Source organism: Cicer arietinum, chromosome 3 (assembly GCF_000331145.2).
Source record: "Cicer arietinum cultivar CDC Frontier isolate Library 1 chromosome 3, Cicar.CDCFrontier_v2.0, whole genome shotgun sequence".
NCBI classification, from domain to species: Eukaryota; Viridiplantae; Streptophyta; class Magnoliopsida; order Fabales; family Fabaceae; genus Cicer; species Cicer arietinum.
In genome coordinates, this window is record NC_021162.2 from 52338564 (window position 1) to 52439508 (window position 100945).

At 28.1% G+C, this 100945-nt stretch overlaps 6 protein-coding genes and 1 long non-coding RNA gene across 10 annotated transcripts; 2 read left to right on the forward strand and 5 right to left on the reverse strand.

The window, feature by feature from the left end:
- The first annotated feature begins 13404 nt into the window (after positions 1 to 13404).
- On the forward strand, positions 13405 to 20013 carry LOC101496853 (probable pectate lyase 8). Its single transcript, XM_004515553.3, has 7 exons — positions 13405 to 13604; positions 13743 to 13805; positions 14159 to 14224; positions 17701 to 18343; positions 18440 to 18543; positions 18996 to 19134; positions 19244 to 20013. The coding sequence occupies exons 1-7, from the start codon at positions 13510 to 13512 to the stop codon at positions 19463 to 19465; spliced, it is 1332 nt and encodes a 443-aa protein (XP_004515610.1). The 5' UTR covers positions 13405 to 13509; the 3' UTR covers positions 19466 to 20013.
- Positions 20014 to 28114: 8101 nt separating this feature from the next.
- Positions 28115 to 30441, reverse strand: LOC101497180 (uncharacterized). Its single transcript, XR_012162453.1, has 2 exons — positions 30177 to 30441; positions 28115 to 28397 (listed from the first exon to the last, which is right to left on the reverse strand). It is a non-coding gene; the product is annotated as an uncharacterized lncRNA (long non-coding RNA).
- A 16248-nt stretch (positions 30442 to 46689) lies between these two features.
- Positions 46690 to 50359, reverse strand: LOC101497511 (RINT1-like protein MAG2). Of its 2 annotated transcripts, XM_004515555.4 has the most exons (4): positions 49899 to 50359; positions 49692 to 49799; positions 48951 to 49054; positions 46690 to 48865 (listed from the first exon to the last, which is right to left on the reverse strand). In XM_004515555.4, exons 1-4 carry the CDS (start codon positions 50188 to 50190, stop codon positions 46955 to 46957), a joined length of 2415 nt encoding a protein of 804 aa, XP_004515612.1. In that variant the 5' UTR covers positions 50191 to 50359; the 3' UTR covers positions 46690 to 46954. The 2 variants fall into 2 exon arrangements, with proteins under 2 accessions (XP_004515612.1, XP_073222688.1); XM_073366587.1 differs by lacking the exon at positions 49899 to 50359 and having other exon boundaries at positions 48951 to 49098.
- Positions 50360 to 52152: 1793 nt separating this feature from the next.
- LOC101497846 (putative kinase-like protein TMKL1) lies at positions 52153 to 55462 on the reverse strand. The gene is made up of 2 exons (XM_004515556.4): positions 53911 to 55462; positions 52153 to 52896 (listed from the first exon to the last, which is right to left on the reverse strand). Exons 1-2 carry the CDS (start codon positions 55316 to 55318, stop codon positions 52256 to 52258), a joined length of 2049 nt encoding a protein of 682 aa, XP_004515613.1. The 5' UTR covers positions 55319 to 55462; the 3' UTR covers positions 52153 to 52255.
- Positions 55463 to 65992: 10530 nt separating this feature from the next.
- On the reverse strand, positions 65993 to 69754 carry LOC101498161 (uncharacterized). Its single transcript, XM_004515557.4, has 4 exons — positions 69357 to 69754; positions 67080 to 67141; positions 66845 to 66949; positions 65993 to 66330 (listed from the first exon to the last, which is right to left on the reverse strand). Exons 1-4 carry the CDS (start codon positions 69583 to 69585, stop codon positions 66184 to 66186), a joined length of 543 nt encoding a protein of 180 aa, XP_004515614.1. The 5' UTR covers positions 69586 to 69754; the 3' UTR covers positions 65993 to 66183.
- Positions 69755 to 78531: 8777 nt separating this feature from the next.
- LOC101498489 (uncharacterized) lies at positions 78532 to 82495 on the forward strand. The gene is made up of 2 exons (XM_004515558.4): positions 78532 to 81714; positions 81942 to 82495. Exons 1-2 carry the CDS (start codon positions 78849 to 78851, stop codon positions 82394 to 82396), a joined length of 3321 nt encoding a protein of 1106 aa, XP_004515615.1. The 5' UTR covers positions 78532 to 78848; the 3' UTR covers positions 82397 to 82495.
- Positions 82496 to 93216: 10721 nt separating this feature from the next.
- LOC101503180 (B3 domain-containing transcription factor ABI3) lies at positions 93217 to 97927 on the reverse strand. Of its 3 annotated transcripts, XM_027330911.2 has the most exons (7): positions 97484 to 97927; positions 95164 to 97372; positions 94524 to 94616; positions 94322 to 94422; positions 94143 to 94195; positions 93980 to 94056; positions 93217 to 93642 (listed from the first exon to the last, which is right to left on the reverse strand). In XM_027330911.2, the coding sequence occupies exons 2-7, from the start codon at positions 97051 to 97053 to the stop codon at positions 93466 to 93468; spliced, it is 2391 nt and encodes a 796-aa protein (XP_027186712.1). In that variant the 5' UTR covers positions 97054 to 97372; positions 97484 to 97927; the 3' UTR covers positions 93217 to 93465. The 3 variants fall into 3 exon arrangements, with proteins under 3 accessions (XP_027186712.1, XP_073221995.1, XP_073221996.1); XM_073365894.1 differs by having other exon boundaries at positions 95164 to 97927; XM_073365895.1 differs by having other exon boundaries at positions 94143 to 94189; positions 95164 to 97926.
- Between the last annotated feature and the right edge of the window lie 3018 nt (positions 97928 to 100945).

A 100945-nucleotide genomic window follows, 5' to 3' on the forward strand; every position in this document is an offset into this window, starting at 1 on the left:
TCGAATTCAATGGAGTCGCCACCAAAATTTATTTTAAAATAGGGAAAATATTGGGAAACCCTTAAAATAGTAAAAATAAAAAATGTGGTCTTTGAAACCAAATTTTGAGTTCGGGAGTCAATTATGCGTAGGGAATGTACTAGCACCCTACGACATCCGTTAAAATACGGTTACCTATAATTAATTGTGCAAAATTAATATTAACTTAAGTATATTTATTTTTTTTTATTATTAAATATGAATAACAATTATTACTATATTTAAAATATGATTTTGAAATAAATATGTACTTAACAAATAAAGGACAAAACAAGAAATTTTTATTTATGTGCTTGACAAGAATGTGATCTTGCTCCTACGTATCTCCCGATGCGATGGAGAAATCAAAGCTATGTAGTTCTTGGTTAAAAAAAAATACGGATGTGTTGAGTGTATTTTAAAGAAAATTTATTTTGTGATAAAAATGTTTTTGACAAAAATAGAAAAAAAAATAAAAGAGTTTGATTTGAGTAGATATTTTAAGATACGAATTTTAAGACGATCAAGTTGTTCAACTCGTGTCCCAAAACTCAAGGAATAAAGAAGATGTCACATCTAATTTAATCCTCTAAAAAAATATTTTATTATTCTCGATTTTTAAATTGAATTTCAAAACCACCAAGTAGTACAACTTGTGTTTTAACACTCAGAGATAAAAAAGAGTTACATCTAATAAATAGGTTGATTTTAGATTAGTTCATTAAAATAAATAAATGAATGAATAAATAAATAGAATAAAATAAAATAAAATAAATAAAGAGAATTTTAGAACTATCAAATTGTACTACTCGTGTCCTAACAACTCAAAGATTAAAAAAAAGGGTTACATCTAATAGATAAGTTGATTTTAGATTAGTTCATTATAATAAATAAATGAATAAATAAATAGAATAAAATAAATAAATAGAATAAAATAAATAAATAAATAAAGAGAGCTTTAGAACTATCAAGTTGTACCACTTGTGTTCTAACAACTCAAAGATTAAAAAGATATCACATCTAATTAATTTGAACATAATATTTATTTGTATTTTTTATGATAAAATTAATATTTAATGATAAAGGAAACTAACCCCCTTTTTTTTAATAAATAAATAAAAAATATTTAAATGGGCTAAGCTTGAACATATTTTATTGTTTGATATTAGAACATGGGCCCAACTTAACTTAGAAGATAAATTTTGAGTGAAGCCCAAACTTACCTTAACAAAAGAGGGTTGAAATCTGAAAACCCTAATTTCAAACTTAAGGAAGGCGACTGCAGTACTAAGGGAGGCGGTCACACAAATCAGAATGGCTAGGAAGCAAACAAGATAAACGAACAAAGAATGAAGACGACAATGGTAGAGACATAGGCGACAACAACGACGTCTAGGATGACCTCGGGTGATGACAGCGACAACACGGTGGCGACGGTGGCAGCAAGGCAACGACGGTGATGACGTAATGACATCGTCCAAGGTGTGAGTTTTTCTCGTTTTTTATTTTACTCTAAAAAACAAATCTTATTTTTATATTAGCTTACATTTATATAACAATAGAACTGTGTAAAAGGAAGGAAATACCTTCTCTTCTTCTGGCTTGTTTCCTTTTGCTACTGCCTTTGTTGTCTCCTTTTTTCTGCTTAAGTATTTTTTCTATACGTGTTTGATTTCTCTTCTCTGTGTGTTTTTTATCAGTGGTGTCCAAAAAATAGATCCTCCCTTTTTGAAATTGATAAGGCGTTTTTATAGAGTTTTTTATATGTTTAGTTGTTTTCTGGTCTGTTTTGGTCCTTCTCTATCTATTTCCCGTTTGATGTTTTGATTGCTTTGCTCATCATCTGTCTTTTTCTGCATCCCTGATGCCTTCATAGTTTTAGCTTATTTGTTATGATCTGTTCATTGCTGAGCTTTTATTTGTCTTTTAGTTTCTTTTTTTTTTTTTAACTCAAAAATTTGTCTCTTTGTTCTGCACAAAGTGTACCAAGACTGACTTAAAAAAAATGTTTTTTTTTATGTTTCTCTAATTAGTTAAAACAGGAACAGATGTATCAATAAGCATGGCTTGTGCATCAATGACAGTCATTATCAACATAGCAGGGTTTGGCAGTGAACAAAGTCAACATAGCATGACTTGATCTGATTTAATTTTTATTGTAATTTATTTTTGCCTTTATTCTTAGTTTGTAATTTGATTTGGTTTTAACATCCTAATTAGATTTCAAATTGTAAATTTATGATACATAATGAAATTATTTATTGTAAATATTTTATTTCCTTTTTTAAATACATATTTCCTTTTTTATTTATTTTTAACCAAAATTGACAAAATTGGGGTACTACAGCTGGCAGAGAAATCACACATATCAACAGAACTAAAACTACCAAAAGAATCAGAACTACCATCAGTTCCAAAATTACCAGAGGAACCTAATACATTAGCAGAAACTGAAGTGTCAGATGAACAATCAAAATCAAGAGACTTCTTTGAATACTCCCATCAAATTCATCAAGACTACAAACCTGGATGGGAATTCAAATCCCTTCATCAAGACTCTATAATCAAAGAATATGAAAAATCTGAAAACCAGAAAAGAAGAACTAAGAGGCTTTTCAGAGTGAAACTGAAATTGTTAATATATAGGTTCTCAAAAATTTAGAGGAACAAGGAGATCCGCATAATTTGAATACTTCAACAGAAGTAGCATACAAGTTTGGTTTTCAGAAACAAATATAAACCACCAGAGACATCACTAATGTTTTGGCTGTATTAATTTCATTCTTCAATTATATGACTTATATTATGTTATATGACAAACAACTTGCCCTTAAAAATTCAAAGCAAGTTGAGGATACTGTAGGTTTACTAGAACCAGAGGAAGCAGATGCAGACAAATCAGAAGATGAAAAATCTTTAGCGGATGAATTTGATCAAGTTAGAATCAGTCAAGATAAGTTAGAAGTAAGATCTATATAGAAGTACAAGACATCTCATTTCATTGGAAGTTCAAGTGATCCTTTAAGGATCAGATCATATCATCATTAAAAGATATCACTTTGTTTGGCTCACTCTCATCAATTGAGCCTACCACTACTGATGAAGGAATGACAGATGATGGAAAGATACTTGCAATGCAAGAAGAGTTAAATGAATTTAAGAGGAATAATGTTTGGGATCTAGTATCTAGATCAAAGAAGAACATTATTAGAACCAAGTGGGTTTTCAAAAACAAGCTAAATAAAAAAGGTGAAATGGTCAGAAACAAGACAACATTTGTCGCACAAGGCTACAGTCAGCAAGAGGGCATTGATTACACTGAGACATTTTCTCCAGTAATCAGGTTAGAAGCTATTCGTATTCTACTTTCTTTTGCTGCAAATAATATTACATTATTTCAAATGGATGTTAAAAGTGTTTTTCTAAATGGTTATATAAGTGAAGAAGTCTATGTTAAACAACCTCCAGATTTTGAAAGTTCTGATTTTCCAAATCATATTTTTAAACTTAAGAAATCTTTGTATGGTATAAAACAAGCACCTAAGGCATGGTATGATATACTTAGTAACTTCTTGCTTAAAAATAACTTTGAAAGAGGACAAGTAGATAATACACTTTTTAGAAAATCAATAGGAGATAACATTCTTATTATTCAAATTTATGTTGATGACATTATTTTTGGATCTAGTAATGACACTCTTTGTCAAGAATTTTCTAAATTGATGCAGCTTGAATTTCAAATGAGTATGGTGGGAGAACTTAAGTTCTTCTTAGGGATACAAGTTCAACAAAGTAAAAAGGGTATATACATTCATCAAACTAAATATACAAAAGAGCTTCTTAGGAAGTTTAAGATGAATGATTGCAAACATATGGCTACACCAATGCACCCTACCTGTTCAATTGAAAAAGATGTTCCAGGCAAAAAAGTTGACCAAAAAACATATTGAGGAATGATAGGGTCCCTGCTTTACCTTATCGCTTCCAGTCCTGACATCACGTTTAATGTATGTGTATGTGCAAGATTTCAAGCTGACCCTAGAGAATCACATTTAAATATTGTTAAGAGAATCCTTAGATACCTAAAAGGCACTACCAACCTTACCTTGTGCTACAAGAAATCTATTAAGTATAAACTTTGTGGATACTATGATTCTGATTATGTTGGAGATAAATTTGAGAGAAATAGAACTAGTGGCAACTGCACATTTTTAGGTGATAACTTAATAACTTGGTCAAGTAAGAGACAAAACACAATTTTAATATCAACAATAGAGACTGAATACATTTCAGCAACTGGCTGCAGTTTTCAACTACTTTGGATGAAACATCAACTTGAAGACTACAAAATCCTAGAATCCAACATTCTCATCTACTGCGACAACACTTCTGCCATTTTTCTCACCAAAAACCCTATCTTACATTCTAGAGCTAAACACATAGAGATCAAACACCACTTCATTAGGAACTTTGTTAAAAAAAGAGTATTAAACATTCAGTTTGTAGACACTGAACACCAATGAGCTGACATTTTCACCAAACCATTACATGAAGATAGGTTTGAAATAATTGTGTGAGTGGTAGGAACAACTTAGATTAGAGGATCAATTGTTGAATCAAAAAGCAGATTACTTGTATGAATGTGACATACAACTTAGATCAGAGAACCGATCGTTGGATAAAATTGAATTAGTTATATGATCATTACATACTACTTTAATCCAATAATTGATTGTTTTAGCCTCTATGTAAAAAATCGAGTTTCTATCATAATATACGTCCAAACTTTACAAATACTTAATTGAAATTTGTTGATTAGGATTTGATGGAAATGAAATTGGAATTATCATCCAATAAAGGAACAAATAGTTGAATGGTGGCACATTCTATGTGTTATTTCTTGAGTTTCAGGCCCTTGGAAAATTTATATTGAATTTATTTCTAGTAAAAAATTTCTAAATTTTTATAGGAGAATGTTTATAATGATTTAAATATATTTAAAAAAAAAATCATTCAAAAATTAAAAATGTTCTACAAAAGTTGACTTAATATAAGAGACTAACATTGTTGAGAAATAAATCAAACTCTATAAAGACAAAATAAGTGTATAATAAAATTATAAAAAATTTGTATTTATAAAAGATACAATTCTTCAGTATATACAACTAATTGGTTAATTTTAAACACAATCATCTTCCTTGTTGAGTTGGTTACCAGTGTCTTTAATCTTCATAATTTCATGACATTAATTGGAAATATATTTATTGGAAAGATGTAATATCATTAGGAGTGGGAACGAGTTCAATAATCTTTAATCTTCATAATTTCATGACATTAATGGGAAATATATTTATTGGAAAGATGTAATATCATTAGGAGTGGGAACGAGCTCAATAAGCTTTAATCTTCATAATTTCATGACATTAATGGGAAATATATTTATTGGAAAGATGTAATATCATTAGGAGTGGGAACGAGCTTAATAATCAAGGCCTAACAAGTTAATATTTCAATTAAATTAAATTTTATTTTGAAAAATATGACATTATACATATTATATTTCAATTCTATTTTATAATCATTTAGATATGTCAAAAACTAAATAAAGTTAGGCTTAATTGCAGTTTTGATCCCCTATTTTAACTGAATCGCGAAAGTAGTCCCCCCATTTTGTTTTTCTCCAGTTTTGGTCCCCAAGCAGAATTTTGGTCCAAAATTTGATGAAATTTCATTTTTTTTGCATTTATTTAAATCACACAATGCCTCAATATCTCATTTGCAACAATTGTACCTGAAATATATGATCATAAATGGTGTAGTACGGCTTTAAAAACTAAAATTTCATCTAGTTTTGAACTAAAATTTTGTTTGGGGACCAAAACTTGGGAGAAACAAAATGAATGAACTACTTTCGCGATTCAGCTAAAATAGGGGGATCAAAACTGCAATTAAGTCATAAAGTTAATATGTGTAAATTATTAAAAGTTTAATATCTAACAAAAATATCAAAATTTAATATAATAGTTATAGTAGTAAAAAAATATAATTTATATTTATTTAAATAGGTCAACCTGATAAATCTAAAAAATTTATTATGTGACTTGTAGGCTGACATTTTTAACTAAATAGATGTTTTTTAAAATTATGGTCTTGTTTATTTAAAAGTCTAGTTTCATTGCTCTAGAGTAAATAAGACTATAGACCTTTGTCCCTCTTCTAACCTATTTCCACATCTAAACATCATTAATGATAATGGATCAATGTGAAAATCCCATGAACTATCTATCAAATTTTGTAAGACAATATTTATAAATATGAGAGATATGTGATTTAAGTTGTTCAATTTTAATTAGTAGTATATAATTTACCCATAATTTTTTGAAGAGCAACCTAGACCTCAACATGTAATTAATTGGTATAAGGGAAGACATTTTACATTTTCAAAATTTAATCAATACTTCATGATACTTCCTCTCGCTCGCGTGTATCAGAAATTGCCAACTTATAAGCATTAATATTGTACACCACTTACTCAAAATGCTCCACTCACCCCATGATCACCACTGCAAGATTATCTTAATTAAGCAATATTCAATTCAACGTTGCAAATACAGATTAACCACCAACCTATTAAATGGTTTTAAATTTATGTAAAAAATTTGTACCTAACAATCTATAATTTATATGATATAATCTCTAAAGCAAATCTTTAATTTATAAATTATATTGAATAAAGTGTTATTGAACCAAATAACATTAATGTAATATTACATTAGTGTAATTTGATATCTCCTCTCTCTATATATATTGGGAGCATATTAAAAGATATGATATGTTATAAAGAGAGGAATAAATTTTAGTCATTGATAAAATCATAAAAGATTAAAATTAAAGTAAATAGTCATATGACTTTTTAAGTAGTATACTTAAATTACTTTCAATCATAATCATTTATATATAGTTTGTATGGTCCATATTTAGTCATCAAATATTCGCATACGTGCGCGATCACACATACACACACATATAGATTTTATATCATATAGATCATAAAATACAAGAAAAATATTATATTGAAAGTTTATATCATATAAATCATAAAATACAAAAAAAAATATATTGACTATAAGATCCTATAGCTACACATATCCATTTTTATAATTTTCTGTATGCAGGATTTTTAAGGTAATATAAAAATATTTAACAGTTCAATTGATAAAATTTAATATTTGCAAAGAGTTCTTAAATGAAGTAACTCGAACAAGTGTTGTATTTGGCAAAGCTAGACTAATTTCTATGAGGTGGTTAACTTTCTAAAAAAACGATATATTAAAAATGTAATATTTAACGATATTTTAAAGAATTGAATTTATCTATAATTAATTCTATAATAGCTAGCAAAATCTTTTTCAATATAAACAAGTAAACTATTTACAAGAAATAAATCTTCAATTTTATTTTCCGAGTGATTGCAATAATTTTTATTACTAAAAATATTTTATCTATAGTTGCAATAGAGATTAAAAATGTTAAAATAATACAAATACATACATTAATCAAGTGATAAATCTTTTACTTTTTATTTCTTTTAATATTATTACTATTAAACTTGTTTGAAATAACTAAATATATTTTATTAAAATAACAAAGTATTAAAAAAATATTTGAGGCGACCAATACTACCTGATGCCAATAGGTAACTTTACCATTGGACTTAACACTCCTATATGTATGAATATTTTTTATTTAGTTACAATAATATTTTATAAATATTAATTTATTATTAACAAGTTCTAGGAATAGAAAAGAAAAAAACAAGTAAAAGATATGAGTTTAATTTTCGCTGTAGACGTGAAAATTTCGTTTATCAATAATTAAAATAAATTTAAAATATAATATTAATGCTCTTTAGTCCTGATTTATATGAATCTTTACAATTCACCTAAACTTTCTTCTATTAGAAAATTGTTTATATATTAATATATATTTATTAACATTTTTTATGTCTTTATCTTCTAACTCTCAGTAGAAAAAAACATAATAACACAGAGTTCCATTAAAAAATAAATCTAGCAAATTATTGTTTTAATTATGGTTTAAGTTGAACACTTTCGATCGATTTATATTTAATTATTTAATAATAAATTTTTAAACGAAAAGACTTATAGTTAAAAATAGTTAACTTTTTTTCTGATTAAAAAATTAATGAAAATTTTATAGTAAACATTTTGTTTGAAAACTAAAGTCAAATTAATTTATTATTTTTCGACTCTAATAATTATTTTTTTAAGAAAAATAATAATTTTGTATGCTTGCTACCAGAAAGAACGGAGAACCAACGCATTTCAGAGTTCAAACGAATCACCGTACTACAATAAAAGACACGTGTCGGTGACAGATTGTTATTTGACTTATATATTTTTATTTTAAACAAAAAATGGAACATTGCACGTTGCTTAGTAATGAGACATTTCGTACGGTTACCTAAATATTTGGATACCCCATTTTTATTTTCTGTATGGACGCTACTTTCTTCTCGCGCAAACCATGTGCCAACTTGGCTCAATCACTGTACGGAAAAGCGCATTCTTATTTAGATCAGGAAAAACTTATAGTTGTAACATATAAATACATATTTTGCGGTGAAAATAAACTTTTAAAAGAATAGGAAGTGAAGAATTATACAACAATGAATGGTAGAAAGTAATAACTTAAATTAATGTTAAGTCTAATATGTCACGATAAAATGAAAGTTCAATTGTCGAGGAGATTTTGAAAGCATTAATAGTGTGATAATTTTTGGAGTTAAACTCTTTTATTTAATAATTATTATTTTTGCATATTGTTAAAATGTGATATCATGTTTTATTTATTGACCAAATAATTTTTATGTGTTTTTACTATATTTATGCTTTAAAACAATTTTGGTATAAATAGTGTAATATTTAATTTTTAATTGTATTTCAAACATGATTACCTTATTGAAAGAATATTTGAAAAAAAATAATACAAAACTATTGTTAAAGTAACATAGACTATAATAAAAATATTGGATAATTATGAATAAAATTTTTAAGATTATTGACCGGAAATAAAATAGTTAGTGTGCATTCATAAAGTGATCATGATTATTTTAAACTTTTTAATAATTTTAAAAAATACTACTATATTCGTTCTTTTTTTATAAAAAAACATCAGAATTGTATTTGATTAATAGAAGTTAATCTATGTTATGATCCAAATACAATAATTTTTGTTGAATAGTTTAAATCTAAATGTCTCTTATAGAAAAAGACCATAAGGAGTACTTTATGAGAAAAATTACAAAACTAAATTTACTATAATTATAAAATAAACTAAAATTTTTAATATAAATTTTAAATGTGTGGATTGTGAGTTTAATCTAGAGAAATCAAAATTAAACTAAATGATTTGATGATCTGAAATTTTTATCAATACTAATTAAATTAGTTTGATATTTTTATGAATTCGAGTTCAAATTAAACCAAACCAATAAATTCAATTTTTTTTTATTTGAGCATAGTTTCACAAGATTATAAAATAAAATAAAATAAAATAAAAAATTTTAACCTAAATTCCAATTGTGTAGGTTGGGGGTTTAATCTAAAGAAATCAAATTCAAACTAAATGATTTGATGATCCCAAAAATATAACCTATACTAATTAAGTTGGTTTAATATTTTTTTTATGGGTTCGAGTTCAAAATAAATCAAACCAATATATCTGACCTTTAATTTTATTTGAGCATAGTTTTACATAATTTAAAATAGATTGTCCAATACTCAAACCAAATCATTGTATTTTATCCAAACTATGTCAATATTATTATCTTAAAAAATGTATTGTGTTTAAATATATTTAAATAATTATATATTATTTTTGCCGTTGTAATTAATAAATTTGTTTTAATAGTTTAAAAGTTTTAGAGTTTAAAAAAAATACATTTTTTAAAACTAATTTTTAACTATAAAAAAAGTCAATCCAAATTCAATCTACTAGCGCCATTCATAAATTTGACTCTCAATATATTTTTATAAATTTACAATAGTAGTGACATCAATATCAATCCCCCTTAAAATAATTTATTTCTAGCACACCATATTTCATAATAAAAAGTCAACACATAGACAATAACATTCTCATTTGAATCGGTAATACTTTTTTCCAACTACTCTTAAAATTGTATGTATGCAAAATTGTCACTTTATGTTTCCCACAAAAAATCCACAATGGATCACATTTGTTTTCTTTTTTAAAAATATCATTTCATAATGATATTTTTGCAAGTAGAATGCTCCAAGCAAAATGAGTGTATTTTGGAATATTTTTTATTTTCCACAACTTTTTCTACACTTGCTAATCAACATCCTAAACTAAATTACGAGGCAAATACTTCACGCCATGCCTTAAAGAAATTATACGAACTTTTACATAAAAAATATAAGAATGTAAAACATCTCACACAAACATATTTTGTAGGTAAAAAGAAATAAAATGACAACCGAAGAATTTGTTGAAATTTAAAAGGAATGAAAACTACATTAATCAAGAAGCATTCCAACAGTGAATATCTTGAATAATGAAATTCAAGACAAATCTTCGTAAAATATTAAATGGTAGTGGTATCCATCGTTTGTTGAAATATTATTAATAAAATTTATGTACTTATAAAAAAAATTATATCACCCAAATCATTCTCTACATTATTATACCTTTTAAATGGGATACCCCTTACACTATGAAACCTTACGAAAAAAAAAAGTGTTTATTCAGTCAAATTGAAGTGGAATTACAATTTACTATAACCTAATTTTAGATTACGAAACTAGTTCAATATTCCTTCCATGTCATAGTAATTGAATTATTTGATATATATCAAGAAAATTATACGAATAAAAGGGGAAAAAAAATACTATTTTTACTAATTATTTTTGTTAAGTATGGATATATTATCAATTTTATAAATGTATAGCGAAAGATATTATATTAAAAGTGATGTAAATATTATTAATTAAATAATACAATTAAAAAAATTCAAATAAATTACTTATTAAGAGAGAGAGAGAGTAATATTCATTTTTTTTAGACAATAGTATGCAATTATTAAAGGTATTGTATGCAATTCCTAATACAACTTAAAACAAATAGATATTTTTAAAGCAAAAAAGTCACGTATACTAGCAGAAATTTTTTAGTAACTCTTAAAGTTTATTTATATATTGTTTACACCCAACTCCAATTGTTTAATTTAATGGTGCAAAAACACTTATTAAATAAATATAATTTTTTTTTTATAAATATTTACTTTAGACTAAGGTACGACCCTATTACCTTAAATTTTTCATTAATTTTTTTTTTGGTTCATGTGTATTTTGGATGCTCTGTTTTATACTTTATAATTTAAAAAAATCTGTTTCCAGTTTTGGATTTAGATTTGAGTTTTGAGTTTCAATTTTTAGTTAATTTTGTTTTTACTTTTTAGCATAGAAAAATTAAAATTGACACTTAAAAATAAATGAAAACATAATAAAATTAAGAAAAACAAAATTATAAAACCTATTTTTTTTATTTTAAATTTTAGGAGAAAATTATTTTCAAAATAAGTAAAATATCCACTTATCCCATTTTACCCAAATATGTTTATTTTTAAATAAACTTTAGAACGAAAGAAAAAAAAAAGTCAGAACTACACCAAATTAAATCTTAGATTACTCTTTTAAAAGTTCACTTTCCTTACATTCAAAATTTCACACATTGGTACAATATATCAGTAGTAGTTTGACTAAAATCATATAGTGCAAATTTAAATTTGATATCTTAAATTATAAAAATTACAATTAAAATTTATATATCCTTAAATTATATAAGCATACATTAAAGTGTTTTACCGTCAATCCAAAACCATTGATTTATATTCGTAAAAGTAGTTAACAGTAATAATGCATAACACTTGTTTTTAAAAAATTATTTGTCAAAAATAATATTATTTTGCATTTCAATTAAAAAAATTGTAAATATAAAAAATTAAACTAATATCTTAGTTTTTACAATTTTATCAAAGTTTTGAATTAATTGAATATCTATAATTTTTCATAAAACATTTTCAATAGTTTAAAATGATTTTAAGTAAATTTAATCACACTTTTGATCGCTCTATTTTTACTAATTTGCGAAATTGGTTTTGCTATTTTTAAAGTACATCAATTTAGGTTTTGCTATTTTTAAAGTACATCAATTTAGGTTTTGCTATTTTTAAAGTACATCAATTTAGGTTTCTTAATTTATTATATTTTTTAACTAAAAATAATGATGATATGACATATTTTAAATGATGTAACATATAATATGATAATGTTAATAATTAATATCAATGAAATTGCAACTAAGATCAGTAAAAAATTTTAATTTCAACTTCTGAAATTATTCTATTTTAAAATTTAATTAATAATATATAAATAATTATTATATGAAGATTGTTCTATATTTTGAGATTATATGTCACATTATTTAAATATAGTTTCAAAAATACATTCACAAATTGAAGAGAACCTCTACAGTAAATTAACAAATTGAATGATTTTAGTATATTTATTATATAATCGAATAAATGGACAATTACTTTTATGAATCAAATAACTTTGTTTTTTACTTTTATATTTTGGAAACAATCATTTCATAAAAAAAAGTGCAATTTTTTTATTTATATGCATTATACTACTTTTTTTTATTACATTTTATCGCATAAATGTTTAATATTCACTATCATTAATAATAAAAATTAATTTTTTTTATTTCGTTGATACTTTTTGTAAATAATATTTAATTATTATAATTATCAAAATATCAGGAAATAACTTTTTCCAAAATAGAAAATTATTTAATTATTAATTGAAAAATTAAATGTATCAATAAATGTCAATTTAATTTATATATCTTAGAAGTTTTTTATTTAAAATATATTAAATTAGTATTATTTTTAAGTATCTAATAGAGTCCAAAATAAGAGACAAATGATATAAATTGGAACAAATAAATAAACCAAAATTACATTTAAGTTTTGTATTTGAGAATCTTTTAGTTAGAAAAAAAGTAGAAATAACCAAGTAAAAAAAAAAAAGAAGAAGTTTATTTAAGAATATTTTGGATTGAAAAAAAGTAGAAAAAAGGAAAGAACTTGAAAAAAGAGAGAAGGCACGCTATGCTGCCACGTGGAAAAACAGAGAGAAAGGAAGAAAAGAAGCAGTTAATGGCAGTTAGAGCGGTGATGAGTTAGTTAAACATGGTCAAGTGGTGAAGCTCGTTAACTTAACCATGGTTAATCTCTCTCCGTTTTATGTGTCTTTGTCTTTTCTATATAAACCCCTCTCCCTCCCATTTCTCTTTGGCTCCATTTTCTTCTTCTTCTTTCTTTTCTTACACACAACAAAACCAAAACAGAGAACAAGAAAACTTGAGAAGCTGAAATCAACAATGGAGTTACGGTTTCCAACACAGTTCGTTTTCACCTTTCTTGTTATGACGTTGCTTTTGGCTTCTACCAATGCAATCGATCACAATGAATCAAGGTAAATTTGCGAAGAGAAATAAATAATTTATGAAGCTTCAAGCTTCACGAGCTTTAAAATTCTCTCAAGTTTTTTAGTTTTTTTAAGATTTTGATTTCTGATAACGAAAATGTGAGTGTGTTTTTGACATGGTGATAGTGTTGTGGATGGAGAAGAGAAATTGAAGATGCAGAGCTTGAAGAATTCGTCGATGGCGGAAAGGTCAGTGTGTGTTTAATGCTTCCTTTTTTGCTAGTAATTGCTACTACTGTTACTAGTGCGATTTTTGGAGTTTCGTGACGGTTGAAATCGGAGTGTACACGTGGCACTAGGCTAAAGACAACCGTTGGATTAGAATTATCTGAACTCGAACAAATGGGAACTGAATAAACAGTACTATTGCCGTCCTTCAGATCCGATCTGAAAAATCTGAGCCGTTTATTCTGTTGTGTTCGAAGCTTAAATGCCTGATTCTTACTTTTGTCATTTAGTGATTACAAATTTAATACGGTGCCGTTTTAAAAATTTTGATTTTTGTGTACTGTAGTTAATTTTTCTTGTTTTAACATTTTCAGGTTAAGTGATTCTTTCAATGAGCATGCAGTTGATAATCCAGAAGAGATTGCTTCTATGGTCGATACGTAATAACTCTCTCTCTCTCTCTCTCTCTCTCTCTCTCTCTCCCTCCCTCACTCCCTTCTCCTTCTTCTCTCTCTCTCTCTCTCTCTCTCTCTCTCTCTCTCTCTCTCTCTCTCTCTCTCTCTCTCTCTCTCTCTCTCTCTCTCTCTCTCTCTCTCTCTCTCTCTCTCTCTCTCTCTCTCTCTCTCTCTCTCTCTCTCTCTCTCTCTCTCTCTCTCTCTCTCTCTCTCTCTCTCTCTCTCTCTCTCTCTCTCTCTCTCCTTCTGTTTATTTACATATATAAAAGGTGAGTTATTGTAATTGCTTTGTTTTTTAGTGATTATTGGTTCCTATCTCATTTAATTCGTCATGTGCTTGGTAGATTAGTTTATATATTTTTCCCTGTATTGATGGTTAGTGATGAGGACTCACATGATCATAAACATTGTATATGGGTCACTAGATTCAGCACTGCTGACCCACTTGGATATAGTTTGTAAAGTTATCAATAACCGTCACATGGTTTTAAACTGTAATAACCATGGTGATACGCTGCAAACCTTTAAAAGTATTTTCGCAATTGCGATTTTTAATATGGCAGATAATTGCAATTAATTAAGGTTGACGTGGTTTCAGTAGTACCTACATTGTGTGAGTGCGACAACTATGATGTTGCAACTGATATCAAAAGAAGAAATAACCATAAAAAGATGGCAGAGAGGGAATTCAACAAAGAGAGAGAGATTGAGAGATGTAGATTGCTGTACACACTTTTGTATCAGAGGATCCGGATATATTTTTTTAAGATCTAATAGTAAATAATGATTGAGATGCAGGATAGAAGAAAGAAAACACCCATGATAGTTTGTTGTGATTCCTTCTTTTGAAATGACACATTAGATGCCGTTTCCATTCTTTCTTGAGAGTCAAAGTGGTAAATTTGAGTGTTACTACTTACCTGAAAGCTACAATGCTGTTTCTTTTTGTTCCTTTGATAACAAGCAAAATTAAGTCGGTAACAACTTTCCATTGTTGAGCAGAGCTTTCACCCAAAATTTATGCCTTGTTTGTTAGTACAAGGATAAGATACCACTGATAGATCCATTTCATTAGAAATAATGAAATTCATAGTAAAATTCCTCATCTCAATAAATATCAGAATGAAAAAACGGCACTGCCTTAAAATTTAGAAATTATAATTGCTTGGGAACCACCCACCATTTTTTAAACTTTATTTTTCACCGACACACTTCAATAGTATTTTCATAGTTTATTTTTAGTACACATTACATGAGCATTATTTTCCTAAAATATTGGGTGTTTTAGAAATTCAAAGTATAATTTATCTATGTTTTCAGTTATACCTAGGTATAATTAAGATGATTTGTTTTACCAGACTGTTTTCAATGAAGTAATTACAATCTTTTACACCAAATACCTTTATATTTATTATAATAATTCTTACACAAATTTCACTTTTATATAAAATTATTATATTGAAGTGTGTAAGAATTATCATATAAAATTATTATATTTCACTTTTAATATTTATAATTTTTTCTCACTTTTTAGACTCTTTAAATATTATTGTTTTCAACTTTAATCCCTACATGGATTAAAATAAAAAAATATAATATTTGTAAAGGCTAGAATGTACTGAATTTTTTCTTAGAGATACAACAATTTTATAAATAGCAAAAATTTATTTAACTACCCAAAATGCGAAAAGAGGGAGTAATATTTAAAATTCCTAATTTGATGACCTTTTATTCTTTGATGCCTTTCACACTGAGTCACATTTGTATTCTTTTTTTTACTCATGGCATTTTAAAACTTCAAATTAATTCTCCTCTGGAAATATATAATTAATAAATATAATCTGGCTTTAATTAATTCTTCACGTTCTTAAGTTCCCCTTCATGGTGCAAATGAATCAACCGCCATGTTCTTTGCATATGAGAACATTTAAAAATTGAAGCCATAATATTTTACTTGCCAGCTTAACCACATGCTAATGTCGTGAGATCCGACCATTTCGGTCAAAATAAATTTCATGTATTTTTTATTTGATTTTCCTTATCCGAAAATTGCTTTTACAAGTACAAACATCTTTATCTACCTAAAATCCAAGCTTTATGAATCATGACTTCAATCAAGTCATTTTTTGTTTTTTGTATAATTGTTTTCTGTTGTTGTTGATAGATTGTTTTATGTATACGTTAACTTAAAGTTCTTCCTTCACATTTCTTGTTTAGTGGTCCCTCCAAAACACATGTATTGGCGGAGATTTGGTGAAAGTTACTTTCTCCTAGGCCTATTTGGTTTGCAAAAACTATGGAGTACATTTTAATTATGGGCTCTTTGTTTATTATCACCATTTCTAATTTTTTATTATATGGGAGCTACCCCTTCTATCAATCTAAGCTTAACTATGGCTGAGGGACACATCGTATAAGTCATATTCAGGGTAATTGCTTTGTTAATACTCTAATCATGAATTTGAAGATCCTCTTGGTGTTCAGACCAATGTTAGTTACCCCTTGTTCGTTTTTGTACCTCCCACATACATTTTTATACAATTAAACACATCAAAATTCATTTAAATCACATACATAAATCTTACACATTACAGGTCGTTTACTGCTTGATGAAAACCAAAATCAGTACATTACTCTTCAATATTTGTGGTCCAAAGAACAGTTGAAAATTAGTCGGTGAAAACTATATTGTGTGTTTCTGATTGCCGTAGGCCTCTTGATCTCTAACCCATAGACCTAAATACAACGTTTACCAAACCAGAGACTATTAGGAATTCATGCAGTTCCGTGTCCCACATCATCCAACAAGGTGGGGGTAAGCCACATGAAGGATCTACTTTCTCCAGCCTGTCTACAAGCACAAGCTCCAAACCATTCTATGGTTTAACCATAACAATTTCTAGACATATAGTTGTATTTTGTCTAATATAGCAGCTGCTATCTGACACATGTATGAGACCCCCATGAACTTATTAAATGACCAAGATTCAGGAACTTAATGATAATGATATTAATAATTAATAATAACGCTTTTACCACCGACACCACACAATACTAGACAGAAACTAGATCTTCCCCAACTTGGCATTTATTTCTAAGGAAGGTGCCAACTCTCGATATTCCGTATACACCGTATCATTCTATCCGTATCCATAATTGTAGACCCACATGACTGACTCACCCCTCATGAGACAACAATAATAATTGCACAGACTGAACAGTGCCTTCGCATATCAAACTGTTAAAACATTGATTGCGTTTAAGTTTTACTACTAATTCACTTCTTCATATAATTTAATTATGACAAATTAATAGGTAATTTAAGAGTAAACTTTTTTTTTTCATTAGAACTATGCAACTTCTAAAATTATTGGTATGTTAATATTAATGTAGTGTTTTATGTTAAACTTCCACCAATGTTGAATTGAGCTGAAATTAAAGAATTGTTAAATTATAAACAGGACAATACGCAATTACACGGAGAGAAGGAATCTGAATTTTTTCTCATGTGGGACTGGAAATCCAATTGATGACTGCTGGCGATGTGACAAGCGTTGGTACCTCCGGCGAAAGCGGTTATCCGATTGTGCCATTGGTTTTGGTCGCAATGCTATTGGTGGCCGCGACGGAAGATTCTACGTTGTGTCGAACCCGGGAGATGACAACCCTGTGAACCCAAAACCAGGAACTCTCCGTCACGCAGTAATTCAAGACAGGCCATTATGGATCGTGTTCAAGAGAGACATGGTGATCACTCTGAAGCAAGAACTCATCATGAACAGCTTCAAGACTATTGATGGTCGTGGCGCCAATGTTCATATTGCCTTTGGAGCCTGCATTACTATTCAGTTTATCACCAATGTCATCATCCATGGTGTCCATATCCATGATTGCAAGCCAACTGGGAATGCTATGGTTCGTAGCTCCCCTTCCCATTTTGGATGGAGGACAATTGCTGATGGTGATGGCATTTCCATCTTTGGTTCAAGTCATATTTGGATTGATCACAACTCTCTTTCTAATTGCGCTGATGGACTTGTTGATGCTATTATGGGCTCCACTGCCATTACCATTTCTAATAACTATTTCACCCACCACAATGAGGTAAATCGAGATTAATTGATTATATTTACAAGTTCTTTATTTAAGATTGAAGAGTTAATTAAATACTTGAGATTAATTGAGTTCAAAATTATACAGGTTATGCTACTAGGTCACAGTGACTCGTATGTTCGGGACAAGCAGATGCAAGTGACCATTGCATACAACCATTTTGGTGAGGGTCTTATCCAAAGGATGCCAAGGTAACTAGTAGTAACATTTTTTAGTTTTTTAATTTCTTTTTGGAGGTGGATCAGGTTTTTATAATTTTTCAATGCTGAGCCTTTTTGTTTTACAAGCTTAAGTTGAGCCTTGGACCTTCTTATTTGATGTTTTCTTTTGGGCTCTGGAAAGTCCATTTGGAAACTGACAATTTAGGATATGACAGGTCTCTATTGAATGGAAAAAAAGAGCTTCTTTTCCCATTTCCAAAATCACTTCAAAAGTACACATCCCAAAGTATACTTCCACTTCCTTTTTGAAACATGGGCGGTGGAAAAAGAAGCTCTCGAAAGAAATGAGAACTAGACCTCTTTCTGGCCCATTCCAAGTGTCTCAAGAAGGAGGGACCTCTGTTATGCTAAAGGATGTTATGGCTTCATAGACTATCTGTCTAGTTCTTGCACTAACAATGGATTGTTTATCAATAATGCAGGTGCAGACATGGGTATTTCCACGTGGTAAACAATGACTATACCCACTGGGTGATGTATGCCATTGGAGGCAGCGCTGAACCCACAATTAACAGCCAAGGCAACAGATACCTTGCCCCTCTGAACCCTTTTGCTAAGGAGGTAACATTCTTGCAAGTGTAATGATGTTAGCAAAGGCAATATGTTGATGATGGTGATGATTTTGATAACATAAACTTTTATTAAAAATTGGGAAATCTTATATGGACAGGTGACAAAGAGGGTGGATACAGGGGAAGGCATATGGAAAGGTTGGAATTGGAGGTCTGAGGGAGACCTTTTGCTAAATGGAGCCTTTTTCACTCCATCAGGAGCAGGAGCTGCAGCAAGCTATGCTAGAGCCTCAAGTTTGGGGGCCAAATCATCTTCTTTAGTTGGTACCTTAACTTCAAGTGCTGGTGTTCTTAACTGTCGCAGGGGTGGCATATGTTAATACCAAACACTATCAACAACCAAAGGAGTAAAGAGAAAGACTCAAAGCAAACTGAAAACAAAAACAATAAAAAAGAAAACGAGAGAGAACGAAAAGTATAAAGGAACGGAAGAAAGAGAAGTTTCTTTTTTTCCCCTCTTATTATTGAATTGTTATAGATGTATTGGATGAGTATGAGTATGCACTTGCAGCAACTGTTGTTTAAACCCATTGTTTGTCTTGTCAACAGTTAGATATTGGGGGTAAAAATTGTACATTTTATGATAGCAATGATTGCTTACAAGTCATTTCCCACTTTTGGAGATTGGCTTGTGGAAGAGATTTCCCTTTAATTTTCCAAGGGATCCAAAATCTATTTTAATCTCTTCCCCAGTAGTTTCTTTTTGTCTTCAGTATCGATATGTATGGTCTTTTGACTTTGTCGAATAGTACCTCTTGATTGTGTTTGTGTGCATTTTTTAGAAATCACTTGAATTGGCCCAAGTGAATTGGGAAATAGGAATGTATTGATGAAATAGTTGGTATTCAAATCATAATTTATCATCTTATACTCTTGCCTTGTTTATGCTTTTCCATTTTCTAGAGATTAAGAGATACACTATGCTTTGTTCATAATTCACATAAGTAGTTTTTATTAACAACATGCACAAAGTCTCGTTTGTATTGGGTTCATTTAAAGGTACCCAGCCAAAATTTAGGCAACCCTCTCTTCTAACAAAAGTAAGCCCATTATCTACTTGCCAGTTCAATTCCATCACTAAAATCAACATACGAGATAGTAGAAATAATATTGTTATTTACAAGGATAAATCAAATAACCAAATAATTTTTCTTTTTCAAGTATCAATAACACTTTTACCAATCAGTTGGAAAAAATTAGAGATATCTATCTCAATAATGTGAAATATTTTTTCTCCACCTGTGCAAATAAATGATCAATCAAAAAAATATAATTTCACATATCAACAAAAATTGGCAGAAAATTAAATGAGACAAAACACAACTTTTAACGTGGAAAATTTTCCTCAACTTGAGAGAATAAAAATCATGGGGTAATCTAGTAAAAACTTTCACTATAATATTGGAGTTGTTAGTCGATTTCTCTCGATTCTTGGTAAATATCATTGGCAAGCAGTGAAGTTAATTCTTAGTATCTAACCTTGTGCATCTATAGTTGGTAGTTTGATGTATCTAACCTTGTGCATACCATAACATACATCAAACTACCAACTATAGATGCATAAGGAACCTTCTCTCTTCTTTGTATTTCTCATTTGTAGGATATTGATGAGAATTCAATTTGAAATGAGTAGCAAATGGAGTACTAACAAATTTGCATTTACTTATATTAAGTCTCTCTAACACTTTCTCAATGTAATTGTGTTGAGACAACATATTTTATTGTTGATTATATTGTTCTCCGATCGAACATATTTCAATTTTCTTCCCTTTTTTCTTTCAACACTTGCATGAAAATGCTTGAAGACTCCAAATACTTGGTCTTTAAATTTGAAAGGAAAGACCCACACTTTTTTTGAGTAGTCGTCAATAAAAGTAACAAAATATGGAAGAATCTATCAAAAGACCTTAATTCATAAATAAGGAAGCATCTGGATTATGGGTTTCTTCTTAATAAGGTAGACTTTACTCAATCTATTGGGGCAGATTTATACACCATTTCTAAAAATGGTATTTTTGTTGGGAAAGGGTACGCCACTGGTGGTATATTTAATTTGAATGTGGAAATTAATAAAATGTCTCCTTCTGCTTTCATGTTGTGTGATTTTAATATTTGACATGTTAGACCATGTCATGTGAACAAACGTGTGATTTCAATCGTAAGTAACTTAGGTCTAATTCCAAAGTTATCTTTAAATGATTTTGAAAAATGTGATTTTTTCAGTCAAGCTAAAATAACAAAGAGTTCACATAGACCAGTAGTTATATAATGCGATCCTTTATTTAATATACTCCGATATATGTGAACTTGATGGGATGTTAACTAGAAATCGAAAGTGTTATTTTATTACCTTTATTGACGATTACTCTGACTATACTTTTGTATATCTAATGAAAAATAAAAGCGAAGTGTTTGACATGTGTAAGATCTTTATGAATGAAATTGAAAATCAATTAAGTAAAAAGATTAAGAGGTTTCATAGAGATAAAGGTACACAGTATGCTTCTAATTTACTTAATGAGTTTTATAAAACACGAGGAATTATACATGAAACCGCTGCACCTTATTCACCTAAAATGAATGGTAAAGCTAAAAGAAAGAATATAACTCTTACTGAACTAGTTGTTGTTATTATGCTTAACTCTGGGGTTGCATCTCATTGATGGGGGAAAATAATTTTAATTGTTTTCTATGTCTTGAATAGAGTTCCTAAATCTAAAAACAAAACATATCCTTATGAGATACTGAAGAAAAAGACAACCGCACTTGTCTTATTTTCAAACTTGGGGTTATTTGGTTTAAGTAAGAGTCTCTGATCCCAAGCGAATTAAACTCGCCATTAGAGCCTACGAATGTGTATTCATAGGATATGCAATAAACAACAAAGCGTATAGGTTTTATGACCTAAATGCAAAAGTGATCATAGAGTCCTATGATCTTGACTTCTATAAAAATAAATTCTCTTTTAAATCAAGAAATAGTGGGGGGTAGCAAACCAAATCACGTTCTTGTAACAAGAAGCATTGAAAGCAGCAAACAAGGCGAAACAAAAACTCGAAGATGTAAGAGAGTCAAAATTGCTATATATTATGGACCCGGATATACAACCTATATTTTAGAAGAGGATCCTGTAAATCTTAAAAAAGCTTTGTTATCATTGGATATAAATTTATGGCAAGAAGCTATAAACGACGAAATGGTTTCTCTAGAGTCTAACAGGACCTGACATTTAGTAGACTTGCCTCATATTTGCAAACCAATAGGTTCTAAATGGATTTTGTAAAAGAAACTAAAATCGATGGAACTATTGATAAATACAAGACACACCTTGTAGCCACATGTTTTAGACAAGGAAAAAACTATAGTTTTCTATGACACATTTTCACCAGTCACTTGAATTACATCCATCACGGTACTCACTTCTTTAGCAGCTATTTATAACTTGGTGATACACCAAATGGATGTCAAAACAACTTTTTTAAATTGTGATATGGAAGAAGAAATCTATATGGAACAATCTAAAAGTTTTGTAATTCATGGACAAGAAGATCAGGTCTGTAAGTTAGATAAATCTTTGCATGGTCTTAAACAAGCTCCTAAGCAATGGCATGAAAAGATTGATAACTTGATTATATCGAATGAGTTTAAAGTAAATGAAAGTGACAAATGTATTTATTACAAATCTGAAAATGACATTTGCATTATCATATGTCTCTATGTAGACAACTTACTCATATTTGGATCAAGAATTCATGCAGTAAATATTGTAAAATCATTGTTTTACAATAACTTTGAAATGAAATACCTTAGAGAAGATAATGTAATTCTTGGAATCAAGATTTTTAGGTCATAAAAAAGAATTTCTTTGGATCAGTCTTACTATATTACAAAGATCTTAAAAAAATACAAATACTTTGACTGTAAACCTACTTGCATACCATATGATTCAAGTGTGAAACTTTTCAACAACACTGGTGAAGGTGTTGTATAAATTGAATATGCGAGCATCATTGACAACCTTGGGTATGCCACTGACTATACTAGACCCGACATTGTATATGTCATGGGACTGTTGTGCAGGTTTACCAGTAGAGTATGGAGCATCGGCACGCTATTGAAAGAGTTATGAGTTACCTAAAAAGGACCATGAGTCTCTTATTAAATTATCAAAGATTTCCTACCGTACTTGAAGGATACAATGATGTTGATTGGAACACCGTATTAGATGACTCCATAGCAATCAATGGCTATATTTTTAGTATAGTCGGTGGTGTTGTATCTTGGAAATCGAAGAAACATATGATACTGGTTCACTCCACTATAGAGTATGAAATGATAGCACTAGTTACTGCTAGTGAAGAAGCGAGCTAGTTAAGATGCTTGCTAGATGAAATTATTTTATAGGAAAAACCTTTTCCAACTGTGTTGATCAACTACGATAGTATTGCAGCTATTGCAAAGATTGAGAATCATTATTACAACAGTAAGAGACGACAAATATGTCCTAAGCACAACGCAATTAGATAATTATTTTCTAAAGGAGCTGTTATTGTGGATCATGTATGCACTAATGAGAATTTAGCGGATCATTTGACGAAATGATTAACTATAGAAAAAGTCGTAAATACATCCAAAAGGATGAGACTAATGTCTATAGATCAATGAGCCAGTTATGTTGGTAACCCGACATAAAAGATTGGAGATCCCAAGAATTAGGTTCAATAGGTAATAACAAGTCATAATGATATGAGAAGAATGTGCTATTATATCTCAAAGAAGCATGATTCTTGAAGCGATGAAAGGATGAAGTAATAGAAACTCTTAATGAGATCTATACTCTATGTCGAGTGGAGTACCTAGCTACATAAGTACTCTTGATAGACTTACCTATGTGAATGTGGAAGTAGGGGCCGCTACCTATGGAATTCTGAGGCATAATTCCTAAACAGTTCACTATACTGGGATACACGTGCAGAGCTATTAATGCATAGACTTTTGAGAATACACTCGATGAAAAGGGTTGTGTGAGGGTTTGATGTCAAAGATAGAGGACAACGAGTATCTCTTGTTGAATCTGAATCTTATCTTACAAATGTTCAAGTCAGGAGACATATCTGTTTATGCAAGATTTTATAGAAGCGTTTGACGTTATTTTAGAAACTCTTTTTTAAAATTCAAGTGGAGGATTGTTGAAAATGATGATGATATTAATGAAAGCTAGTTGGTGTGAATTCAAAAAAGGAAGTCCAAATATAATAGGGATGGCAATTAGACCTAGACCTAGTGGGTACCCGCAAAAAAAATCCACAATGGGTAAGGTAAAAACTCGCATAATGGGTATGGGCATGGGGACGGGTAATTACCCGCAAAATTAAGCGGGTATGGGTGCGGGTACGGGTACTATAATACCCACCCCGCCCATAAATAAATATATTATTTATTTATTTACTTATTATATTAGTGTTTAGTTTAATTAATTGTTGTCTTTTATGTTTTACCATCTATTAATATCATTTGACCACTATAATATTTATAATTGAAAGGTAAACTTTTGTAAACTTTTTAAAAATTTGATTATGATAACTAGGTAAATAATTGTGATTTTATAACTAATAGTTATGTCATATTAATCGTGACTTTATAATTATACTTGCAACTTTGTATCAATTATCTCAAATAATATTATCGTACGACTTGCAACTTCATAAAATATAATTATAGATATTTAAATATGTATTGTAAAGAGTGTTCATTTAAAATATTTTGAGTTAGAAAATATTTTGGTTTATAATATTTTATGATTGAATTTAAGATATTTGAATAATTTTTAAATTTAATCACAACAATATCATTTATTTATCGATTTTTTTAGTTAAAGCGTGAGTAATGGGTATAGGTACAGACACTTAGGTACCCAGAGTAAGGGTACGAGTATTAAAGTTGATACCCAAGAGGGTACGAGCACGGATATAAGTATTTTTTTAAATCGCGCGTATGGGTACGGGTACTATAATACCCTACCCATTGTCATCCCTAACATAGAAGAGATGACACATACTAGTAGTTTTTATAAGGTGGAGGTATGTCAATTGAGGTGTGCCCCAAGAGGTACCTCAATTTTGTGAAGAGGGAGAACACATGCAAATAGACCACCACACGCGCACATGAGACCTTCACCGTCGATCGAACCTAGATTTGAGCTAAATGGTGTATTATTTTTTAATATTCAAAAAAATTAAAATATTATTTTTTAATATTCAAAAAGAATTAAAATATTATTTTTTATAAATATGTATATTTTTCTCTCATTAACATGATGTACACGTATCTATCCTCCAACGAATCATAAATCAGTTGAGTGGTTCTTCTTTTTCAGTTATAAAATTATAACTTAATAAGACATCAAATAGTGAAGTACTTATTGTTAATTAAAAAAATATATAATCAATAACATATTGAATAGTTAAAAGATTTACATTGTCCCCACTACTTTTGTATTTTTAGTGTTGGAAAATGTCAAACAAAAACTTGGCCAATCAACAAATTACAAGCGCCGCTCCATTATTATACATATACTGCAGCATATCCATGCGCATGCAAGCAAAAATACAAGTAAATATTGGGTCGGTTAGGTATAGTCGTATAGATATTTTTTAAAAAGGCAAAAATACTAGCCTATTAATTTAATTTTAAATAATAATTTAATTATTTTTTAAATTAATTATTTATTTAAATTTAAGTAATGATTTGATCATTTATGTATTAAGATATCAATAATGTTATTATTTTTTACAAATTTAGAAAATTCATCAGCATTTTGAAACAAAATTTAAAAAATTAGTAATCATCTTCAACAAAATTCATATTTTTATTAAATTCATAACTCAAATTTTAAAATAAATTCACATTTTCATCTTCAACAACAACAACCTAAAATACATCAAATAAATAACTTACATTTTAAGATTTAGGTTAGATATTTAATTAAGAGAAAGATATAAAGAAGAAGAAGATAATGTCTCGGTGGTTTGGAGATCAAACCTTAAAGTGTGAATTCTTTATTTAATGAATTTTATATTATTGGAGATGAATATATGAGTTTATTTGAATATTTGGGTTGCATAATTGATTAGTATATGAATTTTTTGAAATTGATAATAAATTTTATGAGTTTTGTTTGACGATGATGATGAATTTTTCGAGTTTTGTAAAAAAGAATAATAATGTTGACATTTTATGATATAAATGATTAAATTATTACTTAAAATTAAATAAAGCATCGAATCTGGAAAAAAATATAAGAGACTGAATTGTTACATGAAATTAAGTTAAATAACTGCAAGAGGTATTTTGTGTTTTAAAAATAATTTTTAGAAAAACTTATTAAAAAATTACTAGAAGTTATGTCGAGCTCATTTTTTATAGATTAAAAAGATAATTTTAAGATTCAGTAATTTAGATATTCATTGTCAGAGATTTTAGTATGATAAAAATAATATTTTTTAGACTTAATTATAGTGTTGGTCCTTTTATTGTTAGCATTGATGTTGAATTATTAATACCCATGAAATTTTAATAAAACTCTTTAAAAACTTATATTTCAATTTCAAAAAATAATTCATTTATGTAATTTAGTTAACAATATATAAATAATTAATGTATCTAGAGGATTATACATCACGCTGTCGTATGTCACGTCATTTAAAATATGTTAAATCCAAATATTTTAGAAAAAAAAATCTGAATGAAAAATTAAAACTGACGAATTCTAAAGTTGAATGACCAAATATACGAATTGATGAAAATAAGGGAATCAAAACTGTAAATAAACATTTTAAAAAAAATATATCTCTCAAAGATAATTTTTATAAAAACCTTCTCAATGTAGCTTCTCATTTTAATCATTTTTTGTATTATTATCCAAAAATTTATAACAATGAAAGATTTAAAATGATGCAATATATAATCTCATAATATATATACTTAAATTTTATTCAAATAAAAGTCAATGTAAATGTTTGAAACATGTAGAATTTATCTTCCATAAATTGTGTTTTCCCATGTACAATTATAAATTGTCATTTCAAAGTTACATCAAAGAAATGTTTAAATTTTTTAATAATTAATGACAAAGGACATAGATACAAACACCACTTCAACGTAATTTAATAGCAAAAAAATTAATTTAATTGCAGTTTTGATCCCCTTATTTTAGCTGAATATCAAAAGTAGTCTCCTCATTTTATTTCTCTCCAATTTTGGTCCCCAAACAGAATTTTGGTTCAAAACTTGATGTTTCATTTTTTTTTGTTAAGTCACACCACATCATTTATAATAATAAATTTTAAGTATAATTGTTGCACCACAAGATTTTGAGCTATGAGTTAACTTAAATAAACGCAAAAAAAAATGAAACTTCATAAAATTTTAGATTAAAATTATGTTTGAAGGACCAAAAATGGGAAGAAATAAAATGAGAAGACTACTTTTACGATTCAGCTAAAATAGGAGATCAAAACTGCAATTAAGCCAAAAATATTTTAAATTTTAATAAGTAATCTTATTAAAATAGATTAATCTATATTGTTATGTGGTTTTGATTATGTCAAAAATATATATATGAATATTTTCTTATAAATTACAAACTATTATATTATTTATAATTTTTATCATTGCCTTTTATGTAATTGACTTGTATATAACACGGATAGACATCTAATAAATGTAACAATTTAATCATAAAATTAGCTGGTTGACTATTAGATATTAAAAATTATAATAATTGCAAAGGGATACATAATAATTTAAAAATAATATATAAAATATTAAATACTTAATAATACATATTAGAAGAACGGAGTAATTTGAGACAAAATTGAGACAAGTTAATTACTTTTAAATTGAAAAATATAAAAAACACTTATTGTAAAACAAATATTATTTGCTATAAACAACACTTTTTATAGAAATGAGAGAATATAAATATATATTATTATTGCACAATAAAGTGATATTATTGGCCAATCACAATCTAGAGAAGGAGAAGAAACATAGATAGGGAATAGAGTCTAGAAAGAAAAAAGAGTAATTTAATTATTAATATTGCAAAAAGTTCTCTAAAGTTCTTCTGTCAATGTCATTGATATCAACAGAATCCATTAATTGTGTTAGCTTCTCACTGATTTCTTCCACCTCTTTCTGAAGCCTCCTAATGTGATTCAAAGTTTCCTGCAAGATCTTGGACGCTGATTGCTGCAACAAAAGACAAACTACAGGATCACTGTAGAACCAAATATCTATAAACATTATTTTAATTCCTCAAATACGCAACTTTATTCATTCTTTCTCGGCTTTACTAAATATCAAAACTCTATATAAAAAATAAAATTCGTTGATTCTCAAATGCTTTCATATTCAGATAAGAGAAATTATCCTATTAATTATCAGCTTACTAAAATTGTCTTACTAATCTCTCTATTAATACGTGACGATAAATAATCTCGAAGAATCACTTTAAACCCCAAAATAAACTAAAATTTTTATTTAATAAAAGGTTCCAAAAGAAATTACTTAATAAATTAAAAGGCTTTATATTTTATTTTTTTTTAAACTAAAAACTAATAAATTCTCATATAAAATTGATATTGTTTTAACAAATAATAAATCAATTGGCTTGAAAAAGTAATATTATATTACATTGATTTAAAGTATTTAAAAAATAATTTTAATAAAAAATTTTGTAATTTAAAAAAATATAATATAGATGTTAAAAACATCACCTTGAAATTCGTTTTAAGTTTTTATATGTGTTGAGTCCAATATACTCTTTTTTAAATATCTTACAAATTATAAATAATGAAACTATTTATATCTTTTATGTAACTATTGAAATATTCTCATTTGTGATGTTCAAAATATTTCTGTCACAAACTATTTATTACTATTTTGTGTTATATATATATATATATATATATATATATAACTTAACTAATAAAAAATAATATATTTAATTTAAAATTTTAGACTAAACATCCTTTAAATTGTAGTATCCACCCGTAAGTAAGTAATTAGTATTTTTATAAAAAGTTTTAACTTGCATAAAATAATCATGCTTATTTTATCGTGTCTTTGTTAGAAGATATTATGTCTATGTCTCTAAATATAAAGTCTTCCTTAGAAAGACTTTTTATTTTATTTATTTAATTGTATTATTTATTGTTTTTACTGATTTAACTAAAATTATATTATATATTTTCTGTAATTTATAATAAATACTACAACAAAAATTATAAACTAACTTTCTCTTCAAAAATAAATTAATAAAATAATTTTGATAATTTTAATAAATTTAATATTATAATTAACTTTCTTAATTTTCAATATTTAGTCAATATGGCTTATATACATGGACCAAGGAGTATTAAAAATAATAATATTATTACAATGTATTTTTTTTTTATTGTGATATTATAGTAACATAGGTTGAAAACTAAACTTGAAATTGGTGAAAACAACCTTGATCCTTTTTTCAAAATAAAATAAAATAACTTAAAAGACTTTGTTAATGTTGAAATCATAATTTTAAATTGTAATCACAGTTACACTGCAAACTTTTATATTAAAGTGAAATATAAAGCAGTTGTGATGCGGTCGAATTACAACTGTAAGAATAATACAGAGATTTCAAAATCTACAAAATAGAGATTTCAAAATCTACAAAATTGCAGTAATACTTATAATAATGAGTTCTACAATCATATCATAACTGTAATTGTTATTGCAGTATCGACCAAATTTGCTTATATTTTTCTACTATAGAAATGTTGATAGTACAACCGCAATTGCAATGGAAATTTTAAATCATGATTAAAACCACCTCATATAACTATAAAAGAGTAAAACTAGTTATAAAAATGTAACAATTGAAAGCAATGCATGTAATAATAATGCAAGAGAATGCAAAAAGATTAATATGTTCATTAATCAAATATATATTAATTGACTAACTTCTTTGACTTGATCAAATCATACCATTGAGTTGTTTCTTTGGTTATTCAACTGAGGCAGTAATAGTTGTAACCTTGACACAAGTTCATTAATCTGTTTTTCTGAAAACTTTGAATCTCTTGAGCTTCTCTGGCCAGACATGGCTTCTCTGTTTATTTTTTTGTGCTTAAAATATTTTGCCTTAATAATTTTGTTGTAGTAGTGTGTTGTGTTGCACCAAAAGAAGGATGTTGTTTAAATAGAGGAGGAATGTGAGAGAGTTTACTGTTTAGCATGATGTTTCATGAAGGCACTGATTAGTTGCAATAAGACACTACTGACATAAAAATTAAAAATTTGAAATTTTGAGTTGTTTGAATCAAGCTCTCTGTATCACACATTTTAGCAGTACATATACATGGCCCACCACTACTGTTGATTTTAGCATTTTTGCCTAACAAACTTCTTTGAAATTATATGATACAATAAGCTTAACTTATTTCTTGATGCATGTATCCTAGAGGACAACATTAATATTGTTTTTGGTGTGAATTAAGGACAACATTAGCAATATTGTTTTTGGATTCTTTATGGTACAACAACTGTGAAAATTAATAGGTTAATCTAATAGTTTTCACATTTACTGTTGCAACATACAACAACGGTAAAGAATTTATGTTTTAAATAATTGAAAGTGATGACATCACTTGAATTTAATTTTAAAAATTAATAAATTTTCAGTATTAATTAATACACTAAAAAAAATAAATAATATGATAAAAATAAAATACATATTGTAAAGAATGTGTGAGATGTTAGTTCGAATATTCTTTAAATATATTAAAAATATAAAAATAAATTTAATTATATTTTTTATTAATCATTTTGGTATTTTAATGTGTCTTTAGTTTTTTTTAAATAAAAAATATATTATTAAAAAATAGATTATTTTTAGAATAATAATATACAAAAATTATAAAATTATGCTATTAACAAGCGGACACAAAAAAAAAAAAATTATTGTAACCACACCCTGCCTTGCATTGTTGGACTTCCTATACAATAATTTCTCGACATAACAAATTATCTTTTGTATAATTTATTTTGAAACAACATTCAAGCAAAAAAGATAAATCTTCAATGGAATGAATAGATACCAAGCTAACTCGCAAAAAATATGGTGGCACCATATCATTGACCACATCTTCTTCGTGTAAGACCATATAAGCCTCCTTTACCGCATACACCTATCCTCATATATTGTTCCACGACCAAATATCAGCTGCATAAATCTACAAATGAACATTAGTCAAAAAAGTTATACATTCCTTCACCAACTATTCCTCTTAAGCAAACAAACGCCTTCTCCACCTCCACCCTCACCCCTAAACACTTTCACTACGCAACAAGCCAACGATAACATTAATATACTCCTTCTATTCTAAAGAAAAATTATATAACATAAAAAACTTTTCTCCCACCAACCCCCATTCCCCAATCACCCAAAGATACTACCAAAATAAAGTATTTTCTTCCATCCCTTACAATTCTATACAAATCATTATCCCACCACCTAGAACCCTGCATTAAGCTCTCTCATACCCTACCAAAATCCTCTCCATATTTATTAACCAACATCTTAGATTAAATATATTTTTTCTTCAAATTTAGTCTTTAAATATATTTTTTTTAGTCAATTTGGTCAATAAAATTACTAGTTAAAGAGACATTTAAAGACGTGCTTGTAATTTTAAAACATTATGAGATTATAGCGACAACACATAGCACATTTAAGAAAAATTACTATTTTTTTTAATACTATACATATAACAAAATTTGAAAGAGATATATAGTGTAACCGATACTCAGTTTTGACGTTCTTCTTTGAGGTAAATTATGATTTATGGATACTTATTTACCTAATATAGACATTTTCTTTTAATATTTGACTTTGCATTTTATATAGTCCAAGAAGGTTGGGTTAAATAATTTTTAATTTCTATAAAATTTTGAAATTTTATTTTTAGTATTTGTAAAAAAAGTACATTTTTTAGTCCTTATAAAATTATCATGCAAGTAATTTTAGTCTCTGATGGAACATCAACATATATTTTTGAATAATTTTTTTCACACATATTTACGACACTATAAAAAGTTCATATACAAAAAATGAGCTAAAAATTCGATTTCTATAACCATATTTTCGTTACTTTTATTTTGAGCACATGTCGTTTAAAAAATTCATATTTAATTCATCCTAAGTTATAAAATTCTAAATTTTTTTGAATGAACTTTTAATAATTTTCTAAACATGCTTACAAAAAATTATTCAAAAATTTAAAGTTGAAGAATATTTCGTTTTAGCAAAGACTAAAGTAACTTGCATAATAATTTTGTAGGGAATAAGAAATGTGACTTTTTTACAAAATTTTAAAATTTTATAAGCCTGAAAACTTATTTATTCCTAAAATTTTATATAAAATTGTAATTTAATTATATATGTAATCAATAAGGTCTTTACAAAGACCATAAGTTTGTCTCTAAGTAAGTATATAGGCTCACAAGTATTTATGTATACTTTAAATCTTTATAAAAATATAAGTACGCAGATGTAACAATTTGAATCAAAATATATTATAATATTACAAAAATTCATTAAAATTTTCAGAAAAACACATAAAATTAATTATATTGTTCAATATAATACAAATTTTATCAAATTCGTAACCCAAATCTTCAAATAAACTCATATTTTCATTCTTTATTTGATGTTGTTAGAGATGAAAATATGAGTTTATTAAAGATTTAGTTATGAATTTGATGAAATTTGTATTATATTGAGGATGAAAATTAATTTTATGGGTTTTGTTTGAAATTTTTGAATTTTTGCAAAAAAAATAATAACATTATTACATTTTAAAACATAAAAGATCAAAATGTTACTTAAAATTATAATAAAGGATCAAGTCGGGAAGAAAAAAATGATTAAAGATTAAAACGTTAACTGAAATTAAGTTAAGGGACCACATATACTATTTAACCTATTATCAATAACAATATATTACTATATTATTATATGCAATTAAATAGATCAGTATATTTGATGTATAGGCCGTATGAAAAAATGTCTACACAATTTTAGGTTGATTTTAAGTATTTTTTAAATAGATTTTTAGAATCTTTTATCTTAATTTGTTTAATAATAATGTAATTATGAAATTGTCTAAACATGATTTTGAATTGATTAGTGTGTTTCAAAACTTTCATTTGTTTAAAAATCTTAGATTAGCGTGTGTTTAGTTATGCTGTGATTAAAATTAATTTTTAATGAATTAATTTTGTAAAATTAACTATTTTAAAAGTGAATTAAATATAAAATGTTTTATAATTAAATATATTAATGTAAAATTAAATTAAACAATAAATTTTTCAAAAGCTATAGATTCTAATTTCAAGGTTCAATCAATTCTAAAAATAAAATTAATTTAAAATCACAATGACAAATGGTGTGCCAAAAGGAACCGATTGTAACTTCTTAAAACACCCCTAAATTTACACATAGTATGATAGACAAACATCAAATCAAATATAGACAAAATTAACTTTACACTTCATAAATTAATTTTAACTCCTTTAAAAATAGAAGTTAACCAACCATACATAAACCCTATAAGATTCTCAAATGTTTTTCTATAAGCAAAGAACTCCAATAAAATAAAGAGATTCCACACACCCTCAAGCACAAGATGTGAAAAAGTTGGAGAAATAAAAAAAAGTCGAGGAACATAACTTGAAAACAACTGCACAATGACAGCAAAATGTAGCAACAACCTTCCAACAATAAATGACAGAAACAGAACCTACTTATAAAAAGCAGAGATGTCTAGTTCAGAGGAAAACGTTCTCATACATTTCCATTTATAATTAAACATTTAACAATTGTTACCTAACTAATTAGGTACAAATGACTAATAAACTTTGATCAACGTATTGTTTAGAAAAATTCAAATTAAAGTCTTAATTAAAATAATCATTTATCGGATTTTATTTATTTATTCAATTTACTAAAAATAATTTCTTCTACAAATTAGACCTTTAAATTATGGTAGTTGATTTTAGTCAAATAACCTCCTTAATCCCGGATTAAAAGTATGAGGTATTATAGGTTTGAATTCAAAATCTCTTTATTTTTTTATGAATTTCATAGTAAGATTCTTAAAAAAATATCCTAGACAAAATGTAAGGTTGTTGGGTGGAAAATTTCAGGTGAAAAAAATAAAATTTCCTTGACATGCCGTACACTCACAATTCCTAATGTTTTAGTATTCTCTTTGATCTGTCAAAAACAAATATTCTCTTTAAATTTGGAGCATTTGTTGAGCTATCAAAATCTTGAACCTATCTATTTTGTTAGTATATGATTATTTAAGCTTCTATAATCCTTCTAACAAGGTGGATAAAATGTTGGGACAAACTCTTATTAATAAAGTTTTAATTATCGATAATGTTTTTTATAGAGTAATTTTGAATTTACACTTAGAATTCACATAATTAAATAATACATGGTTGCTATGTTTTAATTTATATTATTAGAACAACAACAATTTCCGCCATTGGCTTATAATAATTTTTGACTAATTTTGGCCTATTCTAGAATTAAGTCACCACCTAGCTAGTATTAATGCAATCTTAATCTAGCTTTGGTGAGAACACAAAAAATCTAATAGAATTTGTCAGCAGATGCCAAGGCAAAGATAATAAACAACCAAAATCATTACAATATTAAAAATATATTTTAGTAACGTGGTCTATTAATTTGGTTTATCCTAATATTGAATACTTAGGAGAGGTAGGAATAATTCAAGTTGTTTAACATGGCTTATCACTTAGTTTACAATAATTTTAGGCCGAATATTTCTTAAGAGATAGAGTATAAATCTTATCTGATATATATCAACTATAAAATGTTATTTGATATTACTTTAACTAATAATAATTTCACCACTTTCCCAATTTGTATTTTTTATATATAAATAATTATTTAGAAGCCTATTATATGTAGTTCAGGATTCATGTCACCCAAAAACTTATGATATGTAAAACTAGTAAGCCACACTTGAGCCTTAAATTGTATAAATAGATTATGTGATGTATTTCTCGACCCATCCTATTGTCGCCATTAACTATAAAGGTTCGTTTGATGTACATAGTATGATAAAGACATGATAGAATAAAGACATAATAGAATAAGGAGCATGATAGAGACATGATAGGATATGAATATGATAAGAAGTTATCGTGTCATGTGTTTGATGTGCACATGATAATAAACTTGATAAGATTAATTTATCATATTCAGTGTTTGATACACAACAAATAATCAAATGATATGATTTATATTATGATTAAATAACAAATTTGTCTTCATAATCTATTTAATTTTTTTTCTTTCAAAATAACATTCATATAATTTTTTTTTTATAAAACTCAAACATAAAAGATGATACAGAAAAAGGGCAAATATGAACCCAAAAAAAAATCAGAAATTCTCTGAGTGAAAGTTTATTTTTTCAACCTTTCGATATGAACACAGTAAGAAAACAATCATAACTTTTATCATGTTGTAAAATAAAATAAATCAGAAAAAAAAAAAAAAACATCAGGGCAAATATGAAAAGAGGAAATCAACCCAACATTAACAATCATAAAATAAATCCAATATCAACAACACAAAACAATAATAAAATTAGATGAAATCAAAAAATTATTTCATCAATACAATAAGAAAATCAAAGGAAATTTGAGCAAATATAAAAAAGGGGAAAATAGGTAGAAATGGTACCTTAGGAGAGGACGACGTTGGAGAGGAACACGATGGTGGCAGTGGAGAGGGAGAGGAACACGACAAGTTGGGGTGGAGAAGGAGAGAGAAACGTGAATAGGAAATGGCAAAAATTAGAAAATATTTATTAACTTTTATCATGTTAGAAACAAGATTATTTTAATCTACCTTAAACTAAGGATTAAAAAATAAGGTGGAATCAGGATCTGGTTAGAAAATTTGATTACTGTATCATATCAGATTGGTGCATCAAATCATATATTAGAATATGATAGAACAAGTGTATCATCTTGTCTCTTTATCCTAGCCATCAAACGGACCAAAATATTGACTAGGAAAATTCCATTAAAGACAATAAAATGAGCTAAAACAGATAAATGAGATAGTTATACTGATCATTGTATTAATAAGGTAATTGTATTTAATATTTATTTATACATTGAAATATTAGTATTAAATTTATTTATACATTGAGCCAAATCAGATGTAATTGTTTTTGGAAAGTGCGAGAGTACATTAGCTTATTGATATGTTGTAATGTTTATTGTTTATGTATTCATGTGTTACTACCTCCATCCTTAAATATAAGATTTTTTTTGAGATTTTTATTTATCCTTTTTATAAGATTCTTTCATTTTTTCGGTTGTATTAATTATTTTTTGTTATTAATTTATCTTTAATTATGTTACATCTTTTTTTTTTTTGTAATATGTAATGAATAATACAATAAAATCATAAACTAATTCTCTCTCTTTAAGGATAAATTAATAAAGCAAATTAAATTGCCCACACATTTAGTATTAAAATCAACTTTCTTAATTATTGTGATTTAATCAATGAGTCTTGTATAGAAACAAAGGTAATAATAGTTTTATAAAATAATTTTGTTATATATTTTATTCATGTTTTAAAGTTCAAATTTTTGTAATGAACTTTAATATCCTAAATATAACTGAAAAAATTATTCTAAATTTCAAATAATATATATAAATTAATTTAAAATCAAGCGCAAAAAAAATTAAAATATAAACTTTTTTAAAACTAAAATTTTAGAAAATATTTATAAAGATTAAAAATAAAATTTCAAAATTTATCGAGAGTAAGAACTTCTTTAACTATTTAATATATTACTTTGTATACTGTCCAAAAATATTAATTATTTATTCAACATTTTAATAATATTTAATCACATAATATTAAATAACGTAATACTACCTGCTTAATCACATTTTAATCACACTCGAACGATCGAAGCTTGAACAGGTGTCTTCACCAATTCAATATTCTATTCTATTTTTTCAATCATTGATTTTTTATTAATGACGGATAAATCCATATAGAAAAATGAATTTAAATTTTGACAGAAATAATTTTTGATTAAATTTTAGTTATTTTCTGATCGAACTCTAATTTATAGAGTTAATTCCCTTGAAAGAACAAGATAATTAAAAAAATTTATAACGACAATATTCACATATGATTGTATGGAAAGTTCCTTTTCTCAATGTGGCATTTTAATGTTGGTGTTTTTAAACGACACATTCTCCCCCGTTAAGGAAGCTAAATTTCAATGGACAAACGAGAAACTTCAATACTATGAAATAATATTCTTGTATCATGTATGTTCTAGTTACTTTCTGTCTCTTTTATTTATTTTAATTGTAAAACATTTTGTGAGGAAAAATTTATAAGGTTGATGTGACGAAGCATGTAGAACAAGATGAATGACTAAACTACTCAAACATGTGGTTATGTGTATGAATGGGACAACAAAAGAGTGAGGCCTCAAGGTGAGTCAGGTCGATAACCTAAATAGCAAAGACAAAAATCAATTATTGGAGTTTTGGCATCATTTTACCAAACGTCTATTTCTCCCCTAATTTTGCGGTATCAACTTGTAAACTACTAGGGTGTTTGATGCTTCGCATGATTCATTTTTTATGTACACAAACACATCACATATCTTAATTAAGTCAATAAACAACAAACATAACCAACATACATCGAATGTATCGAGATAAATTAGACTCTCACAATATGAGTTTGAATATGAATTTGAAAAAAATAACTACTTATAATATTTTCGAATAAGATTATCTCTGATGAAAGAAATCTATGAAGAAATAGAATAAGAAGTATATGTGACAATATATGTTGATTGAGTTGGTAAAACATTGATAAACTTATATCTATTTACTTTTTTTATTTATAAGAAAAATGCATATATATAGTATGACACTTCATGTATAAGAATTTAAACAAAGAATAATATTAATGATTTTTATGTTTTCAATATAAATTAAAGATTTAATTACACTTAAATTAGAACTAAGTATCATATAAGAGATCACAATTTGCAATTTTGGTCCTGTATTTCAGATGCACAAATTGAGACTTCAAAGTATTCTGAATAGTCCATTAAAAAGAAGTATTGTAATATTATAAAGTTCATTCGTCGAGTTAGTTCTTTGAACTTCTATCAAAGCAAATATCATGGCAAAGTGATATTCGAACATATTCTAATTGTTAATGGTGTGAATGTCATGCACTGTTTTTTTTTATCAAGATAATGATCAAACACATCAGTGGCTGTTTAGGTCGGAAAATTTGGATAAATAATTTCATTAAACTTTTGTTATATACTCCATCTAGAATCAATATAAACAAAATAGTATTTGAATTAAATTTTTAACAAGATTTATCAATCTTTCAATTATTATTTTACTAATTTTTAATTTAAGAGAGTAATATATAAACTATTTTAAAAATAAAAATTAAACTATTTTCGTAAAAACTATAATCAGGTTTTATAAACTATCTTAGATGGAGAGTTTAGGAAAATGTTATAAATTATTTTAATTTTTCAAACTAATAGAATTAGTCCCTTCTTTAAAAAAATGATAAATCAAATAATTCAACACAATTTTTTTTTTTTAATTTCATTACATATAATGTCAATGTAAATATTTGTACACTATCATTCTATTGTAATTATTAAATTATTAAAAATATTTAACTTTTATGATAATTACAAGACTCTCTAAGTTGAAAATACATGCCACTAAATTATCCGCATTTAATATTAAAAAAATAATAATAAAATGAGTTTGTTATTGGGCAAGTTAAAAAAAGGGTGAGATCTGACAGGCATGTAACAAAAATTCAAAGGGACCCCATACCTTTCTATTTTGAGGTAAACACACCCATTCTGGTCTTCAGTCTTCGTCACCCTCTTTCGGTGAATTCAGTGTACAATTGACGTTACAATATGCAAATACAACTTAATTAAAAGGTTGTCAAATAGATTTGGTTATAATATATATATGTAACATTGTACACCTAAGTTCATGTAGTACTATTTGCTAAATTATGAGTCAAAAAAATGTTAAATCATGTGATAATAAATCATGAACGTAACGTGTCGTGTATATATGTATGATTACAGGTTTTAATGCTCTGTAAATCTGCGGTTGCCAACTTCAATTTGGACTTAAATGTCAATCATTGAACTTTCTTATTTCAGGACTCACATGCAAACGTGCTGATGATGAAATGGAGTTATGTGAATAGGGTGTTAAATAAGTCGAAATTTTCGATTTTTATAATTTTAAAGTATTAAATATATTATTTTTAGGATTTTAATTTCACATTTAAGTTTTTAAAGTAATTATATCAAATAATATTTGAAGATACTCTATTCAATTTTAAATATAAGAGAAAGTTTTATCAATAAATACTACAAGAAAAAAAATATTTTGCGGCGGTTAAATGAAGGTTTTGCGGCGGTTGTAACCGCTGCAGTTTGGTGTTTGCGACTTGATGTATTTTGTCTAAATTTTAGATCGAATACAATTATTTTTGTTATATTTAAGATTGGATAAAATAATTTGTGACAAAGATGATACAAATGAAAGATTTCCTAACTAAATCATCTAAATATGAGAAAATCTTCATACAAAAATAAACACACTCACAAGTTAAATGTAGTTTGATAGTCCATATTTACATTCATAATCTAACAACAAAATAAATTATTACTCATCTAGCAATTTTTACACTAAAGAAAATTGCAAACACTCTTACACAATTTCTCACGGATATAATATAAATTCTCTCAAAGACACACAACTACTCAAACCTTCACTACAACTAGAAGATTAGAATTGTAGTAGTGGAGGAAACTAAAACTAACCATTTATATTTACAATAACCTTTTTTTTTTCTTTCTTATTCACACTAATCAGATGTGGGATTTGGATGAGTATCTATTTTAACACAACATACTGTCCATTCATCCAAAATCTTAACATTTCTTCACTTTGTTATCAACTTTGAATACAATAATGTTTCTTATTTTTTTTATCACACAAGCAACTTTGAGGTCCTCATAATTAACCAATGTCTTTCAAAGCCCTCATAATGGTTGTGAAAAGGATTAAACGGGAATCAATGATCTATACATGAGGTATTGGCCCTCAGACTCAGGACATGACATTTGTGCAGTTTCGAGTGTCAGAACCTCAAAATAGTTTGGCGCTTAAATACACATAATTTAAATTGATGCATTCTAGAAACTTTAGCATTCAATACGTACACATAGTTAAGCCCCGGATAACTATGTGATCACCAAATTTAGAATCTAAAAATATGAATTACGATTGTTTTGTGATCTTATTCTTAAGCCAACCTTGCCTCTAGATTCGTGAAACTTCCGAACCTAACAATATTTTTGTGTTGTAAAATGTGTTTCTTATGAAAATAATATATTTTATATCCTCATTTGAATATGAAATTTGTATGTTCCGTTTATATATATTTGTATCAAGATATATGTATTATATTTATTGAGTATTTCATGAAAATATATAAGTAGAGATATCAAAATAAAAGAATGTAAGGATGTATTTGTATGTTACTATTAATATTTGTATGTTAATATGAATACATATTGGTATGTGAATAAGAATAAGTTAGTATGAATTTGTATTTTATGAATATGTTAACTTGTACTTAATGTTAATATATTGTAATCTTATATTATTAATTAAAATCAAATTAAATATTATTATATTTAATATAGTGCCTTATTTTGATAAAAGAATCCTTCGAAATACTAATAAAGTTTCTTCTTTAGAATTACAATCAATTATTGTGAGAGAACTCATTTGATGTGTGATATATTATTTAGTATGTAACATTTTTTGAGTTTCGCTCATTATATATTAAATCTTGAATTGTCCAAATTGAATGGTTTAAGAATATAAAAGTCTAATACTCAATTAATAATATTTTTTTTAAAATCTTATTATTATTATTATTATTATTATTATTATTATTATTATTTTTTCTGAAATTTCAATTTGGATATATTTCATTTGTTCTCTGGATGTATATTTGAATGTGATATTAATTACATTGCAATCATTTTGTGTACATAGAAATCAATTAAAAATGCTTTCTAAATTTTCTCAAATACATAGATAATAAAAGAGAATTTAATAAATAATTATTAATTAAGTGTTATTTTTTTTAGCTCTTGAATGATAGGACCTTATCATTAAATATGAAAGAGAACATATGTGATCAGATAACCAAGTTATACTTATCAATTTGATGACCATGTATAGTTTATAGTTTATGCTATAAATTATCCTAAAAAAGGGGCATGAAGCGATTATTTGCAGTTGGGTTGAAGAATTTGAAAACATTTGCAAATAGTGACAATGCAACACATTAATACTCAAACTAGATGTCAAGAGTAATTCAAAGAGTGTAATGTTAAGCATGCCTACGAACAACTTGAATGTCTGTGAGTGTTGAGTATTGTACTACATTTATGAAAATGATTTAATTTCATTTAGTTTATTTCTCCAAAAATTAAACCAAACTTCTAAAATTTAAAATAATCTCTCAAAAAGTCCCTAAATCTATTTAATAATTTTTTCTAAAACTCAATTTCTATTCACCACGCCTTGTATTTAAGGTAAAAAAATGAGAGAAACTAAACAAAAAAAGGGGTCTCCCACAAAGCTCCGCATAAGATGTCTTTATAAAGGACAATATATTCTACGTTATAATTTTGAACTAATTTAAAATTAATTTATAAATATAAATTAATTTAATATTTTGAACAAATTTTGCGTTAAAATCGATTTCAAACAATTTCTTCAAAACAATAATTTTAAAATTCTTTTGACAAAAAAAAAATTCTATTTTTTTGAGAAAAATAAATATAAAAAAATTTCAATAAAAAAGTTTTGATTATTTTTTGAAAAAATAATTTTGAAATTCTTTTAACAAAAATTATTTGATTTTTTTATTGTTTTTAAGAAAAAAATTTCGAAAAAAATAAATATAAAAAATAAATTTTGAAAATTTTTTAAGAAAAAAATCTTAATTGTGTTTAAAAAAGTTTTAAAATTGTTAAACTGTTAAATTAATTTGGTTAACTTAGTTTGTTTTAAATATGTAGTTCAATTCATAAACTATTTAAATGGTTTCGTTTCTTTTGGTGCAATGTAATCCAATTTATTAATATGATCTAATTAATCATATATTTTACGTACAAGCACGTCAATAAAAAATAATTTTTTTATATAATTTAACTAAGAGGGTTTAAATTGTTGAATTAATAATATAAAATTATAATAAAAATTAAAAATCACAAATTATATTCATTTACAATAATAAAATAATTTAAATACATAAATAAAAATATATTAATATATATAAAAACATTAATTTTACTTAAAATAAAATAAAAAATATCTACAAATATGATACGAATAAAAGAGTATATCAGACTTTTAAGAAGTAACAAGCCCTTCATAAAATCGGCAAAGGCTAACACCTTACGATAATGCCAGATGCTAAAATCCAAATATCTGTGTGGACCAAAGTTTTCATCCTAACGGGGAGTAGGATACGTTATAATATTTCACATGCATGTATATTTATCTTTTTTAATTAGTACTTGATTTCACATACCATGCTTGCTTACTGTTGATATGGCACTCTTTTGTGTCCACTTTATATATTTGTTTCCTTATGTCCACTTGTGTTCACACAAGATAGAATATATTCATTTATTGTTTTTAATAATAAAAATTGAGTGAATATTTAAATTGGTCTTTAAAATTGAAAATGTCCGTCTAATTAATCTTTTGATTTTACAAATTGACAAATATTAAGAAAAAATATCATTCAAATAGTTTTTATATAAACTTTTGTCGTTAGATGTTTTAATATAACACACTAATTGTATATTTGATATATACACATTGATCTCACGTCAATGTCGTATTTTTAAGAACAAATTTGATCATAAAATTATGTTTTTATAGATAAATTTGTGAGTAATTATAATGGTGTATTCACCAATTATAAATAAATTAGTTCATAAAAGATTTAAATTTAGTCAAAAATTAGTTTGCGTTATAATGACATTTATAGGAGATCAGATGTCAAATATTCAATTAACATATCATATTATATTTTTTAATAATAAAAATTTAAATATAAATTATTTTAATTATTATTTTATAATTTCAATAATATATTTAATAATTTACAAAATCCAAATATTAATTTAATTGACACTTATAACTTGAATATTCATTTGTCTATTCACTCTCGAAAACATTAATATATATATAAAAATTGCATATACAAACTAAAGAAAATTTATAATTCTAGACCACGTGATTAAAGTTAATTTGAATGCAATCTAATGGATTGGTCGATGCATCACTCATAATAAAGGTAATTTAATTACCCTATTTCCCCGCTAAAAAACTTTAAAAACTAGTCCCTGTTTCAAAAGTCCTTTATATTCCAAATAGACCAAATTATTGACACATACACATTTATTGTTTGTGGTAACACTTGAAAAATGTTGGTAGAATTATAAAAATAGTTGTATAAAAGAATCAATTAATAGGTAATATTTTCTAAATGTCTTATATGAATATCTAAAACAACATTTTTTTCGGATCTTTGGATATATAGGATATTCTACCTTCTCACATAAAGGAAGCAAAACTATGAAAAATTAATTTTCAAAGATTTAAAATTTGAATCTCTTAATGAAAAAATTTTCAACAAAGGAAATTTTTTCTATTTATTTCTTTTAAGAAACAAAAGATTTAAATTAAAGAGAATAACAGAGTTACTTCAAAAGATTTACATTAAAGGAAATAATAGAGATACTTCAACACTATAAAATCCAATTATATATCTTAAACAAGAATATTTCAAATAAACAATTTAGTTGATCCAACTAAAAAACACCAAAAGAAATATTAATAAGAAGATCTAAAATTCAAATCAGAAAATATTTGTCTTATTTAATCAAGGGAAGTCTTTCAAAGGTAATAATTACTCATTCAAGCATTTTTAAAAGCAATTAATTAATAGACCCATGAATGCACCTTGCCCCAAAATTAATAAACATATAAAGTCAACCAAATCTACTATACCATATAAAACTGCCAAATGTGAGAATGGACCAAACTTCTCCTCCTAGTAGGGTGTAGGGTGTAGGGTTCAACATATCTCACGTGTATTTTGTAGCTATTGTTTGTAAAGATGACTAGTGTGGACACAAATTTAATAGCGTTGGAACTTTTAATCAATCCGTTATGGCTGTTTTCTTATGTCCATTTGCCTTCTTCGAAATAAATTTGAGCTGTTTTCGTATGTCCATTTGCCTTCTTCGAAATAAATTTAAGAAACGACATATTTTGTTTTTCTCAAGTTTAATTGTCGATACATTTTAGGGTTTTGCTAATAAGTATTTAAAAGCAATTATTTAACACATTAAAAATAGAAATTTCGTTTGGGAAAATATAAAAATTGAATTTTAAAAAAGCTAAATGCATCATTTTCCATATATTTTTAAAAAATGTTTATATCTCTAGATCCTTTAAAAACACTTGTTAAGACTTCTGATCAACTTATTATATAAAAATATAATAAGTACATGCAAATGTTCGAAGATAATAAGAGTGGTTTTTATTAGTATCGGTCATACACGTTACAATAATAGAAGATTATAATGATGGTTGTATACAAATATTCTAATTAACAGTTCTAGGAACACATTAATTAGTTTTATGTTAGATTTCTTTACCTATTTTATGCAAATTGAATGTAATTGGAAAATTACAAATCTCTTTTAAGATACTAATTAGAATTCTTAAAATTAGAATTTTTGAAGTGACTTGTTCGTCACTTTAAGTCTATCATCGATGAATGATATTGCTCAAAAAAAATTCTTCACTTGCTCTATGGAAGAAATGAAATTATCTAGAAATAATTTTCACAAAAGTTTGGATCACAATGTAAGTAAGGTCTTCTGTATACTTTGTAAAATATTTTTTACTTTTATTTTTTAGAAATGATGTTAGTTTTATCATCTAACAAATGAGATAAGATTGTATGCATTCTCCAAAACAATAAAAATGTCAAACAAAAATTCATTATTTTCATAAATGCGTCATTCCACATTTCAATAAATATTTATCTCCTTTGTTAGAAGTAAAACTAATAAATATTTAGAAAATGATAATAGAAAATATTTGCATGTAAATGAATCGTAAATTTCTTGTACTTTTTCTACATGTAGGGTGTCTCATCTAATTGAAATTGTTAACTCATTCCACTAAATGAAGAAAAATAAAAAAAAATTCATGGATTTCAAAATGCGCACATCCTAGTAGTTAAATACACCCAACATTTAAGAATAAACATTCACTTTATATAGACCAATTTAATATCTATGAGAATCGACAACTTTATATCTCAATGTCTTCCTAAATGTAAGAATCCTAACTTTATATCTCAACTTTATATCTCAATGTCTCATTGTTATATTTCCAAAGTGACATATATCTTCTCCTCCTTTTTTTTTTATCTTCTATCACAAACAATCACAATTATTTTTAAAGTTAAATAAATTTTTGATCCTTATAAATATATCATTTTTTTTCCTTTAATTTTTTTCTTCAAACAATGATCTCTCAAATATTTTTCGCCAATAATTTTTACTTATAAAACAATTCATAATTTTGGTCACTGCTTTTAATTTATTTCGATTAACTTGAACATGTCAAAATAAAATCAATAATAATGAAACTTTTAACAATTACATTCTAGTTGGTTCCTTTCCATCACTAGGGAAATGTAGAAAAGAGAATAACATGAGATAGAGAGAATGGTGATGTTAGAAATGAGGTTATTGGAGAGTTGGGTTACAAGGTAGTTTGAGTGAGGTTATAAAAACAATGGCCCAAGCTAGTTACTAGATTAAGGGAGAGACTCATGGTTGTTATTGTTGAGGATGTTTTTGAAGAACGGTGGAGGAGTGAGGTTATAAAAACAATATGTTTTAATTAAATTTCATTTTACTCTTTGTCATCATGAATACTAATTTAGACCGACTAAATGTCATTTTTCATGCCACATAAGTGTTACATGGAATATTAATTCATAAATGACTAACGAAATATTAATTCATGATCTTTTGTTTCTTTTAAGAACTATTGAGACAGTGCATGTCATAATTCTGTAACATACTAATATCTTTGGAATGTTTCTTCCCCCAATTAAACGACCCAATCAACAAGGAATGAGATAAAACATTCATCCTTTCAATGGGCCAATGTTTAAGCTGAACAATCACAAGGCCCATTTTGATTTCAAAAATTCAAACTCCAGTGAAAAAAAAATTGATAAATTACATGAATGGGGAGAATAGTTTTCCATAATCCTGATGGCAAATTTACAGTATAATTTTTCCCCAAATTTGAGGTATGTGATTTATAAGGCAATAACCACTCATTCTAAATGGAGAATTTTTTTTTTTATTGCCAAATTTGCAAAATTGAATTAGTGCATCTGGTCTAAAGAACTCCCTCTAAATTTTCACACATCCTTATGCCATCTCTACTATGCATGTTCAAAAAACAGTAAGGTAAAAGCTTCAACTGGTGAATATTCTATTCTTCAAAATCTTTTCTGCTTCAGAGACATTTAAATGCCTGATCCCATTCTCCTTCAACCATCTCTTCCCTCCTATCATACATTCTTGAACTCTCTTTTCGTCCATCTTCAACAACTTAAGACCTTCATTTGCATTTGGAAAAAAACCTTCGGGCCTCAAACACCATGCACCAAATACCCCAAATAATACATCTAAGTCACTACCAAATCTTTCAACACCCCCATTATGAAATTTCGCATTGCTAAGGAGAATACCGTGAAAAATTAACTGATCTATTCCGGCTGCCAATCTTCTCCAAACCCCAACAAAATCCCTACTATTCAAACCTTCTTCTACCACCGACATTTTACCTTGCAGATAATCTAAGGCTTCTATTAGAGTCTTTGACACTGTCCATCCTTCTTCACTCTTTTGCCATTGTTTTTTGTTCTTCAGATATTCCCGAGATCGAGCATCAAATCCTCTCAAAATAACTACAGCTATCTTTTCAACCCACTCTGTTCTAAAATCTTCCAACTTTTTGATCTCATCATCAAATACAACTCTGTTTGAACTCTCTGGCAACCCTTCACCATCACTATTTATATTACTCTGTAATTCCACTTTGTCATCCTCATTCACCCCGATCTCAAGGAAAAAGACATCCTCAGACCATTCCTTTAAAACAGATTCGAAGTAATGAGCAGCATTGACGGAAATTGCAACTTTAACTAAAGCATCATCATCAGTTAAGGCAGTCAATCCTTCAGCTTCTTGGCAGCGGATAAGTATGGAATCAATGAATTTTCTTATAATTGGCAAGCCTACTAATCTGAGAAATTTTGACCTCAAAGTAACGTTAGGCAATGACCGACAACGTTCAACAACAGATGCTAGATGGCGAACAAAGGCACTGGAAACCAGAGGAGACTTGTGATCATCAGTACATGATGAAAGAGCTACACCTTCAATTTTCTTTTTCCAATTATTCTCATTTTCAATGTCTGGTTTCAACTTATCTAGGGCATCACCTAGTTCTATTTCTGCCCACAGATCAAGCCAGTCTGGACGATCACAAAATACAGATAGAGAAGAAATTCTCTGCAAGATATCATCATCAAGGGATAACAAAATCCCAGAATGCTCTACCATAGAGATAATTCTTTTGTCAAAAGCTATCATCAAGTCAATGAGATGCAGCCATGATATTCTAGCGGATGATTGAATACCTGTAACACTCTCCTCATCTAGTTGAGAAATGTAACTAGGGAAAACTTCCTTTGCAAAGTATGTGGATAAGGAGGTTACCATTGCTGAGATCCATTCTTCGCGGCAACTATATCCAACCACCTTAGCTTCATCAACCAATGGCTGCAACATTTCGTCCACAGTGTCAACATAATCCCTTGTGATCTTATACACGAGAGTAAAAATAAATTCTGGCTTATCAACCCATTTTAAGAAATGCCGTTGGGAAGCCAATGATAGGGGATTCACAAGTTCTTCAATTGCCCAAAGTGGTTGTCGTAGGGCAACCTCCCTATCATGGCCCTCGAGTTGTCTAGATTTCCTTTTCCTTTGTAACTCTTGCAAACTGCACAAAGCAAGAAAATTTTCTGAGTACTTGAGCTTATGATCAGCTTGCATGCTTTGTAGAGGATTCAAGACTTGATTTGAAATCCTTGCATCTGAGTGCGAGGAAGTTAAAGCAGAAAGAGGTGGAGGCCATCCAAGCGAAGCGAGAAGTGCCCGATAATCAGCAATCGCCTGGGGTCTTAAAATGGCTAGAGCTCGATCTACTCTATGGTCAACTGCTGATACAAGATGCTTCCATTGAGGGTGTACCTTTGTGATTGAAGTCAATACTTCTTCTGTCATTTTAAGTGTTTTAATAGCAAATATACGCATATCCTGCAACATTTGAAGATACATTAAGAAATATAGTAATGTTAGAATTCCCAATATCATCAGATTCATATAATGAAAGTTTGCTCACTTCTGAATTACTGTCAGAAGAATGCCTCCTTATGTTTTTGCTCATGGTATTCAAAACAGCATCTTCAATATCACCAACCAAAGTATCAAGTTTCAGTGCTGTCTCTGGAAGACACACAAAGGACCTTTAAGAAACTAAAAGGTAATACCTAAGAAATCAAACCAAATGCAGTACGGTAACAATCACAAAAAGCAATACTTTCTGGATAATCACATCAAACACATCATATGAATGCATTGGAACACAAAATTCAAGAAAAACATCATGTCCCATTGAATATATCAAGCTTTTTTGCCACTAACTAGGGTCGACTACAAGGACCAAACAACGTCATAAACGTTCTATCATATAACATATCTCTTTCCAACTCATTAATCTCTAGGTCTTTTCTAATTTCTAGGTTTTCCCCTGCCTCTAGCAATTTGACTACCCTTTATTTGATCTACTCTCCTTATTACAGAATATACATGTCTCCTCTCTACATGCTCAAACCACAAAAAGGAAAATACGAAAGAAATCATATCAAAGACAAAAACCATCATTGAAAAATCTTATAATGGAAAAAATAAAAACTATCAATCGCTCAAAAGATAAATAAAAAACATCATCTTGCATTTATCTCTAAAACGGTTTTGATTTGCACAATTTTTTTAAGCATCATCGTAAAATTCTTTCAGCAATGTTCTTCAATTTGGACATTTACCAAAAAAACCAATTCAAGTAGAAGAAATAAAAACTAACCTGCATAAACACGAACAGTCTCCAACCTAGCAACTTCCTTCGCCAAAGTCGCAAGTTCCTCTCTGAAACCTTTTCCACCTTTACCATCTCTTTCGCCTTTTCCTCCATCTTCATACAACAAAACGAAAAACAATTTCTCAAAATTCAAAAAACCAAAATAAAAACCCTAAAATAAAAAAATTCCTCAAATCAAAGCGTGAATTATACCGGTTACAATGCCGGAAGAGCACGTGGAGGATAGGTCGTTCAACTTAGCATTAACACCGTCGAAGAGGCTGTGGATTTCACCTGAGAACGAGGCGTACGCTGAAAGACCCGCTCCGAGTCTCCGAGTCAACTCGTCAAGAGCCCGATCCAACTCGGAGCATTGAGTTTGAAGCTCGGCGACGAAGTTTGGAGACTCGGCGAGGACGGTTGCGGTGTGAAACTTGTGGTCGAGGAAGGAGAGTGCGGAGTGCGAGAGGTGAGAAGGTGGGGGCAGTGACTGGAGTCGCTCCATGATCGAATTTTAATCGAGATGATTCTGGAAGGTTATTCTCCGCCGTGTCCGGTGTTCGTCGGAGTCCGATAGTATCCGGCGATGAATCGGACGTTGATACGATGGACTAGAGTTTGTTGGTTTGGGCGGATCGAATCCCGAGCACGTCGCAGTTTGGTGTTTCTGTTCATTTTTTAATAAAATAATTATTATTATTATATTAATATGGAGACTTTTTTTAAAAATTAATATACTTTAGTATTATCAAATCAAATCAGTTGAATAATATGTAATTTGATGGTATTTTAAATTTAATATTATCAATTTTTAAAATTTTTTTTAATCTATTTTGATATGAAGTTTTATGTTATAATTTTAATTAAATAAATTTTAACTATTAAAATAATTTATTTAATTATTAAGATTAAAATTAAATAAATAAATATATTAAAAAATTTAATTTAATTAATTTTGATATATATTATATTACTATCCACGGTGATAAATTAGATAAAATTATTAATTAAAATATTCATCCTACCAATACATATTTGTTTTATAGTATAGGAGAATTTGTTTAAAAATATAGTTTTACTTTTCATAATACTCAGTCTCATTTTACTATATAATAAATAAAAATATATTAATAAAAAAATATAATTAATGTTGTATTAATATATATTTGATTATGAGACCAAAGGATTTTTTTTAAAAAAAATTTATAGTCTATTGTTCGATTTTTCTTTTAACACTCTAATTTCTTTTTACAACATTTTTTAACTCTCTAGCTGTTTGAGCTATGACTGTCTATTGTTTGAGGTTTTTTTTTAGCAAAGATAATTTTATTAAGAAGATGGCACAAAATAGACGGAAAAATACAATGTTAAAAGCATGCTCAATAAAATTTGGATTATTTGAAAGTGATGGGCCTATATACCGGTCTCAACACTTTGGTGATTTAACTCTTTCAACTTTGTTGTAACATATAGGATATACCACAAAAACATTTATACCTCTTTTATTTAATTACCCCTTACATGAATAACATTATTTAAAACATGTCATTAGAGACAAATTTCATAAATAATAAAAATTAAAGAGATTAAAAGTATAATTAAATTTTTACTTTATTTAATACTATTACTGTCAAAATATTCTTCAATATAATAATTTCTTATACAAAATTAAATGGAAAGTATAGATACTTTATGAATTGTAATTATGTTTTTGACTGCGTCAAAAACATTAAATGCAATCTACCACTATTTGTTTACTGTATCAAGAAAATTAAATGGAGTCAAAATTAAATGGAGTTAACCACTATATCATTATATTTAACCCGTTATTACTCTTATATTCTGAAACTCCTAACAAATATTGATTTTAATAATTCTACAAAAATATAAGTTCAATCTCTACTAATGATGTTGAAATTCAAATGTAAATGGTTAGTATCACATCGATTAGAAATAGAGAAAATATTAATTATATAAAATAGGTGACTCATATACATCGATTAGAAATGGAGAAAATATTAATTATATAAAATAGATGACTCATATATCTAAATCTAATATCGTAAAGTTTTTGGTATTCAATTATAGTTCTAGAACATTAGGCTAGGCTCGATGTTGGAGTGGACTTGTTGCTCGCAGCACTCATGGTAGATAAAACCTTAAAAGTTTTCTGTAACACCAATGACTCTCACACAAAACACATAAACTTTGATATTATCTTATACTTTAAAGGTTTTTTCTAGGTTATGTGTATAATTTACTCAACATCCAATGATAGTATGCCAATAATCATGATTTTGTGAGTACCACTTTCACATTTTTACAAAGGCAACCGTTAAGCACAATCCAGGTTGAAATTTCATAATTGTATAAGTGATTATATTTGATTTCAATAAGAATAGGGACTACCTAAATGCAAAGAGTTATAGGGTAAAAAGAAAGAAACAAAGAAAATTACAACATACAGTAGATCATAATGCATTTACCCCCACATTAATATAATAAAAAAAAAGGAAACACAGTAAAATCCAAATAGTTTTTGATTAAACAACAAGTTGAAAATTCATATCTCAAAATGGAGTAATACTTCCACTTCTTGTCTCAGTAGGACTATATAAAGCAGACCTATTCCTTGGTCTATTCTCCTCCAATTGTCTCACAACTTCATCCATACTTGGTCTAACTGATGCAACAGGTGCACAACATCCCATTGCTAGCTTCAATGCTTGAACTAACCCATCTTCCATTGGACTTCTTATCCCTTTCAACAATTCCACATCAAACACTTCCATCGTCGTCTCCTCCAAAACCGCGACTTTCACTATCGATGGTAAATCCACGTACTCACCGCTTCTTCCATTCTTGCCAGGTTTCTTGCCGATCAAGATTTCCAAAAGTAGTATACCGAACGCATAAACGTCGGTCCGAGAGTTGCATTTCTTCATTCTTTGAAGCTCTGGTGCCTTGTAGCCGTCGATCTTGGCAACTGCCACCATTTCGTCGGCTATGGATGGGATCATTAGTTTGTCGAGGCCGAAATCGGTGAGCCTGGCTACGAAGAAGTCATCGACAAGTACGTTCTTGGATCTTACGTTTGCATGAGTGATGGGAACGTCGAGTCCTGTGTGAAGATATGCTAGTCCTCTTGCTATACCTAATGCAATCTTGTGTCTCCTAGCCCAATTCAACACTGGTTTTCCTGCTTTAATTTCTGTAGAAAATCAAAATCACAACATAATGATCAATTGCAAGCAACAATGTTAATGTTCAAATCACTAAAACCAAACAGATACTCAAGTTCATGGGTGCCACATCGAGATTCAAACCATGAATCAGAAGTCCAAATTTTTGAATTGTGAATTGATTCTGATTATAAATCGTGCAATATATTACCAATAAAAATATGGCAATTTTAAGTAAAAACAACATATATGAATCTCAAAATAATTTAAGATTCAAGTCATAAATCAAACGGCAAAAGAAAAGTGGTTAGTTATAGAAAGTTGACAAAAAGGTGGCCATCTACAATAAGTTTAGGTAGTAATTCATCCTAGTAAATCGGGATTCATTGGAGTGAATTGGGATTCATCATAATGAATCAGGATTCAAGATGACATTCATACCCAAATAAATACACACTAAAGATTTTTTTCAGTTTAGTTCAGTTTTGTATTGAATCAAGAACTCGCATGTACCGTAACATTTTGATAACCATGTTCAAGTTCACTCATTCAAATTTTCATTATCATCTCAACCTTGTTTGATCTCCAAGAAAGTTAAACACATCACAGCAGGATAACTTCCAGTTGTGGCATATCATAATGGTGACACCACTTATAGCCTTCACATATATATTCATATGAGAATGATACCACCATCAAAATGATGCGTCCGACACGCGGTTGCAAAGACATCATAAACCATGGTTGTTTAGGTATTTGCACTGCAAGTGTTGTTTCTTATTTCCTTAAGCAAAATAGTTATCAGCAATTTTATTCAAGTTTTCATTCAAAGGGTTACTGCAGTTTTCAGTTTGAAGAAATATTAATCAAATCACACTAACAAACTACAAAATGAATTTCAATATGGAATTAATCAAATTATGACAACGGTTATAAATGATTTGAAAGTAATATAAAATGCCGTATCTGTAATCATGTGAGTGAAAGATAAAAACCAATAAAATGAAAAAAGCATTAAGAGAGGGTTAAAATATTGAACAAACCATGCAAAAGATCATGAAGAGTTCTGAGAGGCAAATAGTCATAAATAAGCAACTTCTCCCCTCTTTTCCCTTGATAAAAAGCTCTCAAAGGAATCAAATTCTCATGTCTAATTTTCCCCAACTGCTTTATAACCGACAAACACGAATTCCTATCCTTGCAAGTACCTTCCCTCAACAACCTCAAAGCAATTGTTCCACCATCAGCAAGTTTTGCCTTATAAGCTGTTCCATAACATGTCTTCTCCATAACTTGTCCGGTCGCATTCAACACATCATCTAATGTCAAATTCTCACCACCAGGGAATAACATAAGCTTCCCTTCACCACCACCACCGCCGCCACCGTTTTCTTCATCTTCTTCTAATTCATCATTCAACTCATCTTCACTCTCACCACTTCCTTTTTTCTTCTTGTTTTGCATATAACCAATCAACAATGAAGCCAAAACAACAGCACCTGTCATAAGACTAATAACAATACCAGCAACAGCACCAGAACTCAATGATGAAGAATTCTTAACACAACTTGGCAAAGGTGAACCACACAAATCAGGACTATTACCTTCAAAAGCATCAACACCAAATTTTGATCCATCAAACAAAGGCAAAACCCCACTAAAGTTATTGTGAGAAAGATTCAATTTTTCTAGCCTAAGAACAGTTAAACCCTGTGGAATTGTACCAGTGAACATGTTCTCACCTAAATCAAGCTCTTTTAACCCACCAAAATTTGTAACAAAAATAGGGAAATCACCAGAAAATTTGTTGCTACCCAAATCAAGAAACTGCAAAAATTTACAAGATGAGTTAGGCAATGCAGGTTCTGAAACAGACCCTGATAATGAATTACCATGAATCTTAAGAGAAACAAGTTTGTCACACAAGTTCCAAATAGAAGGTGGAATATCACCAGTCAAAACATTGTGACTCAAATCAATGTCTAAAAGAGAAGAAGCATAGCCAAGTTCAAGAGGAATGGTTCCACTCAATGAATTGATGTTAAGGTAAAGACTTTGAAGCATAGGAAACTGACCAATCTCTCTAGGGAGAGAACCAGAGAGATTTGCTGAAGGGAGCTGGAGAGAGAACAAGTGCAAAAAAGGGTCTTTGAAAAGTGAAAGATTGGTCCATTGTGGTGAAGACAAATCATTGCATGAAAGAGATGAACCATTTGTGAATACCCATTTGAGTCCTCTCCATTGACAAAGTGGTGTTGAAGTGTTCCATGATGATAAAACAAGGTTTTCAGTGTTGCCTTGAAGTAAAGGTTTGATTTTTATCAAGAGAAGTTCAACATCAGAGGAAGTAGAAGGAGATAAAGATTTTGTAGAGGCTTTGATGAAGAAGAAGAAGAAGAAGAAGATGAACATGGGAATGTAGAGAGAGAAAAGGTTTTTGAGAGAAGCCATGAAGTAGTAGTAGAGAGAGAGAGAGAGAAGGGAAAGTAAAGTAAGTGTTGTTTGAAGGAATTGAGAAGTTCAAAGAAAGAAAGAGGGTGTTCTGTTCTCTTTTGTGGGAAAGCTGACACAGTGTTGACTATGAGTATAAGAAGGAACAAGGTTTCTCAAGTGTCTTCCACACTCATAATTCAACGGTCATGATTCCATTATTACTAATACTAGTACTCTATTGCAAGTTTGCAACAAATCATATGCACATATTTCATTCAATAATGTTTTGATTTTCTTGTTTTTTTTTCCCTCAAACCAATGTTACTCTTTCACTTGGAGCAACACTTATTTGGTCACGAACACAAACTTTTATTATTTCAACACACACAAAACTATACATCATTTTACTATTTTAATAATAATAATAATAAATTAACTATTTTCTTTTGTATTTTCTATTTGTCCCACAATATATATTATTCTAGCAATTTCTTTTTTCCTATTTTATATGTTGTTTTATAATATTCTTGAAGTATTAATGTTCAGTATTTGTAGTTTATAAATATTTTGCTTAGCATGTGAATATTTTTACTCTATTTCATTCACACATCTATCTTTTAAAGGATCACAAATATAATAGGAAGTCAAAACTTACTCAAATAATTCTAAAAGTGAATGATAATTTGAAGAATAACAATACTCAAGAAGATAAAGTTGTTCTTTGGACCGATTTTGAAGTTACAAGTGGTAATAGTGATTCTAAATAGAAGTTTTTATTTATGGTTAATTTATCTATATTAAGACAAATTTTAATATGGACTACATCCATTATGGACTAATACTTCAAAAATATTTAAAACTCCAACGATCATATACGTTGTCTCATAAAACTAGATGTTAATGATCATTTTTATTTTCATTATTGATATAATCACTTAAATGATATTATTGACTTGATAAAAATATGGAAAAATAAATAGAAATTTCTCATTAAATTAATATCAATCAAGTCAACATTCATAAAGATGAAGAGAATCACAAATTATTAGTTTTAAAGAATATTATCGATTATTATTGACTTTTATAATAACTTTTAAGTATTTGTCCACCAATGACTACTAATAAAGATGGTCTACCGTAAAACTATATAAAGAGAATGTAAGACTTAACTAAACATTAATGTTCGAGAGTTTTTATAAAAAAAAATGAGATGAAGACTTATTTTTCATTTCTAAATTAAACAAATTATAAAATTATAAAATTATAAAATTATAAAAACAATTAAAAGAGTAATTGGTTATTAATTATCTATTATACTATTCTTTCAATTTTAAAAAAATATCAAATATATGTATTCCTCTATAATTTAACACCCAATTAAACATGCACTTAGTAAAGCAACATATTTTTTTTTTTTTCTGACAAATAACAACAACATATGTTTTTCATATGATCAAATTATCCACTAAATAACTAAGAGATTCAAGTATGTACCATAAAAATATAAGAATTCCTTAAAGGGAATTGTTCGACCAAATGCGTGTTTAAATTTGATTAAACTATATTCCTAAATATTAATTTAATTGTTTAATATTCATTGAGTCAAAAAGAAATCCAATGATGAAAAAAAAAATTAATGGCTAACGAATCTCTCGAGAATTTTTTAAGCTATTTTATTTTTGACAAAGGACAATTTTTAAGCTATTAAAAATGATGTTTTGGACAGTTGGGATATTCAATGATTTGCCTCTTTTGCTTTTACAAGTCTTATGTTATTATTTATTTATTTTGTCTCTGCACGCTTACTTTTGTAAAATGGCCTACAAGTTTAATATTGCACTTTGCAATCTTTGAGAATTGAAGGTAAGGTTTTCTATGCAGACCGCTACTACACCCTTCATTATCATTTCAAGGTAAATATATAGTGGACCAACAATAACATAGGGTTCTCTAAGATCTATGTTTCTTAGTAAAAAAAAAATCTATGTTTCTATCACCATACACGTGTCAACCATGGTTTCTGATTGAACTTGATCAAGTTATTGAGTAATTTTATGAGTTGGGAAATGGCTTAAATGGGTGTGTATTTGTGCAACTTGAGGCATGGTGTGAGTCCAATTGTGATAAGTGGGTTTCTCGAATTGATTGAGTCATGAGGGGTGTATGGGACTATTACATTGAGCTAAAAACAAATATATGTGTTAATATTTAATCTTTATTTAAAATTTTAATGCATTTAGTATTATGTGTTTTTATCACTATTATGTGATTTATTATTATTTTTATTTATTTATTAAATATGAGACTTTTACTCGCGCATAATATCTCAATAATATTTCTCTCAAGTGTGTATTTATCCATTCATCTGAGTATGTTATCATCAAGTAGAACATTTTCCATTCACATGTATTTGCACCATGGTTACTAGTTAGTGACACATCAACAGGACATTCGTATAACCACTATTGTAAGAAAATTTGGCTCTCATACGCGTTTGAGAGATTCTTACATTGGATTGAGAATAAATAGAAAAGTTAATTGTACGTTATATCTTTATCAAACATCTCAAAACATTGATTATATAAATCTTCTCACTTGTATATTGTCCATAATTTATAATGCTTCAAACATAAAACAACAAGAGATAAATGATATGAATAAATTGAATGAGTGGATGATAAAGAAAAAAAGAAATTAATCTCAAAATAAGTGTAACATTGTACTCAATCTGTCAACAATAATTGTCATATTTAAGAATTTGTTTCAAAAAGACAATCAATTTTTTTAAATGATCAAATTTTAATTTTAATATAATATTATTATTTTTAATTGTATCTTTGGATTGTTATTATATGCATTACTACTAATCTACTATCATCCAATGTTTAATAAAGATATTTTCTCTTTTACTTATTTTTTTTTCTTTTCTAATATATATATAAAATGATAAAATTCGAACGTGACTCTCACTTAAAAAATAACAACGGACAAAATTGGAAAATAAATAAATAAAAGATGAAACTTAAAAACAGACAACATAAAAAAAACAGAACAAAAGTATAGTCAAGACTAATTTCTTTTAAAAGTATAATATTATCCTAGTATTACATTATGTATTTTGAGTCTATGATCCATAGTTCCATTTATCTAAGTATATATTAGCAACATTTTCACCGTGAGGATTCTATAGTTTATAGACTTTTTTAAGGATATAGTTTCTATCAATCCCATTATTTTTCAACAAAGATTGATTTTTTCTTTATAAAGAAGAGTGGTCTATTGATATATTTACAGTCAGAATGGTACGACACCATTAACCACGAAATAAAACGAAACATGCATAGTCCATTACAAACCCGCATAATCATTGAAATAAATCCTTTTTTTATTTATTTAAATAGAGTTAAATCCTTTGTATATATAGTTGCAATTTAAATAAAAATAGTATAAATATTGATTGATAAATGTAGCAACTCATTATCTTCTTCTCCTTTTTCATGATTCATATCAATATACTTTTTAGAAAGGCTAAGAAGAACATGAGTAGTAGGAATATCTTTATAAGCGTCTATGGGCTCCTTTAAGCTCCTAAAGTGAAAGCATGTGAACATAAATAAAATTGAGTGGTTCATGTTTCATTAAATAATAATCAGCAATAACATACGCACTTATTTTAATTGATAATCACTTAAACAAATGTTTATTACTAATTTACTGTTTAGTTTCACGCTTATTCGCTTTCGTTAATAGTCCTTAATTTCGCTTCCTTTTACTTAACTACTTGTTGTTTTCTATTATTGTTTGAGCCTAAGGTTTGACTAACTAATCAGTTAATTGCTTTTTTAGCGTTCTAAGAAAACATAAAGTAAGAACATAACGAATTATCAACATCAGTATGGTTTTTACTATGGAAAAATTAACATTTTTACTTAAGAGATAGAGTGACAATATGCCCGATTAGAAACCTATATAGTCTAGCTTAAGCTAGACATATGTCATACTCCTTTTATACAACGTAGGCCAAATTTTTTATAAAATCAAATTACATCTCACTAAAAAAGTCTTTTAGATAAAAATAAATTTATTATTATTATTATTATATTAAATTTTGTATTTTATTTTAAATCATAAATTTGTTATATTTTTATGTCATTTAATTATATTACTTTTTAATATATTTAAATATACTTAAAAAATAAAATTGAAATGTTATATATAATTAAATTGTCTAAAAAACCATCTTAAATAATAAAATAGAAGATAAGTTCATCGACATAATTAAATATAATTTTAAATAAATTTTTAAATTTTGTCAGACTTTAAAAAATCTCAAATCAAACTTAAAAATTAGACCTATCTCTAATAATAAATTAGTCAGACTTAGACATAACATTTTTAATATAAATTAAATTTTAAATCTTGTATATCTTAGACTTTCTTATTTTTAGGTATATTAAATGATAGACTTTCTTATTTTTAGGTATATTAAATAATCATTTTTTATTTAAAATTCATCAGGACAAAATCACGTTAGTCACCTAAAATAACAACAAAATTTTCGACCATAATAATTATTTTGAGAGATAAATAAACTAATGTGATTAATTTTCTTTTTAAATTACAAAATATTTAGAATTACATTAATTTTCGAGAACAAATTCCGAATTATTTCGATTATCCATTCCAATGTCTTATTTATTTTGTAATATCAACATTATAAATTCTGAGTCAAAAATCAACATTATAAATTAAGATTGTTTCTGCAAATACTTTACGGAACAACAAATGATAATGTTGTGATCTTTATAAGCATGTTAAAGAACAGTGAAGGTGAAGCTTTCAAATCTCTCCATCTGATATTGAGAATTATCAGTAATTCATATTTGAAGAATTCAACACAATACAGACAGCAATAACATTTGTTCGCCACGGTGGAAACATACTTTTTTTAATGCTGTACAACATGTGAAGACTATTATTTTTTTAAAGAAAAATATTGGAAAGGTCCAAACTTTTATTAAATAAAGTAAACATTAATATTTATTTTACAGCTATTTTTGAAGAGATTTAAAATTTATTGAAGATAATTGAAATTTAACATTTAAGATTATGATGGTAAATTTTTATCAGTGAATTGATACATCTTAGACATCAAAAATCTATTATTGATTATAGAGATAGTTCATTTATTATTTTCTTTTTAAGTTTTGCTTATCATATGTTAATCTTTAACTTTTTATTTCAGTGTTACAGTTTTTTGTTTAAACTATAAGTTTATTAAAAAGAAAACAAAAAACTCTTGATGTAAATAATTCTTTTAATTATTATTATTATTAATTTTTTTTAATCAATAAGTTAAACTAAGAATCGTAATCGTGAGAAGTATGATGCAATGTTGCATCCATAAAATTCCCTTGAAAAAAATATATAGTTTACGTATCTTATAAATGAGAGACCGATATTATTATAATTCGACATTAAATTCCAACCTTTGTTTTCTAAGAAGAGGTAAGTTAAAAGTTAAAACCATGAAGTTCTGAACAACATAAACCACATTTTTCTTTGTGCACCGCCATGCTTTCCTATTGAAGCCAATTGATACATCTTCCATTCCTATTTTAGAAATGTAATTTTTCATTGATTAAAATTTAGTGACAGCTTCTACCGAGATGGTTCATGGTACAAGTACAACTATGCTCATTTTGTAATTATGAAAAGTATACGATTTTTTAGAAGCTATAATAAAATTATTTTCCTTTTTCCAAATCTAGTTTCTTTTGATCCCCGCTACCTTTTTTATCTTTTTCTTATGCAATGGATGATAGTAGATTAGTGAATCTTACATGTGGTTGTTGACATATATGATGTCACAAAAAGACCTAACATACTTGTGGAAAAACAACTAACCTAGACAACCGCGGAACTTGAATAAATATTTTTGAATCGTGGAATTTTTAAAATTTTAATTAATAAATTAAATATAATATTTTATTATACATTATAATTTTAGGTTGTAAATTTGTGATGTAAATATGCAAAAAAAATTGCAAACACAACTGCAAAAAAATGCCGAATTGGATTGAAAAATTGTATATGTCTATGAGAAATAGAGTTACGAGTATAACATATTGATTTGATTCATATGTTTGAAGAGCAAAAATCTAATTTAAAAAGATAGTTAGTTTTGTTGAATTTTTAGAATTTTTCTCAGAAAATTAAACTCAAACTGATGAATAGCATTCTGATTCGGTTATGATCAATTAAGTTAATATTAATAAAAATTAAGATGCTTATTTTAAAAATATAATTTTTTTTCTTTCAAATACTAGATTTTTTATACTATTATAGCAATTTAATAAACACTATTTAAATTACAATGAGAAAAATAATATGTAAATGAATAAAAAAAAATTTAAATACAACACATATTTAAGATATTACTAATAATATAGTCTAATGATTTTATTCAGATAATAGTGATCCATTTTAAATAAAGTGAAATCATACTCAAATCAATAGAGATTGAGTTTATTTGGGTCTATTTAAATTGAACTTGAACATAAAAAAAAAAATCAATTTAATTGATTTTGATTTTTTTAATAAATTTATTAAATATTGATTTAATTTTTATATCTCTAAATAAAACTCAAAATACTTAAATTAAATTAAAAGTTAAGTTAAAAAATATAATATATTTTTAAAATTAATATTTTTTTAAGTTATTTTTATTAAAAAAATTGTTAAGAATATTGAGATAGTCGTGACTACCTTATATCCTTATCGAACTCCGCTAATGAGCTTAGAGAATAAATCATCTAAGTATAATTTACACATGAAAGTTGGAAATGCGATAATTAATTAAGGTATGTAATGTGCGCAAAATATAATTGAATTATTCTTAAATATTTGTGCATGCCTGACATCACACTATTATGATGCAATATAGCTTTTACTTTAGCATTTTCAGCCATGTTTAAACTACCATCATTGGTCATTTTCAATTCCACCGTCACAATTCACAAATTTGTCATTTTCAACTCAAACCATTACGAAACATCATCATCATGTAGAAGCAGGAAGGTTTAGAAATGGAGACAAGCGCGTAAAACTTGCATACTAACTACTCCCTCCATCTCAATTTATAAATCTAAGTTTTTTATTTTTATTTTTTATTTTTTAAGAAAGAGAGAATAATAAAGTTTGATGAGTGGGCTGCAATTTTTTCTTTCCGTCTTGTATTGTGCACAAAATAGCTTTTGAACATTGTATTGCGCTCTTAATTTTATAATAATATCTTAAAATCTTGCTTATAATTAATTGTGAACATACTTTTTAATTCTAAATTTTTATAGAATTATCGTGGGTAAGAATCAAACCAATGATTTGATTAATCCAAATATCCAACCTACACCAATTAAATTGGTTCAGTTTTTTTTTTCAAACTTAATATCTATTATTTCGAATATCGATTTTATAAAATTCAAAATCCATTACTCGAAACTTGAAACAAAATATTATATTTTATTATTGTCTTTTATTTCACACTATATTAGTATATTTATTTTAAAAAAATATGTTGCATTCATGTAGTTTTTTATAATTGTATTACCTTTTTTTTATTGTAGCTTATATACTTTTATTTTTGTTTTTATAAAAGATAGTAAATACCATTATAATTAACTCACACAACTGCGAGGTCTCGGATTCGAACCCATTACATAACCTTCAATCTAACAATATCGATATTTGTCAGTTGAGTTATGACTTAAGGATTATACTTATTTTAATTATATAAAAAGTCTATAGTATTTGAATAAAAACTTATTTTAGATTTGTTAAAATATTCACCCGATCAAACCAAACCAACTCGTTTTTCATCGCTTTATTGATTCGAATTTTGTGAGAAAAGATTATCAAAACTAAACTAAACCAAACCAATTATTTTTTATTAGTTCTGATTTATTTTCTCCTAAAAATCGAACCAAATTGACCCATTACACTCCTATTTAGAATCTTGCCTACAACCCTAACCCTAAGGGGTCTCCCCCTCCCGTCCCTCTACCCCAACCCTCTTCCTACCTTCTATACGATGAGTTGTCGTTTCATGCCATTGAACTTGATTTCGATCTAATCTATTACGTAGTAAATTTAGAAAGAGATTTGAGTGGGAATGAATCATGTGTTGTGTAATTTTTACATGAGAGAGTAAAATGTAATCTTACGCCACAATGCATAAGTGATTTAGTACTAGAGAAGTTTTATCTTTTTAAAATTTAGAGAAGTTTTGACGACTGCGAAATTTGTTATGATGATAAACCAACAAACTGTTGATAAACTAGATTTAGATCCATTAACTTTGAGTTTTATACCTTTTGATAACTTTAGGCAAAAAGAGGAGATAGTGCTTAAAAACTGAGGAAAAGTGGAAGAAAAAGTTGAAAGAGAAAGAAAAAGAGAAAAGATGAGAGGAAAAACAAATTAAACAGGTTGCATATATATATATATATATATATATATATATATATATATATATATATATATATATGTGTGTGTGTCTATTTTTTTTAGAAAAAGTTGAAAGAGAAAGAAAAAGAGAAAAGATGAGAGGAAAAACAAATTAAACAGGTTGCATATATATATATATATATATATATATATATATATATATATATATATATGTGTGTGTGCCAATTTTTTTTTTAAATATACTTTTTCTCTAAGATAGATCCTACTTCCACTTGCATATAAATTACTAATCAACCTATTTAGATTTTGTTTGCAAGTTTGAAAAATAGAAAGGAAAAAAATAATGAAGAAATGAAAAGTTTTGGGAGGAGAAAATTTTGATAAATTTATTTTTATTTATTATAAAACTTCCACCTAATTTGAAGAACTCAAAAATTGTATTGGAAGACAAATTTGGAGGATTTTGAAGGAGACAAATTATTTTCATATTTTTATAATACTCTATGAATTAAAAATATATTAATTTTAAATATTCTCCTATTATTCTTGACAAAATCACTTTAGTTTCTCCTATCTTTAATGTCTTCTTTCTTCTAAATTCAATTCGTTGAATTGACATCAATTAAATTATAATATTTAAATTGTAAATATGAAATCAATTGTTAACTAACATTTCGAAAAATATTGTCAATTGTTACAGTTTTAGGTAATTTTTAAATATTAGTATACTGTGGACAATATCCATTTAGAATTTGCCTCTATGTGGCTAGTTATTAAATGCACATGGATATCCACATAAATATTTGTGGATATAAATGGAGATGGAGGCTTCCCAATTCTCATATCTAAACCAGAGTATGAGGAATTAGAGATAATGGGGAAAAAGTCAAAAGTCAAAAGGTTTCGTACTCATGAAGATTGAATAACTAATTTAGTCACTATTTGGTCTCTAAATAAAATAAAAAATAAAATAAATGACTCACTAAAATGAAAATTTACAATCAAATTACATTCAAAACACAAAACACAGGAACTGAATTTACTAAAAAAAAAAAAAAAAAAAAAAAAAAACTAATGTGATTAAGAATTTTTAATTTCAAATATTATTTTGAAATTCCATTAATTTCAGATTCCTGGATAAAAGATGGAAATGAGAAATACAAATATTTATAGAAAGTAACAAGAAAATAATAACACCCAACAAAATCCTGTATAAATTAAATTCATTTGCCAAAACAGGATTTAATTTGTACAAGCTCCATTTGGACATTATGTGGAACCTGGAATATAATTCCCATTCACATCAGGAACTACAACCAACTTTTCTAAGTACATTAGTGTATGTTTGGTTCAATAGTTAACAATAAATTGAACATAAAATGATTTATGTTTGGATGTATTTACGTAAAGTAAAATGAAATAAATTTCAGTATAAAAATTATATTTTAACTCAAAAGTTATAAATCCTAACTTCAAGTTAGAATCTATACTGTAGACAAAATCAATTCTACTCAATAGCACCAAAACATGTCAATATCAATTTTATACCTCTAAAATTGATTTTGACTCATTCAAAAGTGAGATCTAAAAATGCACTAAAGTAAACACAAAAACTAGTAAGTGAACAATTGAGGAGGAGGGGCATGAACAGGAACCATAAGCAAGTTTTCTTCTCAGTACCACAAGAAGAAAGTGTAGTTTCTTTCCAGTAGAAACTAAAAAACTAAAACCACATCTCGGAAATCAACTCATCTAAACCTTTTTTTATACCAAAAAATACTAAAACCAAAGTTCTCATAAGGACAAAAATTAAGCTGATATAACAATGGAAAAACGGCGTTGGCAATTAATAAATTTAAGCTGAAACCCTCTTAACGTATTTAATGTTAAGAATAGTTTGTTATCAAAACTTCAAAAGCCTTATTTCTATCAACAACTTAATCAAACACTTATAATATAAGCGATTATCATATAAATTGTTATGTATAAATTATTTCTATAAGATAAAATAAAGTTAAACTGCTTTCATTCTCATGTAAGTTATAAGTTGTTTTTATAAGCTATCCTGAAGAGTTTGTGTAAATAAGCTGAAAACAATTTATAGAAAAGTCATAAACTGTTTCCATACAAACAGTCTAAAGTGCTTTTGTCAATAGATAAGTTCAAATAAATCAATCCAATCAGGCCCAAAAAAGTAAAGCAAATCCAAGCAAGATTTATGTGATATCGGTGCAATAAAAATGTCATTTGCATTGAGACTCTGTTAATAAATGAAAAACAACATCTGTATATATGATGAAAATTCCATTCTATCAAAGTTTTTCCTTTCTCATTAAAACTAACAGTATTACAACTTTACATCTAAAATATGTATAATGTAGAAATTGAGTGGTTCAAAATTACTTACTAAGATGCTATTACTTGTATTTTTCCATTATCTTTTTAGCTTCTTCCACAGGATCATCATCCAAAGGACTGGTGGTAGTGGTAGTTCCTCCATTACCGCTCGGTCCTTCATCTTTATTAAATGCTAGGTATGCAAAGTATGCAAGTCCTATGGTGCCCTATGAACAATCAACTTGTGTTAATCACAACATATAGGATTGAAGCTTAAAGCTTAGAACTATCTTAATCATTGGGAAACATTCAGTTTTAAGAAAAAAATTCAACCCTATAAAAGGGAAGGGACAGATTCGCCATTTTGAAAGCTATGGTGTATTGAAGTTGACTGTTGAGCAGTATTATCGATTGTAGACGGCAGACCATGGTGTAAAACCAAACATTCGCCATTTTGAGCCTCCATAAAACACCATGGCGGTTGTCCAAATATCCGCCATCAGAATATGCCATGGCCGATATATGACAACAATGCAATTGAGACTCGTATGATTCTATGAATGTGTGACAAGTGATAACCATGGATACATATATAATATTGAAGCAGCAGTAGTAGTAAAAAATAGTACCTTTACCATAACGCACAAACATGACAATTGATTTCATATGAATAGTAAGTGATAAAAAACTTCAAAACAATAATCTGAAATTTTAATTTGATAAGGAAAATGGATGGCTTACCAATATAAAGAAAGCTGTAGAGATGAGAGACTTGAATACAAAAAGGAAAACACTCAAAGCCACAAAAGTTACTGAAATCCTTGCTATTGGTCTTGGTATAGAACTCTAGCATCATCCAACAAAAGAAAAGAAAAATGTGAAAATCTACAGTATTCTAGTATTTGTAACAAATTTGAAGACTGCATGTAGATAAATCAAATGATTATCAAAGATGGAAAAGGTAATTCTAACTTACAGGAACCAGATTTGTGCCTGCCTCAACTCCATCCTTACCAACTCTCCATGCATTCTGCAGAACTATCTCGTAACCATAGAGATAGTTGAATTGAAGAAGCGATAGTTAGGCTTTCTGAAAAAGCAAAATAGCTGAAAAGGGAACTACGAAAAATATAATGGCTAGGATTTATACAGTACAGAACAACTCTTCAAATATTAAGTGTTCCCAATTCTGAAGGGCATACAATCGGCACAAATCACAAGATATTTCAATGTGCAACAACTCTTAATCAAATTGTGTTTTTCCTTATAAATAAGGATGCCTCATCAAGAATGCATAATAAACTTAAGAATAATTTCTGATCTTATGTTTGATCCTCCATGAATTTCCAAAAGCTAGCAATTATCTAGACATAAAAGGATCATTTCTTCCAGGTGGCTATCTACGCATGAAAACTATGTAAATTTTAGGATTAAATTGAGATTTGAAACTCTAGGAAATTTGATTTGGCATATGCAATTGATGGTGCAAATGCATCCTCAAAGAAACATCAATGCCAGAAATTGTTACTAGCCTTTTTACATCCCAAAATAAACTTCTTTCTTGAGATTAGAGAGTTTGATGCCGTCTAGCTCCAGTAATGTTAGAATTATTCAGTATTGTCGATGGTGGAATATAGCAGAAGGCAAGGACGAACCCACTTTGATAGTTATGGGGGAAGATGCTTCCACTACGATTTCATTATTTCAACATATTTGGTATCATATATTCGATATATTGAAGCGTTCCATGCTTGACAGATTTTTGCTATCATGTATATCATTAAAAACAATGGGCTTTATGAATATTACATATTAGAAGTCTTAATTTACACTTTTTACTTTTAAAACTAAAATGAAAGCAATTGTTTTTATTACATTAAACTACATCCTGTATATATGTTGTGCAGGGATAACCAAATTTGCCAAGCCTCAATCTTGTTTTTGTGACTATTGATTTTTTTCGGAAGTTTTGCTCCTACAACAAGAATTCTCTAAGTCCGACCCTGGCGTAAGGCCACAAATCCGCGATATAAACATGCCATTGAGGCCTATGGTGCTGACATGGCAGAAATCATTTCACAAATTGCCTAAAGTGGTTGTTAAAAAATCTGTTACACCATTCCGCCAGGGCGGCACCATGGCCGCCATTTAACAACAATAAATCTGAATGTGAAGCCAAAACATAAAGATCCAAAACATGTATGTGATCGAAAACATAAAGACCATAATTAATGCAAGATACCGCATCATAGATTGTGAAGGTACCACATACTTCAAAAGGTTTTTGGTGATCTATATGCTTTTACAGCCAAAAAAATAATGCATTTCAGGAAAAAAGTGTTACTTTATTTTTAAATTAACTACAAAGAAATAAAATAAATGAAGACCATTCTAAGTTCTAAATTTCTAATCTAATGTAGAATGAAACAGTCATTTGTGAAAATCCAAATGAGTATCACTGACCAGTGTTGTTAATTACGGATCGCGGAAAAAAGCGGTTAGTTGAAATTCCTCTACACGATAGCGCCGCAATAGGGCTATTTGACAATACTTTATACTAAATAGCGTATTGCGGAGCAATAACAATTTGTTCAATTTCTGCTATAACTACTATTTGACAACACTATCACTACCACAAATTGGCAAAGATGAAGCATATCCATTAACTAGTTCAATCTAGAACAAAAATTAACAAAATATGTAACTTCTTTTTTTATCAAGGAAGCCATAGCACATTGGTTGAAGTTGTTAGTATGTGACTAAGAGAGCATCTTTCCAATGACTATAGTTCCTTCACTATTCAACACCAAACTCCTCTTTAGCTTTTAGTGTACCTTCAATAGTCATAGCTTTTTTAATTTTATCCAACTGATTTATGCATGTTTGGATGGAAAGTGAGTGTGTCAGAATCACAATGAGCTACCATGATTTTGGCAAAAGCTACCTTTGGAGCTTGAACAAAATTACAATGTCACCGTGATTTCGTCAAGTCAAATTCAAAGCTCACTGTAATTCCAAACATGCATGCGCTAACATCAAAACTAGAACTTACCAAAGAAACAAACAACTACAAGGTATTAAATAATAATCCATGAACAAAACCTGAAATTATTATCCCTTCGCCTTTTCTAAACACTATATTAAAACTAATTAACCAGAGAAATGCATAACATAAGGAAAATAATACAAAATGTAAAACAAAACAAAAATCCAAAATAATTTAATTAAAAAAAGATAGAAATTTAATGCTAACCTTTATAAATATTCGACTGTGCTGCAAAAACTACAAAATTGGAGCGAGGTTTCAGGCTTCTGGATACCTTGAAGTGTGTGTTTGAGAGGAAAGTTGGGTTCTTTAACTTCAAAATGGAATTGGGTGAACGAAATTGATGATGGGTAAGAGCCAAGTTTCGATTTTGACAACAACTTGGAAAACAAGGGGCAACAGAACTAAAATTTTGAACAATACCATAAGCAAACATTTTTTTCCTTAAATGTAACCTAGATTAGTTTCAATCAAAGAGATGAAATGAAACAATGTTGTTTTGATTGGTTTCAGGTACACATAATAATGGCAGAAGAACAGTTTCACTGAAACATAGAAGAGAAAACAACATCAGATAGAAGACAAATGGGAACATAATAGCATATAGTAGTGACTTTGCTCTCAGCCTCAGAAAGCTAGGCTCCAACTTCTTGGGCCCTTATTTGGTCTTGTAGCCCAATAATGGCCCAAACATTTTACCCAATTTTTTAAAAATTTACCATAACTCCTCAATTATACCCCTACCCCTACAATTAACATAAACTTTCAATTTTTCTCTTCTTTATAAACAACATAATATGTTTTTCACTAATTTCATTATAAAGATTTTTCTAAAATTTTTTCAATACACTTCAAAAGATTTGAACTATCAAAATTGTCAATAGATGAATGTTGATGTGGGATAACAGATTTTTTTTATAAAAAAAAATTAGAGACAAATATGAAATTTTCAAGAATTTGTGAGATAGGAGAATACTTGTGGTATGAGGTAAAAATTTTCCAACTTTTTAAGCAAAATACACTAAGGCTGAAAACAAAAAATTAAATCCTATTTAGTTTGAATGAGTATTTGTCCTAGTTTTTAAAACTAAAAAATAAAATGAACAACATAAAAAGTAACAAATTCTTATTCATCACACAAAAGACTTTTTTAAAACTAAAAACAACTGCTCCACCACAATAGAACCTAACAACACTAGGATGGGGCTACCAATTAAACTCTCTACTGGAAATACATTGAGAAATGTTTTAGGTAAAATATAAAGTAATATAAAGAACCTCAAAATCAATCTATAACTAGGCACTCTAGCTACCCACAACTTGCATGCAATGTTAGACAAGCCTTAGCAACCAATTTCAACGGCATAAACGAGTTTCTTTTGAATTTGGATTTTATTGTGACCCTTGGTGAAAGGGATTAACTTTGTCTTGCATGATACCTAAGTGTGCATACATATTAGATAGTACAAGAAAAAGTTAATTCCTTTCATCAAACTAAATCATCATTTTTAGATTCATACATAAGTGTGCATACATATTAGATGCATACATATTCTCTCTCATTTTTTCTCAAACTAAATCATCATTCTTTTCGCTAAGGCATGTAATACCAATTCCAATGCACCTGTATTCATATATATTCATTAACAGAAAATTAAAATATTCGTTTATTCAATTATTTTACTTGTAGGTACCGTTCTGCAAATTTTATTCACAAATATCTGCAAATATGGATTTAATTTCCACCCATACACTCATTTTATTTATTTTTGTGCAGTTTTCCATTTTTAAATCGGTTTACGTTTTTTTTTAGATTAATTTGAATACGAACACCTCTAAATCATATATACATACACACACTGGTGGGATACATTTTGATTTTTTTTTTATTACTTTTTCACTTGCATCAATAGTTATACATGATATATATATATATATATATATATATATATATATATATATATATATATTATATATATATTTATATTTATATTTTGAAAAAATATGTATTTTTATATGATATAATAATACAATGCCAGATTTTTGAATGTTGAAATAATATTACTCTTTTAGTTTTTAAGTAGACTCCTTAAATGAGTTAAAAAAAATATTTCTTCCAGTATGTTAGAATTCAAGTTTAGGTGGATAGTCTCAAATCGACTAAGAATTGAGGAAATGTTTGATATATAAGAGATGTGATCCATATATTCATTGCTTTAAGATTTTAGGTTAAAATGTGGTGTCAAGATCTCTTAAGGATACCGACGTTTAGCTCGTTGTTGCTGTCTCACTCTCCCAAACTCTCTAACAAGACTCACACTTGAGGGAATACTATTAGAATTCAAGTGTGAGTAATTAGTCTAACATTGACTAGAAATGAAGAAAATGTTAGATATATAAGAGAGGTGACCCATATACCCATTGCCTTAAGGTTTTGGATTGAGATGTAGTATCAAGTTCTCTTATGGTTCCTAAATGTTTAGACCGTTGTTGGTGTCACTGACACCCCAACAAGTAGTATTAGAGTTGGCTTAGTGGGGGAGTGTGGGAGATCCTTGTTGGAATTCATGTGCGAGTGATTAGTCCTACATCAATTATGAATAGAGAAAATGTTGGATATTAAGATATGTGGTCCATATAACTACTGTCTTAAGGTTTTAGATTGAGGCGTGATGTCAAAATCTTTTAAGGATCCTAGACGTTTAATCCATTGTTGCTATTGCATTCCTCCGAACTCTCCAATAAGTGATACTAGAGTCATGATTTAGACAAAAAAAAATTAACGTCTTTAATTTAAATTTAAAACTAAATCCATAATTAATTTTATTTGACCAACTTTTGCTTATATTTAATACACAAAGCAATAGACTCCAAGTGAAATCTTGTTTTTGGTAAATCGAATAAAGGGTATAGTCACAAGATTGTACCATTCCCTATAATAATTAGAATATAGCTTTTAGGAAAATAAAGAGTTGATTCTCATCTTGTAGACTGTGTTTACAGGTATTGCTTGCAGCTTCTTAATGATTTTGGCCATGACGGCTTGTTTTAGAGTCCATCAACATTGATCATTAAGGTAAAAAGGTGGGAAAGTGAAGGGAGTAGTGAAGTAAATACATATCCAAATCCACCTAAAATATACCACCAAGAAAAAGAGGATTCCCTATAATAAATACCATTATTAATTATCAACAGGTTTGTAAGTTAAAGTATTGGTAGTTGATTTTTCAAGAAAAATGGAGGTAAATGTTAGTGGTTAATTTGTTAGTAGAGAGGAAAAAATGTAGTTCAGATTGAATTCTTGATCTCTTTTTAATATTCATTTAGTGTCTTGTAGTTCACCAATAGAGTTATCTCTTTCTCAATACTCTGTGTGTTATTTTTAAATTATCATTTTTTAGCTTTTAATACATATTAAGACAATCAATAAAAGTTGTTATTTTTTATAACACTATATATCTTTTTTGAGAAATTCTATCATAGATGAGTTAATTCGACATGTACTGCTACATTTGATATTTAAATTAATAGCTAAATAATTTTAAAAAAGAATTATTTTTTATTATTAAAAAATTATAATAGCTAAATATTATTTATCAAAATATTTTTTTTTTAAATTTGATTACTAATAAAAGTGAATATTAAATATTTTTACAATAAAATGTAAAACATTAGTATAATTTATAAACAATGAAATAATGTATTTTCTTATCAAATGATTTTTTGATTCATAAAAATGATCACGAGTTTATTGATTTAGAGAGAAAAATAGTAAAACACTTCAATTTATGAATGTACCGTAAACTCCATTCTTTTTCCTATAATGACATTAATTATTTATCATTTAATTTCATACTTGGAATAACATGTAAATTTTATAATATTAAATTAAATAAACTCATAGCCATTGTGATTTTTGTAGACGACTCCATAAAAAAAATATAGCCCTCCACTTCTACATTCATCTGAAAGATGGTTTAAGATTATTTATTTGGTTTGAAATCACTCATCCAAGTTATTTTGTTCTCTTTTATTTAAATAAGTGATTTTTAAACATATTTAATTTTCTTTGGTGATTTATCTATGATTTCGTTATTTGCGAACGAGATTGTGTTGTTTTTCGTGTTGTTTGTTAATCTATCTTGGTGTGATGTTATCAACGTAAAAATAATCGTCACCATTATTAGCATCATCTTTTCTCATTAAAAGACTATCAGACTTATCGTTTATTTGAACAAATCAAACACTACTATAGTCAATTTGAGTTTAAAATTGAAAAAATAATTTGTATCAAGATAGATATAAAAAGTGTAGAATTTCAATCTAAAACAATTGACTTGTTTATTTTTGACCATGTTCAAAAAACTTTTTATGATTGAGTTGTAGGATATAAATCTTGGTTAACTAGTCTATTTACTTTTTTATATTTGTGATAGTTTTCTTTTTCTTATTAATAAAATATTACTTTTCTCTATAAAAAATGAAAGCGGGTAAGAAATGTACATTCCATATCAAAAATAAATTAAGATACCCTTAGCATTAGGCGCTATCATTCAATTTTACTCGTATGGCTGCAAATATTGATGAAAAAAGGAAAATATTAATATTAATAATGATATATATATATATATATATATATATATATATATCTATATATATATATATATATATGATTTTTATATCACTTTATTTTTTTTTATAATTTTTTTAATTACATCATCAATATATTATATTTATTACATCACTCTTTTTATTTATATTTATTACATCACTCTTTTTATTTATTTATGTCTTAAGGTATAAAAAAAGAGTTTTATTAACTAAACCTGAAAAAGGGGACAACGACCTTATCCAAGTGGTTAAGCATAATTACTTCTCAAAGCAAATTATTTTAAAATATGGAACATATAAAAAAGTAAAGCCATGTATATAGGTTGAATAAAGTAAATCATCAATGAACAAAACAACATATTTCAACATTTTCCAGTTATATAAACAAGAAAAAAAAGCCAGTCTAGCAGAATAAATTAATCTTCCACTCTATGACAAAGTTGCGATTGAAAAATTTATTTATATTTAAAGTCCAACAAATTTGAAACATAATTCTCTTCAATGAAGATAATATGTAAAAAAATAATATAAAAAATATATTATATTTATTGTTCAAATTAATTTGTCATTATGTCCTGAAGATGTAAATGACTAATTTTTTTTTTCTTTTTGTAGAAATCTAATCTACCTAAGTTCGATCAGCTATAAAGCATAATAATAATTAATATGTTTTTGGACCTAATATATATATATACTAACCAATAAAAATTAATAAGATCTCAATATTTTGTTGAGTTATCATACACCATGAACACTAAATTTATACGAAAGATGAAATAGATTGAAGAGGAAACTGAAGGAGTTGATTGAAGACGAAATCGAAAAAATGATGAAGAATTCGGAAAACTTCTTCAACGGAAAAACGAAAATCAACTTTGACAATTTCTGAAATGAAATAGGAAAATAAATTGAGAAGAAAAAAAATAAAAATAAAAAATTCAGAGATTGAAATGAAAATGAAGGTGTTGTTGCAGTTGAAGAACGAAAATCAACTTTGACAATTTTTTAGATCACTACGCAAAAAATGACATTTTATAGTGCGCCTTTTATAACGCTTATTAAATACAAGCACTGTTGTATAAATATTTTAAAAATAACGGAGGATACAACGACGCTTTTTTGACAACCGCTGTGGAAAAAACGCTGTTGTAGGATCATATAGGGTCACATAGCACTTGCACATAATGTTTATAAGGTTTTTACAGCGCTTTTGAAAAAGTGTTGTAAACTAAAGTGCCCTCACATAATATTTTACAGCACTTTTGGAGCGCTTTAAATACAAGCGCTGTAAAATATAGAGCTCTCACCTTATGTTACATAGCTTTTGAAGCGTTTTTTTGACAAGCGCTGTAAAAGACTTGCGCTTTCACATAATTAAATGAACTATTATAGCGCTTTTTATACAAGCACTGTAAAAAATTTGCGCTTTCACATAATTAAAGGACCTATTAGAGCGCTTATTGTATAAGCGCTGTAAAATCATTCACTTTAAATAAAAATCATTTACTTTAAATAAATAAAAACAAATTTAAAACAAACCTTACGAACCCTCATCTCCTCTACTCTGCGAACCCTTCTCTCCTCTACTGTGCGCCTATCTACTGCTCCTCTTTAAAAAAAAATTAGATACGTTGTCTCAGGTGCGATATTTATTAATTTGTTGTTATCACTAAAACTAATAAATTGTTACATAATAAATCATATAAAATCTATTCTTTTTTGAAATTTGTTGATCTGTTCTGTTTTGAAATCAGACTTGGACTGGAAATATTAAATATGTGTATTATATATTGGTATAATGTTATCAGTAGTTTATTATTTGTGTAACTGTATTTATATATGTCATATAAAATGGACCGGAAATTGATGTCTGCCAATCGATTGTCAAAAGAGTATGAAAATGGAGTGAAGGAGTTTTTTGAGTTTGCAATGAAGGAGTTTGTTGAGTTTGCAATAAAGGAGTTGTCAAAAGAGTATGAAAATGGAGTGAAATAGTTTGTTGAGTTTGCAGTTGAAGAACGAAAATCAACTTTGACAATTTTTGAGATGAAAGCGTTGTTGCGTGAACTGTATTTTTGGTGAAGGGGTGAATTGATTTTTTGAATGTGAATATTTCAGTTTTTTTTTTAATTATTATATATTGATATTAAATTAGAATAAATGATACTTTCTCTGGAGTTAAAATTAACTATAGTGACAAACAAAAATATATCACTAAAAGTTAAGTGTCACAATAATTTTTATTTTATTTTTATAGTGGTCTTTGTAGACTAATTTGTGAACATAGTCAAACTAGACTAAAATCCATAAAACTAACAATATCAATCTAAAGCTAATATATATATAATTTGTGAAGAAACTTATATAACACAGACAAATTATCCTAGGATGAAAAACATATAAAATTTGTGATAGTAAATTGAACCATTAAATATGCTTTCATTCATGTAACAATTTTTTTTTTAAGTTGACGCATATGCCTACGAAGCAATTCTAATAATCATCAAACAGCTATATCTAGGGGAATCTGCTTTGAATGAAAACTTTGAAAACAAAGAGCAAAATGCCAGAAAGCAATGCGAGCACTATTTCAAATTAAAGAAGCAGCTCGATTATCAACAAAAAATATACATATATATAAATAGTGCAGGCCATATTAGTGACTAATGTTTGAGGAAAACAATGCAATAACACATGGGGTGTATGAGCTATAGTTTTAGTGTCAAACAAGGCTTGTACGATTCAATGCTGCAGAAAATATTTAATACAATATGGCAAAAGAACAGAACCCCGAGGCAGAGGTGGTGGTGGTGTTGGTTCTCACTCCAAAATCTTATAAAAATAAAATAAATAAAAATTTATTGTCATCTTTTTTGCTTCACAACAAAGCAAGTACTTCATGGTCTCATGTCATGTGTCCTAATCTTATTACTTGGATTGAAACTGACTTTATCTAGCAAAATGAACTTGTAACATGTCTATTATTTATAAATATTTTTTTAAATTATAATATACTTATTTAGCAAGACTTTGAGATTATAAGTGGTATTTCAGTTAAATGTGACAGTCGTTCCAAGCTACTCGATGGAGGCGGTGTATATATACACACTTCGACGATCAAGTAAGTTTGTGCCAGAAAATAAGATGTTTTTAGGTTAAAATTTAAGCGTACTTTTATAGTTTTATAGGTGTTCTGTTACACTAGATTCCTCTAGGGTTTTGAGAATGATTTTGTTATATACGATCATCAGGGAGGGGTATATGCGATTCTCATATTGCTCTATGATGTGAGAAGTGTGTCATTTTAATTATGGAATGGTGATTACCATCTAGTGGTCGTAATCACGATTGAATTGTCATCGTGTGGCTCAAGGTGCGGACATAAGTGAACTATCGTGGTCTACCATCACTGGATTCCCTTTTCGACCATCTAAAGGCTAAGATTAAGGGTTTAGATGAGTTACCATAGACATCGACTTCAGATCCTTTTATAGAACATAATATGTCTTGATTTTGAGAAACTTCTATGTTATTGTTAGTCGGATCGAATTAATCTGAAGTAACTTGATTTATCTAAGAGCATCTACAGCGGTGAACTCAATATGGGTTCTTTAGATGGGGTCCACTGTGCCACATCATCTTGAAGCAATTCACTCATTTTCTACTCCAACGGTGAACTCAACATGATTCAAGTTCTACTATGCCACATCACCCTAAATCAACTCATTCATTTTTTACTGTTTAACTTTTAAAAAATTATATTATATTCCATTACTTTAATTTATACATTAATATTTAATTTTATTATAACTTAAAATATCAATTTAAATAGAAAAATAAATAAAAAAAGTACGTTAATAAAAACTTTAATAAACTTCTGTAACAAAAATTGTGAAAAAAAAGTATGAGTAACAAATTGTTTCTATTAATGAGCTAACAATCGTAATTAAAGGAGAAAAAAAGGCTAACGATGGTATATTAACTAAAAAAAAAGCTAATAGTTACAAAATTATTATTATTTAATAAATTAAAAAGAAGTTAACAGCTATAAATTAATAAAAAATGATAAATTTATTATTATTAATAAATTAATAAAAGGTAGCGGTTATAATTATATTATTATTAAATTATGAAAGTAGATAGAAAAACAAAAAGGTAACTGCTATGAAGCACCGTTCCTTCCTGACAGTACCGTGATGACATGTTGGCACAAGTCCAACGGTGAACCCACAACAAACTGGAAGTTAAGTAATTACACGCTGGCGGACGAACTCATTTTCACTCCCGTTGTAGATGCTCTAATGAACTTGGATTATGACATCCTAAGTCCGACTCAAAACAATATTCAATATAAGACTTTTAATATTTTTTTGTCTCAAATTATTTATACTTTAAGATATTGAGAAAATTTTAATTACATATTTACAAGAGTACCCTTATTTATTTGTGTCTTAACTTTCTTATATTAATGACTAGTACTTCACCTCAACTCCTTGTCTCCTACTACAGCAAAAGTATTTTAATCAAAATAAAGATTTATTTGTTCAAAAAATGAATGTAATCGATGACTCTCTTAAGTTGTGGAGTATAAGTCTTATTTCATTTTACTTATTGAGTCCTTATAAAAATTTGCAAAATACATGAAGGCAAAAAAATCAAATGTATGGATGACTAGTCGAGAATGTGGTCCCACAAAGTAGAATATGAGCTCCCACATTTACTTCTTACCTAATGATCTTGATCTTAGAGTTCTTGGCATTAATAAAAATCTCCCTACATTATTCCAAAAGGATTCCAAATTCTGACACATCCAAAGAGTTGCTGCTCAACACTTGCACTACCATCCTTTATAAGTCATTGTGGTGGAAATGTCACTTGCTTATAGAGATGAATGTGTTCATAGACATTTTGTTTTTCCACTCAATAAATATTGTTGAAATAGTATTTATTAAATGATTTACACACAAACACACAAACACAATGAAAAAAAGCAAGAGTTGATATATATATATATGGTTGAGTTTTTCATGCAAAAATTGGTAATGTGAATGTCGAGGCAAGTCTTGAGCAACCACAACCATTAGCAAAATGGCAAGCCACACTCTCTATCTTCTTCTGTTCACACTTCTTCTCCCACTTTCCTTTGGTTCAAATGATGAACTTAACACCTTATTCTCATGGATAAATAGTTCAACCAAACTTCCTTCACCTCTAGACTCAAATCCATGCAAATGGTCATTCATAAAATGCTCTCAACAAAACCATGTAACAGAAATAAACATACAATCACTTCAACTAGCACTTCCTTTCCCTCCCAACATTTCATCACTTTCCAATCTTCAAAAGCTTGTCATCTCAGGTTCCAACCTCACTGGCACAATCTCACCTGACATTGCTAACTGTCCTCATCTCACACTCATTGATCTTAGCTCCAATAGTCTTGTTGGTGAAATTCCTTCAACTATTGGAAACTTAAAAAATCTTCAAGTTTTAGCCTTAAACTCTAACCAACTCAATGGAAAAATTCCAATTCAGCTTTGTGATTGTGTTAACCTCAAAACCCTAGACATTTTTGATAATAACCTTAGTGGAACACTTCCAAATGAACTTGGAAAGCTTTCAAATCTTCAAGTTATAAGAGCTGGTGGAAACAAAGACATTGTAGGGAAGATTCCTTATGAATTAGGTGAATGCATGAATTTAACAGTGTTAGGACTTGCTGACACTAAAATCTCTGGTTCATTACCTTCTTCATTAGGTAAACTAAGTATGCTTCAAACAATTTCAATTTATAGTACTTTACTTTCTGGTGAAATTCCTTCAGAAATTGGTAACTGTTCTGAGCTTGTGAACTTGTTTTTGTATGAGAATGATCTTTCTGGTTCATTGCCAAAAGAATTAGGTAAGCTTTATAAGCTTGAAAGAATGCTTCTTTGGCAAAATAGTTTTGTTGGTAGAATACCTAATGAGATTGGAAACTGTACTAGCTTGAAGATTCTTGATTTGTCTTTGAATTATTTCTCTGGTGAAATGCCTCAAAGTTTAGGGGAACTTCAAAATCTTGAAGAGCTTATGTTGAGTAATAATAATATCTCTGGTTCAATACCAGCTTCTGTTTCGAATCTTTCGAATTTGATACAGTTGCAGTTAGATACAAATGAGATATCCGGTTTGATTCCTTCTGAGTTTGGAAAGTTGAATAAGTTAACAGTTTTTTTTGCTTGGCAGAACAAGCTTGAAGGCAGTATTCCATCAGAATTGGGAGATTGTAGAAGCCTTGAGGCTTTGGATTTGTCTTATAACTCACTCAATGATACTTTACCTTCAGGTCTTTTTAAGCTTCAGAATTTAACTAAGCTTTTGTTGATTTCTAATGAAATCTCAGGTTTTATTCCTCCTGAGATAGGTAACTGTAGTTCGCTTATTCGACTCCGGCTTGTAAACAACAGAATCGTCGGTGAGATACCGAAGGAAATAGGCTTTCTTAATAACCTTAGTTTCCTTGATCTGTCTCAAAATCGTCTTACCGGATCGGTTCCTCTAGAGATTGGAAAATGTAAAGAACTTCAAATGTTGAATCTAAGTAATAACTCTCTTTCTGGTGTTTTGCCTAGTTATTTGTCTTCTCTTACAATGCTTGAGGTTTTGGATGTCTCAATGAATAACTTTTCTGGTGAAGTTCCAATGAGTATTGGTGAACTTGGTTCACTTCTTAGAGTTATTCTAAGTAAAAACTCTTTCTATGGTTCAATTCCTTCTTCACTTGGAAAATGTTCAGGTATTCAACTTTTAGACCTTAGCAGCAACATGTTCTCAGGGAAAATTCCTTCAGAACTTTTTCAAATTGAAGCACTTGATATTGCTTTGAATTTGAGTCATAATTCATTATCTGGTGTGATTCCACCAGAGATTTCAGCTCTTAACAAGCTTTCTGTTCTAGACCTTTCACATAACATGTTTGAAGGTGATTTGATGGTGTTTGCAAGCCTTGAAAATCTTGTTTCTTTGAACATTTCATACAACAGATTCAGTGGTTATTTACCAGACAACAGGTTGTTTCATCAACTAGCAGCAACCGATTTGGATGGAAATCAAGGTTTGTGTCCTAATGGTCATCATGATAATTCATGTTTCATTGAAAATGCTGCAATGGGAAAAATGCTGAATGGTTCAAATTCTAAGAGGTCAGAGATGATCAAAGTGGCTATTGGATTGCTCAGTTCCTTGACTGTTGCAATGGCAATCTTTGGAGTCATTACGGTGTTTCGAGCGAGGAATATCGTTCGAGATGATAACGATTCTGAGATGGGAGGTGGAGGTTCATGGCCTTGGCAGTTCACACCATTTCAAAAGGTGAACTTTTGTGTGGAGCAAATTTTAAAATGTTTGGTAGAATCCAATGTAATAGGAAAAGGGTGTTCGGGGATAGTTTATCGCGCAGAAATGGAAAATGGCGATGTCATTGCTGTGAAAAGACTATGGCCAACAACAATGGCAGCCACTGCAAGATATGATCATAATCAAAGTGACAAGTTAGCAGTTAATGGAGGAGTTCGCGATTCATTTTCAGCCGAGGTAAAAACTCTCGGTTCTATTCGACACAAGAACATTGTGAGGTTCTTAGGTTGCTGTTGGAACAGAAACACAAGACTTCTTATGTATGATTACATGCCAAATGGGAGTCTTGGAAGTTTACTTCATGAAAGAAGTGGTAATTGCTTGGAGTGGCACATCAGATTCAGGATAATACTAGGAGCAGCTCAAGGTTTGGCTTATTTGCACCATGATTGTGCTCCTCCTATTGTTCATAGAGACATTAAGGCCAACAACATCCTCATAGGCCCTGAATTTGAACCTTACATAGCTGATTTTGGACTTGCAAAGCTTGTTGATGATGGAGATTTTGCAAGATCTTCTAGTACTCTAGCTGGCTCTTATGGTTACATAGCTCCTGGTTAGTACTACTCTTCCAAAAACATCAAATTTTAATATTTCCTTTTATCATGCATACAAATTTCTAAAACAGTTTTATCAATATGTCCAAATGTGGGTGATGCAACTGAAATCGTGGTCGTTTGCACTTTGGTTGTAAACTATTTGTTCTATATATGCTTTATCTCACTGTTACATACTAACATCTTTCCATTAATTTCTACTTTTTCTGCATGTTAATATTTGAAGAGTATGGCTACATGATGAAGATAACAGAGAAAAGTGATGTATACAGCTATGGTATAGTTGTATTAGAAGTACTAACAGGGAAGCAACCAATTGATCCAACAATACCTGATGGACTTCACATAGTTGATTGGGTTAGACACAAAAGAGGTGGGGTTGAAGTGCTAGATGAAACCTTGAAAGCAAGACCAGAATCTGAAATAGAAGAGATGTTGCAAACGTTAGGTGTGGCTTTGCTATGTGTAAACTCAAGGTCAGATGATAGACCAACAATGAAAGATGTGGTGGCAATGATGAAAGAGATTAAACAAGAGAGAGATGAATGTGTGAAAGTTTTTGATGCATCTTCTACAAATGATGAATCAGTGGAAGTGATGAAACATTCATGCACAACAAGTAGCAGCAACACAAATATGCATTTACATTACTCTCCTCATAGTTCTATAACATTAAAGTAACTTTGAAATATCAATAATAGCAATGTGTGACTAGGCAACTAGGTTTTTTCTTTGCAAGAGTGGTTTGATTTCTATCCAATTGTCATTACTTCAGCTTCATAGATATGGTTTGATTGTGTATAAGGATATTTAGTCTTAATAATTGTGACAATTGAAGTAATCTTTTTTCATTATGTTTATTACTAATCAAGGAGGGATATTATAATTTATAAACCTTGAAATATGTAACAAGTTTCTGCAATGCTTGAACTTGTGACAAATTTAATTGGACGAGTGGAACAAGTAATTTTCTGATTTTCTGAAAAGTCACACATCAATATATTTCGTCCTAGTGTGATAACTTTGATTATTTGTGAAATAAAATGTATTTTTTTACGTGATAAACTTGATTATTTGTTGATGTGATAAACTTAATTATTTGTCAAATAAATAGCACATTTATTTATCAAAGTACAATTGAACTTCATTTTATTCAACATTTAATTCCTTCACTAGTCTTGTAAGTCATAAAGTCTATTTGGCAACCTCAACTACTTTAATGTAGTGCACTTTTGTTGTAAACATTAGCCACAATAGATTAAACCGATGATTTCTAATAAATAGATTCTCTTACAAGAGTAAAGATATATTTTGTTGTAGAACTTTTGTCATCCATATCACCAACATAGTCTGAATTAAAATATCCTACTATTGAGGGATTGCCTAACATGCTGTCTAATAGGAACCCAAACTTAGAAAGAAAAACAAATTGTATTATCAATCGAAAATAGATGTATTATAGAACAAAAGTTTCCCAGAGAAGAAACATTTCTCTCTACTCCCAAACCATAAGGTTCCTAATTGAAAATATGACTGCATTTTTCCTTCTCACTCTCTTCACACCCCTTATAACAGAATTGTTAAATATATCGCAATTCATTAATCTTCTATTAACACAATTAACAATAATTTTAAACATTATTAATTATAATTTTTAGGTGTTTAAATATACATAATTTTTAATTGTTCAAATATACTAGTAACTATATATTTAACATGTTGAAATATATTCTTATTTCATTAATTATCTATTAACTATATATTTAATTAAACTACGTTATCCATCTAAATTAATGTCAAATATCATACGACTTTGCTTGAGGTATTGACAAGGGAAGTGATGCTCGCGTACTAGAAAGTCCAATACATGTATCACTCTTGAGGACACATACCTATAGCTCCTTTATTCTTGTAGGAGAAATGATATATAAACATAACTTTGAACACAAATGTAACTCAAATATCGTACAAGTTTATATTGTACATACATACTCCTCATTGACTTTGACTTTCAATCGTAAATGGACGATCAATTTAGTCATTTTAGTATCTTAAAAGGGAGGTCATCTTTGTCATTTTGTTATTTTCTAAAAACCATCTCTTCTTCCCTCAGTCTTCTTTTCTTCCCGCATCCCCTCTCATTTGTCTTGTCCCTCTCACACCTCTCAGGTTTCTCTCCCGTTGTTCAAGCTTGTCCCTCTCATCACTCGCTCGTCCCTTAGACTTCTCTATCGTCCCTCTATCGGCCTTCAGTCTTCTCTGTCATCTGGTGTACCTTCTCTTCACTCATAAATCTTCTTGTATCGTTATTGTTCTGCAATAGAGAAATGTTGTGCAACAAAGATCCAGGTTGTGCGACGTATATAGGTAGTCGAGTCTTATCGTTGTAAATTTACTTTTCTCTATCATTGTTGTTGTTTGCTTCAATTTAGGGTTTTTAGTTATCGATTAAGGTTTTTTCTTCTTCTTCATTTAGGGTTTTTGGTTATTAAGTTTAGTGTTTTTTTCTTCTTTAGTTTAGAGTTTTTTACTTTTGATTCAAGTAAATGTGCTTATACTTCTGGTGTTGAATCTATTCAGTTGTATCTTTTTTGCTTATGCTTCTAGTTTGTTGGTGTCACTTTGTAAGTTCAAAACAATATACAGTACTTTTATTTTCTACAAAAATGAGTTGTTTCAATAAGTTGTTTTATTTCAAGTTACACAAAGGTAGTGTCATAAGTGAGCTATTTTAGTGAGTTGTTTTATTTCAATGTTAATATTTTGGTGTTTATTATTTTCATTTTACTTTGTTTAGTAACTTATTTTATTTTATAAGCAACTTTCATGTGTTGTATTTTTTGACATGGAACCGACAAATGATAAAAATGTAAGGTATTATCAAGTAATCGTATTTGCATTATTGCAATTTATTTATCAATGTTAACCACATATTCACACTTTTCAAATACGTGCAAGATATGTTTGTTTACGAAATATGTTGTTTGACATCAACCATCACATGAAAAACAACAAACTCAAATGCAAACAACCTCACTCAAGTAGGTTTTAGATATGCCAACAAATTTGTTGTGGGAGTTGGCTAGTAGGTGGGATATACGTAGTGGGGGATTTAAGATTAGGGGTAGGATAGTTCATTTTATTCTGAGTTATGTATGTTTAGCTCTAGGACTGCCAATAGTAGGTGAGCCTTTGGAAGAGTATGAAAACGTAGAATGTGATACATTGTTGATGTTTAGAGAAGACAAAGTAACTAGTGATAGGATTGATCTATTGCTTCATGCATTTTATATTGACATGGTCAAATTTTGTAGACTTGAAATACTCGTTAAATTAAAACAGTTGATGACCTAGACTCTCAACATAGCTACAATAAGAGTGTAGTTATGTATAATATTTTAGTTGAAAGTTTAAGTGGGATTGAAACTGTGTTGAGAGAAGGAAAAGTAGATTTACAAACACACATAACAGGTTACACAGCTGTCCTACAAGTATATATTTTTTTTTATCATCAACCATCTTGTGATTTCTTTAAAATAAAATACATTTATTAAATATATTAATATTTATCATAGATCTGGGTGTTCAACCACTTGTCCTTGGGTCAAGCATATGTTCCCAAGTTTCGATTCCCGAGATTTTTGAATTGATCAATCTTTCAGTGTCAGAACAAAACAATATTAAAGCATTTCAAAATAACATAGTAAGCATCTATATTATTTGCTTGTATAACTTGTTTAAAAATGTGTGTGTTTCAATCGTTTTACGTTTTGACAAATAATTGAAGAGTTAACTACAACAAATGAAGAACTTGAATTTAACATGGTGAATGAAATATTGCATGAACAAGAAAATCAGATTGTGCATTATGTGGATTATCAATGATTGGTGGCGGAGAATAGGTAATCCGAAGAGAAGATTTCAATTCTTGAGGGCAAGGTAAAATGGGTGAAAGAAGAATTGTGTAAATATCAGCCAATGCACGAATCCAATCATGAATTTGTGGGAGGTTCTCCAACAAGAGCTTGTCAATGATCCCTCTTTACTTCATATGTTTATTTTGACGGTATGGATATTAATTTTTTTTTGTCGATCAAATATTTATGTAATTAGATTTTGTTAATAACATACTGTTGAAATTTTATATACATGTGATTTGAGAGTTAGTACCCCTTTTGAGGATAAATTCGCATAAAATGTTGCTGGTTAAGTAATAAATTGTATATGTTGTGGTGTTGTATTTTTCTATGATATAATTTTAATACATTTTTGTCAACAGTTGAGCTTAATGTGACTAGTTCAACAAAACCAACATCAAACATAATTACGAGAATGAACGATAAACTAAGGAATCTAGTTAAAAGTGTAGTAAATCAAAATATATTTGTGAACCCGAATGAAAAGAAGAAGAAAAAATAAATAAGGTTTTGCAAAGTGTGTTGTTGCCATATTTTGAATTTGTTAAACATTTTATATAAGGATGCAAAACATGAATGACATTTTATCACAAAGTTGTACTGATTCGTGACAAAAGATCCATGAATGACATATTACTTTCAACCTAAACAACATATAAAAATATAAAATACAAGATACATAAGTTCGACAAACAATATAATAATTCACCAACAAGTACATAGGTTATCATCAACCAATTCATATGTTATTATTAACAAGTATATAAGTTATCTTAATAAATTCATAAACAACCACACACTCACACATAAATTCAAACATTATTTAGCACAATCTTATAACAAACACGGACCAATGTGTTACTTTCGAGAGTTTCAATAGATGATTCTATGCAGATGTTTCTTTCGTTCTGATTTCTCACTATTTCAATATTGTCCTCCTACACATTTCAATAAACAAAAATTTAGATGGTACACATTTCAAAAAAAAAATATATTTTAATATAATGTGCTATGGCTTTGCTTGGTTCGCTTCCTTGACCTCTTAAAAATTTATTCAATTACATATATTTACCTTTTTGATGGAGGACGACCTTTACGCAGCGGATTTCATTATCATTGTTTGAATTTAAAGCATCAATAGAACTTCTTTTAACATTGTTATTTGTACCATCTATAGTGGGCACATTAGAATAAATTGATATAATATTTCATGGAGTGTCTTAGTTGCATTTTTAGACTTTGCTGCTACTTCAACAACTTCATAGAAATGCTTACACAATTTGTCAAACCTATCCATTTGTGGTTTCAATTCAACCACACCATATATGCTCTTAATATATGAATGTTTCCTTTTAATATTTTTTCCACCTTGTTAAAATATATTTCTCTAACACATTTTTAACCATATCTTGAGTACACACAGATAACATATGGCAACACAAAATACCTCTAAACTCAAACAAATAGCATTCACAGTTGACATCATTATTTTCTCAATTAATCACAACTTTCAAAACGTGTTCTTTTGGCATATCTCCAACTGACACCTCCTCCAACACATGATATGTAGCAAAACAACCCTCCACAATATTCAACGAAGCAACACAATTCATTTTAGATCTAAATTCTGTTTGAACTTCTTTCAATTTGACATGAGTGTATTCACCTTAGAATTATTTTTCAATGGACGAGTTTGACCCACAATAAATTGTAGTATCCATCAAATTAAAATATGCTTCAAAAATTTTTTACTCGACTTTTAATAACATTATCATATTGTTTTACAAATTGATTTAAGTTTGTCGTTTAATTGATATAACCATCAAAGAAAGAATGTATACTCTCATTTCCCTGGTAATTGACATAGTTGTCCAAAAATATTTCCTTAGCAAGATTGGTGTCCATCTATGATGTTCGTTATACAATCCATTCAATCAATCATTTTGTTGAAGTACAAATTTGTCGATGAAATAATATAATTTTTCTTCAAATACCTTTTTTTGTGATTGTGTCATAAACTTTTTTTTTTATTGTAGATTTGATCTTTTTATATTCACTATATTGATTGAGCTTTTTAAGAAATCTTTTTCATTATATGTTATAAACACCACCTATGACGAGTTGTAGGGAAGACTAACCCAAGGACATTTTTCATAGCATTGCATTGGTCAGTCATGATACCCACAAAGACCTTTCCTAGCATACAATGAAGCCATGATTTGAAAAGTCATACAAATGAATCTATGTCTTCTCCTAACAACAACCCACATCGAAGTAATGTTGATTGATCATGGTGATTCACACCAACAAATACAACAAAAGACATGTCATACTTATTAGTCAAATATATTGTGTCAAAAGTCACAACATCTCCAAAGTATTCATAAGTAGCTTTACTTCTTGCATCGATCGAAAACACATTCCTTACGTGAAAATTCTTATCAAAATCTATGTTATAGAAGCAATCTGAATTTTGTTCTCTCATTTGACAGAAATAGCTTATCAAGGCATTTCTATCACCTTCCTTTCCTACTGCACGTCGTTCCTTATTAATATAATTCCTCACATCTCTTTTGCAAAATGATACATCTTCATGCCCTCATGCATCTTTAACAAGAGACTGGAAAGTCTTGTTATCCTCATTGATTTGGATTTTTCTCTTCAAATGCAAATTAATTTTCTTATTAGCTTTGAACAACCTTGCTTTTGTAGGACTCGTCTCGTGAGTATGATAAGGTTCAAATTTTATAATATACCACAATCCATCTTCATCCAACTTAATAACAATCTTGGCGGGACAATTATTTACTTCAGTTAGGAGTTTTTTTTAATGTACACGAAACTTTTGACACTTTAGACCTATCTCTTGAGCATGATAAAATCTTCCTATCATTTTCTTGAAGATCTAATCTTCCATCCAAAACCTTTTATCGAATCATAATCTTCATAAAATAGTGATGTTTGATTTTCTTGCTCAAGTTACTTCATTAAAAATTTGATTTTTTTTTTTTCCATTCCTCTTCATCTTGCTTCAAAATCATGTTTCTCTATAATCTTAGGTTTAACCAAAATCAAAATCAAATAAAGAAATAAAAGGAAGAATGAGGAATTAGGGAAGAAAATGAAGATGAGTGCATGCATTTTGTTTTTGTAGAGGAAAAAAAAAAGGATTGAAATAAGGAAAAAAAAAATGAAAATGAGAGAAAATACATGGAAAGTGGCAGAAGAGAGTGCAGGGCCACGTATGTATGTACAATATATACAATTAGATAGTATTTGTGTCTAAAATTGTCTTCATATATCATTCCTTTTCTTATAGTTCTACCACAAAGAAGTCCAGCAATATTCTACTTTACGTCAGGTCAAATAATCAATTTTTCTCTCTATTTATCAATGATACATTTAATAATTTATCAATGATAAATATTTGTCTAGTGTTGGTTTATAGTGTTCAAATAATCAGACTGAATGTTAAATCATTCAAGGTACCAATTCAAGGTTTAAGGTTTAACTGAAGTTCAACCGTGGTCAAACCGGTGATGATAAAATAATTTTTTTTATTCTTTTAATATAATATACATAACAACTCTTTAATTAAAATCTATTAAAATAAAGATTTTAGAAATATTAACATATTAATTTAGGACTAAAGAATTTTAATTAAACTAAGAGTGGACAAAAGAGGTAATATGAAAAAATGTCCAAATGGCAATAAGGAGAATTTCCCTCCATTTTTTCTCATTTATTCCTTTCCGAGGAAAAAACGCTCTAATTCCCTCGATTCTCAATTTTCTATGTTCTGAACTTCAGAGAAACCCTTCATTGGTACTATTCACCGTCTCTCTCAAATCCTCAATTTCTCCTTCTTTTTTAAAATCTCCAAAAAACATTAGTTTACTAAACTTCATAAGACTAGCCCTGACCCATTCCATGCGCGAGTTCAGCCTTCAAATTTCAATAATTGACCAAATCACATTGAAGAGAAGACAAGCAACAACAAGGAAAAACTCCAAAACAATTGGCGCAATATGTGAAGACTGAAGAGGTAAAGAGTCGAGAAATGAGATAACTACTTCAAATCAACTCAAATCAAAGGGGAGAACGTCCATAGAAATTTGTGAGTTATGTTACATTAACTTCTTTTAGCATGAGGGTTCTGGGAATTCATTCTCTAAAATTCTTTACTTCTTGTCAGAAACTATTTTGGGGCTTTACGGGTAAGTAGAACTTAGAACGTGAGAAAATGGAATTTTTAGCATATAGGTATTTTGAAATTGCAACCAAATAATTTTAAAATATCACGCATGTTGTTTGTTTGATCTTTGTATAATTGTTGCATTAGAAATTTAGGCACTCTTAAGAATTTGAGAAAAGAATGGTAGTTAAATGTGCGATCTTGTCACTAAAGGAAAATGTGCGTGTCTTGGACGCTCTTTCACCTCTGCCTCTGTAGTTTGCCTATGTGTGTCATTATGTAACTTTGGGGTTCATGTTTTTGGTTTTTGTTTAAAAAACTTAAGTATTTTTACCTCTGATAATTATTTTCTATTTCTTGCTTTGATTCCTAACTCGTGATTTTGGACATTCCGCCTCTGATGATTAACTTACGTTTCTAGGCATGTTTCCTCTGATGCTATTTCTCAACTCTAAGTATTTTTGTCTCTGATTTCTCCTTCTATTTTTGTCTATGTTAGATGTTTTATGATTTCTTGTATTTTGCCTCTGGTAAATTACTTCATGTTTTTGCCTCTGGTCAAATTCTTCTACTTTGCCATCTGATTTTTCTTCTTCTACTTTGTTTTTTATTTTCTCCTTCCATTATGCCTCTGTTGTTCCCTGCTGTTATTCTTCTAATCACGCTGCTTGTGATCAGAGTTTGCCTCTGGTCATGCTACCTCTGATCCATGTTCGTTTGATAAGGCTGCTTCTGATTCAAGTTCTTCTATTCATGTTGCCTCTGGCCCACGTATTCTTTGACCATGTTGCCTCTAATCCATGTATTCTCTGGTCAAGCTGCCTCTGATCCAAGTCCATTTGATCAACCTGTCTTTGATCCCTCAATTTTTATATACATTAGCAGCTGAAGGTGGCTGATACTCAGTCCCAGTATCAGAGGATGATCTGCAAGCTCTGTTTTGGACTTAGTGCTTTATTTTTTATTTATTTGATGTAACATGATGTATTAGGAAACAATTTAACAATTTCAATATTGTTGTTGTAATTTAATTAAATAGTTCATTAAATTGAGTTGTAAACTATGTTGATATGTAACACTGGTTACAAGTTACTTTAATGATACTTATTATTGATATGTAATATTGGTTTCTGTTTTATTGAAGTGTCTGAATTCAAGTGTCAAATTCTAAATAATTGATAATGAGTCTTACAATATATTAACTAATATTTAACAAAAAATTACATAAAATTCAAAACAAAGTAACTTGGTAGGTTAACTTCACTCAAGATATCATAATGTTTATTTGCAACTACAACAATAATATTCATTTACAAATAAAATTATTATTTTATTATCTTCCACCTTGTTGCCAAACTTTTCTATATCAATCTTCTATATTATATGTATATTTATATTTAGCGTTTAATCATTAATTTGTTTCGAAATGACCATTAAAAGAAATTGAAAATATCTTCCACCAACAACAACAAAATCAAGTAAAAATCCCAAAATACTTCAAATGGAAAAATTGATGTATATCTTTGGATTATTTTATAAATATGCTTTTTATTTTTTTTATTTTTTTATTGTTTAAACCACTTTGAACTAGTTAACCATCAGCTTTTTCAATTTATTTCAATTTTTGATGGATTATGGAGATTTTCCTCCTATTTATTATTTGGACAATATTAAAGATCAATAGGACAAAATAATAGGCCAGTTCTCCGTTTCAACCGATTGAACTATGTGGTCCAGTTTAATTTTCAAAATATTATATAGTAAAAAATAAATAGAAACTAAAAATGGTTAAAAATTTATAGAGAAAGACCTTAAAAGATCCATAATTTTATATATACTTAACCCTATATAGATAGACTTATACATTCACACACATATATAGCATATATTATAATTTGTTTTCAAATTTTTATTTATGATATATCAAGATAAACAACAATATTTGTGAAATATAGATTTTTTTTAATTAATTGATTCGTAAAAGATTATATTTTAATTAATACACAATAAAAGAATATGTCTAGTGTATATTATAGAAAAATATAAAAATTACATCATAATTTTCTTCAAAATTTTTCTAGAAGATACTCAAGAGACAAAGTAATAAATAGATTTTTTAGCTATGTGATTAATGAAATACCATCTTTTATCTAGTTGACTAATAACAAACATTTATTTAGTGTATAATTTATACAGAAAATTTTAATTATTGTATTATGTGTAATATTCTACAATTTTTTTATGTAAAAGACATTAATTCAACTAACTCATTACTAATGAGATATATATTTATCTTTTAATTAATTGATTTGTAAAAGGCCTTTTTCTAATTAATTAATCAATTATAAATATTTATTATGTATATGCTTTGTATAAAAAATATTCTTCATAAATTTTGTTTTGAAAAGATTCTGTGAAAAATATTGCAAAAATAGAACTAATATTTATTTTGTTATTTCTGGTTTTCCTCTTAAATATCAAACCAAATCGAGTTATTAGACTCTTAATCGATTATAATTCGTTGAATGCAAAAAAATTATAATTGTTAATAATTTTTTTTTGTTTGCATTAGTGTATTATTATTTTCTTCAAATTTTTATTTAAGAGATATTCATGATAATACACACTATTAATGAAATATATGTTTTTTTAACAAATTTATTAATAAAAAATCATTTTTTTATTAACACACAAGGGAAATTTTTTTATGTGTATAATTTATATATGAATTATAATAAATATATTATAATTTTCGTCAAAATTTGATCTAGAAAATACACAAAAGACATAATAATAATAATAATAATAATAATAATAATAATAATAATAATAATAATAATAATAATAATAATAATAAATACATAAATTTTATTTAATTAATTAATTAATAAAAATAGTCAAATATTTATTTCGTGTACGATTCTAACTAATGTATTATATATCATATTTGTAAAAAAATTATGTAGAAATCATTAACATGTCTGATATAAGTTATGGTGTTTCTCATAAAGTTCAAACCAAATCAACTTATTATACAATTATCAATCAAAATTAGTTGAAGATAAAAAAATTGAAATTTATGAATAATTATTCTTGTATGAAAAGTATCCTTTTTCTCTCAGTACATTTTCTTCATCTATTGTAAGTTTATTTTTCCACAAGATTCTTAAAATTTGTTTCAATAGGTTAACAAAAAATTGTTTCACTAGCCTAATACAACTACAAAAAAATAACTTAAAAATAAATTTCTTTGATAAAAAATATAAAATATTGATCACGTTTATAACATGTCAACATCGACCATATAGGCATACAATAACCCCGCATTAGAAATAAAATAATTTATTGTTTAATTAAAAAAAAAAATTCTTGGATTATTGTTTCATTTGCATCATGCATGGTTCCCAATAAACTTCAAAATCCACGTTACAAAATGGACAACACAAGAAAGTTACATATACATCCATCCATACATCATTTTCACAACAATTTGCAATTAAATTCCAAAACAAATATTTATATTTAACACATCAGATCCTTGTGAGCCCCGTGTGTGTTCAGAGTCACTTTTATTTATTCTACTATATATTTAAATTTAAATATATATATATTATACATTCATACTATATTTAATAATATTAATTTAGTATCTTTTCATTTTTTCGCTTTGGTGAAGATTGCGTGCCATTATTAGCCACTGCTGTTCCAGCTGAATTTGTTGCATTATTCCCATGCTGGTTTTTATGTGATTTTCCTGCTTTCTTTGCCTCTGGTTTTGCCCCTTGTTGTTGCCTCACTTTCACTCCTCTTATCATCTGTGTATCACAAATTATATTCCCACCAATTCATTCTCAACTTTTTTTTATAACAAAAGATATTGCATAATAATAATAATAATAATAATTTCTTTATAAATTATTATAGAACTTTATTTTGATCATTTATGAAATTATTGCAGTCATCACATGAAATTGACTCGTACAATTTGGATAGCTGGATTGAGTGCAGACAACTCATGTTCTCATTAAAGTGGATAAGAAATTCAAACATGGAGTTTGAACAAAATAATCTCAATCCAATTGTCCAAACTGTTACTAAGTAATTATTTAAAAGTAAAAATAAAATAAAATAAAAAAGTAAGAAGGATCTTACAAATTTGCCACACTTCACATCAGAATAAATCACTATGAAATCTCCCTCTTGGAGTCCATTAGCTTTCACAAAATCGCCTGCAAAATTAAATTAATAAACAAATAAAATAAAATTGTGAAAAACAAAACAAAAAGAGACCAATGAATAAGCAAGAATAACTCACCAGTGTTCTCAAGCAAATACATCCTGCTTTTATTGTTTGGCCAATATCTGATGCTCCAAGAAAGAAATAATCCAAAAATGCAAATTTTAGTCTCAATGTATCATAAACATAAAAATTAAAATAAAATGTAACATAAACAAAAATACAATGGACAAATTTGTTCATGAAATTTCGCTTACCTATAGCGCATATTCCAAACTCTAGAAGTTCCAATGTCTTCCATTGTAATTGAAATTCCATCTCTTGCCTCAAGTTCTGGCAAATGTGTTTCTGCTTCTTTCTGTTCAAGTTTTTGCAATCAAAATTATTAATTGTGAATCAATAAAAAAAACTAACTCATCTAAATATAATTAATAAGAGAAATTAAAAATAAATAATTACTTTTGGTAAAACAATTCTCCCCAAACTTCCAACATCACTTTGCTTCAACACCTTTTGTAGAAGGAACCTCAAATTCTTCTCAGGCTTCCAACCCTATCAATCAACACAAAATAAGCCACTCATTATTAATCATAAAACAAGAGCTAAAATCATCTTAATTTTTTTACTTAACATAAGATTATATAAACAAATTCAAACATAAAAACAAAACATAAACCAAATATCAACTTTTAATTTTGATTCATTGTTAGTGTAAAGTCTTACAAATCATTTTATGTGACTTTTAAAACTATTGTTATTTAAACCTAATGTTTTTAATTATATCACAGTGAGTAATATTTTTAATAATTTAACGATTATAATTCATTGATCAATAAATAATTTATCAAATTAGATCCTCTACACCTAGTTTCGGGTGCAACTAGCATTATATCGTTAGAGCAAGAAATATTTTTCTTGATCTAATACTAGCTAGTTGCACCATAAAATAGTCTATAAAGGATTCAGATTCTTAATTTACATGCAAACTAAATCTATAACATATGATATTTGCATGCACATACAATTGTAATGATCAAACATCATAGATCATATAATAAATAATTTTACACTAATTTGATAAAAATTAAGGTCCACCAACCTGTCTCCTATCAGACGATGCATTTCGACCCTGATGACAATTCTGCGCCTGCATGGTGGACCGCTCGACCGGAACCTGGGGCGGCGGTGGCTCGGCCGGAACAACAGGTGCCAAGGAAGCTCCCCCACCAGCAGCCATAGTTTGCCAATACATCCAGTTAGGTGGATTTCCATGTGAACCAGCAGCAGCTACAAGATTGGTGCAATTATCACCCCCTAATCTTCCAAGTGGATCAGAACCTTGATGATTATTGAGAAGATGTTGATTATTATTATTATTATGATTCCTATGATGAGACATAAACCTTCTTTGTCTTGCCATTCTTTTCTTCCTAGCTTCTTTTGTAGCAGAAGGACCTAACCTCATTAACCTATCACCAGGTCCATGAAAAAACTGATAAGGATATTGGTTTCCATATCCTCCAAAACTCACACCATGTTGCAGCATATTATTGTTGTTGTTGTTACTATTATTCTCCCCAAATGATTGATTGTAGTGTGATGCTGCTGCAATAGTGAATTGAGAACCACCCCATGAATTATTTGATTCCAACATGTGTTGAAATTCATTAGTAACATGTTGTTGGTTATAAGGGTTATTTGAAACAGAACCATTTGTGTAAGGGTCACTACCAACATATCCAACCATTGGTTGTGATGAAAATTGTGGTGGATTTACAATGAGAGGTGTTTGATCTATAAGCCATTGTGTTTGGTTAAAACAAGTGTTTGTTGATTCAGGTGCAAATGTGTTTTGGTTTTGACATGGATCTTGAAATTGTTGTTGTTGAGGAACAAGAACATTTGAAAGCATTGTTGTGTTGTTCTGTTTGTGTCTTTTGTTTTGAAGATGACTAGTTTGAACCCATTCAAGAATAAGTTTCAACAATTGTTTCATCCCTTCTTTTCCACCACCTAATCTCCTTGCAGCACTTTCAATTGTTGATTTCTTAAGCTTCACATTCCTCAAATCATTAGCTGATACACTATCTTTATTAGATTTAAGCCACTCCAAAAAAACCATACTCATCTCATCATTTACACCATCAAATCCACTTTCTTCTTCACCTTGTATCTCATCTTCATTATTTACAACATCACAAACAAAAACATTATTATCTTCTTCAATCCCTTGTTGTTTAGTTTCACTCTCATTCACTACCATTGCATGTTCATGATGATATTCTCCTTGATGTTGTGGTTGCACTTGTAGTTGTTGTTGTTCTTGTGTGAAATCAACTAAAGGGTTATCTTCATTTTGAAAAATAGAAGGGTCAAAAAATTCATTTGCTTCTAAAAGCTCCATGTAACCAAAAGTTTCCATAATAACATCATCCATGCAATCATTGGTAGAAAGACCAATATTATTATTCTCATGTTGTTGTTGTTGTTGTTGTTGAGAAATCTCCATAGAAGCTGTTGATGACAAAGTATTTGCATGACCATGATGATGATCTAATAATGAAACATCATTTTGATGCATGTTATTATCATAACCATGGTTCTTCATTTTGTTTCCATCTTCTGATTTCAAAATAGCCCAAGAAGCAGCAGAGGAAGAAGAAGCAGAGGAAGAAGAAGAGGTTGTTGTTGTTGTTGTTGAACATGCAATGGTTTTCAATGGTGTAGAAGATGAAGATGAAGAAGATGATGATGACATGCATGGAAAATCAGGTAAAGGAGGGAAATCAGCATAAAACATAGATGCATCATCATTCATACCTAAAAGATGATCAACTTGATCATTAGTAGTATTATTAAGCCACATCTCTCTCTCAGAAACTTGCACTAAATTTTCTTCTTCTTCTGCAGTTCCAATTCCAAAACCAACTTGTTCTGTATCATTCACCAACTTTGCATGCAGATCTTGAAATTCAACTCCACAGTCCATATCAAAGATCTAATCTTTTTACAAAAACTTCCTTCAAGTTTCAAACTTTCCAAAATCCTCCTCTTGAAAATTATTCTCTGCTTGTTTATGGTGTATGGTTTTTTGGTATATGGTACTGTTTGAAAGAGGAGAGAGAAAATAGATAAAGAAAAAATGGATAATTTTTTTTTTTTCTTTCTTCTTTTGGGTGTGTACTTATCAGTACATAATGGAAAAGATCTGATGTATTGTGTAGTTGTAACCAATTAAGGAAGCAAAAGATGATAAGATTCTTTCAAATCCTATGAAGAGATTATGCAACAGAAAACATCTGATACCACTAAAAAAAAAAACACAATCCAAGATAGAGAATCAACAACTTGCATATATCATATGATATAGAATATAATAAAATATATATTTAATTAATTAAATTAAACCCTCTCTTTACCTTCAAAGAAAGCGACTTTCACAATTCCAAAAGTGGGGTTTTTTATTGATTTTTTATTCCCAATTGGGTCATTATCATCCCAATTAAACATAGAAATTTTGAAAGAAGTTGGGTGATGATGAAATTGAAAGAAAGGACTAAACTTGATCTAAAACAAAAATAAAATAAAAATAAAAACTTGATTTTTTGCACAAGAAGAAAAAGAGTGAAGATAAAAGATAGATACTTTAGTTTCTTCACCAACCAACCCAGAAAGCCAATGAAGAGAATATTTTGAGAGAGAAGACCCAAATGCTTGAATTAATTGATTGGAAAGTTTAGTGTAGTTAGGAAGCAAAAACAAAACCACCCATGTGTGAGTATTCCGGTTTGTTCTAGGAAGTTACATTATATTTTTAATTTAAATATTAAATGTTTGGTAGATAAGTTCAAAATGGGTTTTAAGAAAGGATAATGTAAGAGAGAGAGAGAAAAGCAGTTTAGTATAAGATGGAAAAGAAAGAAAGAGGTGGTGCCGCTAGTATTGAGAGCGGATTTAGTGGCGAAAAGACATTCGTTGGAATATGAATGGTTGGAGTAAACGGTGTCACAGTCTTTATGACAAAAGTAAGTCTTGTATGCTGCTGCTGCATAAAACAATACGCCAGCTACACTCACACACTCTAACTTTCTTTTTTTATTTTTATTTATTTATTTAGGTGGCTTTACATTTTTCTTTTTATTTCTACTGTTTTTTTAAATCAAATGAAATTAAAGTAGTTTACCAGAAAAAAATATGTAATGGTATATATTTATCATTTATAAAATTGAAATAATAAAAATTAATATATTTAATTTAAAATTTAAATTAAATATAATTACTTTTTTATATTTTTTTGTATATTTAAAATCGGAGAAAGCAATATATTAATTAAAATCACTTTTGTTGTGTGTTCTTTTGAATTTTTATTTTTATAATTTTGTATTTATATATGCATATATTTTTTAAATATTTGATATACATCACATATTTATTAATTTTATATATAAAAAATTATAATAATTTTATTTTTTATTATTTTTAAGAAATAAAAATGATCTCAACTTGTAGTATATAAACATCCAAAATCCAAAATCATATTTGGATTTGTTGGGTAACTATAAATGTAAAATAGAAATGTTAATTTAAAAGTGGTATAATTAATTTTAATTTATTTTATGCTTTTTAAATTATAATAAAAAATTATAATTTTTCTTAAGTTATTATATTTGTTTCAAAATATAAAAATCACATGATATAAGAAAGTAAATAGTAATATTAAAATTGTTAAAAATTGACATCATTTTTACATGTTTACTTTTGAAGAGAAGGTTAGTTAATATTTATATTATTGTATTTTTTTGTTGATTGCAAAATAAATTTAAAGAGAATCATATAAAAAAGAAAAAAAAATCTTAAAAATGTCTTATATTTAAAAACAGAAATAATATTTTTTTAAACAAAATTAAAAACTTTAGAGTGACTATAACATCTTATATCACCAAGTTTCACCACTAAATGTGTCGATAACTATTGAATTGATCTATGATCCAAATTTCAAATTAAATATTCTAGCCTTAAAATATCCAAACTTGTATCTAGCCAACAACCACCGATCCGTTGAATGCATGAAAATATTGACCAGAACAAATCCATATCCAATAATTTCATTCATACAATATTAGTCATCCTTTTATTTTCCAATGCTACAGTCAACTTATTTTTTTAATTCTACACTTTATTTAAAATTACTTATATCACCCTCCAATTAATATGTTCTCCTTTGTATTTCCATTAATAATGAATATATAAATATTTGATAAATGTACTTTAGTAAAAGTATTGTTTTATCCTTTATTGATATATTTTTTAAGTAGGGAAAATGTCAAATTAATCATTCGTTTTAGTCAAAGAGAGTATAATAGAATATTTATTTAAAAATTTGCTTATTTAAATTTTACCATTTAAACAAAAACAGGATTTAGCGACAATTAAAATTAATTTTAGCGGTAATTTAGCTTACATTAATTCTAACTTCTGACAGTTGAAGAAAAAAGGTGGAAGCTAGCACCGTTAAGACATTTAACGGCAGTTACATACAACCACCAAAACAACCACCAACATGGATGTCGCTAGCGATTTAAATCGTCGCTAACTCTGGGCATAACCGTTGCTAAATCATTTGAAAAACAAAACATACAAATTAAAAGTTATTTTACTAATGATACTAGTATTGTTTAATACATTGAATAAAGTGAAAGTACGTAGCAATAAATATATTATATTATATTCTATTATATATCTATAAAATTAAATATCAATCAAAATTATTAAAATGTTGATTTTTACACTTTTTCAAACATTGATATTTTGGATTAATGATGACTTTTATTTTTTGATTATACTCTCTTATATTTTTTCTTTTCCTTTGTCTCATCATTTCAAATTTGAAATTTTTATAATTTTCCCCTCTTTTATTTTCTTATTTCAGATTTTTAACATTCAAATTTTAAATATATTTTACAAAAGAACTAGAAAAATGATAGTTAGTGAAAAGTGATATCAATTAGTTTAAATACAATATTCATTAATCAACTAGTTCAAAAATAAATGTGTATTTTATAATCAATGTCTATTGAAATTTTTTAGATGAAATAATTGTCCAAAAAAATTATTATCACTAAATATAATTTAGTTTACAAATCACACACAAACATATATTTGTCACTAATCATTTAATTAAAAGGTAATCATTCATAGATCAATTAGTTAAGAGAATAAATATGCATTTGATTATTAATGTACCTATTGAACTTTTTTAGATTAAATTGAAGAAAATTATAAAATACTAATTATAATTTATTTGTACAACCTATACACAAGACAAATATGTGTCTCTAATCGATTATTTCAAATATAATATTTTACTAATCAATTAGTTATGAGAGAAATGTATATTTGATTATTATTGTGTCTATTGAAATTTTTTAGAGGAAATTATCATGACTTATAATTTACAATTTAAATCTTACATGAGACATATTTTTATCACTAATCAATTAATTAAGGGTGACCATTCATGAATCAATTAATTAAGAGAAATATATGAATTTGGATTATTATTTTACAAACCATAGGAAAAAGACGTATCACCAATCAATTAACTAAATATAGGCATTAATAGACCAATTAATTAATTGTAAGACGTGTATTTAAATATTTATGTGTCTCTTGAATATATATATATATATATATCCATTTGATTATTAGGATGTTTCTTAATATTTTATAGATAAAAATAAAGAAAATTAAAATACACTATTTATAATTTATAATCTATACCACAAATCACACCCATAACAAATGTTTGTTACTAATCAATTAACTAAAATATGATTATTCATATATCAATTAGTTAATGAAAAATATTATATATATATATA

What these genes read in the sequence shown, in the direction of transcription:
- LOC101496853 (XM_004515553.3), top strand. Translation starts at nt 13,510, where the DNA reads ATGGAGTTACGGTTTCCAACACAGTTCGTTTTCACCTTTCTTGTTATG. An exon ending in ATTTCACCCACCACAATGAG is followed by an intron (nt 18,344 to 18,439) that starts GTAAATCGAGAT and finishes AAAATTATACAG; the next exon opens with GTTATGCTACTAGGTCACAG. An exon ending in TGAACCCTTTTGCTAAGGAG is followed by an intron (nt 19,135 to 19,243) that starts GTAACATTCTTG and finishes TTATATGGACAG; the next exon opens with GTGACAAAGAGGGTGGATAC.
- LOC101498161 (XM_004515557.4), bottom strand. Translation starts at nt 69,585, where the DNA reads ATGTTTGCTTATGGTATTGTTCAAAATTTTAGTTCTGTTGCCCCTTGT. An exon ending in CAGGCACAAATCTGGTTCCT is followed by an intron (nt 66,950 to 67,079) that starts GTAAGTTAGAAT and finishes GGATGATGCTAG; the next exon opens with AGTTCTATACCAAGACCAAT. An exon ending in CTACAGCTTTCTTTATATTG is followed by an intron (nt 66,331 to 66,844) that starts GTAAGCCATCCA and finishes GATTGTTCATAG; the next exon opens with GGCACCATAGGACTTGCATA.
- LOC101503180 (XM_027330911.2), bottom strand. Translation starts at nt 97,053, where the DNA reads ATGGACTGTGGAGTTGAATTTCAAGATCTGCATGCAAAGTTGGTGAAT. An exon ending in CATCGTCTGATAGGAGACAG is followed by an intron (nt 94,617 to 95,163) that starts GTTGGTGGACCT and finishes GTTGATTGATAG; the next exon opens with GGTTGGAAGCCTGAGAAGAA. An exon ending in GTATTTGCTTGAGAACACTG is followed by an intron (nt 94,057 to 94,142) that starts GTGAGTTATTCT and finishes TTAATTTTGCAG; the next exon opens with GCGATTTTGTGAAAGCTAAT.
- LOC101497846 (XM_004515556.4), bottom strand. Translation starts at nt 55,318, where the DNA reads ATGGCTTCTCTCAAAAACCTTTTCTCTCTCTACATTCCCATGTTCATC. An exon ending in TCTTCATGATCTTTTGCATG is followed by an intron (nt 52,897 to 53,910) that starts GTTTGTTCAATA and finishes GATTTTCTACAG; the next exon opens with AAATTAAAGCAGGAAAACCA.
- LOC101497511 (XM_004515555.4), bottom strand. Translation starts at nt 50,190, where the DNA reads ATGGAGCGACTCCAGTCACTGCCCCCACCTTCTCACCTCTCGCACTCC. An exon ending in GACTGTTCGTGTTTATGCAG is followed by an intron (nt 49,055 to 49,691) that starts GTTAGTTTTTAT and finishes TGTGTCTTCCAG; the next exon opens with AGACAGCACTGAAACTTGAT. An exon ending in CTTCTGACAGTAATTCAGAA is followed by an intron (nt 48,866 to 48,950) that starts GTGAGCAAACTT and finishes CAAATGTTGCAG; the next exon opens with GATATGCGTATATTTGCTAT.
- LOC101498489 (XM_004515558.4), top strand. Translation starts at nt 78,849, where the DNA reads ATGGCAAGCCACACTCTCTATCTTCTTCTGTTCACACTTCTTCTCCCA. An exon ending in TTATGGTTACATAGCTCCTG is followed by an intron (nt 81,715 to 81,941) that starts GTTAGTACTACT and finishes TAATATTTGAAG; the next exon opens with AGTATGGCTACATGATGAAG.